Raw genomic sequence first — 101,030 nt, 5'->3', positions numbered from 1 at the left:
ACTTTTGCCTGCAGTAATCTCTGCATTTTATGCATGCAAAACCGTTAACAGTTGTCATTGGTTAGGTTTAAATTATACTGGTTTTTTAAAATCCTGATTTGTGGAATCTATTGTAACTTAGTTTACATGATTTGCAAAGCTCCAAGCATGGTTTACAAGCCAGTGACTGGATTCACACAACAAGCTGATCCAAAACCAAGGCATAGCTACTGCTTATGATGTAGTAGTGGTTTAATAGTTAAGGTGTTGGAAAAATATCAGAGGGATTCAGATTCAAATCTAGCTTCAACAATGGAAGTTGACTGAGATGTTAGACCATTCTCTGCTCAAACTACCTAGCAGGATGCTTATGAGGATGAAACAAAAGAAGATCCTCATATCTTGATTTCCTAGAGAAAAAGTGGGATAGGATTTAAATAATATTAATGATGTGTCAATCCAGCCTTTAGCTGAAATTATATTCTATAAAACAAGGTAAGTCAACATGTTATAAGGTGAACATAGTCTTTATTGACTGCTATGAGTAGAACAAACTAAATACATCTGTAACGGTTTGGGTTCTTTTATACAGTATATTAAATAAGTTATGCACATGAAATTGGTAACAAAAATTCCTAATATAGAATCAAATGACAAAAATATATAGAAAACAGAATCCACAAAGTATTCCCATAGTAGCATTTCATATTTTTCATTTCCATTTTCAAAAAATCATTTTAAAATTATGACCGGTAATATTGTAACCTATGTACATTGATGTATTTTTCACTTAATACACAGCAAACTATTGTAGTTGCATGTTAAATTATGGAAGACTGTCTATTTACATATACTCTTAGAATGCCAATGAATGTTTTCCCTCACACACACATATAGTTTTTCTCTCTCTCAGACAAACATACATTCATACTTTTCTTTGGAGCTGATCTTGTATCATTCTGTTCTATGGAAAGAATAAGGTGGCAATCAGTTTTGGAACAAATAAGTAATGTTAGCACCACAGCTTTAATTCGTATTTTCACATTCGCTGAAAAATCTTGGAAACAGTTTGAACTTGGTAGTTCCTCGGAGTACTACAAACCTTTACTTAAAATGAACACTGCAAATGTATCTATAAACATGTGTGAACTCATGACTTTGGATTTTCATTCTTATTAAACAGCATGAATTAAAAAAAAAAGTCCCTCTTTGGTAAATCATCACTTAAGGATGAGTTCCAGGTGTAAATCAAATATTTTTTTCCAAGCAATGCATATGCATAGAATTAATGGAAATATGCAACCCAAGAATCTGGAAAAAAAAAAAAAACCCAAAGAAGCACCAAATAATACTTTAGAGCAGGGGTGTCAAACTGACCGCCCGTGGGCTGGATGCATCAAGCACAGGCCACGCCCATCCTAGCTCCGCAAAGGGGAAAAACTTCGCAATACATCATGTGATGGCAACGTGATGCCACAAGTTTGACATCTGTGCTTTAGAGTATTTCATACATCCCGAAAACTATTTTGCTACAATGACTTTGTTCAGACATGACATCAAACCATGAGATTTTGGCAACATATGAATAAAGTCTTTCCTTACATATAATGCCTTCTGTACTGTACGGTACTGTATATTGATTATCTCAATTTAATAGTAAGACACACTACTATATCTGAGTACAGCAAAACAGATGTTTGTGGTAAACCACATGTAGGGAATTAGAAGTTCGCATACTGGATTTTCATAAACATGAATCTGAATAAATTCTGATAACCCTTCAAAAATGAAAGCTTTTATATGAAGCCACTCCTCTGAGATTCATACTAGATGCATAAATATATCTCCCAATAATTTCTGATGTTAGTGTTGGCAAAAAGCAGCTGTGTTACTAGGGTTAATTGTAAGAGTGTAACCCTTTTCAACCATCCTCACATTAACTCTAGTTTTCTAGGAATTTGCATCTTAATCTAACAAAACCTGCTTTCTCTCTGTGGTTGTGGTTTGCCTACTGTCTGCTGATCTTGATCTCTATCAATCTGGCATGTGGAAGATGGAAAAAAATCACAAAAAGTCCTTCTTAAATGCAGCAAAAGAACTAGATACATTATAAAAACACAGTGGATAGATCTTGAAATCTTGGAACCTACAAATTTCATGACTTATATTGGAAAGATGACATGATACTTTAATACATGAAATTCTTCAATAGAGTCAACAATTTTAGTTTGCTTACAGAAAAAGAGAATTAAATACATTAGCCTTGCCTGCTCATGAATGTTATTAAATGACATGAATCTTCTATAATTTAACCAACATGTTCTGAGATAATAGCTTTATCTTCTCCAACATAATACTCTCCACAGGTATTGGACTTCAATTGTCCCATAGACAATTATGTCACTGGTTATCTAATCTGGGGAAATATGAAAACTGAAAACCAATGTACCTTGAGGGCACCTGAACATGAAAGTATGGACTAGGATATAACTGTTTGAGTCATGAGTGGTATGTGCCAGTTCATTTATTCACCAATGCACCTTCAAAACAAAATATATAAAGCCAACAACATTTATGCAGAGAAGAGTGTGTCAGAGTTGGGATAACAAAATTAAACAATCTGATTTGTTAAAAGATCCAATAAGATGTTTTGAAAAAAATCTTTGGACAGAACATTTTAATCTCTTTAGGCCCTCCAACCAATTCGTAAACATTCTGCTCTGTATCCATACATTACCAAAATTGGTAAGTGAAAAAGCCAATGAGTCATTATATGAACAAGTTTGGGATCTTCCTTTTACAGCCCAAGAGCAACATCTTTCAGTCATTTGTCCATTTCAGAAATGATGGAAAAAAATGAAAATGAAAACACAAAAAAATCTTCAGTGCTAAAGTACGAAGGGTAAAAAGAACAGTCAGGTTGCTTATATTATATTTTATTTACATAGTTCTGCCTGATAATGAAATGGTCCACTTATTCTGTCACAATATGTAAAAAGCCTAGAGGTACTCAAATAGCAATGATCAGTGGTAGTAAAAACCCAATTGTTCAGATTATACAGAGGAAGAATGGGAACATTAAGTGGAGAGAAAAGGCTTTCCAAGCAGCTTTGCTTCATGATAAAAAGAAAGAACAATCTGCTAGTTAGAAGCTTAAAATTATATCAATATAGAGTATCTTTTGAGAAAGTTCCATTAAAACAAAGTTCTCCATATTCCAGGAAACATTGAGATCATTCTGAGATCCCAAATTGGAAGGGCTAACATAGGTTTCTAAAAATGTCACTGTAATAGTGTGGAAAAGCCACCCTGCCCAACAAATAGCCAAAACTGAATTCCAAAGTGCGGGAATATAAATTTTGAATAATGTATTGAGGTTTCTGTTTTCCAAAGTACAAAATAACAAAAAATGTATTGAATGCAGAGTTCCCTTTTAGAGTGCATTTGTATCTACTGCTGTTACAGAGGCTGGAGTGGAGGATCGAGAAGTAGCCGTGGATGTTTTTTCCAGAGCCGGACTTGCTATTCCATCAACTGCATTGAGGGTGGCAGCTGAAGACCGACTGGCTGATAAGGACACTGGCTTGACTTGACTATGCAGGCCTTGCCCACAGATTCGATGATGTCTCTCCCAATCTTTGTGCTGGCAGAAGGAGCCACAATAACGAGCAATGTTACATCCACTGCATGTCTCACTGGCTTTGCGGCCACAATTCCAGCAGCTCTGAAAAACCAAAGAACAAACTTCTCCTTTAAATATACCGCCAAATAAACAGTTTGAAGATGGTTTATTATTTCAAGGAAGCAAAAGGCCTTGAGGGATGGAGGGAGGGAGGTGCTATTAAGATAGTGCTTCAATACCGCTAGGAAGAAAATTCCTTGTATAATCAAATTCAAATGTTGTCCAGAATAACATAGGACAGTTTGCCAAACTCTATCAAGTGACAACCTAGCTATAATTACATCAGCTGTAACTGTCATATGATATGTTCATAATTTGTGAATTTACATTTCTATGAAGGCGTTCCTAGCAATCCCAACAAGGTTTTTCCTTGGCACAAATATAAGAGGAATAACTTAATTAGCAACCGTCAGTGAGCCATGTAACAGGCTCAAATAGCATGTTTCTGAAGAGCACGTTTTCCTTTACCAGGTGGATTTTAACAATGATAAATGAATGTAATTATTCAAGATGGGGAAAAAAAAGCTGCTGGAATAGTATTTACTTACACTGGCTTTGAGACTGCAATCTTCCCAACAAGGATTTACAGTATATTCCTTCCATTTTCCGGATAGCTGGAAGGAATATACCACGTTTCCCCAAAAATACAACCTACAACAAACAAGCCCTAGACCGATTTTCACGCCTGTGCCTAATATAAGCCCTACCCCCAAAATAAGCCCTAGTTAAGCCCTGCCCAACATCTGGTTGTAGAGGTGGGGCAAGGCGCAGGCATTGAAATCAAGCTAGGGGGGTGGAGTTGCCCCACGCACCCCACACCCAAATCATTTACCTTAGGACCACTGCAGCCAGGTCTCCCACGTCCCGACACCTGTTGCGCCGGTGCCCAACTTCTTCTGTAGCTGCATTGTGCTGGTGCCACCGCTCAAGGTGGAACCCTGCAAGGCTTGTTGCACCTGTGTCGCCGCTCATGCAATTGCACAACGTGCCACGCAACCTCCTGCTGTGAGAGGCAGCACCACAGTGGTGGGTTGCCCCCGGTTCGGACCGATTCTATAAAACCGGTAGTAAAACTAGCGAGAGGCTCTGCCCACCAACCCCAACGTCATCAGAACGCTTCTGTACATTTGCAGAAGAGCACGCGTACCCCCATTGCGAACCAGTAGTAAAGGTAGATAGAACCCACCCCTGCAGCACCAGCATGACAAGCCTCGCTGAGAAGGCTGCAGTAGAAGTTGGGCAGCAACATGACAGGTGTCAGGGCATGGTAGGCATGGCTGTGGTGGTCCTAAGGTAAGGGGTAAGACATCCCCCCAAAATAAGACCTGGTGCTTATTTTGGGAGCGAAAAGAAAATAAGACCAGTCTTATTTTCGGGAAAACATGGTAATTCTTTCTATTCTCCACCATTCAGTCAGAACTGAAGAAGCTTCTTGGATAAGAAGTGAAATGTCTTCAAGGAAAAACAAAGAAAGTCCAGTTGCCTTTTCAAAAAAAGCACCTTTGGGATAATCATGACCTGGATGATTGAGAATCTCCATAGACAAATTAGATTAGTTTATAACATAAAAAGGAATGATGAAATTCTAAAAAATCCCAGGCAACTTCCCCCCCCCCAAACCAACACAAAGTTACTTCATCTTTAAGGTGATGTTCAAGAGTTTCCCTATGCCTTCCCAAAACACCAGATATTTCTGCTTAGTCCTCACCTCTGTAGACTCTTCTTGCTCATTAATCACTAGGAAAGCGTCTTCAGTAGCCTGGCGTTTGGCATCAGCAATGGTCTGCTCCATTCTAGCCCTTTCTGATGCAATCATTTCAAATGCCTTCTGCTCAGCCTCTGCTACTGCTTTTTGGACTTCAGACATAGCCTGGCGTTTGACTTCATTCACAGCTTCTTCTGAAAGAAAACAAAGGTTGTACATCAAACAGCTTCATGATAGAAAGTAAAATAGAATCTTTGAAGAAGACACTTCCAATCAACTCCAAAGGCCAAAGTCACACATAAATTTAGTTTCCCCTGAAGCACTCCTGAACTTAAGGATGATTTTCATTTTACTATTTAGAATATTTTGAGCTATTTGGAAACTGAGGTGAAAATGTTTTACACAGGTTGCTGGAAAACAAGTAAAACAGGGCAGGGAAGTCAAGCTCAGGGAAAGAAAAATAACACAACAGTACCTCAATACTCATCGTTAATTGGTTCCAGGAGGCACGATGAGTACAAAAAATGATGAGGATCAAACAATTTGTTCCATAAGGAATAATGTAGTGAGTCACAGGCCAGTTGACCGACAAGTTCTAGCTTGTGTTGAGTATCAAACAAAACAATGAGTAACTGTGGGTTATGCAAAATGTTTTGAAGAAAAAACTTCAGTTTTCTCCACAATTGTTTTTATTGGGTATAGTTAAAGGTTTTACATTGGGTGAAATAAAACTGATATTGTATATGGTGACAGCAGCGAGATTATTGATAGGTCAATATTGGAAAAACGAAGTTATGCCTACTATTGAAGAATGGACTTTGAAGATGGCCAGTTTTGCAGAGATGGCGAAGATCTCAGCGTATCTAAAAGATCGGACTCGAGAGACTTATGTTTGGGAGTGGAAGAAGTGGATAGATTATGTGCAGAATAAATATCAAACTAAGAAATATCAGATAGCTTTTAGCTGAATGTATTATGCAGGGATAGATTAACTGAATTTTATGAAGATATAAACAGTACACAGGGGGTGGAGGGGTTTAAGTTTTATAAAATGTGATTTTGATTTGGATTTCATCTTGAGGAAGTCTTGGGGGGAGGGGAGGATTAGGGAGGGCTTGGGGGGGGGGAAACTGGGGAGAAAATGTATTTGTAAAACTTTTTAAATTAAAAAAAAAAAACAATGAGTAACTACCGGGACAAAATTTTCATGTCAAAATGAGTTAAATACAATATTGGATGAGTTTCAAAGCAGTTGAGGTACCAAGGTACCACTGTAATTTAAAAACGTTCTGCTAAGGATAGAACCAGCAACCTCCTATTTGCAAGGCAAATACTCATAGAATTATTGTGATTTTATAGTTATTCATGGTAAATGGGCAGCTTTAAAAATGAGAAGTTCTGACCCAATTGAACAGGCATTCATTCTTTCTTTTGTCAAGTAGCTGATCAACTGCTGGACTGACCTGCAATCAATGGAAGCACGCTTTCCCAAATGAACAGAGTGCTCAAGTTGACAAGACAATGTACTTGCAGAGTGGAGCAGAAAAAGACACCCTGAAACCATTTTGATCAAGAGTGGGGGGGGAGGGGGTGAACAAAGGGCCATCCAACAAAGACTCTGTAGAGATTCTCAGCCATCCAGGTCATGGTTGTCCCAAAGGTGCTTTTTCAGGAGGCAACTGGACTTTCTTGTTTTTTCTTTGAAGACATTTCGATTCTCATTCAAGAAGCCTCTTCAGTTCTGACAGGATAGTGGGGAATGGAAGGATTTAAATGCAAGGAGTATAAATCCTTCCATTCCCCACCATCCTGTCAGAGCTGAAGAAGCTTCTTGGATAAGAAGCGAAATGTCATCAAAGAAAAAACAAGAATGTCCAGTTGCCTCCTGAAAAAGCGCCTCTGGGACATCCAACACAAGACATTTGCCTGCCTGTTTTGAAGACAAGACAAGTAGGCAATATATAGACAAGATCTTTCCACAGCTGCAAAATTTTTATGCTTAACTTCAAACTAATTAGAGCAAATGACTCAGGCTTGATATATGAAAGGAGAGGAGTCGGTTCAATTATCAGAGAGGGAAGGTATGGGAAGGTTCTTACAATAAATGAATTAATTTATAAAACTTCATCCCCTCCTTATAGAAAGCATGGAAGAGCAATAGTAATAGCACTTAGACTTCTATGCCACTCCATAGTCTCTGAGTGGTTTACAATGTCAGCATATTGCCCCAAATAATCTGGGTCCTCGTTTTACCAACCGCAGAAGGATGGAAGGCTGAGTCAACCTTCAGCCAACTCCTGACTTTAGGCAGTTAGCCTGCAATACTGCATCCTAACCACTGCACCACCATAACCCTTGGAAAGTAATCATGTCTGAAAAATGCCAAATTGTCCAAAGTTATACAAATATCTTTGTAGAAATTGAAACTCAAGCCTTTTCAAGGCTTCTACTTTTTCTTGGTATCAATATTCTACTTCTCTTTCACTTAACAGGATTCATAACTACATTATCCATGTTACAGTTTTCATGTTAATGTCACTGTCCAGGAGAAATATTTGTACTTGTGGCCTATGTATCTTCATTTTAACTGAGCTTTCTTTTATTTAAAGATTTAGTTATTAATTATATATAATTAATGTCTCTCCCAAAAGATAAAGGCAAACCAATCATACCTACACATACCTTTTCAGTCAACACCTGAATTAGTTGTGAAATTATTATTTATATAATTTAAAGCAAAGTTTTCCTAAACTACTTGATATATTTAGCTAGATAAACTTTACTTCCTGACAGAATGCTGCAAAGACATTTGCAAAAAGTGTTTAGAAAAATTATACCTTTAATGTAAACCAAGACGTATTGATTGTTGTTTTCCATTTGTCCTCTCTCCTTTGCCCCTTCAGGATAGGACCACTTCCTTTTTTGTTTCCTCACAATTCTGCTATGTCTTTTCTGAAACAGAGTGGATGTTGCCACTGCCACCAGTTGCCCAGAAAATCTCCAGTCTGAATATGCTAGCATGAATCTTAAGACCTCATGCTAGCTTCTCAGAGCAGCTGCTTGCCTGTTTAGTTTTAATTCAGATCCACCTCTGCTATTTACCTGGAATTTTTGATTGGCTCTCCAGATATTCACTCTTTAGGTCAGTGATAGGAATTTGTGCTTTCTAGAAACTTCTAAACCAGGGGTCGCCAACCTTGGCAACTTTAAGACTTGTGGACTTCAACTCCCAGAATTCTTTGCATTGTTATCTGAGGAATTCTGGGAGTTGAAGTCCACAAATCTTAAAATTGCCAAGGTTGGAGACCCCTGTTCTAAGCAAAATAATGTCTCATAGCAATGTATTGAAACAGGCTTCCTTACTTACCAGCCTTTTTCCATATCTCTTCTGTGACATAACCTGCTGTTCCTGGCCTGCTACTGCTCTCCCGCTGAGATTCTGAAGAAGGAAGAAGGATGGCAATAATATTAAGCATTGAAATCTAGCCCTGCCAAGCTAAAAAATTTATATTCAGCATCTGTGAAGCAAGGAGAGCAGGATGGGTTAATCGCTAAAACCAAATCAAGAGATATCTGCAGTTAAACAGTGTTCAACAATGTCAAAAACGATAAATGATCACTTTTAATTCTAAATTTAATTTAGATTACTGCATAATTTTTTGCATAGCATAATTTCCACAACATAATCCCACAACATAATCATTGCTAATAGTGCCTTGTATTTTAAAGAGTCAGTTGAAAAATGAAATATTCACAGTTTCATACAGATTACTGTATATTCCCAATCCCCAATAATATGGTAATTAGATGTAAAAATTGCATATTTTAAATTGAAAATAACTCTTTTGATTTACCCAGACATAGGCATACTTCACCTCTAATTTACAGTCAGGTACAGAAATATTGGGACATCGACACAATTCTAACATCTTTGGCTCTATACACCACCACAATGGAGTTGGAATGAAACAAACACAATGTGCGTTAACTGCAGACTGTCAGCTTTAATTTGAGGGTATGTACATCCAACTCAGGGGAACGGTGTAGGACTTACAGCAGTTTGTATATTTATTTGTTTAAATTTGTTTAAATTTGTATATGTACCTCCCATTTGTTAAGGGACCAAAAGTAATGGGACAATTGGCTTCTCAGCTGTTCCATGGCCAGATGTGTGATATTCCCTCATTACCCCAATTACAATGTGCAGATAAAAGGCCCAGAGTTCATTTCCAGTGTGCTATTTGCATTTGGAATCTGTTGCTGTCAACTCTCAAGATGAGATCCAAAGAGCTGTCACTATCAGTGAAGCAAGCCATCATTAGGCTGAAGAAACAAAACAAATCCATCAGAGAGATAGCAAGAACATTAGGCATGGCCAAAACAACTGTTTGAAACATTCTCAAAAAGAAGGAATGCACTGGTGAGCTCAGCAACACCAAAAGACCTGGGAAACCATGGAAAACAAGTGTGGTGGATGACCGAAGAATTCTTTCCCTGGTGAAGAAAACACCCTTCACAACAGTTGGCCAGATCAAGAACACTCTCCAGGAGGTAGGTGTATGTGTGTCAAAGTCAACAATCAAGAGAAGACTTCACCAGAGTGAATACAGAGGGTTCACCACAAGATGTAAACCATTGGTGAGCCTCAAAAACAGGAAGGCCAGATTAGAGTTTGCCAAACAACATCTAACAAAGCCTTTACAGTTCTGGAACAAGGTCCTATGGACAGATGAGACCAAGATCAACTTGTACCAGAGTGATGGGAAGAGAAGAGTATGGAGAAGGAAAGGAACTGCTCATGATCCTAACCGTACCACCTCATCAGTGAAGCATGGTGGTGGAAGTGTCATGGCGTGGGCATGTATGGCTGCCAATGGAACTGGTTCTCTTGTATTTATTGATGATGTGACTGCTGACAAAAGCAGCAGGATGAATTCTAAGTGTTTCGGGCAATATTATCTGCTCACATTCAGCCAAATGCTGCAGAACTCATTGGACGGTGCTTCACAGTGCAGATGGACAATGACCCAAAGCATACTGCAAAAGCAACCAAAAAGTTTTTAAAGGGACAGAAGTGGAATGTTATGCAATGGCCAAGTCAATCACCTGACCTGAATCCCATTGAGCATGCATTTCACTTGCTGAAGACAAAACTGAAGGGAAAATGCCCCAAGAACAAGCAGGAACTGAAGACAGTTGCAGTAGAGGCCTGGCAGAGCATCACCAGGGATGAAACCCAGCGTCTGGTGATGTCTATGCATTCCAGACTTCAGGCTGTGATTGACTGCAAAGGATTTGCAACCAAGTATTAAGAAGGGAAAGTTTGATTTATGATTATTATTCTGTCCCATTACTTTTGGTCCCTTAACAAGTGGGAGGCACATATGCAAACTGCTGTAAGTCCTACACCTTTCACCTGAGTTGGATGTACATACCCTTAAATTAAAGCTGACAGTCTGCAGTTAACGCACATTGTGTTTGTTTCATTCCAACTCCATTGTGGTGGTGTATAGAGCCAAAGATGTTAGAATTGTGTCAATGTCCCAATATTTCTGGACCTGACTGTATCTCTCATGTTTCGTTTCCCTGAGAGTCTGTACACTACAAGGTAGAATACAAACTTAAAAGTTCCAGCTTCAAAAATAGTATAAAGTAAAGGCAGCATTGTGGAAGGGGTTTTTTTTTTTGTCTATAGCTCAAAATATTAGAATTCAACTCATATCAATCCTTATTAGCCAAAGTAAGAGAAATCGCATTTATTCAGAAACAACATACATTACCAAATGCTATGAGGACAATCAAAAGGCGTATTTGGCTCAGTGTTGTAGAAAGAATGGAATGGATTTTTAGTTTAGCAAAGCAATTTAAAAGTTCAATTAAACCTACACATTATGCTCAAGAACTGCACAGATGCCGTTGATAGAAAATCTGGCATCCAGATTACCATTCATCAAATATAGAATGCATTCAATATGTATACTAATAGCAAACTCATTTCCTAAGTGTGGATTTTTACACAGCCAAAATGCTTAAATGCTCAGAGAAACCCCCAAGCTTGAACTGACCCAACTCAATGCTAGCAAAATTATGACAAAGTACTGGCAAGCTGAAAAAGGAAGCACAGCGGAAATGGAAATGGAGAATCTTGAAAACTGTTATAGCTAATGGTTTGGAAACCTAAACAAAAGCCCAATGCAGAACATTATATTGCAAACCCAACTTGGTTGATTATTTATTTATTCAATGTATAGCCTACCTTTCTGTATTCAAGGCAGAATTAACTGTCATTTTAAACAGTGAGGGAAAAAATAGAATATTCATTTTTATCATTGGAAAATTTACTCTGAATCTAAAGCCAAGAAGTAGCTTGGAATATGAAATACACGTTACTTTCTTTTTTTTTCAATCTGGATGCAATGTGCTAATTCAGGCACCAATACTTAAACTAAGTATTCATTCCAAAGAAATGGCCAGCTGGAAACAATTCAGAGGGAAAAGGAGTTTAATGAAGCAGGTCTCCTTACAAGGTTGATGAATGACAGCTGCTTTCCATCACTACTTCCTCCGAGGCTACCTGGTTCCCACCCCTGCTGTATCTTATCTTTTAGATTATTAACCTTTGGCACCGACTATATGCAAGTCACTTTGAAAACCTTTTTGGATGAAAGTTACATCCAAACCTCTGCAACGATGCAAATGTTGCAAATAAATTAGGTATGTCCTTCACAAAATATCAAGTAATATCCTTTCCAACTTCATTATGTTTATGGTTTTGAAGGGAGAGTAAGATTTAAAAAAAAAATACATGTCAGTTCTGGATTCAGTTCCCAGGGCTAATTTGTACTTGCATTAGGGAAAGTGAAACTGAAGCCAAACTGCATCAATATGCAGTTTGATGTTCTGCATCAAACTGCAGAACATCCATGATTGAATTCATGGTAAGGTGGTGCAAATCAATGGGGAAGATTAAAAAGCACAGTTATGCTTAAAATGCCGCTGAAATAGCAGTAGAGAGTGCAGAGCATTTCATTCTACTTCAGAATGTTGAAGAAGTTTAGAATCATAATTGATTCATTGTTTTTGCATTACGTTTTGTCAATATTAGCTTGAGATCTGCTCTTTAATCTTAAGAAATAGAGTCTAAAAAGGGAGGCCAAAGATATTTTATGTTGTTATATATTTATTGGTAACAGTGCACTCTTTAACTCCTTTAAATGTGCTGAAGCTTACAGATGGTGCGCTATAAAGGAATACAAAATATTTTTCTCCGTTCTTTTATTCAGAAAAAAATCTAGATCGGTGTTTCTCAACCTTGGCAACTGTAACACCCATGGACATCAACTCCCCAGTTTAAACTCCCATTAAGAAATACTGATCTAGAGTATACTAATAGAAAGCCACTGTCTTAAATTCAGGGCGCCCATGCATACCACTGTTGATTGTGTCTGAGCTCGCAGGACTATGCTGACGCATGGCTGAATCATTCCCTCCTTTCCGTGGCTCGGTGGGCTCACTGCATCGTCTTTTCCAGTAATTGAGCTCTTCCCTGTCAGCTTCTTGACAACGGCGGAGGACCGCCATGGAACGCCTGGTCTTTTCTACCATTTCCATAATACAATTCAATGCCTTCAATAGGGAAAAGAAGAGCACATTTTGAAACATGTCGGCTTCACGAAGGACAGTAAGCAGAGTTTTCCTGCATGGTTGCCTATGTAAGAGTTTTTCTTATGCTTTTCTGTCACAGAGCTATCCTGCAGGAACAGGTTCTGGAGTATCTGATGGGCTACTTCCCAATAATTAATTTAGTCTGTATAAAAATAATTTACTATTTTACTATAATATTATACAGGAGCATTTGAAATATAGGCAAGATAATACGGTATCAATCAATCAGAATAGAGCTGGAAGTCCTGCTCAGGCAGGAGGCCTATAGAATTTGAGATAAGTAGCTATCCAGTCTTTCTGAAAAACCTCCACTGATTAAGCAGCCACAACTTCAGAAGGCAAGCTATTCCACTGGTTAAATCTTCTCACCGTTAGGAAGTTTCTCCTTAATTCCAGGTTGCTTCTCTCCTTCTCCCCCTGCCCCACCCTGCCCCGCACAGTTAATCAGCATGCAGGAGTCAAACTTAGAACCATGTATATGCATCACCCGTGCTCTACCAGTAAGTTAAATCCTCCCTAGACTAAACAATCACCTAATCATACAGACATGTAGTTGGCTGTGTGCATACACATAATGCCACAACTCAAAGATACAACACATTCTTTTTATGTCAAGAATCCAGATTTAATTCCAAATAAAAGTGTCAAATAGAAAGTGACAGGGTGGACCTCTGCCCAAGATGCTGAAGAGCCACTGCCAGAAATTTATCAGGTTACACGAACAACCTGAGTTATTAGAAGATTGGTCCCTGTGTATATAATTTTAATAGAACGTTATGAAGCTCATGCTTAGAAGAACAGTAGGACAGTCATATTTGTACACTGCTTTTTTTCATCCCAGGCTCTTACATGATCCAGATGCTTCCATTCATCAGCCCATTCCCTCTCTGTTAGGCGATGATCCACCAGTTCATCCTGGTAACCTCCATTTAATCCTGTTAGGAAATGCAAGGAAATATTGAGCATTGGTAGTACAGTGGTCTAAAGCACCCTGTTATTAAGACCAGCTGCCTGCAATTACTGCAGGTTCGAATCTCGCCAGGCTCAAGGTTGACTCAGCCTTCCATCCTTTCTAAGGTAGGTAAATTGAGGACACAGTTGTGGGGGCAATAAGATGACTTTGTATAAATATACAAAAGGATGAAGGCTATTGCTGAGCACATTGTAAGCCGCCCTGAGTCTCTGGAGAAGGGCGGCATATAAATCAAATTAAAAAAAAAAAAATTACAATCTGAAAATTGTATAGTCTAGAATCCTGACAGTGCGATACAAAAAAAAAAGAGGAAGGGGGGTGAAAGAGATTATTTCTATCAACACATATTTACAATACATGTATACATACATACATACATACATACATACATACATACATACATACTGGATTTACAAATCCTCGGCCATCTGTAAGATCAGTAAAGAACATTAAATTTTGCTATGAAATAACATAAACTACTATATGATATTTAGTTCTTCATCCTGAGATGCTTAACATCTGCTAAAATTTGTCAAAATTTATATCTTATATTAGAATAGGAACAACAGAATAACAGAGTTGGAAGGGACCTTGGAGGTCTTCTAGTCCAACACCTTCTCTGGCAGGAAACCATATACCATTTAAGTCAAATGGTTGTCCAATCTCTTCTTAAAAACTTCAGTGTTGGAGCATTCACAACTTCTGGAGGCAAGTTGTTCCACTGATTAATTGTTCTAACTGTCAGGAAATTTCACCTTAGTTCTAGGTTGCTTCTCTCCTTGAATAGTTTCCACCCATTGCTTCTTGTCCTGTCTTCAGGTGCTTTGGAGAATAGTTTGACTCCCTCTTCTTTGTGGTAACCCCTGAGATATTGGAACACTGCTATCATGTCACCCCTATTCCTTGTTTTCATTAAAGTAGACATACCCAATTCCAGCAACCGTTCTTTATATGTTTTAGCCTCCAGTCTCCTAATCATCCTTGTTGTTCTTCTCTGTACTCTTTCTAGAGTCTCAACATCGTTTTTTTATTGTGGCAATCAAAACTGGATGCAATATTTTGAGTGTGATCTTACCAAGGCATTATAAAATTATGCTGGCAATCAGCATTTGGACTGGAATTAGAGTACATTGGAAAATATAGGCATATCTGTCTCACAGGGCAGATTTCATTACCTATACTATGTCTTTCTCGCAAATCCCTGTGTTCCAGCATCTTGCTTGCATCTCTATACAAATGGGATGTTGCAATGTCTTCTAGGGTATAATGCTGGAGTGGAGGAGGTGTAGGATGAAATTGCCCAGCTGCGTTTATGATGGGCAACATGAGGGATGGACTGTGTCGAGGTGCTGGGCTAATGGTGCAAACCCTTTTGGCAGGAGGCTCTGAAGGGATCGGCTCTCTCTCAAAGTTATTCTCTTCCCTTCTGTAAGCAAGACAAGAAAAGAAAGGAAGGTGTCCATTAGCATTCAGGGAATTATTACATTATTCTATCCACTTGCAGAGTTTCATATATTGCCCATGTTACAACGAAGAAAACTAGTAGCAAGATACAAACTCAGTAAAAGAAGAAAAAGAAAAAGTTCCCATATATTGATGGCATACCAAAATATGACATCCAAACTCTGCTACAAACATAGTTTTATTTATTTGGGTACTCTAGTTCAGTGCTTTTCATACTTGGCTACTTTAAAATGTGTGGACTTCAGTATGCTGGTTGGGGAATTCTGGGAGTTGAAGTTTCCGCATGTTAAAGTGGCCAAGTTTGAAAAACAATGCCCTAATAGTAACATGATAGCATAGAGACAATAATAGTCAATTGTGTTCAGCATTTCCAATCATTCTGAAGGTGTGTAAAGCCAATGCAAAACACAATTCCTACATTTTTATATAATTTCTTGTTGGAATCAGGAGGGTGGTAAATTATGAGGTACCCTTTTGTTTCATCTTGCAGCATTGAATCCAGTCCACTGTTTTAATTCAGTTCCCACAGAATAGTATTTGCTGATTGCCAGCATTTATTTTCTAAAATCACCTGAATAGCCTCTTCACTATTACCCATGCAAATATAAAAAATGTTAAATGGGGTGGGGTAGAAAAACTCTTCTTATTAAACAACCTTTCTAGAGAGTTGCCTGAAAACAAAAGACTGTGCAAAGCTCATCCAACATTACTACAAAGCCTCTTTTGTTGTGTCTGATATGCCCAATTCCTTCCAAACATTGGTAAAAGGGGGGAGTTGAAAAAAAGTCCAAAGGGACAGTAACGAAAAACTTTATTAATCAACTTGTTTCAGATAAGACAACCTTTTCAAAAGCATAAGCCAGAACAAAATATATCGTAAAATCATAGGACTGGGAGGGACCGTGGAAGACTTCTAGTCCAACCCCCTGCCCCAGGCAGGAATCCTTATGCCATGCTGGACAAATGATTGTCCATCTTTTCCTGAAAACCATCAGTGATGGAGAATCCACAACTCTGGAAGAGAAGCTATTTCATTGACTAAATGTTCTAATTATCAGAAAGTTTCTCCTTTGTTCCAAGTTGGATCTCTCTCTGACTAGCTTGTTCCTTGTCCTGTCCTCAGATGCTTTGGAAAATAAATCAACCCCCTCTTCTCTGTGAAAGCCCTCCAAGTATTGGAAGATGGCTAACATGTCACCCCTGAGCCTTCTCTTCATTAGGCTAAATATACCATACCTCTTATCATTTCTGTTGCTCTTCTCCGCACATTTTCTAGAGACACAATACTTCTGTTTTGTATCGTGGTGACCAGAACTGGATTCAGTATTCCTAGTGTGGTCTTACTTGTGCAGAATACTATGAGATGGCTATTTACAACAAATGGGTCAAAATTATCAACTCAGGTGTTACTTGGTTACAATGACTAACAGTAAAAAAAAATAAAAAAATCAGAAAACCACCACTGCATTAAATTTAATATATCAAAAGCTTGTAACGTATGTTTAACATATATTGCTTATTCTGGTATTTTTAAAAGTCCAAAAAAAGATGTATAGCCTCAGGAAAACACTAATACATATTCACATTGTTCAACAATAAAAGTGAAACACTAGAATAACCAATTAGCCCACTGATTAAATCACTTAAGATAAATTGGTTTAATTATAATTATCGAAAATATATTTTTTTTATTCAGAAAACTGTACAGAGAGGCCTGTGTTTATACTGATGAAAAATCCTCTCCTCAGAGCAGATAAAATGCTTATAAAGAAAGTTTCATGATCTCCAGACAATATGGTGTCTTGTAGATAAGGGCATTTCCATAATCTAGCTAAAAACTGTCTATCTAAAATATATTCGGCCTGATAAAAATTTCCTCATCGGCACCTGGATTTTTCTGTCTTTTTTAAAAAAAACACTATGGTTTTCAGTGCATGTCTTCTGCATACATATTCATTTCCACCATTCCCATCTTATAGATCCCATTCTCTTATTGGGACACTTGGTTTATCTCCAGATCTTAATTCCCAACTCTTACCAAGCTTTAAGCTTTTTTTCCCTTCCCATTATTTTTCCTTCCTCACTACTTCCTTTTTTCTGAAAAAGGTAACAGAAAAGGAGGGGAGAAGTGGTGGACTTCTAAACATACAGCAACAAGCTTTTAAGAGAGGACATAGGGAAAAAAAAACCTTCCAGAAGAAAGCATAAGGATTATTTATTTGTTTTATGTTTATAGCTGCTCATCTCAACAAGTGGCTCTGTATACCTTGATATCTCCAGTGGCCGAATTCTGAGTTACTTGAATCCTCTTACCTGTCTGGACTATGCCTCTTTCCATTTCCATTTACTTCCATTAGCAATTCTGAAGAGTCAGCTGGGGATGCTGTGTTTGTATTCAGCAGAATATGCTCATGTTGGGCCAAGTACTGAGAAGGGGTTTGCTTGGCGGCTCGAGCACAGTGCAACAATTCTCTCTGGAGGAGAGGAAGGTTGGCCTACAAAACAATGGTACAGTTACCCATTTAGGTTCTGAAGCTATGGAGAAGTTGATGTTACTCTTTAGGTCAGGGGTCAGCAACCTGCGGCTCCGGAGCTGCATGAGGCTCTTTGGGCCCTCTGCTGTGGCTCCCTGTCAGGTGATCCCACCACTGGCTGGCCCCACGCCTTGCCCTCCCCTCCCAGTCACTCCTTGCCTGGCCTTAGAAGGTAAGGGTGACAGTGGGGGATGGAGAAGCGGCCAGGGCAGAGACAGAGAGATACAGAGAGAGGGGGAAAGAGACACATAGAGAGATACAGAGAGGGAGGGAGAGGGGAGGGAGGGGAGAGAGAGATGTCAAAAGGATTTTGTAGTTCCCGGTGTTTTTTAACATGGGTTCTCTGCCCTAATGACCTGCTGGGTAGGCGTGGCTAGGGGGTCATGTGACTGGTAGAAGTGAGTGGCATTGAGTTGGCCATGCCCACCCAGCTTTTGTGGCTCCCGGTGTTTTCTTTTCTGTGGGAAACGGGTCTAAATGTCTCTTTGAGTATTTGAGGTTGCAGACCCCTGCTTTAGGTAAAGCAGCAAGCCAAGTGTTTGAAACAGAGGTTCTCTGAATACAAGCAACATTCAGCTATAAATGGTATTAATCTTCCTAAGGACTACTATGACAAAATAATGTGACTTCCATTAGCACAGATAACACTTGTCATCAACTGAATGATAATTAGCAGCCATCCTGTTCTAGATAGGACGGCTTGGAGAAAGAGGCTAAACCTCACGTAGCTCTATGGAAAAAATAAACAAGATATTCTGTTCCTTGGGGACAGATGACCAAATAGGCTCCAATGAACAACCTTATCAGATACAAGAGAAGTTTGAATTTCAGTTTGTTTTCCTTTTCTGCTTTCCTTAAAGGAGAAATGTGCAGGAGTATAGTATGTTCAGCCATGATCCTATGTAAGAAATGGGAACAATGCTGAAATAAGTAAGGAACCAGAACTCAAATCGGTATTGAGCATGCAATAATATTCCATATTCCAATATACATGAATCATCTGTACATTGGGGGGAAAAGGAAAACATATGCATTGACCGCTCCTTAACTTAGATAAGAAAAGTGACACCCGGTGAAATATTGCAGGCAAAAAGTAGATACATAATTTATTTTTTGATCTGGGCACAATCAATTATTTGGCTTTAATGGAGAGGATTAACAGAACAGAATAAAAGAATAACAGAGTTGGAAGGAATCTTGGAAGTCTTATAGTCCAATCCACTGCTCAAACAGGAGACCCTATACCGTTTCAGACAAGTGGCTGTCCAGTCTCTTCTCAAAAGCCTCCTTATTTTGTCCTCATATCAGGGATCTAGAAGAAACTGATTTTTTATATTTTCTGATGAATCTTTCTGGGGATGTGGCAATTCTCACTTTTTTCATTAACTATCAGTTTTTAAGAATATTAACCTTCATCCAATCTTTGCAAATGCTTCCTCTGCAACACTAGTTTTTATAACACATTAGAAGATTATGATTTAGAACAGTCTAACACATTTAGTTTACAGATTCCACTATAATTTTTCTGCCAGTGATTTTGACTAAACTGAACAAAATCTGGCTCAGAGCAAGAAAACACTTTTCTATCATTTTAGCAATGGCTATCCAGAGGACATATCCTTTTTTTCCTAATTTTGTTATATAAAATTGTGGCAAACCTTTTTATTATCTCTGCAATTTCAAATCTTCTCAAATCAAGCAACAACAAAACTTAGGGGAACACTACTAATTCAGTCATAACAAAATATATAATTTATATAATAATATAATTTATTTAGCTTATGTTTTGATTTGCCACAAAGAAATCAGATCTCGTGAACATTTTCCTGTTTACTTGTTAAAACAGGTTCTGTTGAAGACAGTAAGGTCGTATGTGTGTGTGTATGTGAGCGAGAGAGAGAGCGAGAGAGAGAGAGAGAGAGAGAGAGAGAGAGAGAGAGAGAGAGAGAGAGAGAGAGAGAGACAGACAGACAGACAGACAGACAGACAGAGAGACACACACAGAGAGAGCGCATAAGCATCCTTTGGGAGATATTATAAAATCATTCTAATGTGTCATGAAAATTTACCAACAGGGTACAATAATTACCTTTAAGAATGGAATTACAAATGGACGCAAAGGAAAATTAGTAGCCTCCTGAAGCTTGCAATGAAATTCCTCTATTGTCACTGTTGAATTCTGCAAAAAGAAAGGAAATTGATCAGAATTAAATGACAAATGGCAACTCTGTTTGTTTATCAACACATGACCATAATATACTTATGAACTCATTCCTGCTGTGGTCATTAAGCAAAACTTCATGTGACCTTGACTTGCAATTATATTGCCAGCTTCTCCACTGACTCTGCTTGTTGGGAGTCAACTTTGAAGCATGCAAATAGTGATCATCTGGAACGCTAAGATCGTTGTAAATGCCCACAGTCTTGCAGTACCCTAATCCTGATCAGACGACTATAGGGATGCTGTAACAGTCATAAATGCCAGGACCAGTCATAAAATCGCCTTTCCAGTGCCATGGTAACATCAAACAGTTGCTAAGCAGAATAGTTGTTAAGTGACGTCTATCTGTAGTCCCCCCTGTTTTTAAATTTATTTTCCTGAACCTATATTTGCATCAGAAGCTAGATTTACATATTTTATGGAAGAACTAGTAACCTTTATCACCCTCATCACTGTTAAGTAACAAAACATTTTCATCTGAAAATACAAATTATACTTAACCTCAGGATTTAAAAAAAATCAACTGGATATAAAGTAAAAGCTAAAGACAGAATTGTAGGGCTGCAAAGTACATTATGGGATCTTCTAGACCAGGAGTGTCAAACTCAATTTCATTGAGGGCCGCATCAGGGTTGTGTCTGATCTCAGGAGGACGGTGTAGGCGTGGCCAGGGTGGGCATGGCCATCACTCATGTCGGTGCCTGTGGTGGCCTGAGCACTCTGCCAGCGAAAACACAGCTCGGGGGGGGGGGGCTGCCCGCAGCCCTCGTGAGCTCCATTTTCACTGGCAGAGGCACCGTAGGCCAGTCCTTCATTGTTTCCAGGGTGGCCCCGCAGGCTTTGAGTGTGACACCCCTGTTCTAGACCAACTTACTTCTCAAAATTGGATACAACTATAAAATTTCCTAAAAAATGGATAAGTCTGACCTCCGCCTTTAATACTTCCTACAAAGGGAAACTTCCTATTCTGCAACCTTAAAGAAAAAAGTTTTATCATTAAAAAAAACCCTTATCCTAATGCTTAACTAAAATCTGCCACCTTACAATTCCTGAACCTCTGAAGTGTCAAAGAATAAAACAAATTCGTTCCATTTTCATCTTTTACATGTTTTTAACTTCTACCAAATGTCTCCTTTATCTTCTCTCTTGCAGGCTGAATATACTTTGCTCTTTCTATAATTCTCATAAGTCTTGTTTTCCAATTTATTCTCATTCCTTGTAATAATTTTCTAGACATACTACAATTTGTTAATGTCTATCTTTAAACATGACACCCTGAACTATGATTAGTTACAGTGATTTGGATCACTGGGATCGAGATGCAAGAGCCTGCCAACACAGTACAGATCTATACATTATGATTTTATGAAAGGAAGCCAAGAGTCATTGGCATTTTTAGCAACCAGATCCCACTGCTGGCACTATATTGCTGCAAACCCAAGTTTCACCATGCTCCAATTGATAACAGCAGTTATTGGAAACCGAACACCTCAAAATTGCAAAGATAAATAATAGAGCAGAGCTGGTAATATAAGTAAGCCACAGTAGTTTCCTACCCACCCTAATGCCATAATCTAGTGCTTGACAACCTCAGCTACTTTAAGATGCGTGGATTTCAACTCCCAGAATTCTCCAGCTAGTCTGCTGGCTAGGAATTCTGGGAGTTGCAGTCTCCTCCTTTTAAAGTAGCTGAGGTTGACAAACACTGCCATAACCAAACATAAATCCACTGTTTCTGCAGTTTGGGCTGACTTTGGTGCTTTAATACTCACCACTAGTGCCAAAACAAGAGTCCGGACTTTTTCTCCAATTTCTGGTGAAATATCATTGCCAAACTGTTGAAGGGTGGTAAGAAAGCGTTTCAGTTTGCTCAGCTGACGAGCCCCACAGGTAGCTGGGAGCTGTTGATTCGTCAATGAAGATGAGGAAGATGATGCAGGACCATTGCTGAACCTCTGGGGAGGTGACGGGGCTCCATTCAAAGTCGGGGGGGAATGATTCATCCCGTTAGATACTACAGTGAGGAAATGAAGATGCACGATGAAGAAGAAATATGCTATATTCACCAATGAGCTGCAAAAAGCTTCTGAGATGGCGGGACTAATGTATTGTAAGGAAGACAATCTGGGGTGTGTATGTGTGTCACATTTAACATTTTAAAATAAACCTTTTCGACAGGATACCTTAGCTCAATAATGGTAGGAACATATGAAATTCCAGGATTTAGAATTCTTGGTCTCTAATTAGCCGAATGCTTAAGAATTTTTTTCCCTAAGACCCTGGACAATACCAAGTACAGATAGTCCTCACTAATGACCATTTGTTCAGCAATCATTCAAAACTGTAACAGTGCTGAATGAAGGGACTTATTCTCTGGCCAAATTTAAGGCTACTGTGACTGTGACACTGTACTCACAGTGATGTGATGAAAATTTGGGTGCTTGTCAGTCCAACCTGCCCTTACGATTGCAGGGGTGCTGCAACACCCCACTCATTTATCTCTTTCTCCGTCAACCAGGTGCCCAGCTCACCAACATGCACAAACCTGCCCGCTGCCACAGAAACCTGTGATTGCTCCCCATCTGATCAGGCCTGAGAGGCCTCAGCATATGAAGCACCTCAATTACTTTCACTCTTTTTCTGCAGCTTCTGACAGGCAGCTTCTGTCTGATGACAGAGGGCTTCTGCATCTTCTCCCATTCATTCAGAAAGCTTCATCTATCTTTCCAAATGATGCCCAGAACGGCATCTGCTCTTGCAGTGCTTCAAAAGTTTCCTTCTCAGAGGGTGTTATTCTCACAATTGTTTAGAAGGCTTCCAAAGTACTGCAAGAGTGGACACCATTCTCATGATTTTTTGGAAGGGTGGGTGCCATTCCTGTGAACATTAAGAAAGCTAGAAGGAGTATTCTGAAAAATGGTGAATGGAGAATGGATCAGAAGCCACCTGTCAGCAGCTGCAAAAAAGAATGAAGGTTGGAACACACTGGTGGGATCTGTAACTGGATGAGGACTCCTGGGCCAGGTGAGGCAGGGAGCAGGTCTGGTCCTCCTAGGCCTGATGGGGTGGGGAGCAAGATCAGCACTTGAGATTTTAGTCATTATGTGAGAACTACCTGTTCTTCGAATTAGCAATGCTTGACTATATGAACCAATGCTCATTTAGTTCAAAATTAAACACACACAAAAGTTACTTTACTTTTACTTAGTTTTGGGAAATTTATTATTTGACAATTATGAGTTCTGTCCTCCAAAAATGATGAAATATCTCATATCTGGATGTCACCAGTAGAAAACCTTCTACTGATCTTCTTACTGTCCCTTTCTCCAGGCAATGAGTATGACAAAATGACACAAAGGCATGGCCTTTCCCCCAAAGTTATTTCGCTGGAGAAAAATTTCTACTCATTGTTGATTAAAAATAAAAAGACAATTTCAAAAAGCTCTTTCCAACCTCTGGCCATCAGCACTTGTGGTGGGAGAGATCAACATCTGCAGTCATACACATGGGGCAGAGCATGGATTGCAACACTGCATCTGTCATCTTGCCATTTTTGACATTTGACAGATGTTGGCATTAAAATGAAAAGGCCTGTAGTAAGTTTCTTAAAAGCATTTATTTTCATAGAAAAAAACAAAAAAGACATTTGGGGATAATAGTCTCAAATACAACTTTCTTACATGCTGCTGGGGTAAACGAAACAGGCCGGGGGCCACTGGGGTTGATAGGTGGTAACGGTGGCATACTGGATGGAGAAGATCTTGACTGTATCTTGACTTCCACAGGGGATCCTGGCATTACTGATATTCTCTTCTCACCAGCAACTAAAGTGGAATGTGGGGGGAAAAAACACAAGAATTCAGTAAAAAAAAAAAACCTCTGCCTGAAACGGATATTCTGGGGAGTCTTGGCAAAAAATACAAAAGTAGGGCACAGAAAAAAAGCAAGTTTGAATCATATTAATTTTTTATACAGTGCTTCAGAAAGTTCAAAATACTTCTATACATTATATTTCAATAATCTTTACATAACAACTCTTTGAGGAATCTGATCTCCAAGCCAGTGTGTATGTCTCTCTCTGTCTCCATGTAAGAGAGAGAGAGAGAGAGAGAGAATAACAAAGGCAGAGAGACTAAGTTCAACTAATTGGTTCAGGTCAAACACAGTACAGAATATAAAACTGGGCGGGCCATTGAAGCTCATCTAGTCCACCCCCCGATCAGCAGGATTCACTAGTCATGGACCTTTCTTAGTTAATGGAATATATAGGCAGACCAACTTGATGAAAATTATTAGAATTCACCTTATAGAAATGAATGTAGTCTGCAGTTAGATGAATTTCAATAGCATCCAACAAATCCACCATTTCTAGCATATCTATGTGCAAGGCTCTTAACAACATAATCAAATGTAAGTCTGTTAATAAAAAGTGTCCCAATGAGTTCAAAAGACAGTTTAAAAAAACAATGATCTATTTCCTCCTATTGCCAAATAGGAAAACATCATAAATGGATGGAAACAAACTAAATGTTTCCATAGATCCAGGCTACTAACAATAAGGTTAATTTCGAACATTCCCAATTCAATATTATATTAGAGATGTTAAGATAGAATAAAGGAGGGAATTACTCTCAGGTGGTTATGAAGAGTCATAACAGGCTGGCAAAGGAGTATTTATCTATAAAGCATTCTTTACAAAACACAGAAGAGAATACTGGTATTTTATACTTACAATAAAGTAAAGGAATCTAGAATTGTATTTGAAACTGTGAAGAATTCAACTGAAACATTTATTTCTAAAATGACAAAAGGACCTAACACCTGTAGCTATTTTGATCATGCCAAATCCATTGTGCTAACCAACCTGTTGCAAGAAGTATTCTTATACTGTTGTCTATCAAAATGTATGCTCCTTATCTGCTTAAACACACCCACGCATTATTTGTTCAATAAACAAATGGTTGTCTGTCTCATTTAATTACTTCCCAAGCAATCTGGGACACTGCTGCAGCATCTCCTTATATTGACAGATTTCCAACATATCCATCTGTGTTCAACTTCTCTGCCCCCTCCCTGTTCCCCCATTGTTAAGGGGGGAACTCAGGATGGACAGAACGGATGGTTGTCTTTCACTTTTGCATGTTGTGCATGGAGTGTGAAACCCCAGAGGGAGCCCTCACTTCAAACCACCTGCTTTTTCAGCATTGGGTGTGAAAAGGCCCACAGGAAATCTTAGCAGTTAGTCACATTGCAACCAACCTTCAACACTTGGCACAATGTTGGAATTCAGCAATACTCACTAGCAGACAGACTGGATCACCCAATCAGAAGTTTAGACATGAAGTTATAGATTCTATTTCTTGTCATTAGTAACTGTCATTCAAAATTCTACACAACAACCTGCACAGAAACTATGAATAAGAATAAACCAAAATTTGAATTTGAATGCAAAGAGAGATGTTTAATCATATTTTAGTATGGGTGGAAATTGTAGTCTGTATTGGTATTTATAAACAAGTTAAATGTTTATTCAGTAACTATACAGGAAAAGATATTTCTTCCTAGAACACTAGACCTTACTTCTAATTCTAATTTAATTAGAATAAGATACACTTGCAAGCCATAACTCTTCTGCAATAATAAGGTACTGCATACATACTAGCCTGATGGAATTATGGTAAGATAAAGAAATGTTTCCATGTAGTAGCCAATTTCTTGGTTTTACAGATTTCTGCATCTCTACCAACTAATGCAATGTTTGATCAGGACTGCTGACTAATTAATTTGTTTTAAAACAATTAGTCTGTTTGAGTAGCCCTGTCAACTTGCAAAGTTTTCAAGTTGCCATGAGCAGGAGGGAGGGAATCATGAATTATGATTCCCTCCCTCCTGCTCATGAATTATGGCTCATGAATTAATTAGGGCATTTTTCGGAAACTTCACAATCCCAATATCCCACTCTGTTTGAACTCTTTAATACAATATTACAAAAAATCACAACAAAAAGAATTCATCATTACATTCATACCAAAGTCCAGAACAGATTATTCAATTAGAGTTTAAATCACTGCTATCTCAATTTCCAAACTTGGTCCTCTTTTGTCTATCATGAGTGTTAAAATCTCAGGTTTGAAAAGCTTTTGCCTGCCAAAAAGCTAATGTGTGCAAAATCCTTTATGATTACAGTATAGATACATACATAAAGTATGTGGAAGTCAATAATCAATCAATAACCATAAAGTTTTGTAGCTTTCTAGAAACTCCTATACAATTGATAGTCAAGAAAACGTTGATATGGAGATGTTCTTGTCCTTGTGTTATTAATTTAGGTTTAATGGACAACTTTATCTAGAACAGAGTTCCACAACCTTTCTAGATTTGTGGACCGGGGGAGAGGAGGGGATGGTTCTGCATGAGCAGCCAGCAAGCACGCAAGTGAGAATGTGCCTGTTCACTTGCCTGGTGCTTCTACGGCCTGGTTCCAAATGGCTCACGGCCCAGTAGTGGACCACGGCCTGGGCGTTGGGGACTCCTGATCTAGAACATGAGGTCATCCCAGAATCATGAACTAATATAACTTTAAGAATGGGTAATACAGCAAAAGCAGATAAGAAAGCAATTGTGCTTTCTATTAAAGTTAAAGAAGGCATTTATTAGCAACCTGAGATATTTTGGTTGCTATATCAGGAAAATTTCTCCAGAGAGAAACAAGAACTGCTTAGCCAGGAAAATGGAAGACCCAAAGTCAAGAAAAATGGAATCTCAGGATTTCAATGAATGACCAAAATGCAAATACAAAAGAATTTTAACTGAATTTTAAATGTATGGTCTTTTATTGTTTTAATGTTTTACATGACATTTTATTGAAAGACTGTAAAATGCCTAGATTTGCCTTGAGATGAGTAGATAGAAGTTAAACAAACAAACAAAGTACTATTGTACAATTTCTGTTGGCAATCTGTTCATTGGATTTAGAAAATAGGAAGAAGTGTCAAGAGTGTGAAAATAGGTGAGGATCTTAACTAGCAAAAGAACTCTTCTGTATACAGCGCTGACTTTTACTGTCCTTCACCTAAAAACCCCGTGAAAATTCAAAACACCTGCTTAAGTCACACATTCTGCCAGAGTTGGCAGACCTTATTTCTGAGAAGAAGAAAAACAGCAAATGAAGGAGTGGTGGTGGTTTGGGTTCTCTCCAATAGTAATAGACATGATAGCAGTTCTTCATTAAAAAGTTTTGTCACATAATAGACAAAAGATATGAAGCAACCTGTTATTTACAAAACCACAGTGGAAAAGGTCTCTTTTATAACACATTAGGAGAGATGCTCAACCCATTGACTGTTGGCCACATGCAGGGTCAATATTTTGAATCCCACCCTTTCCAATGATGCCACTGGAAAATCTCCTGCAGCCCACCAACTGATGAGTTGTGCCCCCCCCCAACCCAGATGTTTGCCCTCCCCTGTATTAGGGCAACTGCCACTGATACCCTTTATGTTTTCTGCTTAACATTATGCATTAAGAACTTGAGAACGTTATTCACAAAGTTCCCTATCATTCCATTCAATGCAGAAAAATTAATTATATTAATGTGGATGAACATTAATAGAATCAAGAGCTACTGTACTGCTCCTTTAAAAAAAGAGCTTGTTGGGCAAGATTCATATTCTATAGGTGCATACACAACTGTGAAACAGAATTCTAACATACAATTCCATGTATTTAAATGATTTGAATGCAGACTGCAGCACCTGGCAGACCTTTGTCTGGATACAAAAACTAACAAGGGTAGACTTTGTTAGAATTTTTTTCTGGGAAACCACCAGGGAGTTTCAGGATTATGGACTGGAAAGTCAAATCAAATCAAAACCAGAAGAAACAATGGCAAAATCCATCCCTACAACTGCCAAGAAAGCTGCACAGATGTGTTCAAGTGCATGTAGTCCTTGCTTACTGACCATTTATTCAGACTGTTCAAAGTTACACTGCAGGAGAATTTAAATCAAATCCAATTTGAGGCCATCACTGCATCTCTGTGGTCACATAGTTGTGATTCGTGTGTTTGGCATGCATTTACAACGGATGCAGCATTTATGTGACGTTTCATTTTATTACTGTACCACCTAGCAACAGAGCTGCGGGTCCCAAATGCCCTCATAAGTGAGGGCTATGCTAGACCTCAGAAGTTGAGTTCAACCTATTAGAATATAAAATGGCCGAAGAACAAGTGAAGGAAACTATGGTAAGATGGCCCAAAATTTTGGTTATAATATTGATACGGATAGTTGGCAGGATCTATGGGAGAGAAACAGAAAACTAACATTAGCAACCGCTTACAAAGAAAAATTATATAAAATGTTTTACAGGTGGCACCTCCCGCCCACAAGATTAGCAAAGATGAACAGGAACTTATGACCACAATGTTGGAAATGTAATTTAGTGTCAGGATCTTTCTATCACATGTGGTGGTTATGTAAGAAAGTCAGGGAGTTTTGGCGCCAGATTAAGATATGGTTGGAGGAGATATTAGACCAAAACATAGATCTGAAGCCTGAATTATTCCTATTAGGAATCACAAAAGAGAAATATAGCAAAGAATTGATATACTTAATACAGCAGCAAGGCTGGTTTATGCGCAATACTGGAAAAAGGAAGAAACTCCCCTGGAAGAAGAAATAATAAAGAAAATCTTGACATGCAGAAATGGATAAGCTGACACTAGAACTCAAAAACAAGGACGAGACAGAATACTATAAAATTTGGAACAAAGTATACCAATGGTTGGAAAGGAGAAAACAAAACAAAAAAAGCGGAACAAAAAAGAATTCGGGTTTGTAAAATGGATACTGGATAATATTTAGACAATTATGTAAATGAGGGCAAGGGATATGTATATAAAAACAAAATAGTAATGTATGTTAAATAGTAATTATATTTGTTGTTATGTAAAAATATGTATGGATATGACAACACTGGGATGGTCACACTATGTCCAATGTTTTTAATGTTTGTTTAATAAAAAACTTTTTAAAATAATAATAAAAAGTTGAGCTCAACTTCAGGACTTCTTTATTTCAAGTAATGGGGCAAGAACTATAATTTAGTTCTACTAGTATAAAAAGCAAGGCAGGAAAATAATAGATCCTTCTCTTACTATAGCATAAGCAAGAGAAGCCTACTTTATTCAGGGGGCAGCAGGAGATAAATTAAAGTTGACTATTTTTAATCTACCCTCTTAAATTCACAGCTAGGATTCAGGGCAAGAAGATTTATAAGTGAACTCTGAGAGAAATGGATTGCAGGATGAATAATTAGTTTAATAATAGTGGCCATTCACAAAATAATTGTTTGAAGACAACATGCCATTCTAGCATTAATGAACCGATTAACACTTACTATTATCAAGCCACAATGAAAAGCTCAATAACTTTCTTATGCTAATCCAGAGTATATAAATTACTACAACAGTTTTAAGTCTACCTCTGTTGCTCTTTATTTACTAATAGATATATAATACTGAATCATACTCTGGAAAAGCAATTTCTAAATCTGTATTCTAAAAGAGGGGGCACCTCAAATTAACCTGAAAATGAAAATGACACATAAAAACAAATCTACTCAATGATTTTAACGAACATGAATTTCTCCATTTTATGCATATTATGCATATTCCATGTTCTCAGGCTTCTAATTGCAGTGTTTTACTCACTTCACTTCTAGTAAAACAGAATGCAGGGAGACTACAGGTTTCTAAGCTGGTGGTCAGAGGGACTATGCTTTAATACAAAAAGAAGAAAACCCTCACATGATTGCAATGTTGAAATTCAAAGCAAGTCACAGACTTCACTTTGAATTCCAAAGAGAAATTTTCTTATTAACCTATTGTTACCAGTTCATTTAAAAAAAATTTCTTTAAAAAAAACATGCAACTATCCTAATATAATAAATTATATTTTAAGGCAAGATATTCCAGGAAGGCAATTTAGGAAAAGAGAACAGAAGATTCACTTAGAGTCTGAAAAAGGCTAGATATTTGTGTTGCTTTTTCAACATTATAAGGACCCTTCATACCACAACATCAATCTGTTGTGTTTCCCAGATAGTTGATGTGTTAAGTACCGTATTTTTCAGAGTATAAGACGCACCAGAGTATAAGACGCACCTTAGTTTTTGGGGAGGAAAATAGGAAAATAAGAAAAAAGCTGATTGGTGGTTGGATCGGCCTCCCTGAATACCCCCAATCAGCTGTTCCCAGAGGTGAATTTTAGCAACAGGTTCGTTGGTTGTGAGCCCGTGCCTTGCTTTTTTTTTCTACCTCTGAAACTTCTGAAACTGTTTCAGAAAAAACTTTTTTTTCTGCCTCTGAAAGCCTCCGAAACAGAGCTTCAGAAAAAAAGACTTTTTTTCTGAAGCTTCTTCAGAGGCTTTTATTCTGAAGGACTATTTGTATTCTGTTCAATCTCCTTTCTTTGGTATTGGTATATAGAATAACCTCTTCCGATCTGTTGGTTATTGTGTCATTCTCCAGATTTGTTAGCATAGTTTGGTTAGAACCTTTACTGATTCTTCTTTTGTTGCTTGCCATATTATTTTAGATAAAAGCCTTTCAGAGGCTTTTTTTCTGAAACTCTGTTTGGAGGCTTTTTTCTGAAGCTTCATTTCTAAGACTTTTTTTCTGAAGCTTCTTTCAGAGGCTTCTTTCAGCCTCTGAAATCTCCATTTGCGAGGCTGGGTAGGGCTACATTCAGAGTATAAGACCCACCCAGATTTTCATCCTCTTTTTTGGGGGGAAAAGGTACATCTTATACTCCAAAAAATACGGTATTTTAAAACAACTAAAAGAAGGTATTACTGAGTGGATAAGAAAGTAAATATGGCTTGTCACCTCCCCAGCCTAAATGCTTATTTTGAACAACACACTTATGTACTTCAGCTGCTCACCATCTGTTTTCAGCTTCCCATCAAGATATTTTTTCACATTGGAAAGGGGAGGAATTATCTTGAAAAAGAAATAATACATATAGGTTAGTTCTTTAACTCAGCTCTTTCTGTTTAAAGAAAATGGACATTTGCCAGTAAGTTTCTGATTTAAGTAAAATAACAGTTCCAAATTGTGAGACATGGATCCTTGGAGAACTCAAGTTATTGCAAGATGAAATACATAAAACATGGAAAATCAAATAGTCCCCTCATACTATTGACCACAAAATAGTTCGTTGCCTGGGGTGATGAAAGAAATACAGAAATAGCTTAGGAGAGAAATGGAAAGGACCAGCCCCACCAACAGCATCTTCACAGCTGAAGGTTTCATTGCATGTCCAGTGGATGCACCATAAACACATCTGTGGCGCAAAGACAAAGGGCTCTTGGGAGCCCCAGCCTTGACCACGTCCAGGTGTGAAACACAAAGGACTGGTGGTACTGAGGTTAAAACTGACAGTCATATAAATGCTTGACAACCTAAGTGTTCAAGGTTACCAACACTAAACAGTATGTTAATAAGTCAGAAGAAAAAGCTATGTGTTTGAGCTCCCATATGTATAAGAGGTACTTAACACAATCAAATGTCTCTATGGCTTCCTTCTTATCTGCACTAATGATTTTTATTTAGCCAAGCTGGATATATCACACTTCTGTTAAATCCAGAATTTAGCTGTGGAAAATCAGGAGTTCTATATTTTTTTTGCCAAGTCCTTGATTGGGTGACATGACACCACTTGCCTGATGAAGCCTGTCATTCTGATAACAAAAGAGAGTGGCTGTTTTGACTGAAACCAATGGTTTCTTCAACCATGAAAAATGGATTTCTCCACCTGAACAGAAATAATGAGGGACAGGAGGAAAGAATACATTAAAAAAAATCTTTTTGATTTGTTTTGAACTTTATTTATTTATTTATTTATTTTATTTTTTGAACAAGTTTGTGTGAGAAGAGAATTGGAAGGAGCAGTTTGTTGCCATCTTATAGGATCATTTTACTAGGGTTTCAAAGGGCTCTCACCCCTAGAAGAAAATAATAATTGTACATTGGGGCTGTTTTAATCAATATATACAAATTCACTTACTCATGGAATTTATTTCAGACAACAGAAATAATTACTACCATGAAGGAATCCACAACATCTTTGACATTAAAAGTGGGTTTTCCTTCTCAAAAAAGAAAAGAAACCCAGGAAGCACCAAGTACCAAAACAATTAAAATTGTTTTCAGAAAGAAATGCTTTATAGAAAACATCTGGATTTTTCAAGATTAAAGGCCATACAAATCATTCTTTTCAGATTACTGATTTCCATCAACTTCTTTTACATATTTCAATAAACACTTATTGAATAGAAGTATTTTCAATATAGATAGTTTCACCAATCTCTATATCCCTCTGCAGTTTAGCTTCATAATTTCCTCTAAAATTTGTTGAAGCTAAGGAGGAGTAAATGACAAAAACAAAGTGGAACATGAAGAAAACATCCTTCACTGTTCTCAAATCCAAGCAGTGAGAGAGAACATTTGGATGGTTTGCCTAATCTATTCTTCTAGAATTGATCTGATCTGGATTTATTCAGAGATAGAATATAACAGGGTGAGGATACCTTGTGCTCATAGCTGGTAAAATGAGTTGGACTGGTGCCTGTTACTTGGGATGGGCAGAAGATATATTTAGATTTACAATCTGTTGATAGATATTTTTATACTCTTAACCAGAATGATAGACTCGAAAAAGTACATGTAGCATTTTGGAAACAGGCTTCTTTACTGAAACAATCTTAATATCTATAACATTTTTAATCATATTGCTGTTTTCTTCCATGCTGCTCACAGAAAGCCGTACATGATCATAATGTTTAGAGAAGTGGATGTCAGAGCACTGATGGAAAGGGATCCCTTGGCATTCAGATTTCACAGGATGTAGTGGGAGGGGAAGGGATTTAACACCTCTTGTGAGCTCTCAGCAGCTTGTAGCATTCAACCCTTGAAGCATGGACAAGATACTAGATAATTCAAAAACAAATACATGTCTCTCCCACACACAGCTGCTTCATTTTATATTCAATTCAGCAATAAAAATATGTGCAAAGGTTAATAGAGCAGAATACTCCATTATTTAAAAACATATATATATTATACATACATTGTGTGTGTGTGTGTGTGTGTGTGTGTGTGTCTGTGTCTGTGTCTGTGTGTGTACGTACACCACATTCTGGTAGAGAGACGTTCCCTGAGGATGGGCTCCAGTACAAGTCCAAAAGCTCAGAAGACTAAACCTTTTGTCTCAGTGACCAACCAGATTGGATGCTGCAACATTATTCTGGGACAGGTATATTTGTTTTCATTCATGAGAACTAAGAGCTTTCTGTATCTATAAAGATATTAATTACTAATTATCTTATTTATCAAATTAAGAGACTGTCCATCTCTCAGAGCAACTCTGGGTGATTACAATTAAAAACATTAAAAACTTCATAAAAATACCAGATTTCAATAAAAGGAGCCGGGTAAAACAAGGATAGAATGAATTAAAAGTTAAAAAGGCAGGGGGAGTATCTTCAAAGCACTAACCAATCCCAAGGTTGATTACTGCTCCGTAAGCACCATGCAAGTCAGCGGAGCCAGGTCCTCAAATTCTTTTGCATCTATCTGCCAATATTTATTGGAGAAATGTCACGTGCCCATAAAATGTATCTTTTACAATAGTTTCTTATCCCATCTTTTCTATAACAACAAAATGTTCAGATACAGAAGCAATCAACAAGCAAAGCAAGCTACTTGTGATTATATAAGGATTTTTGCAACAAACAGTGGTGGGAAATGGACGTTGTCTTACCTGAACGTCCCTTTTCTGGGCGCTGCGTACACTATCCAGGAATGGGTTAATGCTTCAGCCTTTGGCAAACAACTGAGTGTTAAAAAATACTAAAAATAAGGACTTCCCCTTTCCCCTCTGCCTAGCCACACCCCCACTCCCATGATTCCCCAGTCTGAGCGAAGGTGTGGCGAAAAGGACTACCAGTGACACGACCATGATGAATTAATAACCATAACTTTATTAACAACAATATTCAACATGTTCAAACTGAGAAAACGGAGAAAAATTCCCACCGGGCAGGAAGCCCAAATGTACGGGCGGGACTGGATAGTGTACGCAGCGCCCAGAAAAGGGACGTTCAGGTAAGACAACGTCCATTTTCCTGTGCGCTGCTCCCACTATCCAGGAATGGGATATACCCAAGCTTAAATCTCCAGGGTGGGGGGCTGACTGCCTGCTGGGTCCATTCCAGTCGCGACCCGCTGGAGCACCCGGCGACCAAATGCCGCCTCGGCTGAATCGTAGGTGTCGATCTTGTAGTGCCGGATGAAAGGTGACACGGAGGACCAGGTTGCTGCTCTGCAGATGTCGGCAACAGAGGCCTGAGTGGCCCAGGCTGCCGAGGTGGCCGCGCTCCTAGTTGAGTGTGGAAGAATGTTGGCCGGTAAAGGCTTGGAGTTCAGGTCATAAGATAGCTCGATGCAAGCTCTGATCCATCTGCTAACCGTGGGAGCTGAAATCTTCTGGCCCATGGACGCCGGATTGAAAGAGACCAGGAGGGCTTCTGTGCGACGGAAGGTTGCCGTTCTGCGTATGTACGTCTGGATCGCTCGCCGGACATCAAGGGTGTGCCAGCGCTTCTCCCTGTGGTCCTTTGGTGACGGGCAGAAGTCTGGCAGAATAAGTTCCTGGGCTCGGTGGAACCAGGAGTTCACTTTTGGGATGAAGGTCGGGTCCAGCCGGAGGACCACCGAGGAGGATTTGAAAATGCAGAGGTCTTTACGCACGGACAGTGCTGCTAATTCTGATACTCGCCTTGCTGAGGTGATTGCTAGGAGGAAGGTCACCTTGAGAGTTAGGTGCTTGAGGGTGGCTAAGTCTAGTGGTTCGAAGGGAGGGCCTGTCAGGGCCTGTAGTACTAGAGACAGATCCCAAGATGGGTAACGGTGTACCGTTGGTGGGTGCAAGTTTGTTGCCCCGTGCAGGAACTCCCTGATACGCGGGTGATGTGATAAAGTCCGGTATGGAGCGCAGGAGACGACAGTCGATAGGGCTGCGGTCTGACGCCTTAGGGTCGCTGGGGCCAGCCCCTTGTCTAACCCTGACTGCAGGAACAATAGAATGTCTTGAATCGTGGCCCTGGTGGGATCCACATGGTGCACGGCACTCCAGCTGCAGAAGGCCCTCCAGGAGGCCTCGTAGATACGAGTTGTTGACGGGCGTCTGGCCGCCTGAATAGTGCTGACTACGCTGTCAGGTAGATTGTCCTTCTTTAGGATGACCCGCTCAAGTGCCAGACGGCTAACTGGAGCCACTGAGGCTCTGGGTGGTTGACCTCGCCTTGGCATAGTACAATCTGATGGGGTGGAATCACCCATGGTTGCTCCACCGACAGGGCCACCAGGTCTGCGAACCACGGCCTTCGAGGCCAGTTTGGAGCCACCAGGAGCAGGTCGGCCTTCTCTGCCAGTAACTTTCGAATCAGGCGAGGGATCAATGGGACCGGAGGGAAGGCATACAGAAGTCCCGTCGGCCACTTGCAATGGAGGGCGTCGTGGTCCTCTGCTTGTGGTGTCGGGTACCGAGACACGAAACGAGGGAGTTGGGCGTTGGTTGGAGATGCAAATAGGTCCACCCCTGGTCTCCCGAATTTGGAGGTTAGCTTGCTGAAGAGGCGAGGGTGGAGTTGCCACTCTGCCTGGTCTATTGTTGTTCGACTGAGCCAGTCTGCTCTTACATTGGCCGACCCCGAGATGTGGTCTGCCTTGATCGATAGCAGGTGTTTCTCCGCCCACTCGAATAGGGCCTCTGATTCCAGCATCAGGGAGCGGGATCTCGTGCCTCCCTCTCTGTTTACGTGCGCCTTGGCCGAGATGTTGTCCGTCAGGACCAGCACGTGCCGGCCCTGCACCATGGCCTGGAAGTGGCGTAGTGCTAATCTGATCGCCCGGAGTTCCAGCAGGTTGATGCTGCTGTGCTGCTCGGCTCTGGACCACTGGCCCTGTGCCACCCCGTTGTGCAGGTGTGCTCCCCACCCCCGCAGGCTCGCATCTGTGGTGAGGATCAGTCTGTCCGGGTCTAGGAACTCTGACCCCTTGAGGAGTGCGGTGGAAAACCACCATCTGAGGGAGAGACGCACCCTGGTGGGGAGTTGAACCTTGCGTTTGGAGTTGGACCTCCCCGAACGTTGGAACGGGAGGAGAAACCACTGGAGGGCCCTCGAATGTTTGCGTGCCCACGGCACGATGCCGAAGCAGGAGACCATCTTCCCCAGTAGGCATGATAGTTGCAGAAGAGAGGCCCTCCTTCCTGACAGAATCTGAAGGGTCAGTTGCTGGAGACTCTGGACCCTGTCCGGGGATAAGAAGACCTGGCCCCTGGCGGAGTCTATCACTGCGCCTAGGTGGAGAATCCGTGTGGACGGTTGAAGGTGACTCTTCTCGAGGTTGATTGTGAAACCGTGGTTTCGAAAAGCTTCGAGGACTAGGTGTGAGTCCCTGGCCGCTTGGTCGTGAGACGATGAGAGTATCAGGATGTCGTCCAAGTAACAGAGAATTCGGACCGGGATGGTTCGAAGCCTGGCTGCCACCACCGCCACTAGCTTGGTGAAGGTGCGGGGAGCCGACGATAGCCCGAAGGGCATGGCACGGTACTGAAAGTGTTGGCCTCCGTATTCGAACCTCAGGTACTGTCTGTGGTCCGGGTGGATAGGGACGTGGAGGTAGGCTTCTCGAAGGTCGACTGACTGGAGGAGGTCCCCCCATCTCACCCCCATTAGAATAGACTGTAGCGAGTGCATTTTGAACCTGTGATAGTGCACCGACAGGTTCAACTTCTTTAGGTTCAGAATGGCCCTCCATCCTCCCGAGTTCTTGGGGACTAAGAACAGGCTTGAATAGAACCCGGAGCCCTGGTGGGCTGGTGGTACTGACTCTATGGCTCTGATCTCTCGCAGATGCTTTAATTCTTGGGACATTAGAGCTTGTAGCTCGGAGGACTGTGGGACCGGGCACCGCACGAAGCGCTGAGGCGGCAGCCCTGCAAATTCTATTGATAATCCCAATGAGATGGTGCGCCTTACCCACGAGTCCGATGTTGACCGGGCCCATTGGCGGTGAAAGAGATGTAGCCTTCCCCCTATGGGCCCCTCGGTCTTGGAGTCACTTCCCCCTTCTGGCGGGTTTGAAGCCTGCCCCCCGGAAAGGTCTTCTGGAATGTTGGTTCCTGCCCCGGTCTCGGAACTGCTGTCTGTCATGTGATCTGTCGCCTCCCATATAATTGGAGCGGTGTGGGAAGGACCCCCTGGGTCCTGGGCCAGGCCGAAAGGGCTGTTGGACTGGATACGGGGTGTACCTCCTCTCTTGGCGGCGGTAGGCCGATGGCAGTACCTTCCTCTTGTCCTTGTCTTCCACGAGGACAGGATCTAGAGCTGCTCCAAAAAGATTTGGTGCCTTGTAGGGAGCTGAGGCCAGCTTCCATTTAGCTTTAAGGTCCGCTTTCCAGGGCCTGAGCCAGAACAGCCTCCTAGTCGTGACGGTGGAGGCTAGGGCCCTTGAGGCGAACTTTGCCGAGTTCAGGGAGGCATCAGAGGCGTACTCGGTGGCCGCAATGATCTTGTTGATATCTTGTTGCAGCCTGGTGTCTTCTGGAGGGAGCCTTTCTTGCATCTGGCGTAGCCAAATGAGGGCCGCTCTATTGAAGAAGGAGGTGGCTGTGGCTGTTTTGATCGCCCAGGCCACCGCCTGGTGTGTTTTACGAAAGGACCACTCCGTCCTCTTCTCCTCCGCTTTGAGCCCGTCCAGTGCCTCAGTGGAAACTGGCGATGGGGATGAGAGTGCTGCGACCGGTTGGTCCACTGTCGGGAGAAGTAGCAGATCCTCTAGCTCCGGGGCTGAGCAGTAGAGCTTCTTGTCCAGGCTGCTTGGTGTAGTTTGAGAAGCTGGTTGCCCCCAGGCGTTTTGGATGACTTCAGAAAACAGCTGTGGACAGGGAATGCTGTCCTTTTCCTGTTTGGATGACTTGAAGAGGGCATTGTGGGGCCCCACTGCAGGAGGTGGGGCTGGGTTCACGTCCCCTGGCACCCCCAGGTTAGTTGTGAGTCGAGCCTTGTGCAGGAGCGATCTAAACAGTGCTGGCCGGAAAAGCCCAGTGAAAGCGGGGGTGTCTGGGTTTAGGCCTTCGTCCTCCGAGAACTCGATGTCCTCTGGGGCGTCCTCTGCTTGATCTGAATCCTCAGACGAGGACTCCCGTGATAGGGGGCCAGGTGTCTTGTTCTGGACTCGATGAGGATGAGACCCCTGGGCCTGTGCTGGTGGCATCGCCTGCTGCCAGCTGGCGGCTAAGAAAGATGAGAGGGCTGTGGAAAACATGGCTTGAAAGTCCATTTGAGGTGGCGGGACCCCCTGTGCTTCAGCGCCTGGTGCTGGGCTGCGTGATGCCGCCGCAGGTGATAAGGGAGTTGCCTCACTCCGGGCCGGGGCGGGAGATCCGTCCCTCTGGGGCCCCCTCTCCGACAATACTGGGGTCGCCGGGGTCTGTATTAAGTCTGTCCAGGTGGCCATTGCTGAGTCAGACTCCCTAGGCGTAGGTGGGGCAGTATTTTCTGGTCCTGGCCCGCTGTTGGGTGGCATAGCCAGCGCCTTTTGTGCCTTGGCGCACTGCCTCTCGAGTGCCTGGTGGCGTCTTTGGGCATCCCTGTCTTGGAAAGGCAGCCCCGCCCCCGATTTGGACCTGTGGCTGGGCGCATCAGATCGCTTCCGGGCACTTTTTTTGGAAGATTTGCCCCCCTTGCGGGGTGGGCTCAATTCCAGGTCCGGGTCTGAGGAAAAGGGGGAGTCAGCCATGGTGCTTGCAGGGATCAAGGCCTCCCCTCTCCTCTCGTGTGACTCTGAGGCAGCTCCTTCAGTTCGCCCCGCCAGGCGAGATAAGAGCAGCTGAGAGTCTGAAGGTCTCACCAGCTAACTCTTATAGTAAACAGGCACCGCCCTTGGGGAATGGTTGGCTGGGCCTCTAGAGGGCGCTGGCGCGATTTAGCCCCAAAATGGCGGCCCACGTGGCATTCAAGATGGCGGGCGCCACGTGGTGCGGGGTTGGTGCCTGTTGGCAGCGACGGACTTATGCTGGAGGCCCGAGGGTCCAGCCAGCTGCCGTGCTTCAGCGCCGCTTGGAGCGGGTCCCTCGATGCTCCGTGGGGGGCCTCTGTAGCGCGGCGGCGGTTTGCAGGGCTAGCCGGGCGAACCGCGGCTGCACGCTGCTCTGCGAAGCGATCGGCTCTAATCCTAGCCGATCGCTCTCTTCTTCGCCCCACGCGGTGGCTGCAAGCTGATCCTGGGGCTGGTAGCAGTTTTAAATTTGGCGCCTGCTGCGGTGAGCGAGAGGCGCGCTGTGTGGGCGGCTCAGCTTTCCGAGCCCGACGCCCAGCTGATTAGCGCTGCCGCTGTGAGCGGCGATAAGGACAAGAAAAAATAAACCAAAAATAAGGCAGAACTAAGACAAGAACCCGGGGAAAGGAAATAATCAAAAATAAAGAAAAAGTCCTAAGCGTCCCTGAAGGCAGGGAGTGAAACGGTTAAAAGAACAGGAGACAAATACCTTAAGAAGTCAGGAGCTCCCGAGAGACACGTCAGCGTTTGCCAAGCAACTGAGCGAAGACTGGGGAATCATGGGAGTGGGGGTGTGGCTAGGCAGAGGGGAAAGGGGAAGTCCTTATTTTTAGTATTTTTTAACACTCAGTTGTTTGCCAAAGGCTGAAGCATTAACCCATTCCTGGATAGTGGGAGCAGCGCACAGGAAAATGACTGCAATTTTAGACTCTTGCTGCAAGAGCATCTTTTCAACAACGTTCTGCATTGATAATAGGGTTATCCACAAGTCTGATACAATCCCATCAAAATTGTCGTGTTATCAACTTTCTTCTATGCATGTAAGCCACTGATTTATTTATCTCCTGAGTAACAATCTCTCTATATAAAACAATCTAAAATAAAGCCTAATCCTTTCACAGCTCCATATATCATGCAAGTTAAGATTGAACCTGAGAGATACCCCCCAAAAAGGAGAAAATTAAGATAGCACAATGGTATTTTCAATTACATATACTGCTTCATCTTTGTTGATTGATTAAGTCAAGATAGGGAATGATACTAACAGGTTATGCCAAAGTCTTTGTGGAAAGAGATGTTAAAGAGGGATTTTGAATGAAGTCAGAAAAATAATACTGCAAAGTGTTCTTTAAGTATACAGGGAAGCAAAGAATAAAAAAAAAATAATGTTTGTTTTCAAATGAGCACAGCAAAATCTTTGGGCAACTGAAAAGGGTAGAATAAAGATCATAGGCAGCAGTGTACTGAGTTATACAATCAAACACGTAGTTTGGAGAGGATCGGGAAATAAACATGCCAATATAGAGATCACAAGGGGATGAATTATTATGGTAGCAGAGGGCTGGATTGATATGAAAGATGTAAAGTGACATAAAAGAATGCCAAGAAGATTGTAAGCATGAGATGACCAAGAAGTGAGGCAAAGTTTTACAACGTAAGAACATTATTTGCCTATTTCATGCTAATTTAATACTTGGTCAAAAGTGTGTACATTATGAGAAACCACAGTTTCTTACAGAAACCCTGAAAGAGAAGTTGCTATTATATCCAAATTAAAGATTGTGGTAAAAGCTAACCTAAGCAAATCACAACCTTGTTAAAAAACAACTATATGAGTTCATGATTGTGGCAAAGCATACCAAGGACTCAAGCGTTCACAGCTGAGGCTGGTGAAACTAAGATGATCAAAGGCCTGGAGACTAAAACATATGAAAAACTGTTGTAGGATTTGGGTTTGGCTAGTCTAGAGAAAAAAAGGACTAGGTGGGGCATGATAGCAGTATTCCAGGATTTGAGAGGCTGCCACAAAGAGGAAGGGGGTCAATTTATTTTCCAACGCACCAGAGAGCAAGATAAAAAACAATGGATGTCAACTGATCAAGGAGAGAAGCAACCTGGAATTAAGGAGAAACTGATTAGTGAGGACAATTAATCAGTGGAACAGTTTGCCTTCAGAAGTTGTGGTTGCTTCATCACTGGAGATTTTTAAGAAGAGATTAGACAGTCACTTGTTTGAAATGATATAAGGTCTCCTGCTTGAGCAGGGGGCTGGACTAGAAGACCTCCAAGGTCCCTTCCAGCTCTACTCTGATTGTCTGATTGACTTGTCCAATAATTTATTCTTAATACAGTTAATTGTACATACATTTTCCGGAAACATCCATAATTCAATGGTGTAGAATAGAGATCTGCAAAAAGTTGCCTAACTCAGCAGTCGAACAAATTGTTAGTGGAACTGGCTGCTAAAATTCAGAAGAGCTAATTGTAGAGTAGTTATATAAAGGACAATAGTCTTTAGGAAATTTCTACAAATCTAATAAAAGGTGCATTAATCTCCATCCCTATGCTTTAAATATTGACAAAAGTTGAATATGACAAAAGTGTAATAATGTGGCAAATAAGTTTCATGTATTGAGAAAAATACAGTACAAGCTTTGTTTTTTCCTCCAGCAATCTCTGTTACAATTTAAACTATTTTATTTCAACAAAGAAGCCCAGCACAAACTTTCCAGATGTGAACATCTGTTTCGCATATGCTACAGCCAAGAAAACATGAGAAAGATTAATGACTCCAAGCACAGAACTGGTCAGTCATAACAAGGAAATTTTAAGAATACTCTGGAGTGATAGTTCCTATTCTTAAGTCTCCTTTAAATTCCAGACCCAGGACATCTTCTGACCCTTCAACATGAAATACATATTTATCTTTATTCTAAAGTGAAATCTAATTGTGCTGTCTTTGAAAAGTAGGGCGAGGAGCAAAATTCTTCACATACTTTTTTTATAACTTAGGATCTGTAAGAATTACAAGAGTAATTCCAGGCCACCCACAAATCAAAGATTTGGCAAGCAAGTAAACCCTAAACTCTGAAATGATTAGAATCATCATCCAAAATAGACATTTGGCGCATAACTATCATTCAAAACTAAGGACGTGTATTTACCTCATAAGCATTTTCTCCAGCTCAGAAACCAAATTGTGAATAGGAGCATATGATACTTTTAAGAGCTCACACTTGAGAGTAAGGCATGGCTTATCTCTCAGTGACTGTTAGGAAAATTTGCTCAGCTTCTGGGCAAGATGTCCTGCCTTTTCCCTACTCTGGGCTTCTTCTAGTGCATTGGATTAAATGCCCCAGGATTCACAGCTACTCTGCCGGAAGTATCACAGTGTGGAAGATTGACTGATTTTTAAAAACCCATCACCGTATATAAAGGAAACTGAAGTAGCACCATATGCCTGACAACAAAATTTAGAAGGATTACAGAAATTCTTCTTGCAGTCTGAGATGACAAGGTCGCACTATTCCCTGCTGCATCCTTGAAAGGCCATAAAATATGGATTGCAAAAAAATGCACCCACTCCCATTGCACAGGGCCATCAGACAGCATGCATCAGAAATAGGTGGTGATCTATGAAACAATACAGCAATTCTGAGAGCTTTTTGAGAGCAGTGGCATTTGGTACTGGTGCTCAGTGTTAAGCTCAAATAATGTGATGTGTTGCTTCACAGTTCACTGGCACAATGCATACTTAGCATGAGGTCTGGGGTTCAATCCCTAGTTAAAAGGAAAGCTCTTAGTTTGTGCCTTGGAGCACTAATGTAAGGGAGAATAAATTGAGACAGGCAACCTGCACACTCAACCTAAATTTTTATGCAGCCCACAGCCAAATTTCAATAGTCCTCAACAAGCAGCCAGGTCAGATTTCTGGCTAGAATAATCTGATCTGTTTTGTTATGAGGAACTAAAGAGGAGAATGGGGGAAAAATCAATGATCTGCCTAGTAGTTGTTTGTGATCTATACCCACTGAAGGCTTCAGCCTTTCTATGTGGCTGGTTGGTGAAAGCACTGTTGAAGGGAAAGGGGATTCACCATCTCTGCAACTGAAAATACTTCATTTTGTTACATTATGAATTCATACACCCAGGCAAATTAGCCCATGTACTGTTTCACCTGAGCAGTAAGTAATGCACACGAGCAGGATGCATTTACAGGTAGTCCTCAACCTATGACCATGTGACTATATGTCAACCTATGACTATGTTCAGCAACTGTTAAGTTACAAAGGTACTGAATGAATGGAGGTTATGGCTGATCTTTAGAGTTCCAGCCATCTCATGCAATCGCAATTTGGCAACCAGTTTACACTTATAACCCATTGCAGGGACCTGCAATCATGTGATTATCATTTGCAACCTTGAAAATCAATAGCAAAGCTGGTAGGAAAGGTCTTCAGTTACTGGGATAAGTCTTCCCCACCTACATATCCTCCCCCAGCCCCTCTGTGCTTGCTCTGTGTTGATCACTTGAACACCTCAGTGTATCCTCATGCAACCTTCCCTGATCCTCAACATAACCTCCCCAACGCACACTGCACCCTTGCACATTCTACCTTACCCTCATTGGATCTCTTGAGCATCCCCACACTCCCTCTCCCACATTGGCAGGAGTCAGTTACCTGCCTGCTGGCCTGGAATTTGCAACTTCCTACTGACTTCCTCACTAAATTTGGCTGTGGGAAGGCAGCAGGAAGTTGCCTCTTCTAACAACCATAGGATTCTGTTAACATGGCAACCCTTGATCTGACATCATTAATCTTTGGCTTGACATTGGACTGCTCAGTTTGGAAACTTGCCTTGCTCAGCTACGTCTTATCTACAATTAATCTGATTAATAGTTTCTCGCCACCTTGCTGTTAGGATTTACACATGCAAGCCTCCCCCTTAACACTACATATGCCTAGGAATTGTACCTGGCTTCTGAAGAAGTATTATAAAAGCCAGGATATGAAAATGGCTGGGCAAATCCTTTGGAATGAGGGACCTCCTATCTCCCATAATAGCTGCCCAACCAGTTTGATCTAACAAGGTTCGCACATTCCAGGTTCCATGAACTAAACAATGCCACCTTATCAAGAGCCTGGAAGTGGACCTTCTCCGTAGCAGTGCCTGACCTCTAGAAGGAAGTCTCTTCCCCCCCTCCAAATTTGAACAGCTGGGATTCAAAAGCTTTAAAGACATGGTGCTTGAGAACTTGGCCTTTGGAGTGGAAGACTGATTCCCCTTTCTTCTTTTATTTCCCTCTACCATTATTGTCTTTTGTCTGGTGCTCTTTTATGTTTTTGGTATTCTTTGTTTTTTTAAATGTTTTAACAATTGTAAACCACCCAGAGTTGCTTTATAAAATGCATGGGAGATGCTCAGAAAAATGCAAAGTAGCTTTGCATACAAACTAGGAGCAGCTTTGAAAGGATGTGAGCTTGGAAACAGATGTGAGCAAGAACCAAATCTTACAAAATCACATGCAAACAGTCTGGCAGTAGGGCTAGTCTGCTAGCCAAACAAGATACAGGTGAAAATAATTTCTGTGCCCAAAACAGAATAACTTCAAGACTGTTATATCATGCAGGCAGAAAAAAGAGGTCAAGAATCTGAACTAGAATAGCACTTGCATTTACTACACAACACTAACTGGAATTCCTTTGGAGCCATTCTATATAAATCTCCATAAATCTTTAAATCATATCAAATATTTATTTCAATCATAGACTAGCATACATAAAGTGGGTACAGTCATTAACGAAGCATAAAGAATAACTAAAAATTTAAAACAATTATGAAAAGTTAGAAGATATAAAAGATATGTGAATTAAAAATTGACAGTATATATAAGAATCTAAAAGAAGGGATAGGAGCAGTAGCCTGGTGTAAGGAAGCCCAAAATGTGGAAATTACAAAATACCCTAATATGGAAAACCAGTTATTCATTAAATCTAATTTATAGCATAGGTATCATCTGATGAATTTTAAGTGGTGCTGCTACATAGAACCTGGTAACACAGTATGTTGCGACAGGGTTGGTATCTGAAAGCTGCAGGATGATGTAGAAGTGACTTATTAAACTCTGGTATGATAAAATTAGCCACAGATAAAATTGGCACATCAAACAACGTACTGTAATTACAATGCAATGTAAAATGGTCTCTAAAATATATGCTATCTTAATTCAATGTGTGGGAAATCTTGCCTGCTTAATTTAAAAAATACCTCAAATCCAAAAATTTAAATTATTAAGGGGAGGGAGGGGATGTCTGATATTAAAAAATGCAAAAATAAAAATAAAGTCTTTTACTCCTAGAAATATATTTCAAGCTGTGGCACATGTTGATAGCTTCAGTTCAAGGCATAATTTTTTACACATCACATATTTCCATTTGCATTCCAAGAATTACATTGATTTTCCCTTCCATTGCTTAAGAATCATGCTTTTGTAGCCAAAGCTCCACCTCATTCCTGCCAAGGGCAGCAATCAGCCAATTTTCCTTCAGTTGGCCTTGCAAGTGCAAGCACACTGTATTACCATATGTTAACTATTGATAATCTCATAAATCATTACATCTCCCACCTAACATGGGAAAGTTTTAGCTTTTTCAGCACTTGATGTTCTTACACACCTCAGGAGAGCGAACAAGAATTCCATTAATTCACAATTGTTTTCATTACCAGTCCATCTTTTCCTCTACCCATGATCAGATCACATGCTTGTAGATTCAAGGCTCTACTTGCCAATCAGTACATTTTATTATTATATTTTCCAATCAATATGCACACTTGTTAGAACATAAGAAATTAAGCAGTGCCCTGCTGGATTAGACCCGGGTCTATGTAGCTGAGCAATTCCTTATCACGGTGGTCCACTAAGTACACAAGGAAACCCACAACTTCCCCAGCATATGGATCTCAGTGGCAGTCATACTGCCACCAAATACCGCTGGTCCCCATGAATTTTATGAATTGGTCCATTTTGTTTTTAATCAGGTAAGCTGGTAGCCAGAACCATATCTCATGATAGTGAAGTCCAAAGTTTAATAACATGTTGTGGAAAAAGATCCCTTTTGTCTGTCCTCACTTTTCCAGATTCGATTTTATTGGGTGACTTCTGATTCTAGTATTTTGGTTAGGGAACATAGTGTATCCTTGTCTGCTTTATACACACAATGTATAATTCTGTACACCTCAATCAGGTCCCCCATTCATTCACCACCTTTCTAAACTAAAGCACCCCAATTGTCAAAACCTTTCCTCATATGGAAGTCCCCCAGCTATTGATCATCTTAACTGTCCTCCTCTGAACTTTCTCTAGCTCCATTACATCCTATGGCAAAATTCAGAAAAGTTCAGGAAATGCACCAAACAGGATAAAATAATGTAAACCAGATCCCAAAGGTGCTTTTTCAAGAGGCAACTGGACTTTCTGGGGGTTGTTGTTTTTTTTTTTGGTTCTGTTTTGATCCTTCAGGATTTGAGCCATTGTTTAAATTATCTTAAAATTTGCTGCTTCCAATAAAAAAGATTGTATTTATAGCCTACTGAAATAAATGAGTTAATTTAATGCAGAGACCAATGTAACTATTATCAATTTCAATGGAAATCGACTTCAATTAACTTTCTTCATATTGGGGATATTTTATTGTTTCTTCTATATTGTGATTAGCAAGCCTTCCAAAATGGGGATAGGTACAAACGTTTTTGTGTGATTTCTTATATATACTTTTTAAATTTAATTCAGTGTATAATTAATAATAATTCTTTTGTATGGTATGTACCTTTGAAAAATAAAACCTGCATCTATTTCTGAGTACTGAAGAATATACATTCAGGAAAAATGCACTTTCATTAGTAATGATAACATTTTCCCGACTAATAATTATGATTTGAATCATTATATTAAATCTTCCTCAGCATTGATTTAAATAAATTTGATTTAAATCAAATTCATCTCAATGTGATCATTTTAGAAAATGGATTATTGAGCTACTTGGCATTTAATAAATAGGATGATATGTGCGATTTTCGATCAAATAAGCTGCAAAAATTGTTTCTTGGTCCTTAATACAGTCCATTTCCATTAACAATTAATAATACATAACAAATATAAAATTAACTCTTGGACCACATCATTATTTTATAAACTTCTTTTAAAAATTACACTGGAAGGAAGGAGCTGAGCAACTTGGAAGATATAAAAAGTTCATTATAATTTATGTGTAATTATTAGAGTATGTAATATCATTCTTGTTTCTCTTTTATAGATTGAACTGGCAGAAGGATTGTGATGTAAAAATAAAAGCTAAAACACAACTATATTTCCATTTTTCTCTACGTTTCAGAGTTTGAGATAAAGTTAAAATTGTAAATACAATCCTTTCTTCCGCTTAGAATATATTAGTTTAAATCCAGCTTCATACAAATGTAGGTGGCATCAGGTTTCTATAGTTTTCTCTTAACACAGACACAGGAAGGGTCAAAATTACTTCCTCATCAACAAACTGAGTTAAATAAGACCTCTTTCTCACATCCTCTTTCTCACATGTAAGTGGCAAGCTTACATGTGAGGCTTAATTAAAGCATACTTATAAAAGAATTTTATAACCTTTCCCCAGAATTATAGGTGGTCCTCCCCCTAGGCAAGCATCTTTAGTCATAGTCACCTCAATCCAACAATCCTTTCTTTTTGCAGAATCTCTAATACTCAGGTAATCACTTCATGGAGAGCTAAGTACGAAGAGAAATAGCCACACAGGTTGATTGGTTTCTTCTGTTGAAAGGAATGCAAAGCCCCCAGACTTCCATTTCATCAAGTACATGCCTCTAAATCACAATGTACAGAATTAAAGTCTCAATCTCCTGGTATTACTGTGCTTATCCTAGGCATACTTACATTTATCAATACTCGACACTCTTGGACTGCATGGATTCATTAAGGCAGTGCTACCCAATTTTTTTCCTCCATCCACCCTTTTGGGGATTTGGCAAAAACTTTTGTATAGTTCTCTTTATGAAGGTAAGAGTGGAAAATCCTATTTCACAGATGTAACTTGCTTGGAAATAGCAATAATTGCATCATGGCATCACCAGCTCCCACAGGGAATTCATCATGAATTTTTTTAAAATAACATTTTGCATTGACTGCTTGACCTCAGGTCAGTCATTTGCTCTGTAAAACCATTTATGGGTTCATGTGTCATAACTGAAAGAAAAATCACTTTTAATCATTTTGGATAGTTTATCTAGGTTTGAGAAGCACAGATCTTGGCTAATTTGGTTCCCAACAGGAAACCAATTCAGAGAAAAGAATACAAACACAAAACTAGGAAAGGAATATTGTAATTAAAATATGAAGTCACAAATAACAATTTATTTGTTTCATATTCATTTCTATACTGAAGTAGTTGATACTGAAGCAATAACAACTACACTTCACCCTTTAAACAATATGCCAACATCCTTAGAGATAATGTAGAACATGTCCATTCTTGCCACTCAAATTTTTTTTCTTTCCATCACATTGCTCAATGATATCTAGGCAAGTGATTTTAGTGAAAAGTCATTATGACTCCAACCACCTATCCAATATCAGTTGAAGGTTTGACCAAGCTATGCAACAGGTTCCGAACATCTCTGGGAAACTGAGCAACAGTTACATAAGACTAATTTATAAAAGAAGCCAACTAAATGCTATAAGTCCAGCTTATACATCTCACTAAAGAAAATAAATGAAATATAATAATTAATAAAGATAGTATTATTGTATTTCATAACATTCCAAAAAGAAGGGATTGGCAGACTTGCAATCACACAAAAATTATTCAAGTTTTGGAATATTTAAATAGGTTTGCAAGCAGAAAAAGAGATAAATAAGAAAGCAATCTGTGCAAAATTAACTTTTCTTGATGTCTAACAAGTGAATTCTCCTCGTGTAGTAATTCTGAAAACTAAAGTCCTATCCACTCCAGCAACTTAAAAGGCATTTGCTTAAGTACTATACATGTCATTATTAATGGCGTATGAAACCATTACAGCTAAAACACTCTCTCTGAATCTGAAGATGTCAAAATCCAACCTGAGTGAAAGGCTTTATGATTAGTGACTGGTAAACGTTTATTTTATTTCTAGGAAATGGGGAAAACCATGGTCATCGGGGTGAATAGTTTGCAATCCCCAACTCTCCCCCAATTTTATTTTATTTTTTGCAGACAAAGTGACTAGCACAATTAGTGATATAAAAATGAAGCTGCATTATTTGTCCAAGTTTTTCTTTAATAAAGGCCAATCAAAGTCACTAAGCACAAAGGTAAATTAGAGTCGTTGAAAAATCTCAGATGCAAACCAGAGTTCTGTTTCCAAGATACTGGATGAGCCATCAAGGCAACCTTCACTATGAAAAAGACAAAAGGAAATATGAAGACAAAAAGAATTTAGCTCAAGCATCCCAATAATAATTAACTCAAGTGATAAAAAAAGGCTATTCAGAAAAGCAAAGGTGATATTTAGGGCCAGGAGACTCTAAGAGTTGCAAATTTAATAGTTGTCATTGTAGTAACAACTGCAGTAAATTTAAGGAAAAATTTAGAAAATTTAGTTTATTCCTAAAACAGTTTAGGAATAAACTGTTGTGGTGAAACTGATTACTGCAAGTGAAAAACAGAACAATTGTTGAATTTACAAAAAAAAAAAAAAAAACCAGCCTACAACATATTCGATTATGGCTTATGTATATCAACTTATTTTTGAGCTTGTTTACATGCTTATTATTTGGGAATAAACAATTTTGATTTCATATTTCTTATGTTGATAATGATTTTATTAATGGTTTAATAAAATCACAAAAATAAGTAAAACACACTCCTATCGGGGCCAAAATTATTTAATTTGATTTTATTCTATTTTTAAATTTTGTATGTATGTGTTTTTATTGTTTTGGCTGTGCACCGCCCTGAGTCCTTCGGGAGTAGGGCGGTATAGAAATCTAATAAAATAAATAAAAAATAAATAAATAAATAAATATAACAGCGCTTAAAAGCTGCAGTCACAAGGACCGGACAAAAAGAAATAAACGTTCCTCATTTTTCAAACAGGCAGTTGGTAACATGGGGCCAGTAATACCCTTAACAACGCAGATGAAGCCATATCAGAGCTCGGACACAGGTGAGTTTCCACACAATTACTTAGGACAAAAAGTCTTTCAATTACATTTACAAGGCTATTAAGCAAATTGGGTTTGCACAGGCGAAGGTAAGCATCACAAGAAAAAGAGGCCTTAAGAAAAATAGATACAGTATGTCCATGAATTATGCAAGCAGATGCTGGAAATTATTTTCCTGCTGAAAGCTGGACTCTCTTCATGTCTGCTACTATGGAGCAAAACAGTCCAAGCAACCAGTTTAACCTTCAGCTAAATCATTAATTTATCTAATAGCTAACGCTTCGTGGTGTTACAAACTTTACACTTATATGAATCAACTATAGAACACTTGATACAAAATTAAAAGAAAATGTTGACAGAATGAAATATGTGAACACAGTGAAATCTGAAATAGACAATGAAAGGGGGACTTCATAAACAAGAGAATCTTGGGAATGACACATGAGAGTTATTGTCCAGAGTTGAACAATAATAAGGTGGTAAATGATCATGAAGACTTGAATGCAAGCAAATTGTCAAGCCTAGGCAAATCCTTCAAAGGGATACCATGATCAATAGCATTCTGACCTTATAAAGGTAAAGGTTCCCCTTGCACATATGTGCTAGTCATTCCTGACTCTAGGGGGCAGTGCTCATCTCTGTTTCAAAGCCAAAGAGCCAGCACTGTCCGGAGACGTCTCCATGGTCATGTGGCCGGCATGACTAAATGCCTAAGGTGCATGAAATGCTGTTACCTTCCCACCAAAGGTGGTCCCTATTTTTCTACTTGCATTTTTTATGTGCTTTTGAACTGCTAGGTTGGCAGAAGCTGGGACAAGTAACGGGAGCTCACCCCGTTATGTGGCACTAGGGATTCGAACTGCTGAACTGCCGACCTTTAGATCGATAAGTTCAGCGTCTTAGCCACTGAGCCACTGCATCCCTCTCTGACCTTATGCTTTGTTGTTAATCCTGCTGGAAACTATTTCCTATATATCTACACCTATCCAATCTGGGAAACCCTGAAAGCAGCCATACCAAACTTTCAGAAGGGACAGCCATCTCAACAGTTTGAGCAGTTCTTCATCTGTGACAGTAAAGGATTTACACAGCCCTAAGTGTCAGAGTATATTCATCAACTGGAATAGGAAATGGTAACAAGGTCAGCCAATGTATAGGCATAGCAACTAAATCAGCCAATGAGGGCTGTTTGGGAGCTGAGACAGACTGGAGCCTTAGTGTGTCTTAGTCTGCAGCTTCTGAATCTGTGCAGAGAAACTGAAACTAAGAACTGTTCTTTCCTCTTGCTTGTAACTGCTACCAGATAAGAAGAATCTATATTGGTATTGTAAATTTACTTCCTGTATTACTATATATATAAAGAAGTTAATGAATCCTGCTGCATCAGTCTGCCTGTGTGTGCTTTCTAGATTTAATTTTTTGCAACAAACTCTGACACTAAGGTTATTCCTAGGCCATGTCACCATATGGGACACTGAACAGACAGCAGACACAACAGGAGGTTTGCTGCTGGACAATGCTAACACAGCTACAGAGTATATTTGTAACAGACGCCTCAAGGAGTTAGAAATAACTATGATGAAAAAGAAATTTTAGCTGAACTACAAATACAAATTCATTTTTCTCATAGCAGCATTGGGAAAAACACCGGATAGATTTTATAGATATCATGAGCTATTTTGTATCTGTTAAAAACAATATCTGTGGGAAAATTCAAATGTTACAATTAGAGCATAATATAACACAAGTGATTCGTACTTTCTGTGAACATGACAGAAGGAAATTGAGCAATACTACTATGGTATCCTATACATACTTTTAATGTTAACCTCTTGCTTATGGTGCTACAGACGCAGCACAGAAAACAGAGGTAAAATCACCTGCAAATTCTCTTTTGACAGTATTTTGAATCCTAGCATCCTATGACTTCCCCTGGTTACTCCTCAAACAAAAGAGGGTTCTGCAGCCATTTTTAGTTAAAAGATTATGTCAACAACTGGAAGCAAACAACTTTCTCAATTACTACCGGCTAGGAAGATTTTCATGTCAATTTAAAAAACACGGCAGGAAAAATTAATTCTGCCCCACTCACACATTCACCAACAATGGATAGAGAACCCTGACTCTGTTTCCCCCCCCCACTTCAAAGAATCAGAGATATAAACAAAGGAGAAAATGTTAGGAAAATGTAAAAAAGAAAAGAAAAGAAAAAATTAAACTATTGGAGGATTCGGTGTTTTGTATTTGGAAATGTTGAACAAGAGGCTTAATGCAATTAACTGGGCTAGATGAATTCCAAGGTTCTGGAGGACCCAAGTGTATTCTTTTAGCTCTAATTCAGAAGTTATGAAAAGATAAAATTAGAATGCGATCTGCTAAGAACTGGTGGAAACCAAGCTATTAATTGCCCAGACCCCTATAAGCTGGCAGCAGGAACTAACAGTGCTAAACAGGTTGGGCAAAGTGAGTAATTATAGTATTTACCGATGCTTACACATTATGAGTGCTATTCTGTGGCAATATAATACCTACATTTTCTCACACAGACAGGTTAACCAGCAGGCAACAATATTATATTAATATAACGTTACTGTATGTTCAAAACACATAAACCACCTAGTTTTTCTGAGAGGCCACTATACCATATAATATGCTATTAAATACAATTCATGAGAAATAGATTGCTAAGCATTACACTACATGAGGAAACTGATAATCTGTATATTTAATTCTTGATTAGTATTTTGAAATATTACAGTCAAAGGTTGAGTTCTATAATGGTTGTGTTCTATATCAATGTTTCTCAACAGTGGCTGGAGAATTCTGAGAATTGAAATACACACATTTTAAGGTTGCTGAGGTTGAGAAACATTGTTCTACAGGTCGTCCTTGACTGATGACTATAACTGAGCCCAGATTTAAGTTATGCTGATTAAGTGGATCATCAGGGTTTTTACAACCTTTTTGCAGCAGTTAAGCAAACACTAATGTCTTTAAATAAATGCCACAATCATTAAGCTACATTCAGTACTTTCTAAAACACTGAGGTAAAAGCTGATTTCAACTTATTATTAGGCAACATTCATTTTATTTCAATTACTTTTAAAATTCTGCATATTTTGTAATTTAAAAAAAACCTAGGGTATGGATCTATCCATCCGTCTTTCTGTATGTATGTGTATGTATCTATGAATACACAAACATACACATTCATTCATTCATTCATTCAATTTGTATGCCGCCCCTCTCCGAAGACTCAGGGCAGCTCACAATGCATTTAAAATCATTATAAAATCATTTAAAAATTAAAAACATTGAAAATATTAAAACTCATTCACACCATTCATGGCTGGATCTCGCCGGATCGCAAGAGCGAGATCAATGGCCTCAGGCCTGCCGGAAAAGCCAGGTCTTCACCGCTTTTCGGAAGGCCAATAGGGTGGGGATGGTCCGGACTTCAGGAGGTAACTGGTTCCAGAGAGCTGGGACATCCACAGAGAAGGCCCTCCCCCGCGGGCCCGCCAGCCGGCATTATTTAGCTGTCGGGACCCGGAGGAGACCAACTCTGTGGGATCTTACCGGTCATTGGGAGTTATGCGGTAGAAGGCGGTCTCGAAGATACCCTGGCCCTGAGCCATGTAGGGCTTTAAAGGTAATAACCAACACCTTGAATTGTGACCGGAGACCAATAGGGAGCCAGTGCAGCTCGCGGAGAATTGGTGTAATGTGGGTGTATCTAGGTGCACCCTCGACAGCTCACCAACTGTAGTCTCCGAACACTTTTCAAGGGTAGCCCCATGTTGCAATAATCTAACCATGAGGTGACAAGAGCATGAGTATAGAACAGCCTGCATTACAACAGCTTTGACCATGTCAAACATATTCCCATAAACTCCCTAAACATCTGATAGCAGAATAAGAAGCAGTTGTCATCTTTTATGGGGATATACTTTCTAGAAAGGAATACTCATCCATTTTCATTCATCTGTGACAGCATTATGCAGTTCCCTGGGAAAAACTGCAAAATGATAGCTGCCATATTTCTCCTGTATGGAGACAATTTAAGTAGAAACCTTTGACCCACTGCAGTCACATTGTGAGCATTTAGGGTTTTTTTTAAATTACAAAGATTAAGAGTTCAATACTAATATCCATTACATACGCCTATCGTTGTCCGAAATGGCTACTCTTATGTGTGTTTAAATATTATTCTTGTCACCATTGCAGAAAAAAAATCCTTGTACAATAAAATTAATCCACTTCTCAAAACTTATTCGATTTTGGTTTAGAGAAAATTGCGAGGATATACTAGAGTACTATAAGAATGCTATAAGAATAAAAGAAAGATTTTACTCATGAGTTCATAGCATTTTGTGGGATATATGCCCAGCAATCACAGCATGTCCTAAGATGGAAATATTTGATATGTAAGTACCCAGAAGTCCTGATTGGTTCTACAAATACACACATGTAGTATTCCACATTACTTTGGTAATACACATGATCCACCCTCAAGCACTCTGAATTGGTGGATATAAAAATATTTCCTTCAGAATGAAAAAGTATGTTGAACTTGCTTATTATTTTAAAATGAGCATCAAAGACACATTATATGTATATAATTTATTACTTCAGGACAACAGACTATAAAGACAGATATCAATATTTCCATTCATCAACTCCAGACAGTTTTTAAAGATTGGAATGAAAATACACATACTAGAAGCCACATTTCTTTTTCTTATTTTTAAAGAGACCAGTCATTAATGTAGGACATTATTTTCCATTTGGAAGTCTGGGAAGGTGCCACAAGCTGTCACTCTCTCTATCTTTACTCCATTAATTACTAGACTCTAATATTCGCTTTTCTTGTTTATGTAAGTCATATTTTGCCAACTGCAAGCGAAGTCTAGCTCAAAACATGGAAATAAGTGAATCAGAGGAATGATCTGGGTTAAAAAAAAAATAAGACGGGCAGGGTTGAGAACAGTATGCTTCAAACCAACTTTTGGATCAGGGACAGATTTTGTGCTACAATATGGCAAAGTGCTTTGAAGGAATACTGTGAGAATGTCTACTGGAAGACATCTGGTGGAAGAGTTGACAGAGCTACTTTCCCAAGTTTTCTCATGTGCAAAAACATTCAAATGCAAGTAGGGCTACTTAAGTTTTCTGTCAGTTCCATGATAGCACTATTTATGACTGCTTATGCACATGGACTCAGCTCGGGACCTTACACCTTTCAGCAGCAGGACTGAAGTTTCCAAAGGATGAAGCTCATCATTGATGGTGGGGAGGGCTTTGATCACAACCATGCACTTCATACACCTACCTTTTCAAATGCTTTGCTCAAATCTAGATAGCTTACATATCTTTCGGTCAAAAATAACACCTGACAACACTTAATGTGCCACATTAATTAAACTCAAGCCTCTTAATGGATCGAAACAAAACCAGATTACATTAAATAATCTTCTATCTCACCATATCACTCAAAAGACCCCTCCCCAAAGCTTTCCTAGTTATTTAATTATTTTCATATAATTTTACATTATGCATCATGCTCATACAGTATCTCAAATTATGTTTATTTATGACATATTTAGCATTGGGAGAAATATTCTATCCAGAAGGTTAGCATATAAGCTCTTGGAATTGTCTATTTTAATCATCTAGTTCTGGCTATTTAAATCATCTAGCCATGTGGCTGAGGAATTCTCGGAGTTGGTCCACCCATCTTAAGGTTGCAAAGGCTGATTAACAAGGGCTAAGCACATGGATAGATAACAACAACTCATTATTCTCACAGCATATATAGTTTCATACCAGAAAAAAACCTTAAAAGCCTGGTTTGAACTAAACAAACGGTAGCATCTTTGATAATATTAACCAAATGTGCAACTGGGCAAGACTTGAATGTGATAAAATCTGAGAACCCCTATCTTACATGTGCCAATTAAACTCATTAATGCACATTAAATATGCAATCACACATTTTGAAATAATTAAAGTAGCTCTATTTCTACAAACACTAGGATAATCACGTTGTTATAGGAAGTATTAACATGCATATATATTTTGGAATTCACAGGGTAAATGATTTCACCTGGGAAACTATTTAAAATCCATCTTTCATAGCAATTTATATTATGCTACGCGGGACTTCAGCAATCTTGATTTCAATAAATATTCTCAGAAATATATTTCAAATGCTACTTGTGCTGAATAAATTTAAGATATTTACACCTTCTATTTTCCTTGATTTTAAAACAGAACCATTCAAAAATATAACCTTACACATTTGTTCCTAAAAAGTAAGGATTCTTCCTTCTGCCCTGCCTAATGTTAGACAACTTTAAGGAAATACACAGAGACATATATGGTAGTTATGCTCCAATTATGAAAGCTACTTCTGAAGATAAATTAAGATCTTTGGTGAAACATCTTTCAGAAGTCTTGCAAGTGTGTTTCTTCAAGTTTATATTTTAAGGATAACAATGATGCATTTACTAAAAGTACACAAAACATTAAATTCAATTTCATATTTTTAGGAAAGGTAAAAATCTAAATTTTCCCAGGAAATTTAGACAATGATAAGATGGATTCATTGTTTCAATTTTTTATAGGAAAACTTTAAATTTGTAAAAAAAAAAAAAAAAGTCCCAATTTTGTGGAACAGCAGAAATTAGTTTATTTGTATTTATAAGAAAACTGACTTCTATATACGGACCAATTACATAAAAAATTTAAAAAATTATGCTGTACTGCCCTGAAAAACATGTTAATTGTTAAATACAACAAAACAATCTCACTATTGCCTGTAAAAACTAATGGAAGGGTGAGCAACTCATGAGATGCATGCAACCGCAAAAAACTTTTTATGGACCTCATAGGCCATGGGTGTCAAACTCGCGCCATCACGTTGCCATCATGTGATGTATCGTGACTTTTTTTCCCTTCCGGAGCTGGGGTGAGTAAGACCTCCGTGTGACACATCCTGCCCACAGGCTGCCAATTTGACACCCCTGTCATAGGTCATCAAAGTTATGCTCAAATTTAACAGAAATCTGATAAGTAACAACATATTTTTTCAAAATTGAGGAGAAAGTCTTTATGTACCTGTAAGGGAAAGAAATTGGTCTTAAGCCTTAATGCTGCATTCAATTACTTCATTATATTACTCCATCTCAGGTGATCTCAAGACACCGTTATTTTAAGAACAGCTTTTGGTCTAAAATTTAGCCTACCCTTGTCCTAAATTTACAGCATTCTCTTGTTCAGATTACACTGCTATCTTCTAGCTTTTTTAAAAATAAAATGTCCTCTTAGTTATTCAAAATAGTATTTCCACCAGCTTAGAAATGTTTTGATATAAATACAAAAAAACCTCATATTTCTGCTTACGCTTTAGTAACATCCACTGATATTAAATCATAGTCAACAAGTTATTATTCCTCTGTAGGTTTGCAGAAGAATGTGTCCATTGTGATTTAATTTCTTTCAGTGGATGTTACTAAAGCATAAACTGAAATAAGCTACTATTCACTTACCACAATACTTATACAGGAAAACATTTGGTCAGCGTTTGAATCACAGAATCAAAGGGGTTGGAAGAGACCTAGGCCTACTGACTCTAAAAGAAAAACTATAAATTTTGCCTATATTCAACCAGATTTAGCAAAGTAATGTGCAACATGCTATCACTTTAATCTTGTGGCATCATTCTGTTCATCTCATTTATAGGAGTGGTTCAACTGGATTAAGACTTCATTGACTAAATATTTTCCACTAGAGATCATTGAAATGCTGGCAGACTCTTTCAAGTCAGCAAGAATCCTCACAGAACATTATTTCAGAGCATTCATTCACTAGCCAATTTTATTGCCCATTTGGGAAGAAAAAAATAGGGCAGAAGAGGGCATAATTAGCTTCACTTGTAATGGATTCACTATAGTTATAATATGGGCTGATAGGAAGCCTATGGGGTAGTCTAATTGATTTCAGGATATTATTCTTTGCAGATAAAAAAAGTGTATGTGTTGCAGGTTGGAGTAACTGGTAAGGGGATACTACAAGCCCATATGGAAGTAATCAAGCGCAAGAGTAGCAGCTGGGGCCAATAACAGTCACCTGCAGTTGAGAGACATGGAGGTTTAGGATTGGTTTTTAATGCTAATTTCCCCTCCAAAACAATGCACTAGAAAGAGCAGAAAAACAGACGAGACGGGATGAATAGAGACCTACCAGAACAATGGTTGCACCTGGTGTTAGGAGCAGAGGAACAGAGCTGGCACGCGTTAACAGCGTAGGACACATCTGTTACCCTCCACAAGTTGCCCATCCCCCTTTCCTTCCCCACCAGCCATACAAGATCTTTAAACATTCACGGTTTCTGCTGTTCAGCAACAAGTTTGAGTTCTTTCAAAGCTCCTTTAGCCTGTTACAGCTCCCTAGAAGGAGTTGAAGCTGTCACAATCAGTCTCATAGAGCAGGAAAAAACCCTAGTGAAACCATGAAGGTCAAATAGTAAAAGTGCCTGAAAGTCTGCAAATGAAGAGCCTGCTGCTTTTTAGGACAGATGAGCCTTTTAGTATTATGCAGGTTCTAGCTTGCAAAAGTAACCATGGTTTGTGCAGCTGCCCTCCTGAGAACTACTTATTCTCTATAGCAAGAGTAATCCACTTCCTGAGATAATTTATGACCTGGTTCTTCTGGAACATTTTGGAAACTTAACAGTTGAAGTGAAAGTGGTGCCAAATATGAAACTGCACCATGGCTTTATGGATAAAGGACATCATCTAAGTTTGTTTTGAGTGAAGTAGTTTTACAAATCTTATATTTCATTTTGTCCAATATTTGTATCTTATTTAGGATTTTAAATGTAGCTCAGAGCAGAGGGTTTGGAATTCTGATACCAAAACATCTAAGGCAGGCCTATCAAACTGGCAGCCTGCGGGCCGGAGGCGTCATGTGCAGGCCACGCCCACCCTGGCTCTGCAAAGGCAAAAAACATCACGATACGTCATGATATGTCATGTGAGTTTGAGTTTGACACCCATGACCTAAGGTATACAGCCAGTAATACATCATAACAAGTGGTGAAATTTCCCAAAATAAATTCTTAATTTGGTTGTATTTGTAGAAACCTTATTAGCACTGTGAGGAAAAAATTCATGAGTAGCAGCATTAATATTCTAAGCACTAGTGCATCCCAGAACTGGAAGTTTTCCAGGACTATGGATGTATGGTTTCAAAATTTCTTACTGTGACAGCTATGACAACAATATCAAAACAGAATTCAATCTATTACTCCATGTTTATCCTCTCATTTTCCCAAATGGTCTAGAATATTCTGCAAAATAATGTATGAAATGCCTTGAATTTAAAAAAGATTCACATAATAGAATAGAATAGAATTTTTTTATTGGCCAAATGTGATTGGACACACAAGGAATTTGTCTTGGTGCATATGCTCTCAGTGTACATAAAATAAAAGATTAATGAAAATGTCTAAAAAGGAACAGGTTGGTTAAATATGATTATGATCAGAATATCTTTCGTTTTTAAGGTACTATCTTTGCAAGATATAATTACACTAAAGATGGTGAATATTTTGGAATTCTGATACCAAAACATCACTGTACAGATACTGAAAGCATTCAGGTCTATTCTAAATTTATATAGGTAGCTTTTAACTTACAGTATTATCAACTGGGAGCAGAACTTTCATCACTAAGCAACGTGGTTGTTGACCACATTGACTCTGAGTAGCTTTTATTACCACTGTTGTTAAGCAAATTTGGGTTCCCCGTTGACTTTGCTTGTCAGAAGTCAGATTGGAATGTTGCAAATACATGCCAGTTGTCAATCACCTGACCATGGGGATGCTGCAAATCACAACTGTGAGAGCTGGAGATCCGTCATTTTTTCAGTGCTGTTGTAAATTCAAACAGTCACTAAATGAATAGTTGTAAATTGTAAATGATCAGAATATACCATAATTTTGGGATTTTATAGGATCTCTTCTGGTGGTCAACAGTGTTCAATATAAGTCAGAATTAAAGTTCTTTATGCCACTTCAAATGTACTTACATATGTAAAATCGTTTAATAAAAACTATTTTTTTTAAAAAAAACTTTTCAGAGATTATTTACTGCTCCAGAAAGGCTACTATGCTATTCATGACCCTAAACTGGTAAAGAATACTCTCACACCAACCTGAAGTTGAGGAAAACTACCAAACTGCATATTTGAGTCTTAAAATTGTAGTTTTTTCTGCTGGTATCATTAGAAGGGGAAGAAACCTCTGGCAAATCTAAACAGCATACTAAAAAGCAGAGACATCACCCTTCCAACAAAAGTGCATATAGTCAAGGCTTTGGTTTTCCCAGTTGCAATGTATGGCTGTGAAAGTTGGACCATAAGAAAGGGTGAGCACCAAAGAATTGAAGCCTTTGAACTATGGTGCTGGAGAAGACTCCTGCGAGTCCCTTGGACTGCAAGGCGATCAAACTGGTCAGTCCTAGAGGAGAGCAACTCTGACTGCTATTTATAAGGCCAAGTCCTGAAGATGAAGCTCAAATACTTTGGCCACCTAATGAGAAGGAAGGACTCACTGGAGAAGAGCCGAATGCTGGGAAAGATTGAGGGCAAAAGAAGAACGGAACGACTGAGAATGAGGTGGCTGGATGGCAGAGGACACGAAGGCCTGGAGGAACGTTGCCCATGGGGTCGTGATGGGTCGGACACGACTTTGTAACAACAACAATAATTAGAAAAGCAACCAATAAGAGTCAATGAAACTGCTTAAATGTCACTGTCCTCTATGAATAAAGTGCAAGAGAAAGCAAAAAAGAAACGTTTTCATCCTGACATTTGAGTAACTGAATTGTTTTTAATCAGGTTTAAGAAGTAACAGCTAGACATTTGGTTATTCCAGAATTCCCTAAATTTTTTATAAACACTTTTTCATCCTACCTGTTTGCATACCTTGGCAGAGATACTTGTTTCCACGAACTCAATGGGACATAGCACTTTGAGCAGAATTGCTAATTGAAGTCTTGTGTTGCGGTTTGTCTTTTACTAATTTGTAGTGTATCTTGCACTATACCACAAAATCAGTTTGGTTCTCTAATAAACCTACTTCTTTCTATTTACATAGAATACAGTAATAATATTCCCTATTTATTTATATATTGAATATAGGTTGGTATATTCATCATTAGACATTAGACGATGGTTATTTCCTTTTATTATATATATTTGTTGTCTATTTGTGGTCCCCCCCCCCCACACACACACACCAATTTTTGCACAGCCCATCAAATCTGGAAACATTGAAGCTGGGAAAAAAGAACAAATATGCATGAACATACATGTTTTGCTTTAACCTTAGCCAAGGATCACTGCTGGCTAAATATCTTAGTATCACTATTAAATAACAACTTCCTCTCCCTACATCCAGTCGATCACTCTCTTCAAGACAAGCTCTATCATTTATCATGGCAATTCATACTCACATTCTCCTCTCAAATTCAGCTGATATTGTAATTTGTTGGTTTTTTGGTGCTCCTTTGAAATCAAACGTTTTCTTGTGTTATGTACAAGAATGTTCAAAAGCTTTACATTCTTTCTCAACATTCTACAGTTATTAATCTTGTGATATTAAATTAGTGATAGTTCCCCTTTTCAGGTATTTTTCCCTTCTGTCCTCATCTGTATTTACTTCTTGTTCTCTGTCTCCTGTCTCATCTAGTATCTCTACTTTTTTCTGGTATCTCAGACTCTGAAATCCTATTTAAAAAACATATTGGACATTATAATGGCTGCTCCCAAGTCTGCCCTTCTTATATGCTTGTTTTTATCTTTGATGTTTACTTTGTTTCAATTAAAAAACAAGCTTTAATTGTATTTTAACCATAGTATTATATAGAACTGAAACTGAATAGATTCTAGGAATTCTGAAAAAGAGGTATATAACCTAGAATATGATGAATTATGGCATAGTAACTGACAATTTGAGGGGGGGAATAATTGCTTTAACTGGACCACTTAGAAGAAATAATAATGCCTAGCTGTTGCATTTGTTTTGCATTGGTATGTTACTGCAAATTGAAAAAGACATCCTTCCCCCAAAGGATAAGCAACAGAGAATATGCACATAGGTGGAGTCATCTCTGAATAACTATAACTAAGGTGAAAGTAACCCTTACACAATCCTAATGTTTTTGGTTCAAGAAAGCAAATACTATCTCGGTTGTTAAAGATGACATTATACTACTATAATAAGATGTTTCAAATTGAGAAAATTGACCATAAGCAACTAAAAGTATCAAAGTCTTCAATTCATCATTTTTCATCTAAGGAAAGACTCATTATTTTTCTAGAAAACATAGAGAAGAATGAAACAGAATAAACTTGTCTTGGGTGTTTCTGCATGTATGTGTATGTACACACACACACACACACACACACACACACACACACACACACACAGGTGTACCATAAATATCATGGACAATTCTATCAGTTGCCTTTTAAATCCAATATGCACAAAGTCAGTAACATAAGCATAACAACCTGTAAAGGTTGTTACAATCAGGGGTGGGATTCAGCCGGTTCTCTCTGAATCGGGTGAACCTGTAGCAGTGACTGTGGGAGGCTCCGCCCACCCGCCCGGACATAATGCGCTAGCACTGCACATGCACAGAAGGCTGTGTGCGTGTGCAGACAAGGTGTGTGAGCTCACATTTGCGAACCGGTAGGGAAGGTAAGTGAATCCCACCACTGGTTACAATTACTTTTAATAAAAGCCAACTCACTGGATTTCAAAGTTAATACAGCATATGAGCCCTGCCTGCCTGCCTGCCTGCCTGCCTGCCTGCCTGCCTGCCTGCCTGCCTGACTAACTATATAGAATAACAATCACTTCTTATTGTGAAATATACACAGACATATATCCGAGGGAGATGGGTGGTTAAGAAATATGAAATATTAATAAATATATCACAAAATGATCAAACAGTTTTGAAGACAATTAGAGTTTGGAAAGCTAGCATCCCTCCAAGCTACAATAAAAGAAAAATGGACCTTTAGTGCCGTTAGCTATTTTTGCAACCGCAAAAATTCCATGTAAGCATTCAGCTCTTCTAATGAAGTTTTGACATACCAAGCAACATTGCACTCAAACTAAGGGTGGTTAAAAAGAAAAAGAGGATGAAGGATTTTAAAGTACATCATCTGTTAACATTTTATTTTTTTGCCTATACGGGCACAGTCACATCACAGCAAGAAAATTAGGCTTCTAATTTAAGCTTGTACACAAACACATAACTAGCAATCCTGACATCTACAACCTTTGGATAAATATCCAGAGCAATTTGCTTACCGTATATACTCAAATTCTACAACAAACCAGGCTGCTGTTGGAAAAGGCTTTTTAAAAATATGAATAAAAATGGTCCCCCTTTTGTGGCTCTTAATCTTCAAGCTCAGTCTGCAACTAGCCTTCCTTCTCTTTTCATTAGCTGGACATGTGTCAACTCCCTCACATCTGCGATTTTTCACTGGCTAGAGCTGCCTGTCCGATTACAGAGAAACACAGATGGATCCCAGATGGGGAAGTCCTGCCAAACAGACCAGCTCTTTACCTTGCCAGAATCTCTAGATATGTGTATCTATGTATAGATGTATACATACATACAAACACAAATGCACACAAATACACACACACACACACCTTCTAACTAGCTCTCTTTTGCTTCCCCGCTGCTTGCTCTCTCTGTTACCAGGGATCTTTGCCAACTGATGTCACTAAATCCACACCTACCAGCAGCTTTCATTTAATCTGACATTAATGTGTTAAAGACACGTAATTTGTTTTTGGCCAACAGTACAAATGATATTGTGCTAGAACTATTCAGCATCCCAAGTAAGCAAGAGCTTCAAAGACTATGACAGCACCTTGTGGACAATGGACTGACCCCTTTCAAAAGCCTTTGTTTTTTGTTTGCTTTGGAGCCTTTTTTGGAGGGGGCAGGGCATATTCTGAGAGTTTTGTAAATAAAAAGTAACTTTCATAAAACCTCTTAAGCAAAAAACCACAGAATCTTGGCAAACTAACAAAACATGAGATGTGTTTCATATAAACCTTCATAGATCTCATCTGACTTTGCAAATATAAATATATATATGTGTCTGTGTCTATAAATACTTTAATGGACAAATATATACCATGTTTCCCCGAAAATAAGACAGGGTCTTATTTTCTTTTGACCCCCCCCAAAAAAAATAAGGGCTTGGCCTTATAATCGGAAGTCTTATTATTTTGGGGGTGCAGGAGGAGGCAAGCATGGGACTGGATGTCCTGTCGCTGCAGTCGCCTCCCCTCCCTGTTCTTTGCGCCGGCCGAGCAGCCCAACATGTCCCACCCCACCCCAATGGCAACAGCTGCTTCCCTTTCCCGCCGTCTCTTTATCGAGAGGGGTGGCAGGGGAGGCAGGGGAGAAGCAAGATGCGTGAAGCGAGACCTGGCTCCCCTTGCCATCTCTTCTCCCCGCCCCCCTTGCTGGGAATGACAGGGCTCCTGCCCCTTGCTTAGCCACCCACCCCCTTTAGGGATGCAATTTGGGAGTGATAGATGGGACAGGTGAGAAGCGGGATGCAGGTCTTACCTTTCAAGAGCCGTCACTTTCCTCCCCGTTGTGTCCAGGGAAACAGGCTGTAAAAGAAAGCATTTTCACGAGTTCAATCAAACTTCTCAAACTCGCGAGAAGGCTTTCTTTTACAGCGTGTTTCCCTGGACACAACGGTGAGGAAAGGTAAAACCTGCATCCTGCTTCTCGCCCGCTCCACCTGCCATCCCCAAATTGCATCCCTAAAGGGGGAGGGTGGCTAAGCAAGGGGCAGGAGCCCTGCCATGCCTGGTGGGTGGGGGGAGAAGAGACGGCAAGGGGAGCTACGTCTTACTCCACGCGTCTTGCTTCTCCTCCGCCGCACCTGCCACCCCTTTGAATAAAGAGATGGCAGGAAAGGGAAGCAGCCAGGCTGCTGTTGCCATTGGGGTGGGGTGGGATGTGTTGGGCCACTCAGCCGGCATGAAGAACAGGGAGGGGAGGGCATGTCCCCCGCTTCTCCCTCTCCGGCCTCGCCTCAACTCATTTTGGTTGCACGGCAAGCAACCAGAGGAAATGGACGTTGTCTTACCTGAACGTCCTTTTTCGGAACGCTGCGTATACACTCCAGCATAGGGTTAAATCCTCATTTCTGCCAGCAACTGAGAGAACCTTTATTGATTTAACTTCCTACTCTGTGCTCTCACCATGCCCCTTTTGCACTCAGTTCCCCAGTCTTGAACGAAGACACAGCAGGTAAACCATAACCAACTTTATTAAAACCACCAGAAAAAAACAACAACTGACAAACGTCAGAACAAACAGGAGGGGAATGGAGTGTATACGCAGCGTTCCAAAAAAGGATGTTCAGGTAAGACAACGTCCATTTTCCAGAACGCTGCTACTACACTCCAGCATAGGGACATACCCAAGCCTAAATTCCAGGGTCGGGCAACACACCACACCCATCCGAGGAACCAGAAACCAGGCCTGGAGTTGCCCGCCCACGGGACTGGAAGTCGGTGAGTCATTTGCCCCTGCAGAAGGGCTTAGAATTGGCCCCGCGGTAAGGACGCTTCGACGCGTGTTGAGGTCTGCCACGGTCTCTGAAACGTTGCCTATCAGTCAAGCGGTCGGACTGCTGGAACGGTTGTCGGTATGTAGAAGGGCCTCCCTGCCCCGAATAGGTCCAAAAGGGCTGAAGCTGCGAGTAAGGGGTATAACGCCTGTCTTGCTTGCGAGAAGAGGAAGGCATAATCTTCCGTTTGTCTTTGTCCTCTACAAGGACTGGATCCAATGCAGCACCGAACAGGTTGGAGGCCTTATATGGAGCCGCCGCCAACTTCCACTTGGCCTTGACGTCAGCCTTCCACGGACGGAGCCAGAAAAGGCGTCGTGAAGTGATAGAGGCTGCCATAGCCCGAGATGCAAACTTGACAGCGTTCAGCGAGGCATCCGCTGAATATTCAGTGGCCGCAATGATCTTATTGATATCATGATGCATGCGTCGTTCCTCCGGCGGAAGTCGTTCTTGGCGTTGGCGCAGCCATATCAGAGAGGCTCGATTAAAGAATGAAGTGGCTGTGGCCGTTCTGACCGTCCAAGCCACTGCCTGGTGAGACCTCCGGAACGCCAATTCGGTGCGCCTGTCCTCAGATTTCAGCCCTTCAAGAGGATCTGATGAAACCATCGATTGAGAAGTGAGGCTAGCCACTGGAGCATCCACCGTGGGCAATTCCAACATCGCCTCCAACTCAGGAGCCGAACAGAATAACTTCTTGTCCAGGTTACTGGGCGCAGTAGATGACCCCGGTTGACCCCAAGGAGCCTGCAACACTTCCGTGAACAGCTGAGGACACGGAATAAAGTCCTTTTCCTGCTTGACTTGTCTGAACAAAGCATCATGCGGGCCAGGTTCGGGTTGGGTCGCCGGGGGTTGAGCCCCCACCAAACACAAATTAGTTGTCAGCCTGGCCTTGTGCAGCAGAGACTTGAACAATGAAGGTCGGAACAACCTGGTGAAAGCTGGAGAGTCAGGAGGGAGGCCTTCATCCTCTGAGAATTCCAGGTCCTCTGGCCCCTCCTCCTCCTGGTCGGACGCCTCAGACGAATCAGATTCTAGACGGGAGGGGGAACGAGTCCTGCGAGAACCCGTAGCCCCCAACGCTCCTGAGGAAGTCCCCGCCGATGAGGTCATGGCTGCCGTTTGCGTGCCAGCCGCCATAATAGATGCCAACGCAGTGGAAAGCATCGACTGGAAGTCATACTGAGAAGTAGGTGGAGATGGATCCGCAGCTCAGAGCCCCGCTGCAGTGGGGGTGAACGTGTCGGAAGGTTGGCGTCGAGGAGGTGGAGAGGGTCCCCGACCCGCTAATGAGACATCCGGCATCGATAGGGACACACCCCTCTGCAAGGCCAATGGAATGGGCAGGACCGCCCTCCGTTCCGGATCCGAGGCAGGAAGAGAGGACTGATGGGCGGGACCCGCATCCCGGCCAGACGAGGAAGCTGAAGCCTGCCTGGCCTTCTCGCATTGCTTCTCCAAGGCCTTGTGACGATGGAGTTCGTCCTTGTCAGCCGCCGTGGAAGACTTAGAGGACCGGGACTTATGGCTTCCCGTAGTGGACCGTTTATCTGACTGCTTCTTGCGAGATTTACTCGATCTGACCGGACTGGCCTCCCAGGCCACACTAGCTCGTGGAGGTAGGGCGCTCCACGAGGCCAGTCAAAATGGCGACCGCCCACAAACCAAAATGGCGGCCACGTGGGGGGGGTCTGCAGCCGATATCTCCAAGGTTTGAGGGTGGCGAGCGACCATCCACCACGCCGCGCCCTCCTCCGGCTGTCCCACGCGCCGGCAGGCTGCCCGAACGAAGATCGGGAGGATCGCCGCAACGCCGCCCGCAGGAACCTGACGGGACGGTCGTCGATGAGGCTCCTCAGCGGTAGCGTGCCCGCTAACCGCCTGCTCCCACTCGCCCTGCCGCCCAGAGCTTACTTCCAGAATCCAGGCCGGCAGCGAAGCCTTTAGCCTCCACACGCTTCGGGGCTCGTAGTTTGGCCGGATCCGCCCCGCAGGGACAGAAACCGGCAGCTGTGGGCGCGAGAACGCCCCGGTCAGGACGACCTGATTCCTCAGGCACGAACCCGACCAACAGCAGGCAGGCAGAGAAACCACTGAATTTTAAAGAACTTTTCAAATTTTAAAGAAATAGGACAAAAAAACCAAAGGGGGAAATCTAATTAAACCGAAAATAAAGAAGGGGCTAATCAAAAATAAACAAAGGCCTAACGCTTACTTCAGAGCACAGAGAAAAACCCTCTCAGTCTGGCAGCAACTGAGAGAAAGACTGGGGAGCTGAGTGCAAAAGGGGCGTGGTGAGAGCACAGAGTAGGAAGTTAAATCAATAAAGGTTCTCTCAGTTGCTGGCAGAAATGAGGGTTTAACCCTATGCTGGAGTGTAGTAGCAGCGTTCTGGAAAATGGCAGGACTGGCTGCACATGCATGTAAATAGTTGGTGGGGATGCTTATTTTGCAGGGGTGGCTTATATTATCACATGCGCTGAAAAGCCCGATTGGGCTTATTATCCAGACATGTCTTATTTTTGGGGAAACATGGTAAGATATTCATTAGTTTTGTTTTTATAATAATTCCAGAGCCAGTCCATCAGAGTGGTATATCTCACTCCAGCTAGAAGCCATAAATTGGCATTGCAAAATAACTAAAAGAAGGGAAACTGCTTTTGTAATATATTTCCATTCTATATGGAATCCAAATTCCAAGTGTTTTAAAGCTTTCTTTCTTCATTTGATTTACCAACTGTGTAAGTTAAAACCTGTTGCCATAATTTATGCTGAAATCACTTCCATGTTTGATTTCCATAAAACTCTTATCCTTAAAGGGTGTTCAGAAACTTCCAAGTCTTTAATAATAAGATCATAATAATATACTCTTATAACTTCCACTTTCATGTTGGCATCTCATGAAGCTACTTGTGACTGAAGATGCTGTTCTATGTGCTTAACTGATCAGCAATGTCTGATCCTATTATTTCCATCAACTAATCTTTTAAGAGCAGGATCCCCTTCTAATGATCCCCACACTGTAAAACAAGAGGTGGGCAACTTTTCGATGGCTGAAGCCACGCTTACTGAGAAGGAGTAGGACCTGAGACCTATATGTCCCAAAGGTGCTTTTTCAAGAGGCAACTGGACTTTCTAGTTTTTCTTTGAAGACGTTCTGCTTCTCATCCAAGAAGCTTTTGCAGCTCTCTTCTTCAGTCAGAGCTGAAGAAGCTTCTTGGATAACAAGCAGAATGTTTTCAAAGAAAAACCAGAAAGTCCAGTTGCCTCTTGATAAATCACCTTTGGGACAACCATGACCTGGATGACTGAGAATCTCCATAGAAATTGAGAGCTGTATGTTAAGTTAATTCTTATTAAGATGGATGCTTTATGAAAGAATTCAAACCTATGCATTTTTAGTTTTGTGGGCTAAAACAGAAAATAAATACACCTGCTTATACAGTAGACCAATATATGGAAGCTCTCTGAAACTGCCACCAGATCTGTTAGAACAGTTTTGTAAGTTAGCACATTCATTCTCGGTACATCTTTCCTGAAAAATTGCCTCCCCTATCTTGGCCACAATATCTGCAACAATTCAAATGTGACATATGCAAGCAATTAGCAGGCAGGGTGTGGGGAAGGGGAAGGAACGATTGGCTTTTGATGTTGGGAGAGAAATACTAAACACAGGAATTGCATGCTTACAGAAGACCCCCCCCCCCCCGATAGGAAGTCCCAGTGGTTTGAGTTAAGAAAATATGCTTCAGAGCATAGCCACGTATTAATGGCTTAGTACTTCTGGGATTTTTGAGCCATCACAGCAAACACAGCATAAATTAAGAAGGCTTGGTTCCCATTAATTATACATCTAAAGATGGGTGCCAATGATTAAAGCAGGCTTTTAAAATTCCTGGAGTCAAAATGACACCATTGTGCCTCCAAAGGCAGTTCCAATAAACTTCTTAAAAACCCTGTGCTTAACAATAATGGATGAAGGCAACACAATTCAGAATTCAACAAGATAATGGGTATCTTAACAGCCCTGAATTTTTTAGTTTTTCATGTCTAGAATATACATGTAGACATATTAACACTTTGGATATGTAACCCCCACCAAAATCAGTATTTATTTATTTATTAGTTCAATTTATATGCCGCTCTTCTCCGAAGACTCAGGGCGGCTTACAATGCACTTATAGCAATAGCCTTCATTCTTTTGTATATACCTGCTTATTAGGGCTTTTGCCCCCCCCCCATAAGCGGTGTTTCTACAAAGTCATCTTATTGCCTCTATAATCCGGGTCCTCAATTTACCTACCTCAGAAGGATGGAAGGCTGAGTCGACCTTGAGCCTGGTGAAATTTGAACTCGCACTAATTGCAGGCAGCTGACAGCTAAGTGCTACATAACAGCACTTAGTCCGCTGCACCACCAAGGCAGTAGGACATATAGAAAGTACAAATGAGAAAAATTATGTTTCAATTTTTATCTGACGAGAATATCCCACTAATAACAAGCACCATTTAAATCCAGTCTATCCAGAACAATATACGAACACATATTTGAAGTGGCATAGCCATTCAATTACTTTTGCTATAGTGGTTTTCATCTGAATTAAAAAAGAACTGTAAGAAAATTGTTCCAGCAATGGGAAATATACTAATTTCCTGACAGAAAGAATAGAAATTTCAAATAAAAATTGGGGATGGATAGTAGAATGGTTTGCTTGGTTTGGCCTAGAAACAATTTATAGCTTAGCATAATGCAACAATTTTTTAAAAATAAATATTACATCATTAAGATTAATCCTTTGATTAGGCATGAAAGCCGACAGGTGATTTTGGGCCAGTCACTCTCTCTCTCAGCCCAGTTCACCCCACAGGGTTGTTGTGGACGAAATAGAAAGCAGAAGTATTTTATATATTCACCATCTTGAGTTGGCCAAAGTATATAAAAAGTGGGATAAAAATATAATACCGTAGTAATAATAAAACAATAGGTTTAATCACAGTTTAATGATTGGATTTAGATAGCACACAATGCTTTGTATATAGGAATCCAAAACCAAATAAGCCACATTATGGTTTAATCTATTATGTGAATCCAGCCGATCAACAGGATAAGGATCACAGAACCAGTAAAATCAACCTCCATGAGTTGCGAAGCCACGCCCTTCGTAAGTACTAAGTTCACAAGATCTAAACAAAGCATTTTTACAACACCTGAACAATAGCAATAGCATTTAGACTTATATACCACTTCACAGTGCTTTACAGCCCTCTGTAAGCAGTTTACAGAGTCAGCAGATTGCCCCCAACAAGCTGTTGGAAACACTACAAGCCACAGTGTATATGCTTAATTATTTTATTACAGTACTTGCCATAAAATAACAAATCTGGTATGCAGAAAATAGACTACGTTATAGCCTCAAATCTGCCAGGACACCAACAAGGAGAGCTGAGAAGTTCATTGACATATGCACAAGTTCCCTGCCTTTGCAGTATTTAAAAGTTAGGTTTTCTCTCATGTGACCATCAGGATTATTGCATGCTTTTGGTTTCTCGACAGCATGGCAAATTCCATTTTGTCCATTTGAGGGCTGATGGACAGTTATTTCTCCATGCCCCCCCCCAAAAAAACTCCATAGTTCTCAAGCTGCTTTGGAGTGCTGGGGAATCTTCTGAGACATTTTTTCAGAAAAGGCACATTATGTAGGTAGTTCAGCACAGCCCATAAATTCTAGGATAAGAGGTACGGCCTATCTTCCCCACTAGCAGAAATCGTGTGTAGAAATCCAAGAGAAGTCACACAGACACACCCACACCCACCCGTATAATAAAGCACTTTGATCTGCTACAAGTCTGCATGTCATACAGCTGTCAAAAGGCACTTGAGGTCTAACAGAAGGAAATGACAACTGCCATGACAGTGAGTATATGATTGTCCTCTTCATCTCAGATAACTTTTAGAACGGCTACAAAGGTAGTTTTTTAAAAGTTTACGCATGCTATTTTTGATTTAATGAATGAATTCTGAATTCTCACATGAACTACAAATGCATGTACAAAATCACAGAAAGGCAACATTTATATTATCTAGTCCATCTGCCTGCTCAGCACAAGAACATACCAGACAGACAGACATCTAATCTTGAAATCATCCTCTTCATTAACCTTGGATAACTAAGTACCAAGCTACCTGACTGCAAATTGAGTATTTATTTATTATTCATATTTCTATGCCGCCCACTCTCCGAGGACTCAGAGTAAAGTGATAAATAGCTTATGGTCTGCAAGTTAGCTAACCTTGCCTTTAAATGTTTTCATGAATTCAATTACCTCACTATTTTCAGGAATATCAACTTTGTCTATGACAGTTTGGTGACCTCAGCCAAACTGGTAAAATGGCAGTAGTTTACTTGTCTTTTATGAAACCTAATCTTAAAACTTTAAAAGTGTTGCCTATTCAAATTTGCCCAATCAACTATTCACAAATTCATATAGAAAATAAAATAAGTGTGCCAAAAATGGCATAATATAATACATTTTGGGCATCAATAAATAAATTCTAGCTCAATGAGCTTATTAGAGACCGCCAGCAATTTTGTAATGCAGACAGCAAAAATTCTATGAAAATAAATAGAGCTGCCTCAAATGAGTAGGAAAATCACTTGAATTTGATTTTCATTTTTTTCACACACTTTCCAAGCAGCTTATTAAGAAACCAATATCTGAGGACAGAAGGCTATTCATGCTTGTACTTTAGAGAGGCTTATAAAGAAACACAAGTAAATCTGGAAAAATATGGTATATCACGTTTTGAGCCAAAAATTCTGTGCCTATCATAGTACATTTCCTGAACTCCGACAAAGCTGAACTTGTACTGATTTGTATTAATGTTCATGATGTGACATCATTAGGTTTGTTTTCACGGATTTGCTGCCTCCACTAAAAGTAATTGATTTAAGGCAACCATAGGCTTGGCATGCTTTAATGAAGCTTTTAGGAAACCTGAGGTACACACTTCCGAGACTAATTCCAGCTGAAGGTTGTTTCCCTGCTCGTTTCTAAAAGGAACAAGAGACATGCAACAACTTTTACCACATTTGATCATACAGTGATACTTGAAAAGGCTGCAGTACCAGGGGTGAAATGCTCCCAGTTCGGATCGGCTCGGGCAAGTAGGTAGCGATAGTGGCAGGCAATTCAGAGAACCAGTAGCAAAAATCCCTGCCCCCGCCCCCCATGTCCAGCTGAGCTGACGATCATCAGAGGCTTTTTTTTCTTTTAAATGCCTCTGACAAGCCAAGCTCTGACGATCCCAGCTGAGTTGCCTGCCAATCAGGCAACTCAGCTGGGATCATCAGAGCCATTTAAAAGAAAAAAACTTCTTTCCTTTTAAATGGCTGTGATGATCCAAGCTCTGATGATCCCAGCTGAGTTGCCTGATCAGCAGAGGGTTTTTTAAAAACCCTCTGACAATCAGGCACCTCAGCTGGGATCGTCAGAGCCTTTTGAAAGCATTTTTTATATGATTTTATATGTAAAAAATGGTTTTAAAAGTAAAAAAAAAATTGGCCACGCCCACCCTGTCACATTACACCCCTCCCCACTAAGCCACGCCCACAGAACCGGTAGTAACAAATTTTAGATTTCACCACTGTGCAATACATATATAAGTAATTTATACAGGATCGCAATTTATAGTTGACATTGCAATAAAAAGTTGACGATTTAAACTTTGTGAAACCATTGTTTTTCAGGATTGAGTTTTGTAGCAAATGGAAGGAGCAAACTGCACACCCTAAGCTAATTTTCATGCTTATCTTACATTCTTTTCATTAGAGATTTGGGAACTAAAATGAAACAAACTTGCAGAGATACTCAATACAACTGACTACTCATCCTGCTGCCAATAATGTGGGGAGTGTTTTCACAGCAGCAATTTTACTATTATAATGAGGAGAAAAACCAGTTCGGAAATAAAAATACCAACCAATACTTTTTTTAAAGGAAAGGTACAGTCTATCTTTGCACCCAACAAGGATTCTCAAATATAAAGCCATCACCAATTAAATAAAAAGGTATACCAAAGTAAAATAGAAGCAGACCAAGCAAAACAAAACATGACTGGCCCATAAAAATTAAGGACAAATATACAATCTTGATTAGCACCAGACATTATGCAAAATGGCAGGGTTTTTATTTAATGTCCAATGTCAAGCCCAGAAGAAAACCAGAGCACTTCCTGGGAATATATTTCAGGGTACTAGCAAAAGAATTCTCACTTCAGATTCCAGGAGGACACATAAACAGTTCCTCTTTTGATGACCCAAGAAAGGAGCTTGGTGTTTTGGAGAACATATACTTTCATGCAAAAATTCCTAAATTGCTGGACTAACTTTTGCATCAGAAGCAGAATATATAGTAGTAGGTAAGCAAGCAACATAAAAGGTGGGATATTAGTAATGAATGAGAGGCTCGAGAGAGAGTGATTCCAATATAGTACCGTATTTTTTGGTGTTTAAGATGGACTTCCTCCCCCCCCCCAAAAAAATGTGGGTGGAAATGTGTGTGTGTCTTATACAGCGAATGTTGCCGAAGCCCCGCCCACCCACTGGCCCCCACCCTTCAGCCTCTGCCTCCCAGCAATTTGCCCCCTTGCAGCAAACAGCAAACAGCCTAGTCAGCTTCAGCACAGCTGATTTAGCACAAGCAGCTAATTGGCAGTTGGATCTGCCTCCCAGAATACTGCCTATCAGCTATTCCAGGCTGCGGGGATTGTCATTTCCCATCACTGCTGTCACTGCCCATTGCCGCTGCCGCCTATTGCCACCTCTGCGCACCCCATTTTTAGCCTCCGTGTATCCCATTTTCAGCCTCTGCATGCCCCATTTTTGACCTCCATGTGCCCCATTTTCAGCCCATTCCAGCCCACAGCTTTTCTCCATTACCTGGGATGGGCTGAAAATCAGGTGCACGGAGGCTGAAAATGGGACGCGCAGAGGCCGAAAATGGGGTGCGCTGCTGCAGCAGCTGCAATGGGCAGCGATGGGAAGTGGCGATCCCCGCAGCATGGAACAGCTGATAGGTGCTATTCCGGGAGGCAGATACAACCGCCAATCAGCTGCTCATGCTAAATCAGGCTGTGCTGAAGCTGACCAGGCTGTTTGCTGTAAGGAGGCAAATTGCTGAAAGGCAGAGGCAGATTTTTTTTTTCTTGTTTTCCTCCCCAAAAGCTAGGTGCGCCTTATAGTCTGGAGCATCTTATAGTCTGAAAAATACGGTAATTTGCAATGCATGACAATAGTACTTTAACTCTTTTTTAAAATTGCAAAATAGGCAGCAAGGGCAATGCTTTAGGAAGGGCTGGCATGAGGTAAGGATTTCATTTATGTTAAATAATAAACTCCAGAACTGCCTATGCAAGAAAAATTGGCTCATTTGGTAATTAGCAAACCTCTTGATCTAAAACGTATTTTAAGTTTTAGACATGTTTTCACTCCCAGTAAGAAAAGTCCACTCTTTCCATAGTTTTTGTGTGACTAAGAAGGAGGTACACACAAACATATATATTGCAATATTTTTAGATAGCTCCTTGAAATATTTATATAGAGGAATTCCCACTAGTCAGAATTGCATGACTGCAGACACAAGAGTATTTCAATCTCTTTCTTCCCCTAAATCATCCTAGTATTCTACAAAGGCCAAAAGATGAATGCACATGTACATTTATATGTGTTTTCTCAATAGTATTAACATTTGCTCATATCATTGAATAGATTATTAGTATGGAGGAAAAAACATGGCCAGGATCAGAAAAAAGACAGACCTTTTGTGCCTGCCCTAACATTCCAAGCTCCCTGCTCCTGGCTCCACAAAGTCTGATTCTGCAGCAGTTCTGGAAGTGATTAGTTTATGAAAAGACCAGCCCGCCCACCCAAGCACAGACGGACTGAGAGGGTCTCCTCTTACACCATCACCATGTGCCTTTCATTCTCTCCTAGAGAAACCCGAAAGGTTGTGGTTTTCACTTAAGACAGGAAACCCATAAAAAAGAGAAGAGTCAGGAGAGAAGAGACCAGAAGTCAAAAGAACAGCAAGATTTCTTCCAGACTGGCCCAGGAAATATGAATTAATGTACAGCTTATTGGACAATTTTGGCACATTACTATCCATTAGCCTATTCAGCGGGAACTAATGCGTTCTTTGCATTTCATCCTTCCCTCTCTGCTTTTATTCCACTACTCCCTCTTTTCCCGTTTTTCTTTCCTCACAGAGAATAGGCACTGCTAACTGCATTTCAGAATATCTCAGTGATTCTTCATTTCCTGTTTTAATTTTATAATTTTAGACACATTTTGAATGGAATGTATGTGAAACTATCTACCAAAAGAACTGTAACCCCTAAGAAGTGGATTTCTCTTCCCTTGTTGTCTAAATTCAGAAGTTAAACACGGATAATTCTGGGTAGACCTCAGTCAGAGACCAGCAGAGAGTTCAGAGCTATATGTTATACTAGGAAGTTTAAAAATCCTTTCGGAAAGCAATGGCAAAACATTTTCAGATTGTTGAAAACTACGTCATTTTGACCATCTAGGCAACAGGAGCCAGGCCTGATTTGAGGGAAACTACCCTTTTTTTTATATTCAAATAACTATGGAGGGCTACATCATTTGGCTATACTTCTGTAAACACTTATTTCAAATTTGCAAATCAATTAATACAGTGGGAATTACTTCTCTGCAGGTCAGAGAGTATGTCTATGCTTATAAATTCAGGGTCTACAAATAAATAGCCTACATAGTGGGTTAGGATATTGCTTGCAACACAGCAATGAAAAAGCAGACAAGATTGAAAAATGGATTGAGAGACTAAGGCTATAACCTTGAAGATTCTGGGATTCTCAGTATTCAAAGATGTATTTTAGATTAATTCCATCTTGATGAGAACAATTCACTTGTTGATTTTCCTTAACTATGACCAGGTGAATTTTGCTTTTGCTATTTTAAACATCTCCATCTGCTCTACAGCTGCTACATTTCTAGGCAAACACCTGGCTTTTCCCATTTACACAATGAGTACCATATTTTTCGGAGTATAAGATGCACCGGAGTATGCGGTGTGCGGAGTATGCGGAGTACGCACCTTAATTTTGGGGGAGGAAAACAAGAAAAAAATAATTCTATCTCTGCCTACCAGCATTTAAGATGGCGCTGCATTACGCCGCCCTCTCCTCCTCCTGCAAGCGAGAGGTGCCTCAGAGACTCGGCTGAGAAAGAGGGCGTTGATTACTGAGAAGTTCTTTTCCAGAAAACTAATCTGGGTACTCCTGCGATCCGCAGGAACTACTCGCTTTCCCCTGAGAAGACCCCTTGCATGCTCTGGCGGGAGGGTCAGAACATAGCCTGAGGAACAAAGGAGAGGGCTTAGGTGGTGGCGGCTCCTCACATTGCTGGGGAGTGAAGTCATCGTGACCATTGTCTGCCCTGAGGTGCCTGCTGGGCGGCAGAGGGGTGACCAGCTGCAAACCGTGGGGCCAGCCTTGTTCCCCGAAGCTGCTGGGCAGATTCCCCCCCAAAACTGTCCCAAAGAGGTTTATTCCTCAGGCTGTGCTGCAACCCAGATCCCTGCCGCCTGGAACTGCCAGAAAATGTCCGAAGGGTGGGAGCCGGCGGGTGGGCAGGGCTACATTCAGACTATAAGATGCACCCAGATTTTCACCCACTTTTGGGGGGTAAAAAGGTGTGTCTTATACTCCAAAAAATATGGTATTTATAAGAGATGAAGATTTAGCAGAAATGCAGACAATTTTACCTAGGTAGTAGCTGACTGGAAAATAGACAATATGCCCTGGTTTAATATTTAGCATTTCAGCTATTTAATTTTGGTACTGCAAAGTTTTCTTTAAGGAGAAAAAAATACACCAACACAAGAACTGGTCCTGTTTCACTGATTTGTATTGTCTCCCATGTCAACTATGTACTTGGTAATTTCAATGAACTGTCATATAACTAATATCAGCAATTACAAAACTGAAGATATATGAGATGTGAATGTTCTAAATAAGAAGAAATTAATGACCATGAAGCCCTTTGGAGGACCTAACTTTAGCAAAGTCACTGAAACAAATGAATACTTGAACACAACCTAAAGTTTTCCCTTGAAGAATAAATGACCAGCTCAAATCATATTTTTGCGTCATCATGTGAAGATCTAATATCACACTAAGCTAAAATAAATTAATCCACATTACTGAGTAATTTTAAGTAAATATTGTCCCATCATAAACACATATTCAAAAGAATAGAAAAATCTTCTTGTAAATCATTCTTCAATCATTTAAATCAAACACAGAAAAACAGTTGAAGACTAGAAATAGTTTTATATTCAAAAGATCCCGGATTTACTCCTTGGCATTTCAGGTTTGTCCTGAGAAAGATTCCAATCTTAACATCTGACAAACCACAAACAGACATTGTAAATATAATAATGGCCTGATTTGGGACAAGCAACCATCTATGTACTTCATACATCCAAGCTTGAGATTTTCATGCATACACATACATATGGAACCAGACAGAATTAAATGTGCTTGCTACTTCTTCCTTTCTCCCTCCACCCATAAGTTTCACACTTTCATATTGATTTTCATAGGCAGCAATCTAAAAGTTCAGCTTCTTTTAGCGTGGACCCAGCTAAAATGTTAAGGATTACTTTAATGGGTTCACACATCATGTTCAGCCATAGTAATAATTCCCTACACTGGCCAGAGGATTATACTAGTCAATATCTGAGGTATGTGCCAATTCAATGATACTATGATAATGTAGGTTGTTTAATTTTTAATTGATGTTATGTAAGCCAAGCTAGTACAATGAGATAAACCATGATTATTGGCTTAGACAGTATTAAAGTCAACCAATTTCAGCTTATTTAATCAGACTAGTTTTATTTGCTGAATGACTGCTATGCCTACAAACATTCCAGAAGAGAACCAATAATGTTTTTTAATTCTTTTGCACCTAGAAAAATCAAATATACATGCAGCTCAACTTCATATTATCTAAGTACACAGACATCACACATTATGCTTTACTAGCTTCTTTTCTATTAAGTTACAGTTATGTACTATTATGGGTTATGGAACTATTAATGGTATAGGCCAGAGATGGGTTTCAGCAGGTTCTGACCAGTTCTGGAAAACCGGTAGTGGAAATTTTGAGTAGTTCTGAGAACCTTTGACATCTCAGAACTAGAAGGCAGAAACAATGCTACAGCTAAGAAAGAGCTGTACCTCAACCAAGTTTAGGCAATGCCATTAGGTTAAAGATCTGGATACGGCTGCATAGAAGAATCAATTATGGCAGAAAATTTGTCCAATAGGAAATGGACAAATACTATAATAACAGGATTCATTGCATATATAGCCCAACGAACAACTGACAGATGATAACTTTATCAGTACCAACCTAGGATGCAGCTGATCTAATGAATTCCAAACAAAAGGCTCCATGTGCTATTTCTAATTAATGTTTAGATTTTGCAATGAATTTATTGAGCTTTTCCTAATTTTTCACAAAATTAGAATTTAAATATAGTGAAAAACAAATAGCAACTTACTGAGTCATTATTATATAAGAGTAGCATTGCCCTAATTAAAAGGCATTCCACCCAAAAAGGGAGCCAGATCTAAAGCAGTGGGCAGAAAAAGTGGGAAAGAGAAGAGAGCTATGCTGCTGGAATTGCCATTAACATGTTTGATTCATCAATATAAAGTTAATAAATTGGTATGCTAAAAAAGCTGAGTAAGTGAGACATAGTCTTTTCCTTTAACAAGCCTATTTATTTTATTACCTATCTCAAAGCCAAGCCCCTCTCCCCCATTCCCTCACCTCTCCAAATACATGTGTGTCTTCCAGTATAGCAGTACCTTTACAAAAAGAATATCAAAAAGGGAAGAAGCCCTAAATTTATGCATAGGTACCTTTCTCAATAAGACTCACCGTTATTTAATGCTATTTTAAGAGGCAAACTTGCTCCCCAGGAAAATGTACAGCCAAATACAGCCTATTTTCTATCAGTGTATTCAATTTCTTTCCTGACAATCAAATGTTTTCATTAATTATAACTTGCTGAATTTAGTCTGGCAGTAGAATCAAAAGAGGGGAGATCATCATATGTGAATGCTGCGGATTCTTATTGTTTGCCTGGCTCGGTATACTTCCAGACTTTCTGGATAAAAGCAGTGACTTCTACATGGCCTTGTTAAAAACTTAAAAACTGACACATGCTGAGTGTGTTAGCCAGTATGTCAGGAGAACATGTGGCAGCTCCAGGCGGCCTCAGGCAAAAGCCGACTGCCTACAAAGAAGTTCAACAGCTTTATCTCATCTTCCTCCCTACAGTTCCCAGCAAAAGATGGTTAACATTTACTATATTAATGCTGATGTTTCTGTACCTCCAAAGGAAACTGGGTGCAGAAGGAGCCCCTTTCATAAGCCTGGGGCTTTCAGATGTAGCAGACATAAACAAAAATAGTAAGGCTTTGTTAGATATTTGCCTTAAAGATTACTAGGTTTATCACATATTGGATGAGATGACTATAACTCCAAGTATGAGGATTAAAAGAAGCACTTGTTTGTTCTTTCAGCCTAGTAACTGATCTCTATAATGAAGAAAATTAGATTTATCTCTATCAAAAACTGTTATACCTGGTCTGTAAAACTCCAGTCATCCATTAGATGCCAGGAGAATCCATCATTCATTAGTCCTGCATTAAATTTGTGGGAATACAGCAAATACAGTAGCACCAAATCACCAGCCTCATTCCAAAAGCAAAAGAACATACAACACTGAGGTCTGTAATTTGTATCAGAATTAGGGATATCATATTTACACTGCAAAAAATCCAGATGACCTAATACATAACAGCAACTTGTGTCGTTTTCCTGCCACCTAATGTGTGTCTGGAGTTTTGCAACCCATACCATAGATGTGAAAACAGTAAGACAAACGTTTCATCTGAATCTAAGTCGAAGTGTTTCTATACTGAGCTACAGACTTGAGTTAGAATGATAAAGCTATGTAACATTAGACTCGAGATATCTTGTAAGCCATATCTATGATGACTAAATGTTTTTGGGATATATAGCTGTTGTGCACAGCCTACAACATCATGTCACATAATACAGTATATCAGGGAAGACTTTTTTTTAAAAAAAAGTGGATACAACTATAAGGATAGAATTTTTGAAATATCAAATCCAACATTTAATGTATGACACATTTGCATCATACACTGATGTAGGAATGCTCAGATGCACAGCCATCTAAATAGCTATACAGCAGTTGACATGAAGTGTTTTCAGGCCCTAAACCAAGTTTCCATAAGGATTTACAGTATTTTAATCCTTTTAAAAATTCATAATTCTGACAACTCTGTGATCTTTAAAAGTGTTATTTCAATGCCAAGTAGATTTTACTGGTAAGCATCCAGCAGGACATACTACATAGTTTCTATTTTGCTAAACCCATCCCTCTAACATTAAAGGATTTGCCAATAAATATATTTTTCATAAAATACATTTCAGACATTTAAGAAATATTCCAAACACAGATCACATGTCCCCATTAGAAGTAAAGATGGTTTCAAATGGTGACATAGCATCAACATTGTCTTCCTGTGAATTATGAAATTTAATCTTTCTCTAAGATAGTCTTCTGATAGGTGAAAAAGATGGACTAACAAAGGTATATCCCAAAAGAATCCAGAGATACACTTCTCCTGCAGTGAGTGACACCAATAGTATATGAAATCCACTTTATCAGAGTCTGACTGTTTTGTAAAACAGGGCACACACACACACACACACACGGAACAAGGATCTTGTTTTGCTTAGGACAAATTTGCTGTTCAACACATGGCCAAACTCACACAATAAATTAACTGTTTGGCAGCCCCTGAACTCCTTCTGGAGCCAAACCAATTAAGGCTTTAATATGATCCCAATTTCCTTTTTCTGAGGAAAAAGAAAAAAGAAATGGAGGGGGAAAAAGGAGGGGAGGGGGTCAGTAAGAAAATCCCTCTTTGCTTTTTAAATCCTTGCCAATCATCCCAGATAAACCTATCACCCAAAGTTCTCAGATCTGCATTAGCACTCCTAAACTCAAAGATGAGGCTACAGCTGAACACACATGGTGTTCAGTGTGTCTGACTCCTGCCATGTGTTTTCTATAGCTTCGACATTCAATCATTTAAAAAATATTTACAGAGCTTTGCCTTTAATCAAAAAAACATGGCTGAAGATAAAGCAAGCTTAGTGCAAGTTACTGTTTCTGTTACTGAAATGCCAGAATGATGTCATCAGATAAATTTAGTTTCCAACCCTGGAAAGTTTTATATGCCTTATGCTCCATGTTAACAACTGAAGAGGGACAAGACTCTTATAGAGAGTCGAAGTACAGGAAACACAGAAAAGTTATTCTGAGAAAATGACAGCCAAAAGAAAATATTAACGAAATTGCTCTAAGAGTGATGAAGAAATGAAAAGATAGAAGAAAAACTAATTCCATTATTGCTTGCTCTTTAAAACAAAAAACAAAAGCATACAGTAATTCAATTTGCATGAGGGGATACAATTATTTCTATCCAAGAGTTAAGAAGGCCCAATTTTGCTTCAATGGTGTAATATCATTAAGTATTGAAAGGCTGTTTGCTTGGATACTTAAATATCTCTACATAATAAAGACTGAAGTCAATTGTTTAGAGGAAGGAATTATCTAGAATATTTCGTACTCAATAGATCAATCCTCTTTCTCTTATAAAGGCTTAATTAATGCAAAGCTAAATTTAAATTACTGGATGTAATGACTTGAGTACAGTATCAATTTTTGTTGGGGGTAATATGTTGACTCTGTAAACTGCTTAGAGAGGGCTGTAAAGCGGTAAATAAGTCTAAGTGCTATTGCTATTTCATATGTGGCAGAGTAGTTTCCTATGTGGAGACTGATGGAAGAAGTACAACATGACTGTAGCTCTTTTAATCATTCTTTTAGTAAAGTTTAAATAATCAGTCCCATAACTGACAATAGCAAGAACAACAAAGTATCTCATATCAACAATGGGAAAGTGTGGCTGTTATTGCATAAATCTCCAATATTTGTAAATAGTGATGGTTCAAAGCTTAGTTCAAATATCATAGCTTGTTCCGATGTCGTTTAATTTCAGATTAGTCTGTTGTAAACCAGTTTAGGACTTAGCATGTTTGAACATAGCCAATTGCAGCTGATACAAACCATGGTTAGGCCATACTTACTGAGAAACCTGACTTTACCCAGTAATATGAAAAATAAAAATATTTTATAAGATACATCAGCTACAAATGAGAAGTGGACTTGTTCTTAAGAACATGAGCATAAGGAAAGAGCAAAAAGAAACACTAATGATTTATAAATGTGTCAGTACACATATGCAGCTTAAATAAAGTCCAAACTTTAAATTATTCTGCTGAGATCATTGCTGACATTTAAACAAATAACATGATTCTTCAGCAGTGTTATTTCAAACGAATTAAAGATTAAGTAAAAAGTAAAGGACACTAAATATTTACTTTAGTTAGCTACTTATGAAGGAACCAGCAAAGCAATGGAAAGTATTAAAATTCTAAAACATTGATTGAATTTTAGATCTGGCACCTTGTGAGATAATCTTATGATGGCAATCACTAATTTCAAAAACAGGATGATTGTTCCTCATTGAGCCCTTTCTAAAAGTTCAACTCTGGTCACAGCTATTTAATGAGGGTAGAAGCAACAAGTAAATCATGCTCAAGGAAAAATCAAAAGCATCCTTCCCGTCCTGGATTAGAAATTTTCTGAATTTAAATAATAGAGTTCAATGGCAGAAATAACTAGCAAAAAGAAACAAGATGACCAGTGAACTGAATGAAAGAAACTCAACAATAGATTCAAGGGCAATTTGGGTATTATCCATAAGTAAAACAGGTTTCAGAGGACATCTATAACTAGTTGCTCTTCCGGATAAAACCAAAAGCTCATCTGATATGGTATCCAGTTTCTAAGAGGCCAATTAAGATGTTTTCACTGTAGCTGCTAGTCCACAGTTCTAGAATATAAGGCAATAACTTTCTTCTGATGATGATGTCAAGACTTTGTTTTGGAATTAAATCTCTTTCTGATCCTGGATGTGATATATGACAGTACTTGAAGAAGTGTGTCAGAAGCCCCTCCCCACTTCAGGTTAGACTGGAACATGCATATGAGTTGTGAGGTAAGCCGCTACATAAGACATGAAACTATAAAATAAATCAAACCACCACTGAAACTGTTCTATTTAAAAAAGGGACTTATGTTCAAAGGATATACAGAGCACACAACAACCTTAGTTTGGGTTTTCTAATTCAAACGTACATAAAATATGAATTTCAACTTACTAAATTTACATCATTATCTGAGAGTTCCACATGGGTTTCATATTCTAAATTCCTTTAGCTATTTATAATACTGAACACAGTAGATACTACCTTGAGAATTTAGATTAATGGATATAATTTAAATATAAGTAACACATTCAATGATAATTCACTAATGAAAATTGTAATGCTTTTATTACTGGGTTGCTATGGTTCCCTTTTCATACTAGGTGCTGACTAAGGCTGTACATGGTTTGAAAATTATTTGGGAGAAGTCATTAAAAGAGCTTACCTAAATTGTGGCTCACTAAAGCCGTCATGTCTTTTTTCAGACTCGTAAGTGAATAAATATTTTAGCATTCATAAAATATATTTTGAATATGGATTCAGTTCAAAAATTAAGTTTATATATACTTCAAGAAGTAAACTAGCACTTGACTAAAGACACGAAAACAAACCTGTGGAGAAAAAGACAATTGATGACTACTTAATTATTAAGTATTACTTCTGCAGAGCAATCTAAAGAGGAGAACACTACTGCTTTCATACTCTGATATGGACTTCCCATAGGTCCGTCCTATCTACCTATCTATCCATCCATCCATCCAATTTATATGGTCATCCATGTATCCAAGAAGCTCTGGATGTGAAGGATTACATTTAAAAAACAACTAAACTGCCTCAGTAAAATCACAAATTATAAAATACATGCACCCATGGGGTTCCAACTAACAGAACAGAATAACAGAGTTGGAAGAGACTTGGAGGTCTTCTAGTCCAAACTCCTGCTCAGATAAGAAATCTATACCATTTCAGACAAATGGTTGTCCAATCTCTTCTTAAAAACTTCCAGTGTTGGAGCATCCACAACTTGTGGAGGCAAGTTGTTCCACCGATTAATTGTTCTGTTAGGAAATTTCTTTTTAGTTCTAGGTTGCTTCTCTCCTTGATTAGTTTCTATCCATTGCTTCTTGTCCTGCCTTCAGATGTTTTGAAGAATACCTTAACTCCCTCTTCTAATATTCCATCCACATTGTCTGGAAGAAATGAATGCTGTCTTTGGGTCAATTGATACCTTTCTGTATGTATTTTGTTCTTACATAATAGATTATCTCTAATTAACAAAATTTATTATGCCAATGTGGCTATAGCCATCAGTTTAGTCAACTTTCAAAATAATATTGATCAAAGTTTATTGAAAAAAGGATATCATACATCTTCAACAAAACGTATTAGAAATTAATTGTTAGAGACTACTACCTACTGTGGTAGGTATAAGCCTCTTGATGATCTTGGCTTGGCTTGCGAGTTAAGTATGGTCAAGCCAATTCAGAATCTGTATGTAAAGCCAGGAGTACAAACCAAAACCGGGAAATCAAAACATATTTCAGAAGAAAGCAATGACAAACTACTTCTATACTGTTGCCAAGAAAACTACATGGGTGTCTCCATGAAATCAAGAGTCAGACTTGCCTAGGAGATTTGAATTTACATTTTAGACACATAGCTTTCCTTAATATCCACTTTAATTTTATTTCCATCTGTTTCTTTCCAAAGCTACTAGGTTGCTCATTTTTTCTTATTACAAATAATAATCTGAAAAGACCAGAACAAAAGGCCTTATGATATCCCAATTTAATTTTACAATAGAGATATTTTACCAAATTGCTAAATCACCAATTTCAAGTTAGACAATGAAGCAGAATAATTATGAAATATTGCCTAAATATTAGGCAATAATATTGCCTAGTATTAGAAGCATATAAAAACAACATATTCTTTCAATGTACCAGTAATATCATGAGATGACCTATTTGCTAAAAGCTTGACTATTAATTAAACAGTAATGGAGAAAGTGGACAGGCCTGGTTTTACACTAGAACTCAATTTGTCCATAAATTAATTTGCCAACTTGCCATTACTCTTGTTGTTGGTTGTGAATAGTAAATTGCAATCCATTTAATAAAATGGAGTTTAATAAGATCAATGTAATAAAATAGGCAAAATCCATACCTGCACGTGACTTGCTTTAGAAAGTTAATCTGAACTACTGCAAAAGCTTTTTTCAGCATCCAACAGTTAAAACAGCAGAATCCAATCAATCTTGAGCTGTATCCAAAATATCTATTAATGTATATTATCTAATGCTTATCTGTTTTTAATAGCCAGGGTGTCTTAAAAGACTAACTTATTTATTTTCACATAAGCTTTCACAGATCAGGTGTATAGAGTACAGTCCTGGGATGGGGATATTATTATATATGTAAACATCTGTTGGGGAAGATTCCCACAGCTGTGTCAAATCTTTTCCATGGTGTTGCCAAGAAAACAACTTGGACATGTCCATGAAGTCATCAGTAGTAGAGTTCAGGAGATTTACTATATATTACCTACTGTGAATATCCAGAGGCATTTGGCTGGCTGCTATTGGAAACAAGGAGTAGGGTTAAATGGACTTTGGTCTGATCCAACAAAGCAAATTACAGTGTATATGTTGTTAAGAGCTGTCTGGCAGCACTCACAAATGGATAATTATGTCAGAACTAATACTAAGAAAGCCTCATTTCCAGGAACAGGAAGATACCACTGGGATGCTTCACTAAGAATCTTGATGCCCCCAGGATGGTAATGAAATACAGATACTGAATTTTTCTTCTGTGTATTTCCCTGCACTAGTTTGGGAATCATTATTATTAGTTTCCCAACCTGAGATATTCACAGGTACAGAAAAAGTTTAAACACAGTATGCAAATATTAAAAACATGCAAGTGTTCCTTTTATTTGTTTTTATGCTCAAACAATTGAGTAAAAGAATCCTATAGTATTAGCCTCCAATAAAGGAAAACAAAAAGTGCCAAACCTCAAGAATATAAGTAAATTCTTATTCAATTGCCAGACAAACAAACTCTGCACAACCATTACAAAGAGAAACAGTTTTTATTTACTCTCATTGGGTCTTTTATCAATGGTAGGAGGTTTTTTTAGGTTGATTTCAAGCCCAGAGGCAGTATCTTTTTAAGCGCCAACTGCATCACATCAGCATTGACTATAATGAATATTCAAGCATTAAAGGAAAACTACTTAAATGCTCTTGAACCTTTCTTTATTGTCATCTTTAGAGAGGACCTTTCTTTTTTTATAGCTATCAATAGTAAGCAGTCAAAGTGGTACAGAGAATAGAATGCTGAATGTAGATTTGAGCAATCCAGCTTTAATTTATTGCACAGATCAGAAACCCATTTGGTAACTATGTGTCTATCATATTTTTCTCAATTGACTTTAGTACAATTAAGATCAACTGTGAATCTAGGATTCTCAAAGAAAGAGCACAATACAAATACAATAACTTTTGCATTAAAATCTAACAAAATTCTCTATTTGATCCCCCATGGGAGTATATTTCATTTATGAAAGATTTATGGTAGCATCATACTACTACTGCTAATCATAATTAACAAAATCACAATAGTCACTTGTCTAAGATCAGGACTAGAGAGTAAGCAAGCCTCAAATGACTTGTCTTTTTTAATACCAAAAAATACTTTTGAAGTTACATTAACCGAGATGGAGGTAACATCTAGGAAGTGGAAATTGTTTCAAATCCAGTCTCTTGTGTCCAATAAGTCAGATTATTAACGACAGAAATGTTATTTAATCAAACATTTCTAGCTTTCAGTCACTGAATCATGAAAGAAAGAGAGAATAGTTTTAAATAAAAAATAAAGCTACTATGAAAACTATTACTGTAATAGGAAAATAATATAGAAATATTATTAAGATTACTTTAAAGTATCTTCTTTGGGGGAAGGGAGAAGATACGAATACTGGACAAGAAAGGAACTCTCCTACAATGCCACAAGCAACAACAAAAATGGGAACATTTCTACAGATGTTGGGCAACCCTAACAAAAGGGAGGGACAAATAGATGTGGTTTCATTTAAAAGAAAATAGGATGCAGAAAGCCAAGATGGTATGTGTTTTGAACTTTCAGGAAAGTATATAAGAATTTCCAGAGGGAGAGCTGTGTTACTTTGCTGCATCAAACAAAGAATTTAGTGCATATCCCAAATGCAAGCAGATTTGTTGAGGCATTTATGGAATAAAAGCTACTTTATAAGATGCATGACATGTTACATGAAATTGGCAGATCATGATAAATAAGACATGTATGAATGATGTGGGTGAGGAGGGGAAGAGAGAATTAAACAATAGGACTAAATTTACCTAAATGCATGGAATTGTAATTGTTTTTAATAATATGATTGCTTAAATGTACAAAAAAGCAAACATGGTGCCCATTCAAAAGAGCTGTAATAGACAATCTTAATTAGTTCTATACTTCTTAACATCTGTAGTGAGAAAAGATGGCCAATGGTCATCTAACTGAACAGAAACACACCTGCTGATAAATTCTATTCAGGAATTTCATGTCAAAAAAAAGATGTAACTTTGTATGTATGTAACTTTGTATGGTATGTAACTTTGTACTGAATCCTCCTAATGGCATATTAAGTAGGTTGTTTTTTTTTTATGAAACCCTTATCCTTTTGGTCATAGTAAAATAAACTTTAAGTTTAAAGCAGAAAACATTTAATTTCTTATTCCAAAGAGTTGCCTCAATTATAAAATAGGTTGTTTGTACCTGTCCGGAAATGTTTTAAACTCAAAGCTGTTTTTGAAATATTTTTAGAATGGGTCAGAATGTCAAATAGAGTACTACAATGTCTCTGTACTCTTAATAGTTTTTATAACAGATGGGCGTATACTACAATACAGGAATGAGCTGTTCTTCAGCACAACCTTTGCTATAACCATGACTTAAGTGCATTGGAGAATCACTTGACGAAGTGTCCACTAAAGGAAGTGGAAGGAAGGAAGTACTACTGACATGCAAGTTAGGAAAAATTGAAAAGAAAAGGGAAAAAAACACCAAATCACTAATATGTGGGAAGTGGATCTTACAAAACATACAGATAAGTTAACTCTGCCTAAATTGCTATGTTCAGGAAGTAAATCAAGGTAAATAGTGATAACAGAATTATAGGATGACATTTATCTGAGAACTTTTCTAGAATTAAAATGTAAAATCCCTAATTATCTAATAACAGATCAACTAGGAATAGTCACTAAACTAGGAAAAGCAACAGATGTAATGCTAGTTTTTAAAATTAGATTATATATATATATGGTTCAGATTAACATGTATTCTGGGAAAACTAGGGAAGATGCCAGTACTCATAAAGACAACCTTTGCTAAACAATGTAATGCACAACATGGTTTTGCAAATGTATGCCTCATTAACCTTTTCAAATGTTGAGTATAATATATGTTTGGAATCATCTAAATCTTGGACTTTTAAAGACTTCTGATAAAGGCTCCCACATTGTAAACAAATTTAATAACCTTGGGAAATGCCTAAGAGGTTTGATATATCAAAAATTGACCCATAAATAGAGTGTAGTGATAGGAAGCAGAAACCAAGATTACTCATCAAACTAGTACAGGAATTAAGTCTGAGCAAATTTCTCAGTGGTGTATAGGAGTAACAAAAAATCTCTAAGAATTCAGTAAATGGGAAAATGAGCATCACTGCAGGAAGCAATATATACGGTATCCATATATCATGCATGATGGGAAAACAATCTCACACACATGTGTTAGTGGAATAAGGAAAATGATCCTAGGATAAAATGGGTTGTGTACCAAATATCTAGCCTATATATGCCTATTCCACACTGGCAAACATATATGGGACATCAATAGAAAATTATATTTTTAGAAAATCACTAGTATCATAATACTTTTATTTAACTTCAGTTAATAGTATTTGAATCTCATTGCAATTCTGGCCACATCCCCCCCAAAAAATAGAGCTCAAACATGCTGATGATTCGTGTTACAAGTAACAAGTAACAACAAGTAACCTTGTTACTTGTATCCTTAGGATTTATATTGACTGTTTCCTAATACTTTTATTTTATGTACACTGAGAGCATATGCACCAAGGCATATTCCTTGTGTTTCCAATCACACATGGCCATAAAGAATTCTATTCTATTCTATTCTATTCTATTCTATTCTATTCTATTCTATTCTATTCTATTCTATTCTTTTTTCTTAAAATAAAGCATAGATGTAAAATTAAGCACAGAATTAAAATGTAGAATGTAACAATGGCCATTCATTTTGACACCTTTAAAAGTTATATCTATGATAGTGCTAGCAATTGCTACTAATCATAATGGCTCAGTATCACTTACGGTACATTATTGAAGGTATTGTGCTTTTCAATGTAGCTACCAGAATGCTACTCCTCCCATATTTTACTTATGTATTACTCAAAAACATGTGGTTAGCCCCTGTGTAAACAGAATGCTGAATTGTATGTACAGACTTGGTTTGATCTAGCAAGGATTATCTAATGTTGTATATTTATAGATTACTGGGTTGCAACATAGATATTGCAGTCTCTTAACTTTTTCATAAAATGCAAGCATAATTGTGAACCCAATTATAACATGCTATACTGATTATTTATGCAGTTTTCCAGGCCAAATTTAAATTTCTGAAATTGACTTCCTATATATTACAAGATCAAGTAATGACAGCTTTTCAGTTCATAAGGCAATCTTTGTATCAGATGAAAAGACTGGTAGGTACAAGAGAAAGCAAGCCAATATCCCCCATATTTGAGGGATATATGTGGGGCTATTCTGCTGACACTTAATGAGTAAATTCAGCACTGTTTCAAAAGTAATATCCAATTTAGACTGCAGGATTATTGATACTTGATGTATTATGACATGCTGTTTTATGCTGCCTTAAGAGTTTTGCCTTAAAATGCAACATACAAATGTCTGAATTGAACAAATAAAATTAGCAAAATAGTCCGCTATTTTGATTCGCTCAGTCTTGCATAAATAAAAATTGCTGTTTCAAAGCACCACAAAGGATTGTGACACTATACATGTTGTAAGATCAAAACTTTGGTATAAATCATTTTCCTCTAGCCAGGCATCTTCCAACAATCTTAGGCTACAAAATTCATCATCCTCAACCAGTTGGCAACAAGAACAGCTTTGAACACTGAATGAGTCTAAATGAATAGTTATAATGCTGGAATAAATCATGCTATGGAACAATGATGGATACATTTTACAATCATTTGAGCATAATGCTGTTAAAGATTACTGAATATAAGATGATTAACAAGTTTGTTTCTAAAATAAATGTTAAAGCTATCTGGGTTGAATAGCACAATAGTACACACTCTCCTCCCTCAAAAAAAAAAAACACATTAATTTTTCTTTCTACTATGGTTTCACTGGAGTAACATGCCGATTCTAATCTATGGTACTAATAAAGAATTGTTAATAACCAGGCTTCTATTTGATTTATGTACAATCCAATTTAAAATATGGACATTTATTCATGATTTATTTTCCATTCTTAAAATGTACAAAAACTCATAACTTCCATCCACTGAGAAAATAGCATGGAAAAAGATAAATTTGAAACACATATACCCACACATGACACAATGCCATGATTAAAGAGGAAACATGTAAGTCTAAATCTGAGGACAGGCAATGTTTTTAAAGTTTCAACATGCTATCATTCTCAAAAAAACAAGATGGGAATATTTAAGATCACATTTACCTGAGTTGGTCAAAACTAGTAACCCTGGACCCAACAGCAAGATTTCTCTAATGGAAATGAAGAATTTTTTAATGTTTCAAGGCATTCCTAATAGTGATCAATGTTCCAAAAGGAATACAGGTCTGTAATGCTAATAAAAATGCTTCTTACATATTTATTTAATAAAGCTGATTATTCCACAAAGCAGGCATCCTTTTACTATTCCAGCACTATTGAGGAGAAACAATTGCAGAGTTATTTAACTGTCAAGAGTGAAAAATGCAGGGTCAATGAATGCCTGGTATATATTTTAGCAAACCAGTTCTAAATATCAGTTCTTCATTGACCTAGTTTCTTTCTGATTTCCAAATGCTGTCACAGAAACCTATACCAGCACAATCCAAAATATTAGGCAACCCAATCTACAGACAAAACAAGAAAATAAAGACGTCTACAAAAAAAACTGTTCTTGGTGAAAGAATGAAGGAGGAAAGGGTTCCTCCGATGAGAAGTACCAAAAAGCAAAACCCTAAATGGGTTTGCAGAAAATAAATATGAAACTACCGTTTAGAAGAGAAGGCGCCGCCACCTCCGTTTACCTGATACAAACTGGGTCCTACAGACCAGACTTCCCTAACTAAATAGCTCCCACATGGGTTGGACTACAAAGCCCATTACCCCCAGTTGAGGATGAAGGGAAGTATAGTGCACGCCTCCACAGGCCACCAAGTTGGGAAAGGCTGTTATAAATGAACGTGGAAACTATTCGGAAGGCAGGGGAGGGAAGAAGTAACAAGAGAAGGGAGGACGCGACGAAAAGAGAAGATCCAGGAGTAAGGACAGGATACGCAACGTTATTCCAGCCACAGAGGTAAAAAATGTAGCAAAGGAAAAGGGGTGGGGGGAATGAAAACCCAAGACCGGGTAAAAGCGCAATAGAGGGACGAAGGTGCGCGTACATTGCCTGGGGAATGCCAGAGAGGGACAAGCACCCCAGCCTGCCGCAGCCACGTCTACGGAGAATTAAGCCCCTTCCTGGGACTGCAGCCTTCCAAGCCTTCACAAAGCTCGGCGTCGCTCTGCCTTGCGGTCCTAAGGACGTGGGAAGCGCTAAGTGAGAGGATAAACGGGAGAGGTGGAAGGGAAGGGTCAAGAAAGGAGGCAGCATCGCTACTAGAGCGGAGGAGGATCTTACACTGAGAAGCTCCCGGAATGCCCACCATCGCCGATCCGGGCAAGGACTTCTTCCTTTTGTTTCGTCCTCTCCAGCCGAGCCGACGGACACGAGCGCCAGCCAAGAAAGCAGGGGCGCTCCCGGCCCCGCGCTAGGCCTTTGCCTAGACCCCACCCCCTCCCGTGACGCCACTTTGCTCCTCCCACCGCGGTCTGTCTCGGGTGGGGAGCAGGGGGAGTTGCGCTATGGCAAGGTTTTTTTTATGGGGGGGGCGGGTTGAGGCGGAGGGGGGGCTTCGCAGCTGCAAAAGGGTCCACGGATTCATGTCCCTGGACCCGCATTTTGTTTGGTTGTCTTGAGTTCAGTGGAACTTTCCTCCTCAGGAAGGATTACGAACTTTAGGCGTCGAGGTTAACTCCTAATGAAACGAAATTAACTCCTAACACGGCCATGAAAGCTAAATGTTTAATATTTTGTTACTGGTTATGCTTTTGACTATTTGCTGTTCTGTTATTTTTAACTTACGTCAGGTATGTGAGATAGCTGGCTATATAAATTTGCCAAAAAAATATAAATAAAACACAACAGGTTGGGACTTGGTTAGTACTTGGATAGGAGACCACAAGGAAATATCAGGACTGTTGGCTAGACTGGAAAGAGAGTGGGGGGGGGGATAAAGGGATAGGCAAACTAAAAGGACAGGTCCATAAAGTCAGCAGGAATACAGCTTGACTCAAAGAGGTCTACCCCTGTTATTTCTATATTATTTCTGCCTCTGTTCCTCTACTGATCTATCATTTCATTGGTTTTTCACTATTATAAGGAAAAATGTAAAAAGGTTTATCTTTAAAATATATTATTTAATTTTGTCATAAAGATTAACCATGTGTATTATCACAAGCTTTTGCAGATAACAGGCCATGAGATGCCTGAACAGAGTCCAGGGAAAGGAATATATAAACAACTGTTATGTGAAAAAATTGTCTTCCTTCCCTTAATTCCCAGTAGTAGGGAATTATTGAAATTCAATCCTTTTCTGAAAGTCACCGGTCTTTGAAATGATAATAGAATTCTGCTTTATTATGGCTACTTACAGTATACAGTACAACACAGTTTTAAAAATATGACATACTGATTGGGTATGAAATTGATATTCATATGTGGATACAAGAAAAATAAAAGCTGGTCGGGTGACTTTGGGCCAGTCACTCTCTCCTAGCCTACAACATCAGTCTTAGATGACAAGCCTGTAAGTCAATTCACGTTGCAATCAATGGATCAACAGTGAGCCACAAGGGTTGCACTTGATGAAAAAAATGCTAAGAAGAAAAAAGTGGGTATATAACGTATTATAGAGAAATGCTATGTATTTTTACTGGATGGGTGACTTTAGGCCAGTCACTGTGTCTCAGCCCAACCCACTTCACAAGCTGGTTGTTGTGGAGAAAATAGGAAGAGGAAGGAGTAGTACTCAACCACCTTGAGTTATTTATAAAAATAATAAAGATAGAATATATTATATATATTCATACATCATACATACATACATACATGTAATTTTTACTGTGTTAAAACAATTCATGCTTTGCTAAATGATATGACATCTGCCTCTTTAAATTTAAAAATGCTGAAGCATGTTGATATAGAAGAGATAATCTTGAAGCATGCTTGTCCTAAAGGTGCTCTTTCAAAAAGGCAAATTGACTTTGTTTTAAAAATAAAGTCCAGTTGCCTTTTGAAAAAGCACTTTTGGGATAACCATGACCTGGATGACAGAATCTCCATAGACACTTGAAGCATGCTTATTTTCTTATCAGCATTAAAAGAAATACTGTATTCTAATGCACAAATAATTTGGTTTAGAAGGTAGGAAGACTAGCCTGAAATTTGCATGGTATCTTCTGAGCACTTAAAATGGAATTCCAAGGAAACATGGATAGATTGGCAAACTCCTCCTCCCGCCCATTCTTTGTAACAAATCTCCTTTCACTTATCCTTAACCATAATGGAAGAAATACTTAGATCAGGGACTTAAGAATTGTATGGCTAGGATTTGCTTTCAGAAATAGCTCAAAATTCTTAACACATTTTTCAGTCGTCAAATGATTTAACTCATATGGTTTACACTCTGAGGGGCCCTTGGTGCTATCTGAGCGTGCTTGTTTTCTTGGAGACCTTTCATTACCCTAACTAGGTAACATTATCAATGCAGCACCAAGGAGCCTTCATTTCAACTCTGAGCTACAAATATTCTCCTTTATTGGTTTACATTCTCCTGGATAAAATTAAAGGGTTTAAACAGGAAAGAGCTTTGTGACACCTTAAACAAAAAAATATCTGTCTCTACTGTGCTCTTTCAGGTCTTCTAATAGTGTATTCATCACCACTGTAACTGACTCTAGCCATCTTGTTGCTGATCATTCCCTACTCTTCCACCTTTTCCAGCATTAGAGCCTTCTTTAGAGAGCTAGGGCCTTCACATAATGTATCTGAAGTAGGATAATTTGAACCTGGTCATTTGTATCTCAGATGAGAATTTGTCTTCTTAACTGTTCGTTGTATTCTCAAGTGTCTTCTCCAATACCAAAGTGGATGCGCATCAACCCAGAAAGACTGTTCAAATAGAATGTGGAAGTTAAGTATTTAACTTAATTTAGAAGGCAGTTTGAAAAGTCATCAATTGTCAATTTGAGCTTCCTGATCGAAACTAAAGATAAGGATAGTGAACTATCTCAGAGAGATAGCTTTTAGAAACACTTTAAAAATGTTTTGTCATTGAAATTACATGATGAGGTAAATGGGATGGATTTGAGGATTAGTAAGGTTTTTATTCTGCCTGATTAATTTCAAACTTTATTAGTTCCAATATCACCCTCCAATGTGTACTTAAAATGTAAAATTAGAAAAAACATTTTAAAAGGATAAAAGACAAAGCTTTAAAATGCATGGAGTTTCACCTCTCTCATAAAATCTCCCAAATTTCCTGGAGAGTTTGGATTAGTGGTTAAGACTCCAAACTATAAACCAGAAGACCGTGATCTCTAGTTCCATTTTAGGCATAAAAGCTGGCTGGGTGACTTTTGGCCAATCTCTCAAGCTTGGGTGACACCCTGATCAGTCAATTTATCTTGCAACCAGAAACATGCATCTGTGGGAAAAACGCTAGGACAGGGGTCAGCAACCTGCGGCTCTGGAGATGTATGCGGCTCTTTGGGCCCTCTGCTGTGGCTCCCTGTCAGGTGATCCCACCACTGGCTGGCCCCGCCCTTCAAACTCCCCTCCTAGTCACTCCTTGCCTGGCCTGAGAAGGTAAGGGCGGCGGCGGGGGATGGAGAAGCGGCCAGGGCAGAGACAGAGATACAGAGAAAGGGAGAGAGAGAGAGAGATAGATACAGAAAGAGAGGGAGATGGGGGGGAGAGGGAGGGAGGGAGGAGAGAGAGAGAGAGATGTCAAAAGGATTTTGTGGCTCCTAGTGTTTTCTAACAACTGGTTCTCTGCCCTAATGACTGGCTGGGTAGGCGTGGCTAGGGGGGGTCATGTGACAGGTTTTGTGGCTCCCAGTGTTTTCTGTGGGATACAGGTCCAAATGGCTCCTTGAGTATTTAAAGTTGCAGACCCCTGCGCTAGGAAGAAAATTATTGAGATCTTTCAAAATTTCAGTCATTTAGTATGTATGCTTGTATGTATATTTGGCCCATTGATCATACTCAAGGCAGTCATATCAGTAGTGGAGAAATTCTTTCTTGAGGGCTGGATCCAGATTTATAGGTTTCTCTGTCCAGCAAAATGTACTTCCTCTCCCCTCCTTTTTCCACCTTGGGATGCAAAAGGATATCATTATACTTCTTGAAGCCTCTAGTAGTTAGTAAGAAAGGATTCTTCACAGTGAGTTCCTCTGCATTCCCTAAGCAAGGGCACAGAGCCATGTTTTTGCACCTTTCTGGAATGTCAGGAGAGTGGGGGACTGGCTCTTCTCTGGGGAGGGGGAGGATGTTCCAAAGGATGGGGGCAATGGCAGAGAAAGTTCTCTTCCAGGACCCACCAGTTGGAATTCTTTAACTGATGGGGTCCACAACATTTGTTCCCAGAAGCAAAGTGGCATTCAATGCAGCTCACCCAACAAAGGTGTTATATGTGCCATTCTTTGGGCACTCAAGATCACTCACACAGTAACATTCTTTACCAGCTGAAGCTTCCAAATACTTTTCAAGGATAATCCCATGTAGAACGCATTGCAATAGTCCAGATGGGAGGTGACCAAGGCATGAGTAATCAAGCTGAGAGCCTCTCTATTCTGGAAGGGCGTAACTGGTACACAATAGGAAGTTGAGCAAAAGGCTCTCCTAGCTGCAGCTGCCACCTGCTGTTTTAGCAGGAGCTGTGAGCCCAGTGCAACCCCATCCAAAACCACTCCTGCATGCCAAGGAACCCATCCATAGCCACTCCATCTTACTAGAGTTCAGCTGGAGTCTGTTGTTCCCCATCCAAGCCCCCACAGCCTCCAGGCACCATAAAAAAATGTCCAGAGCATCATTCATTTCACCCAGGTTGGAGATACATAAATGAGTATCATGAGCATACTATACTGGTGATATCCCATAGTGATGGATGATTGTCAAATAAATCTAAAACAAAGTAGGTAAAGTCTCTGACCTAACTGATGTTTTTGTTTTTTACGGTAGTATCACTAATATGCTGCCCTGGCCTGCCTAAAATGCGTGTTTTCCCAAAGATAGATTATTAAAACATTGATAGAATTAATATGAAATCCATATAAATCCACATAGATCGTTTTGATTTTTAGTTTCCATCCAAAATACATTTCAAGAAAAGAATGGCAAACAAATGCATGCACACATAAAGACTATGGTCATATAAAGTTGATCCCAAAGACTGGTGTAGGGTGATAATTTTGCTTACAGCCAGTATTTGAAAGTCAGTCATAGGACAAATTTACCTTTAACTTCTCTTTCAGTGCCCCAATCAGCAGTTTTCAAGTATCTTTCCTCAAATTTTCAGATATGTTGTTCAAAAACTTTTCTGTCCTGTATTTTACAAACTTCTCACTTTCTCACTTGCAGAATAGCAGGAACCTATCTCAGTGCCTAGCCTAGCAGACTGCCTGCCATCTGCCATTAGCAAAACAACATACAGTAAAATGTTAAATACACAGCAATGCCATGTGACACCTAGAAAAAGGCAATGGCTTAAAGCTATATGCGCTTTGTTACGTAAACAGCATCCTGAAATTAGTATTTGCTTTTTGAAAAGTAAATAGACATTGGGAGCATTCTGCCTAGCAGATGCTAGGAACAACAGCTCTTTCCTGAGGGGAAATTTGCTTGATGACCCTAGGGGAACTGAAGTCCCACTGTGCTCCAGATTGAGATCCATAGACAATTTGTTTCATTAATCAGGTGATAAGTTTGTATATTCTTAACATCTTTGCTTGCTGGCTGATACTTTCAAAGAGGAATCAAAGAGTGTGGCTGAAGAATTAGCCCACTAAACAAATCAGAAAATCAGTGACTAAAATAACTCTTTACCTATGTTTAAAATGTGTAATTCAAGGTCAAAATAAATTTGGCAAACCAATTCTATCAATGCAATATAATAGTACAGGGTTATTAATTTGATTCTATAAAAATGTCTTTCAGAAGTAAAGCTGGAGAATGCTAAATTAGTAAATTATGCTGAGGTTTATGAAATTATGTGATCATATTAATAAATCGACCAGTTATATTTTTATTATAATCTGTTAGATACTACTGTCTTAAAGATATGAATAATTGAGATTAATTTTTTTTTTTAATCTGTATTATCCTCTTCATTACAGGTTACTATATATCAGTTACGGACTTTTCCACCCATATTCTATATGAATTGGAGCATAACAGGATTTATCTCGCTATCTGGTTAATTTATATGTCATGAAATATTTTGAATTTGGAATTATTTTATCTCATCCAGATATACTAATACTGCTCTTTGCCATGATGTTTCAGAGGGATTAGTCTGCTTTGAAAAGAGTCTTTCCAGTTGCTTTTGATTGCATTACAAAGAGTTCAAGAAATTCTTTTTTAGCTTGGGTATATCTGATTTTTCTCTTCTAGATATTCAAAATGACTATTAAAAAGCATAATGTTACAATAAGCATGCTCATTTGTTCAGAAATTGTACTAAAATCAATGGGCTTACCATCAGGTATAGGCCTACGACCAAATATATTCAACTCATAACCTGCCATTTTCCTTTTGTGGCTAGATTTTGTGTTGTAAAATCGATTATTTGTAATAATCTTATATTTTCAATTTGTGTGCATGCCATATATAGCTTAAGAATCTTTAGACCAATATCTGTATATTAATATTGAAATCATCAATTTGAAATTATTGGCTTTATTTTTCCTTTTAAAAAGTATTTATATTTTAGGAATTAGTATATGGCTTGAAGTTTGCCAAATCATCTAACTCCTTTCTAAGCACATTTGTTCTGGTGTTAATCTAAATGGTTCTGGAAAGCCAGCATCTTTTGCAGTTGGATATTAATGAGTACAAATGAATGGGAAATATTAAGCAAACACAATTATTTGATGCAGTAACATTTTTAAATCAACTGAAAACAAGATAAAAAGTCAAAACTTGAATTATCAAAAGAAGAATTTGGGTAGTTTATTTATATGAGGATCAGTAATTTGATTGATTATTTCTACATATATTTCATTCTTTTGCTGTTTCTTTAGGACTGAAAATTGAAACACTTCCTCTCATTGTCCATTCAAAGCCTGCCAATATGAGTTTAGGCTCTAACATTTATGGAAGAGGACTCCAACATATAATTTGCAATTTTCAACTCATTATTGTATTCCCAAGCTTCTTTTTAAAGAAAGAGTGAGAAACAATAGATCAGGAAATTAGAGCAAAAAAACTTGGCAACAGCTGAAGCATCAAAGAACTTATCTGGAAGTAAAGACTGGTTAATAGTAAATCTTGGGAAGTGGGGAATATGCATATGAAACAGAATAAATAGACTTGGCGTGAATCCAAAGTCTGATGTCACAAGATGCTTAATCCATCAATACAGGACATGGTGAACTTCTGAGTAACCTTCTCCTCTCCTAGGCTGCCCCCTCCCACTTCTCCCCAGTGACTGCTAGGCTGCCACCTGCTCTTTCTAACCCACCACACAGCTGCTGGTTTAGAATAACAAATTAACATCCACTTGCCAAGACCATTACCTTCTAGGCATGATAAAGTAAACCCATTAACCTAGGAGCTGGTACTGTATGTGGGCTCGGAGGCTGAGGAAAAGGCAAGCCAACAAGAAATGGGCAATTTTGGTGGCTCTTTCTTCCCACTATAACCCAGTATAGCAAAAAAAAAGTTGGGTAGAGCCCACAAGGAAAAACATAAGTGTGGAATTCAATGCCTATGTAAGGCAAAAGGTTCTGAGGGTGGAGAAGGAAAAGAAGCATTTTTCATGGCAAAATGCAGGCATGTCCAGCCCAGTCTATTCACAAGGCAAAATTAATCAAGATAATTTCTACAAGCAGGCTATCCAAATCAAAAAAGAACTTACCTGGCCACTTTTCTACCTTTGAAGCCAATTACAAAATACCAGACCATTTTTTCCTTCTTTCCTCAACCCTTATAATTTTGTAACTTTACAAAATGATCGTTTTTGTGCCAGGCTTCATTCTTACTTAGTGAATTCCACTGGGCTGAAGTGGGGAAGAGAAATCTTAGCTGTTCAAAGCTCATTT

General features: G+C 39.2%; 1 protein-coding gene across 3 annotated transcripts; it reads right to left on the bottom strand.

The window, feature by feature from the left end:
- Positions 1-487: 487 nt before the first annotated feature.
- CBFA2T2 (CBFA2/RUNX1 partner transcriptional co-repressor 2) lies at positions 488-93,353 on the bottom strand. Of its 3 annotated transcripts, XM_070941665.1 has the most exons (12): positions 93,289-93,348; positions 31,168-31,225; positions 23,904-24,047; positions 21,996-22,237; positions 20,092-20,181; positions 17,782-17,963; positions 15,180-15,430; positions 13,881-13,966; positions 12,797-12,992; positions 8,734-8,805; positions 5,370-5,560; positions 488-3,703 (listed from the first exon to the last, which is right to left on the bottom strand). In XM_070941665.1, the coding sequence occupies exons 3-12, from the start codon at positions 24,019-24,021 to the stop codon at positions 3,413-3,415; spliced, it is 1,719 nt and encodes a 572-aa protein (XP_070797766.1). In that variant the 5' UTR covers positions 24,022-24,047; positions 31,168-31,225; positions 93,289-93,348; the 3' UTR covers positions 488-3,412. The 3 variants fall into 3 exon arrangements, with proteins under 3 accessions (XP_070797766.1, XP_070797764.1, XP_070797765.1); XM_070941663.1 differs by lacking the exon at positions 31,168-31,225 and having other exon boundaries at positions 93,289-93,353; XM_070941664.1 differs by lacking the exon at positions 31,168-31,225 and having other exon boundaries at positions 5,370-5,557; positions 93,289-93,353.
- Positions 93,354-101,030: the final 7,677 nt, after the last annotated feature.

Source organism: Pituophis catenifer, unplaced genomic scaffold (assembly GCF_029215685.1).
Source record: "Pituophis catenifer annectens isolate HBS135680 unplaced genomic scaffold, rPitCat1.0.hap2 SCAF_3, whole genome shotgun sequence".
Classification (NCBI taxonomy): Eukaryota; Metazoa; Chordata; class Lepidosauria; order Squamata; family Colubridae; genus Pituophis; species Pituophis catenifer.
The sequence above is the reverse complement of the archived record's forward strand: the minus strand, read 5'-3'. Positions and strand labels throughout refer to the sequence as shown.

Bases quoted from the DNA above. Each gene is read 5' to 3' on its own strand.
- CBFA2T2 (XM_070941663.1), bottom strand. From the start codon at position 93,316: ATGGTGGGCATTCCGGGAGCTTCTCAGT. The intron at 17,964-20,091 runs GTAATTATTGTA...ATTGTTTTGTAG, and splicing joins TTGTAATTCCATTCTTAAAG to GCCAACCTTCCTCTCCTCCA. The intron at 13,967-15,179 runs GTAATGAAATCT...ATTTCCTAACAG, and splicing joins GCGAGAAAGACATAGTATAG to GATTAAATGGAGGTTACCAG.